This window comes from Paroedura picta, chromosome 7, assembly GCF_049243985.1.
Source record: "Paroedura picta isolate Pp20150507F chromosome 7, Ppicta_v3.0, whole genome shotgun sequence".
NCBI classification, from domain to species: domain Eukaryota; kingdom Metazoa; phylum Chordata; class Lepidosauria; order Squamata; family Gekkonidae; genus Paroedura; species Paroedura picta.
In genome coordinates, this window is record NC_135375.1 from 47,118,151 (window position 1) to 47,262,329 (window position 144,179).

The 144,179-nt window shown below is 42.4% G+C and overlaps 1 long non-coding RNA gene across 1 annotated transcript; it reads left to right on the forward strand.

The window, feature by feature from the left end:
• The first annotated feature begins 24,800 nt into the window (after window positions 1-24,800).
• Window positions 24,801-100,173, forward strand: LOC143841781 (uncharacterized). Its single transcript, XR_013232822.1, has 3 exons — window positions 24,801-24,814; window positions 26,727-26,777; window positions 100,131-100,173. It is a non-coding gene; the product is annotated as an uncharacterized LOC143841781 (long non-coding RNA).
• The last annotated feature ends 44,006 nt before the right edge of the window (window positions 100,174-144,179 follow it).

Here is a 144,179-nt window from a genome sequence, read left to right on the forward strand (position 1 = left end):
CTGAAGCGGTGGCCAGAGCCAGAGCGCAGCTGGAGATCGAGGCGGAGGCTGCGGCACGGGCGAGAGCGCAGAGGGAAAGGGAAAACGAAGACGAGGAGCGAGAGGACGCGGGTGGCGCTGGCGGCGACGGAGCCGGAGGCGACGGAGCCGGAGGCGACGGCGCGGACGGAGACGCTGAGGCAGCGGCGGCGGCAGCGGCGGCGGCGGCGGCGGCGGACGTTGCGGGAGCCGAGGCGGCAGCAGCTGCAGCGGCGCGAGAAGCAGCGGCGGTGGCCGCGCGGGCAGCAGAAGCGGCGAGGGTGGCAGATCGAGCGAGAGCGGCGGCGGGACGAGGACGGGGCATCGGCCGGGGTGCAAGGCCCCTGGTCCCAGCTCCGGCGCCAGCAGAATGGGGCCCAGGGCGCCTACCCCCCCACCTCCGTGGAGTGGAGATGCGGAGCACCTATAAATTCAAGGCTAAGTTTTCGGGGAACCCCGCAGAATTTCCTACGTTCCTGGTGCATCTCCAGGCCTACATGATGGACATGGGTTTTACGTTCCATGACGATGCCGAGCGGGTGCGTTTTGTGGGGCAGGCCCTAGAAGGCAAGGCTGCCAAATGGTTCCTGGACTTGTACCGTTATCATCCCCAAGCCATCCGTAATTACAACCACTTCCTGCGAGCCATGCGCCAGATGTATGTGGAGCCGTTCGAACGGGAGACGGCAGAGAAGAAACTCAGGGCTCACCGGCAAGGAAAATTGTCAGTGGTTGAGTATGCCAGGGAATTTAAGGAGCTGGCGTCTTCAGTGCCTGACTGGACCGAACCCCAACGCGTACTGGCGTTTGTGGGGGGCCTCGATCCCACTCTGGCTGACAAATGCCTCCTTTTGGAAGACCCGCTTACCGTCGACGGGTGGGTCCAATTGGCTGGAGAGATGGAAAATCGATTGGAGCGGGCCTCGATGATTCAGGTCTTAGCGGGTAAAACTGTGGCGAAGACTTCCACCCCGGCGAAAGTCAAGCCCCGTGCGAAGCTGGAGCCGACGGAGCGCACCCGGCGCATGGCGAAAGGGCTGTGCTTGGGTTGCGGCCAAGCGGGGCATTTTCTCGCACAATGCCCGTCAAAAGCGGGATCGACACCGAGAGCCGTGAATAGCCCCCCAACGAAAGCTCAGCCCACCAAGAAAGCCGCTCCGAAGAAAAGTGCCAAGTCCCTGCTGGTGCCTGTGGCTGCCGTACCGGCAGTGGACGACTCGGAGGAAAGCAGCGAGCCGGAGGAGGAGGACCAAGCCGAGGCGCAGTCGGGAAACGAGGACGGTCTGCTGTAAAGGCGCCCCGCCAGCAGGCCGCCAACAGGGGCAAACGCGCGGTGAGTGATTCCCCCTTGCTGCTCTTACCTGCCAATCTCTCCAACCCCAAGTCGGGGAAAACAGTGGGTGTCCGATGTATCGTGGACTCGGGGTGCACTCAGTCATTAGTGAGCCCGGCGCTGGCCGAGACTTTGGGGGTGGGAAAGGTGCCGCTGAAAGAACCCTTGCCAATCACCCAATTAGATGGGAAATGTGCCCCCGGAGGGGAAGCCACGGCAAAAACGCGCCCAATGGACTTGGACATAAAAAAACATTGGGAGCAAATCCAACCTTTGGTAGCCCCTCACTCTGCCTTCCCTTGCGTGTTGGGGTTGGATTGGCTGAAGGAACATGACCCCCTAGTGAAATGGAAAGAAGGGACTGTGGAGTTCACCTCGCCCGCTTGCGAGCAGCACGCGCGGGCGCGGAGTCCCCCGAGCTCGGGGGTTGTGGCCGCATTGGGATCCGGGGGGGCAGCGCTTCCTCCCGAGTATCGGGACTTTGCTGATGTGTTCGCGGAGGTGGAGTGCAACCAACTTCCTCCCCATCGTAAAACTGACTGTGCAATTGAATTGAAGAAGGGGGAACCCCTCCCCAAAGCCAAGCTTTACTCCATGAGCCCGCGGGAAATGGCGGAGCTCAGGGAATTTTTGGATAAAAACTTGGCGAGGGGCTTTATTAGACCAGCCACATCGTCCTTGGCGGCCCCGGTCCTCTTTGTGAAAAAAAAAGACGGTTCACTGCGCTTGTGCACCGACTACCGGGGTTTGAACGCAGTCTCCACATGCAACGCCTACCCGCTCCCCCTGATAAAGGACTTATTAGGCCACTTGGGGAAGGCGCGAATCTTCACGAAACTGGATTTAAGGGAGGCCTATTACCGGGTCCGAATAAAGAAGGGACACGAATATTTGACAGCCTTTAACACTCCCCTGGGGCAGTTTGAGTATACCGTAATGCCGTTCGGCCTCGCCGGCACTCCGGGCGTGTTCATGAATATGATTAATGAAATTATGCATGATTTATTGTACCAAGGGGTGTTGGTTTATATTGATGATATTCTTGTGTATTCAGAAAATGTTGAGAGTCATGCTAACCTGGTCCGTGAGGTGCTTCGCCGCTTGCGGGAGCACCAGTTGTTTGCCAAACTGTCAAAATGCGAGTTCCACCAAGATGCGGTGGAGTTTCTGGGCTTCCGGGTCTCCCAGGCTGGAATTGAAATGGACCCGGGCAAAGTGCGGGACCTGTTGGCGTGGGAACCCCCCCGTACTCGGAGGCAATTACAAAGTTTCTTGGGGTTCGCTAATTTTTATAGAACCTTTATCCCCAATTTTGCCAAAGTGGCGTTGTCTCTTACTGATTTGTTGAAAACCAAACAAGGGGGAAAGACAGCTAACCGTCCGGGGGCGCCTCTCCATTGGACTCCTCCATGCCAGGACGCGTTTGACAGACTGAAATTGTTGTTTACGTCCGAACCGGTGCTGGCCCATGCTGACCCAACTAGGCAATTCACCGTGCAAGTAGATTCCTCGGACGTGGCAATGGGGGCCGTGATCCTCCAAGAGGGGGAGGATGGGAAATTGCACCCGCTGGCCTATCTTTCAAAGAAATTTTCTGGGGCGGAACGGAACTGGGCCATTTGGGAGAAGGAAGCGGCTGCAGTCAAATTGGCTCTTTCCACTTGGAGGCATTGGTTAGAGGGGTCCGCAGTGCCATTTGTGGTCTGGACGGATCATAAAAACCTCCAGGCGCTCAAGCAGCCCCGCTCGCTTTCGGCAAAACAGATGAGATGGGCGGAGTTTTTCGCTCGTTTTAACTTCTCCCTTAAACATCTACCCGGCAAAATGAACTTTCTGGCAGACGCCCTGTCGCGCCTGCCCCAGTACAACAGCAAACGAGACCCATTGGTGGATACAGTTTTTACCCCCGCCCAACTGGGGATGGCCGCGGTGACGCGCAGCCACACGAAGTCTGTAACGCCCATTCCTGGGGGTTGGGTCCAGAAGGAGTTGTCACAGGACTCGGAATTTTACTCCCTCCGCCCCGATCTGACTGAGAAGGGGGGGCTCTTTTTCAAAGGCGAGAGGCTTTTTGTCCCGGCTGCGGCCAGGGGAGAGGTTTTAAAACTTTGTCACGATGCGAAAACAGCTGGACATTTTGGGTTTGTGAAAACTCTGCACCTGGTCAGGAGACAGTATTGGTGGCCCTCTCTGCGCAAGGATGTGGAAAAGTATGTGCAAGGGTGCCCTATTTGTGTCGCCTCAAAACCTGCTGGGGGAAAGAAAAAAGGGCTGTTGCAGCCCCAGCCCACCCCCTCTCGGCCTTGGACGGATGTCACTATGGATTTTATTACGGACTTACCTCCCAGTCAAGGGAAAACCGTCATTTGGGTGGTAGTGGACGCTTTTTCAAAGCAGGCTCATTTTATCCCGTGCACGGCCTTGCCTACTGCAGCCAAATTGGCTTCAATGTTTATAAACCACGTGGTACGTCTGCACGGGATCCCGACACGTGTTCTGACGGATCGGGGCCCCCAGTTCGTTGCCAAGTTCTGGCGGGAGCTCCTGAAGTTGTTAGGCATAGAACAAGCCCTCACCTCAGGCTATCACCCCGAGTCTAATGGCCAGACCGAGAGAGTCAACCAGATCTTGGAGCAATATTTGCGCTGCTTTATCAATCATCAGCAAGATGACTGGGTTTCCTTACTGCCACTCGCTGAATTTGCCTATAACAATGGGGCCCACGCCTCAACGGGGGTATCCCCCTTCAAGGTGGTGTATGGGACTGATTTAGTGGCAGCACCCACTTGGGAACTTAGCTCCACCGAAGCCCCTGACATTAATAAGTGGGCTGCAACCATCAGTGCAGGATGGCCGGAGATAGTTGCCAGCCTCAAAGGGGCGAAACAGGCCTATAAAGCCCAGGCAGATAAAAAACGGGTACCTGCACCAGAATGGAAAGTGGGAGACCTGGCCTATTTGTCCACAAAGAATTTGCGGTGTCAACAAAAATCCAAGAAGCTTGGCCCAAAATATGTGGGCCCATTTAAAGTGGTTAAACTAATAAATGCTGTAACTGTGGAACTTGCTTTATCAAAGACTTATAGGAATGTGCATCCGGTTTTTCATTCCAGCCTGCTGCGGAGAGCTCCCGTCCCGGATGAATGGCACCCTCCTCCAGCTACGCCTGTGCCGATATACATCGACAAAGACACCCACTATGAAGTTAACCAAATTTTAGACTCTCGTATGCATAAGGGTCGCCTCCAGTATTTGGTCGATTGGAAAGATTTTCCCTCTGGGGACAAGGAGTGGGTTGAGGCTGGGAATGTGAAGGCGCCCCGCCTTCTCCGGGCTTTCCATCGAGCATTCCCTGATTGTCCTCGCCCGGTGGATGCCGGCTAGGTGGGGGAGTGAGTTAGTTTTAATGCGGAGGGATGTCAGGATTGTAGAATCTCTGTCATAAATTAGCCTGAGTTCCTCCATGTCAGTTATATTGCTTGATTGGGCCTGGCGCCTGCTTGCCCTGGCCTTGTAGTTTGTAGCTATAAAGTAGAGTAGTGATGTTCTGTTAACCTTTATCTTGTTGTGGGCTCACAGGGTTGTTGTCACCTCTCTCAAGGCTGGGAGAATGGAATCCTGTTGTTTTAACACACATGTCTTTTCTCTCCTACCCCCCTCCTTGGGAACTGTCAAGTTTTGGGCGGGAGAAATGTATTGATAAGCTGGGGCAAATCTGGCCTCTGGTCAGATTTGACTTTCAGTCCAATGCGTATAGTGCTAATCAATAAAACTCTTTTCTTTTGAATAAGTTTTGTTGTGAGTTTCCTGTGCGTCTGACAATAATCAGTAAACCTGATAAAATCCAAACTGACAATTCACCCACTACCAGATTGGCCCTCATCCAGGAATGGCCCACCCAGGTAGTTTTGACCCAATCAGTAGGCAGCCCTCAGTCAGGAAGGGCTTAACAAGGGATCAACTCTCTACCTCCAACTTCCTGGTGGCTTCAGAAGTTTTCTGGATGGAAGAGGAGCCAACCTCAGAGCATGCCCAGCTGACAGTAAGTTGCCGTGGCCTCTTTCAACTCAGACAACATGGAGGGAGCTGGCATAGCCTCTGCATGCCTTCTGGAGATGGGGGACATGGGTGAGAACTTTGGCAGTCTCTGAATACATTCTGGAGGTGGGGGGGCTGCAAAAGGAATGTAAATGGCCCCTCAAAGATAGAATCATAGAGTTGCAAGGGGCCATACAGACCATCTAGTCCAACCCCCAATGTAAAATCAGCCGAAAGCATCCAGGATAAGTATCTGTCCAGTTGCTGCTTGAAGACTGTCTCACCACTTCCTTAGACAGTCAATTCCACTACCTAACTATTCTGACTGTGAAAAAATTTCTCCTGATATCTAACCGATAGCATTTTCCATGTAGTTTAAACCCATTACTGTGGGTCTTATCCTCTCTTGCCAACAGGAAACATTCCCTGCACTCCTTTAAGTGACAACCTTTCAAAGACAGCATTCATGTCCTTTGTCAATGTTCTCTTCTTGAGGCTGAATTTCCCAAATCCCTCAGCCTTTCCTCATTGGGCTTGTTCTCCAGGCCCTGTATCTTTCTCATTGCTGTCCTCCCTCTAAACTTTGTCCTCATCCTTTTTGAAGTGAGGGCTCCAGAACTATACACAATACTCCAGGTGGGGTCTGACCACTGTGGTATACAGTGGGACAATGACATCTTGTGATTTTGATGTGATGCCTCTGTTGATACAGCCCAATACTGCATTAGCCTTCTTTACTGCCGCATCACATTGTCTAGTCATATTTAGCTTATAGTCCACAAGTGCCCCAAGATCACATTCGCACACACTGCTACCCAGAAGTGTTTCTCTCATCCAGTATGCATGTTTCTTATTTTTGTCACCCAGGTGTAGAACTCTACACTTCTCCTTATTCAATTGCATCTTGTTATATTACAATTTTAAATGTAAATATTGCTTCTACTATAATCCACTCTGAGTCTCATGAGATAGGGCAGAAAATAAATGTAATAACAATAACAACAATAATAAACACAATCCCATTTAATTAGACACAAATAAACAATCATCTGCCCATAAAAGGCACAGCTTCCCCCCTCATTAAACATTATTCTCCTTTCTTTTGGAAGAAAAATCACTGACAGCATCTCTCATATCCCCTTTTCTACCCATTGTGTCCCCTACAGAGAATAATTTGTTTTATTTATTTGATTTATAAAGGCATGCGACTCTTTGGTACAGAGGGACTATAATAACACACCAGCTAATGGCAATATTAATGAACAGACAAGCAGCAACATTCATATATAATAGCCAGGGAAAGCTCTCTTTGTAAGTATTTGTTTGGAGGAGGCAATAAGTAAAGTGGCTTGATAGTCATTCAAGAAAGAGAATTCAAATTAGTGGATTCCATGTAGAGTGACATACCTAGAAAGAAGGAAATATAGAGCAATGTCTTTTAGTCTGATAGACTCCAGGACATAGGAATAAAACATATTCCCTCAGAATAACAACCCCTGTTCACCGCCATATGCTATACAGTCAATCATTTTGCTATTCTGCTATCTATATGAGTGCGTTTGTATCACACCAACATCAGTTGGTGCTGTCAGACCAACAGGTCCTGCCAGACCAACCTGGTTACCTTTTTTGATCAAGTAACACGTTTGCTGGATTGTGGAAATTCGGTTGATGTCATATACTTGGATTTTAGTAAAGCTTTTGACAAGGTTCCCCATGATGTTCTGATGGATAAATTGAAGGACTGCAATCTGGATTTTCAGATAGTTAGGTGGATAGGGAATTGGTTAGAGAAGCACACTCAAAGAGTTGTTGTCAATGGTGTTTCATCAGACTGGAGGGAGGTGAGTAGCAGGGTACCTCAGGGCTCGGTGCTCGGCCTGGTACTTTTTAACATATTTATTAATGATCTAGATGAGGGGGTGGAGGGACTACTCATCAAGTTTGCAGATGACACCAAATTGGGAGGACTGGCAAATACTCCGGAAGATAGAGACAGATTCAACGAGATCTGAACACAATGGGAAAAATGGGCAAATGAAAACAAGATGCAATTTAATAAAGACTCGTAATCAAGCCCGCTGCAGGGGAATGCAGCGGGCGCTAGGACCTTACAGTGGTCTTCGGCGTGCTGGTCTGCGGCTCCTTCAGCGGCGGCAGCGAGCTTCTTGCAGGCTGGTCCGAGGGTCCACTTCTCGGCGCTCTCGCGGCCAGGCATGGCAGCGGCCGGGGCTTCGCTCCTCCTCCGGCGCCGCCGCCTCCTGCTGCTCCTGCCGGCCGCCTGCGCGTCCCCTTCGGCCGCCGCTTGTCCGCCGACGCCGACGCTCCTGCCCCTGCTGGCCAGCGGGCCCGGCCCCTCGGCGGCGGCGGCGGGGCGGGGAGAGCTGGTCGGCGGCGGCGGTGGCGGGGGAACGGCAGGCGGCGGCAGGCAGCGGCGGCGGCGGAGGTCCGGGCTTCTTGCAGGCTGGTCCGAGGGTCCCTCGTCGTCGTCGTCGAGCTTCTTTCGGCGTGGGCGGGCTGACGTGGCGAGAGGCGTGAAGCGCCTCTCGCCGCGTCAGCCCGCCAGGCAGGGAACCCCCGGCAGCCGCGCTTCGCGCGACTGCCGGGGGCTCCCCCGGGCGGCGGCCTGACGTGGCGAGAGGCGTGAAGCGCCTCTCGCCGCGTCAGCCCGCCCACGCCGAAAGAAGCTCGCTGCGCGCGGCTCGCAGTTGCTGGAGCTGGGAATCAGAGGGACCAATCGGCAGGCGATTGTCTGTCATGAGGAAGGGTCCAGTCCGGACCCTTCCTCATCACGGACTAATCCCACCTCCAGACCCCTTACCGAATTATATAGTCCGTGGCGCCCGTGGCGCCACGGGCGGTTTAAAGATAAGTGTAAAGTTCTGCATCTGGGTCAGAAAAATGAAAAGCATGCCTACTGGATGGGGGATACGCTTCTAGGTAACACCGTGTGTGAACGAGACCTTGGGGTACTTGTGGATTGTAAACGAAACATGAGCAGGCAGTATGATGCAGTGGTAAAAAAGGTGAATGCCATTTTGGGCTGTATCAACAAGGGCATCACATCAAAATCACAAGATGTCATAGTCCCATTGTATACGGCACTGGTCAGACCACACCTGGGCCTAGTCTGCATACAATAGATAATGCACTTTCAATGTGCTTTCACGGCTGGATTTTTCTGTGCAGAACAGGAAAATCTACTTCTAAAGTGCATTGAAAGTGCATTATCTCATGTGTGCAGACTAGGCCCTGGAGTACTGTGTGTAGTTCTGGAGGCCTTGCTTCAAGAAGGACGTAGATAAAATTGAAAGGGTACAGAGGAAAGCAACAAAGATGATCTGGGGCCAAGGGACCAAGTCCTATGAAGATGGGTTGAGGGACTTGGGAATATTCAGCCTGGAGAAAAGGAGGTTGAGCGGCGATATGATAGCCCTCTTTAAGTATTTTAAAGGTTGTCACTTGGAGGAGGGCAGGATGCTGTTTCTGTTGGCTGCAGAGGAAAGGACATGCAGTAATGGGTTTAAACTACAAGTACAACGATATAGGCTAGATATCAGGAAAAAAATTTTCACAGTCAGAGTAGTTCAGCAGTGGAATAGGCTGCCTAAGGAGGTGGTGAGCTCCCCCTCACTGGCAGTCTTCAAGCAAAGGTTGGATACACACTTTTCTTGGATGCTTTGGGCTGATCCTGCGTTGAGCAGGAGGTTGGACTAGATGGCCTGTATGGCCCCTTCCAACTCTATGATTCAGTTCCAGAAAACATCTTACTATAAAGATTTTTCACATACATTCCAGGTGTGAGGTTGGCACAAGGATGAACGGGATTTATCTTGGGCACAGTTTGCTGCAGCGGGAAATCCTCATGCCAGGCCAGGACTTGATAGCAAGGGAGGCCATGGACTATATGCCCAGACATCTCCTTGGTAGTGGAGACGCAGCACATGGCATAGGGAAGATGAGGAGAGAGGGCTGGCCCAGAGGCATGCCACCACTTTCCCTCTTCCCCTTGACATGGCTTCCCATCCAGCCCTCCCTGTTGTTAAATTAATTGTTTAAAATAATAATAATACTATACAGTTATAGAGAGGAATTTCATATTGTCACAACTTACGGGTTTTGAGCATGGGGGGGATCCATTTGTGGATCAGGCCAAGCCTGCATGTTGGCCTGTTCAATAGAGGGAACCTCTCTAAGTATCTGTGGGCAAGCAGAGCTGGTCAGCCCCCACTCATGTCTCTTCGGACAAGCTATGAATTTATGGGGGGAAAACAGTTTAGAAATGAACACTGCTTCTGACCAGGCTCCAAACAAATGTTCTTCATTCACAAACGAAGGGCAATCTATTAGTACTCAATCATAATGCTGCCATTTTTCTGCTGGTTTAACAAAGAACCAGTGGAAAATATTGTATTATTTATCTTGGCATTTAATATTAATATCATGCTTTGAACAAAGCATTTGGGTACCAAATCAATTAATGACTGTCATCCATCATTGAAATTATCAATGGCAGTTGATCTCACACAAAGAACAATAGTATCTGCATGCAAATTAGTTAGCTATCCTGGCTTATGTATAGCACATCATTACAAGATATATATGTAGACACCAAGTAAGACCTTCATTTCCACTTGATCTAGTGTGTTGATTTAAATATTTATGAAAATTAACATTTGATATCTCACATTTATGCATATATACCATCTCTATCCCCTTCATATTTGTATGTTTGAATATTTCATATTTATACATACACATTCTTAGTACGATGAAATGGCAGGCATATTACATTTCTCGGTTCTAAGAAATTGCTTGAATTGGTGGAAACAAAATTCTAAAGTTTCCCTCAGTATCTCTAGCAAATTCCTGCCACAGTAACTAAATGAGAGAATTATGAGTGTATATATAAACTTCCCGTGTGTAAATTCCTTCATATCACTCCAAAATGTAAAGGTTGTAAAGACAGAAAGGAGGAAAGTCTAAATATGAAATCCCAGAATGGGGGAAAAATTCCAATAAATTAAAACGTACTTTAAAATTAAAAGAGCCTCTTGTGGTGCAGAGTGGTAAGCAGCAGAAATGCTGTCTGAAGCGATGTCCATGAGGTTGGGAGTTCGATCCCAGCAGCCAGCGCAAGGTTGACTCAGCCTTCCATCCTTCCGAGGTCAGTAAAATGAGTACCCAGCTTGCTGCGGGGTAAAATAGTAATGACTGAGGAAGGCACTGGCAAGGCCAACCTGTATTGAGTCTGCCATGAAAACGCTGGGCGTCACCCCAAGGGTCAGACATGACTCGGTGCTTGCACAGGGACACCTTTACCTTACTTTAAAATTCATAAAATTTTAAACTTAACATGTCTCCACTTGTTTTTCTGTACTAATTTTTGTTGAGATGGAATAATTTTTAAAAATCATCATCACTTAAGAAAATAAAGCAACCAGAGTTGACAGCCAATGGCATGCACAAACTAGAGCACTTATGAAATTACTAGGGATATCAATGGATTGTCAAATGGGACAAACTACTTACTCCAATGGATTTTCCCCTCATCCCAAATAATTGGTGTGGGGAATGTGAAATGAAGCAGCAGCATGTGATGTGCTTAAATTACAGATCTCTTTATCTGCTCACCACTTACTTTTCAATTGCACTCACAGACAAAAAATCTTATACCCTTCAGGGCGATTCCACACCAGCAGTGCCACTTCGTGCTGCCACTGGTGCATTGTGGTGGAGCTGCATGTGTGTCCTCAATGCCACGTGACCACCCTCCCAGCCTTTTCTGCCCATGTGGAATCTGCCTCACTGGGTTTCAAATTTTTGTTTCCCTTTGTAAAGAAACATTTGAAACCCTATAGAGAGGAAAGCAATTTTCGATGCTGAGCAAGGAAGCATTTGATGGGAAAGAGTTAATCATCCCATCCACTCCCCTTGTTCATTAAATTACCCCCCTCTGATCCTACTCTCCCCTCAGGGACCATTGAATAAATTATGCACATTTGTATGTAATTACTAGTTTTGTGCCTTGATCCCACCGAACACACAATATCTCATAACCCCCCCAAAAAACAACAACAACAACAAAACACTAAAGTATGTTTCTCTGCCTAGGACTAGATTGCTCTGTTGTGACTTTCAAGAAATGTTCACAGCATAATATAATTGTGCCACATGAGGGTCAAAAGGTAAGCACTAACTTTCCAGTACCAAGCCAGTTGCTACAACAGTGTCATGCTCGGGTCAAGAAAATACATTACCCACTTAGTGCACCAGAGTCTATTTATTATTACTTTTGGCAGCTTAAAGATTTGGCCCATAGGATTTTAAATAGTGCACTGTTTACCAGGACCTAGCTGAACTGCTAAGATACAGTCACTTTTCTTTAGCTGTATCCTTATATTTTTACTATTTCACATTAGCACTATTTCAAAATCAACACGTTCACTACAATTTATAGTTTAAACCAGACCTGTTAACTTTGGTTTTGTGATACTTATTTTATAAGTTGTTAGTATACAAACAATTAGGCTTGAATGCCCAAACAACTGGGCTTGAATGCTGCTTGCCAGTAATCAGAGCCATTCTGGCATAGTCATCCAGAATCTCTTTAAGCAGCTTGATAATATGGATCAGCAGCTTGAGATATGAGATTATCCATGACAGACATCAAATGAACCACATCCTTTCACAAAAACTCATTTGCCATTTAAACAGCACCCATGATTACATCACTTATTTTTTATTTAATTAGCCATCTAAGTGAATCATGAAAAACTCATTAAAACTTTCATTAGACTAATTAAACATTTAAGTATGAACAATTAAAGACTTTGAGATAAGTCTATATGCAAGTGTTTATACACACACAGGTACACAAAGACCCACACACATATATTTGGGAGAGGGGTTGTACAGCAGGGGTAGTAATGTACAAGTGTTATAGATGATATTGTGACTGGAAGTCAGTAACTACTGTCAGTCAAAATCATTTTGTCCTTTTACAGATTTCAAACCATGCAAATTATTACATATCCACTGAATAACAAATTTCCCACTATATCAATACGAGATAATGACAATTATCCTTTCCATTTTCGGCTATATAACCCAGGGATCTGTCTTACTGATACAGAAAATTTCGCATTCTAATTGGTTTCTAATTGTCAAACAATTTTAAAAGCTTGTTTTTCTATTAATAACAGGGCAGTGACCAGTGAAAACATCTGGGAGTAATTTAATCTAATCTAATTTTCTTAGGTTGTTCTTCTAATTCCCAGGCAATTAGAAAATGGTAGATTTTTAAAAATGAAATGCACCAGCATCATTTGCAAGCAGTGTTTGTCCCAACTTTCTTATTATTTTGCTCTTAAAAATAAAGAGTAATGAATCCAGTTAATTTTAAACTCTCCCAAGTAATTAACTTGACCTTAAAAATAAGCATCATCTGCTGATTACCAAACTTGCTTAATGCTTGAAATTCAATGTTGATTTAGTGAAGGACATTCAAGACGTCTGTGTAACGGAGAAAAGCCATGTCAGAATTGGTTCACTCTCTTTTAGCCCTTTTCCATGCACAATTATTCCAAAGTAAGACCCACCAAATTCAATTGGACATACTCCCAAGTGTGTGCAGTGTATTGCAAATTTAGATAAAATAATTCAAATAAATTACTCCAAGGTAATCTCACTAAAACTGTGGAATGGAATGATTTAAGAATGACAGCCATACAACTGCCTGGCAGAAAATATTGTAGAAGTGATGATTACTGTTAATTTATGCTGTTCTTAAGGAAATTTAGAAAGATTATTGGTCTCTCTAGTTTACTATTGTCTACACTGATTGGCAGTAGCTCTCCATGATATCAGGCCATATAAGAACTTTACAATATCTTGTGACAATTAGCCTTTGAAGTCCCACCTCTCCTCCAGGGCTCTTAACCAATCCTTGTGCTTTAGGCATCATGCAAATTCATGGAATTCTACTGGATGGGCGGGGGTGAGCAACTTAAGAAAGGCAGAGAAATCTTTTCTTTTGGATAGGGATTTCCTGGCTCTGGGAAGCAGCATCATATTAGCCAGGATTGTATTAGGCTTTTCAATTAGTGTTTGAGGATCAGTATAGGGAAGAAACTTATTTGTGTGTGACAAATAAGCATCCTATTAATGGTTCATCATTCCCAGCTGGAATGTGTAGGCTCCGTATTAACGTATTTCTGTGGGAGAAAAGAGCAATATTGAACATGCTGGGATAACCTATTCAAAGAAAAAGGAATCAAATCTCCATTCTAGGTTTAATTACTTTATATATTTAAATTATCCACATGTCATAGTTACCTTAATAAATAATTTATATCTATTAAATAAACATTTGTTTCTCATCTCCATCTGTGTCTTGTCTGTCAGGTAAAAAAATCTAAAAAGCAAGGGTGCCTGTTTACCTCACAGATAATTACAGCCTTAGCCCATCAAGTTTCCAAATAAGAAAGCTTCACCACCATCTCATATGCCTTGATAAGCATGTGATAAGATGTTCTCAAAGCTTTGTCACGCATCCACCTCCACACTCACTCTAGCCATCTTAATTCCCTCTTCCTCTCCCAAAGTTCCCCGGTATTCTAGGGCAGGGGTAGTCAACCTGTGGTTCTCCAGACGTTCATGGACTACAATTCCCATGAGCCCCTGTCAGCAAATGCTTCAGGGGCTCATGGGAATTGTAGTCCATGTACATCTAGAGCAGTGGTCCCCAACCTTTTTACCGCCGGGGACTACTCAACGCCGGGGACCACTCACTGGGGACCACTCAATACCTTTTACTGAGGCCCGGTGGGGAGGGTAGTTTACTCCTCTACTCTCAACCACTGCCCTAACGCTCTCTGGTCGCTATGGTAATGTTTAAATATCCCTTCAAAATAAGATAGACACGCCACAACAATGAACATAAGGAACATTTTATTTTCATGGAAATTTTAACTCATGACAACGATGAATCAATGGGAACCCTGAGCTTGTTTCTCTGCAACGAGATAGTCCCATCTGGGAGTGATGGGAGACAAGAACACCCGAAGTGTCTTGTAAAGGGCTGGGGGGGATGAAGTAAAGGGCCGGGGGGGGAGGAGAAGGCATCCTTTGGGGCCCACCTCCAATTAGTCGAAGGACCTCATGTGGTCCGCAGCCCACAGGTTGGGGATCGCTAATCTAGAGGACCACAGGTTGACCACCCCTGTTCTAGTGGGCCTGTTTGAGGTGATGGTGGAGAGGTTGTCTGGTTAGCGGTTTCATGAATGGTAACAGACAGGTGGGACTGCCGGTCCTCCACTGTATCACCAATGAGTCACTGGGAGGCATCTGGTCCCGCAGAGCATTCAGAAATCTAGTCAGATCCAGAAGTCTCTGCAGGCAGGCTAAAATATGCCTGTTGCCCAAATGGGGAGGGGGTGGTACCCTTAGCCAGGCTTTCAAGGCATGGAAGTCTGACTATGGGATGACCTCAGTCATCATCAAATCCACCTCTACCCCAACAACGAAGATCAAATTGAGGGTGTGGTCAGCATGATGGGTGGGAATGGCAACCTATTGTGAAAACCCCAGTGTCACCATGGCCATTGAAATTCCCCAGGATTATACGCCTGGGAAACTGCAATACCCAGGAGGCCACTGCCTCCAGCTGGCCCAGTAGGGCATATGGTGGGGTGTTGGGCAGGTGGTACACCAACCAGATAGGCAAGTTCTTGACCAAGTTCCACTCACCGTCTCACTCCACTCTAGAGATTAATGGTCATGAAAGATACCATGCCCCAGTGTTCCACAGTTCTCACCAAACCCTTCTTTAAACCCACAGGATTATTTTTCATGAACGTGGGGCTAAGGTTCTGGATCCTAAATATCAAGCCTTGGGCACTTTGCTTCATAGCAATGATTATTATGTTCCAGGTGGGAGCTGGAGTTCTCCCAGTTCCCCTAGAGAAAATGGTAGTTTTGTGGGGTGGGCTTTATAGTGCCACATCCTTGCTTAACTCCCTTCTCAGGGTCCTCTTGCTGAATGTAAATCCCAGCCTAGAGTTTACAGCCTTACCCTTTGTTTAGTGCCAAGTCTAGAGTATGCAACCCTACATTTTATTCATCTAAATTCTGAAGTAAACGGATCTTTGGTCTGATCAGCAACACAGTCCTTAAGATTTATGCAAAGGGCCTTGATGAAAGCATAGCAATAGCATATAGTTTGCTTCCCTAACTAGGGTCTCTTCTGCAAGGCTCGTGCTTCAGGTAAATCTCTATTTATGATTCAGGTACTGTCTGGAAACAAGTGTAAATTTGTAACCCACAGCTTGCAGTGGGGAAAAAAATCACCATTTTCCTAACAGCAGCAGCTACACTATCAGAAGCTCATTTACCTCCACATCTAGTAATGCCACATATTGCTGTCACCTGCAAGCAATGTCCTTCAAAGGTTTATGTTTGCCAAGCTGAGCAGCTTGATTTCAGTGGGCTTAAGTATGCTTAACGGGGTGTTCGACTGTGGCCTGAAGGTTTACTTCAAGAAAAACAATAGCAGACAATGAAGCCTGACTATAGATTGAGCATCATTGCCGTTTGAACATTGCCTAGTCCAAAGGTTATTTATTCTTTCTCGAGTTAACAGAACATAAATAGACATATTTATTTTGGCATATGCCCCTGATATAGTAGACAAGACAACACAGGGAATACTTTTATCATTTTTACAGTTGCTGCATTTTGTAAAAGGAAGGGGGGGGGAGGGAAGCTGGGTAGTTCAAAAAGAATTGGGTGAAGGGAGAAGACAAGCAATGCCTGGGGTTTCCTAGGTTTGTGTCTTATCAAGGGATTCCACAGCTTTTCTCTATGAAGCTCTGGGAAACATTAGAGCAAGGCCACTTTTTTAAAAGTCTGAACAAGATCTCAAAAGAAAAGAACAAGACTGATGTCGGAATGCTCTTTAATGTCAGCTAGCAAAAGCACCTAGAAATAAATGGATTTAAACTGAAGTTAAGAGGAAAACTCAGACTGAGATCACATATAAGTGATTCCGACAGGATTTTGTTGTGCACAGACTAATTGAAATACAAAAGGAATTGCCCATTGGACAACAACAATAGTCATGACGAGTCCAAGTCAGTTTGAGGAGCAACTTGACAGATGATTAAAGCCTAAGCGATTTAATTGGATGCCAAGGGTCTGCACAGGCCCAGTCTGGATTCACAACCTTGTTACAAGGCTTAAATGGAAGCCAACTGATGGCTTGATCTTATGACCTCAGTAGAGTGGCATCAGTTCATAGGATAGGGCAATATGTGTACAGATATTTTAAAAATAACTTTTCAGTAAATTACAAAGGAGCTTGTTAAAAAAACCTCTGACATCCAGGCAAGGGACAATCAATTCTTTGTTGCCTCTAAAAGGAGAGGAGGGAGGGTACTAACTATTTTTCCCATGCAAAGGTGCTAATTATCAGAGATGTACCAGTGTATGTTGAATTATTTAAAGGGTCAATCCAGAAGTTTAATCTAATATCCAAGGACGATGGGATTTCAACAGCAATTCATTGATAGACCAAGGGTTGCTAACTCTGCATTGGACAATTGCTGGTGATTTGGGGATGTTGCTCGGGTAGACTGGAGGTTCTGCAAATTTGCAAATTTGAATCTGGAGATCAATTGTAATTCTAGGAGAACTACAAACACCAGTTGGTAACCTTGGAGAACGGGGTCATATGATTGGAGGCAGATGACCAAGATCCTCAATGCTGTTTAGGAATGGACACAGACTGGATTGTGTCATGCCCTATTCATAAGCAATGAACTCTCATGAAATGTTAGTCACCAAATGAATTGGTTATGTTTGTGAGGTTTCGGGGGGGAGGGACTTGGAGGGGGATGGAAGCAGGCCTAAAGGTAAGGGTCAGGCCCGGAAGGTCCTTCACAGGTACCCAGCTCCTCAGGCTGCACATCAGGTAGGGACAGGGATCAGGAACCTATACAGGGGAGAGGTGGTGGGTTCAGTCAGGGAACCACCTGTGAAATACATGGATGCTGATGCCCCTTCAGGCATTCATCTCCCTAAGAAAGTTCAGCAGCATTAGTTATACACATGGGGGTCAATGATTTGGACACAAAATGTCCAAATGATAAACTCTATTACAAGAGACCTAGAGTAGCGATCCCCAACCTGTGGGCCGCGGACCACATGTGGTGCTTCGACTAATTGGAGGTGGGCCCCGAAGGATGCCTTCTCTCTCCCCCTGGCCCTTTACTTCATCCCCCCCAGCCCTTTACAACACACTTCATTGTTGTGGCATGTCTGTATCTTATTTTGAAGGGATGTTTAAACATTACCATAGCGATCAGAGAGTGTTAGGGCAGTGGTTGAGAGTAGAGGAGTAAACTACCCCCCACCGGGCCTCAGTAAAAGGCGTTGAGTGGTCCCCGGCGTTGAGTGGTCCCCGGTGAGTGGTCCCCGGCATTGAGTGGTCTCCGGTGATAAAAAGGTTGGGCACCACTGACCTAGAGGCTCTGCAGCTGCAACTCCCTGAGACTCAAAACTTTTGGTCCAGCGTAGTGGAGTGACGAGTGTGGCTGACAGCACGGTTCCCTGGCAAGATCAATTGGACTGTAAGAAAAATCAACAAAGTGGCGTCCAGAGGGGTTGTGTGGTAGTGGACCACGGGGGCATTAATAGTTCCATTCTTGCATTGTATAGGGCCGGTGGGGTGCATCTTTCCACCTGGGGTTTAGACCTGTGGCTTCATAGGATAAGAGCCAAGCTTCAGAACTAGGTGCAAAGTGCTTCATTGTTGGCGGGAACGAGGCTCAGGTAGTGCCTGCATTCTTGTGGCAGCTATGGCATGGGCAGAGAGCCTAATGGACAGGTTTGAACAGGGGTTCAATTGTAATGGTTAGGCCTCATCAATGAGGCAGCTCGATGTGAGCTAGGCCAACCTGGCTGGGAAGGCTGGAAGCTCAGAGCCAGATGGCCTGCGTGTCCAGAGGAGGTTTGTGCCTCTCTTGGCACGTGAGGCTGGAACACCTCCTGATTGGGTGGCATGCAGTAAAAGGGGGACCTGTGCTCCTAGGAAAGGAGACATGTGGTTCCCTGGGCTATGGTGGTCAATGGGAGTGGAAAGAAATCCACATAGAGAGGCTCTTGGGTCCCATGCCTAGTTTTTTCTGCCAACAAATTTACTGTTTAATAAACTGTGGCCATGTTGTAGCCATATCAGGTGTAAGTATCCTTCTTCCTGCCCTATCAGACTTGCCTGCAAGTCAACTATTACAAATTGCTTGAAAGTTTGTAGAATGTCCATACCTGTTGCACTGCCACAAACTTCCAGTTGCAAGCTACAAACTGGCCAAAATTTGTCACTGTCCAAAATGTCAATACTCACATGGGATAGATAGATAGATAGATAGATAGATAGATAGATAGATAGATAGAGAGAGAGAGAGAGAGAGAGAGAGAGAGAGAGAGAGAGAGAGAGAGAGAGAGAGATATTAACCAGTTTTGGGGATATAGAAAGGAACTAGTTATAGTCATTTATTACTTGTTATTCTTGCCATTTCTGACAACAAAGTCCTTTATTTTCAATTCTCAATAATGTTTCAATTCTCTGTAGTGTGGATTCAGAGTTGGTTCATTTATTAAATGTATTTTCAGTTGAGTCAATTCATAGGATCAGCTACCCATCGTAAGGAATTTACAATGGATTGGTCTGTAGCTCATTTGGGGAGTTGCAGCTTCTGCTCAGGTTTGGATAAGGTATGATTCCACCTCCACACAAACACTGCTACCCTGCTCCAATGTATGTTTCAAGGTTATTTGCATGCATGTCAGTCAGTTCAGTCCTTTCTTTCTCATATCTAGTTCTATCAGGTTTTCCTTCTGCATTATTCTAGGGCTTTAAAAGGTACTTTAAGGGCCTTGGTAGCAGAAATATATTGTACATGATGCATTTTAGTGTTCATGGGAGGTGAAGACTGATAGCTCTGGCTAAAGGATGGTATAGTGAGGACCTGTTTTATCTTGGCTTCTTTTTAAAGCTCTATCAATCAATACATCTGAATCCACATATAACACAGACTTGCACTTCATGAGGTGTTTTGTTTTGTTTTTGATTCAGCAAAACTTTTTAGTATGACTATATTTGAACAATGTCAGCCATCAGAGGCTATGCTGTTAGCACATACTGTCAATTGAGATTACTTTGAAGGGTAACTCTGGACAAGGAGCATTTCTATAGCAAATAACAGCTAACCAATCTATAGAAGAAATACATTTTCTGGCTGCTACTGTAAAATTCACAATGAACGTAGAGATACTACCTTATACCGGCAACCTACTGATCAACAAACATACTTATATGCTTTTCCAACTACCCTCCTACTAATATCAAATGATCCGTTCTATGCAGCCAGGCTCTACACTACAGCTGCATCTGTTGCAATCCTACAGACAGAAATTCTCACCTGAGGGATCTACAATAAACTTTTTGGAATTAGAGTATCCACCTGATGAAGTAAAAAAAACAACAACAGATTAACAAAGCCAGAATGGCATCCAGAGAAAATCTGTTGCAAGGCAGGCCCAAAAGAGACAATAACAGAACACCACTTGTGGTCACAAACAGCTCTCAATTCAAAACAGTTCATCTCATCATCAACAGTTCATCTCATCATCACAAACTCTACTGGATAATGACCATTCTCTTTCACAAGTACTGGGTCACTAACCTTTCTTTTTGTATACAGAGAGCCCCTTTCTCAAACAACTCACCCAGAAAAATGCATCTCATTTGAACATGAACACTGGTACCAGAACTTGTAATAAGCCCAGATGCCAACTTTGCTGCCACATAGTAGCAGACAGCACAGCATCAGCTTCACCTTCTCAGGCTCATTTACTTGCTCACCTTCTAAAATGGTATACAGCGTTAATTGCCAACACTCAGTTCTCTACACAAGGCAAACAGGTCAAATCCTACATCAAAAGATAAATCTGTCTGTCTGTTTATTAATTATGTGATTTGTTGGCCACCGCTCTCAGCCAGGCAGCTTACAATTGTATTAAAATATAACAATCTTTAACCGCTCCTGTGGAACGGATAAAATAAAGCCCTAAGGGCTAATGGGGAGGAGTTAGGGCGGACCCTGTCCGTGATAAAAACCTTGAGGGGCAAATCAGGAGCCAAATTTGAGCCAAACCATCAGGAGCCTCTGAGTGCCACTCGAGGGCCAAGCAGCCAATGGGGAGCCATTGGCTGCTTGGCCCGGCCTCGCCTGCCAGCGGACTCGCTGCTCAGAAGGACGGTGAGCGGTGAGTCCTCCTGGCACCACTTACTACCCCCCTCGCTTCCTGCTCTCGACTTGCCACCATCCCTGCCCTTCCCACTCCCACCCTCACCGTCCCTTTCCCTGCCCGAATGCCGTTCCCCCCTTCCTTACCTTTCTTCCCTCCTCACCATTGCCGGCCCTTCCCTGAGCCTCCTCTAGCAGCATGGCTACGCCTCGCAACCTGCGCGGACGCTGCCACAGCACTAGACTGAACCAGGCATGCGCGGACTCCTGTGCATGCCTGGTTCCCCTCCCCGCCGTCCCACCTTCGCCCCGCCCCCCTCCATGCGTTTTTCTCCTCCCATGCCTTTTTCACCCCTCCTCGCCTCTTCACGCTTCCGTCTTGCCCCACTCCAGATCCCAACCCAAGCCGGTTGACACCTTGCCGGACCCTCTCCTCCACAACTCCGCCTGCTCCCGCGGGGACCACACTCCGCCCACTCACTGTCCCACCACCTCTGCAGCCTGCCCCAGACCCACTGTCGCGCCGCTGCCCATGCCCAAGTCTCTCCTGGCAGTGAGTGCTCCGCCGGTTCCACCTCACCTAGCCCCGCCTCACTGCGGGGACGCCTTTTGCACTGCTTGGTTCGCGGCCTCGGGATCGCTTGCCCCGTGTCCCTTCCCCTTCCCTTTCTCCCCTTTCAAAGCCCATTTTTATAAATGGGCTTTGAAACTAGTCTAAAACAATTAAAACCCAGATTAAAACCCCAACAGCATAGCAACAACAACAAACAAAGACAGCGGCAGAAATCACTGCCAAGACAAGTTTTTCCTGGCAGGTATTAGACCCTGAACTGTAAATCAATAAAAGGCATGAGAACTATGATGGAAACATCCAAAAGAGGGAAGGGAAGGGGGACCTAGTGATCTTCCCAATCCTTAACCCTGATGAAATGTCTAGTGGAAGAGTTCCATCTTACAGGCCCTGCAGACCTGTATCAGCTGCAGTAGGGCCCTCACCTTGTCTGGGAGTTCATTTCATCAGGTAGGGACCAGGATCAAAAAGATCCTGGCCCTGGTTGAGGTCAGGTGAACCTCATGAGGGCTGGGCACCACCAGTCTATTAGTACTCACAGAGTAGAGTGCCTTGCAAGGGACATAAGGAGATGACTGGTTCCTCAGGTATGTAGGACCTAGACAATGTAAGGCCTTAAAGGTCAATACCAAAACCTTGAACTTGATCTGGAACATAACCAGCAATCAATGCAGCAGCCTCAGCACTGGCTGGATATGGGTCCTCCAAGATGTTCCTGTGAGCACCTTTGCAGCTACATTTTATACCACATGTATACCACACAGGCTCAAGGGCAGGCCCACACAGAGCAAGTTACAGAAGTCCAGCCTGGAGGTGACAATCACATGGATCACTGTGGCCAGATAGGTCACTAGTAGCCTCACTTGGTGCAGATGGAAAAATGCTGATTGGGCTACTCTAGTGATCTGTGCCTTCATAAATGAGGTGTTGAAGATAACATCCAGATTCCTGGTGAGATCTTTAATTGTACCCCATCTAAGCAGAGGGTAACACACTGCCTGATCTGACCATTTACAACCCAGTCACAGGACCTCAATCTTGGAAGGATTGCATTTCAGGTGACTCTACTTGAGCCAAACCATCTCTGCTTCCAAACATCTAGAGATGCTACTATAACACTGGAGTGTTAGATTGGTTTAGTGCTATAACACTCAACTTAGAACATTTAAAAAAAGTTAATGGAAGATAAAAAGTGGCAGGGAAAAGAATTGCACTGTAGGAAGTACTATGGACTTCTTAAACAACTTACCACAAAAGTTCAGAATTTCAAAAAAGGGGTAGAAAAGGGAAGAAAATAATAGGCGTTGAAAGCAGCCAAACCATGCTTTGCTAACCCAATATAAGGGGTTTGTATGAGCAGGCAAATAAATTGTGCTAGCAGCTTGTTACTAAAATGGGTGTGTCTGAAATGACAGAAAAAAAAATTAGCAGACAGTTACTGAAATGAAATGCAAAGGCTGAAAATGGCCATCAAGAATCATAAAAGAGAGAAACCTGTAGGAGAACATTTTAACAACTTGGCACACACAGTGGAGACCTCAAAGTGGTTGCTTTATTACAAACTAGGGGCAACACCCCTTGTATCCAAGAATACAACAGGCACTAGAGCTTGACAGTGGGAAGAGGAAGGAGAGGTGTTGTCCAGTCTGTAAGGGCATGGGGTTGAATGTGTGTGTTGTGTGGGAGGTTGTGGTGGTGTGGTGGCAAATGAGGGCATGGGTGTGGAGATATGGGTGTCAAGAACCTGTGGTGTGGAATGTTCATTGAGTATGGGAGATGACTGACCTTTAAGAATTGTGGCATAGTGGTTACAAATGTGCTTTCCAGAGCCATGTCTTCAGATATGTGAAGGGAAAATCAGACTGGAAACTCTTCTTAGGGGGAGATTACATGGCAACCAATTCATCCCAGTTCTTCATTCAACATCATTTCCCTTCTTGTGTGAATTAGGCCACAGACACCAAATTGCCCCTCTGCCCTAATACAAATGGGATAGTCACAGTACACGGGGATCCACCCTCTTCCTTCTTTTCCATTTTTTCACTGTTGATAAAATGTTATGTACCCACATGCTTCTTTCATGGTTGCTCCTTAGAAGAATAGATTTTTGTACCCTGCTGTTTACTACTGTAAACAGGAGTCTAAAAACAGTTTACAAACACCTTTTCCATTCGACAATAGTCAACCTGTGAGGTATGTGGGACTGTGAGAGGTCTGAGAGAACTGGGAATGGGCCGCAGTGACCCAGCAGGCCTCAGGTGTCTCAAAGCATTTTCCCATTGTCTTCCCTTTCTCTCCTCGTAGCAGACTCCCCATGAGGGAGGTGGGGTAGAGAGCCTCACAGGGAAGCTGGCAACCCTAAGAGGAAGACTCTCTGTGCACAGCAGTCTTGACCTTAGTAAGGTTTTTTATACTGGTTTTTTATTTGCCAGGCCAAGGTTGAAAAAAGTCATGTGTCTCCAGCCATTTACTTGTTCACTATTTACAGAATCATAGAGTTGGAAGGGGCCATACAGGCCATCTCGTCCAACCCCCTGCTCAACGCAGGATCAGCCCAAAGCATCCTAAAGCAGTCTGTAAATATTTATTTAGATCTTCCTGTACTTTCCAGACTCACAGGACTGATGCTGGTCTGCCTGTCTGCGCCCCAGAATACAAACAGTTGCTGGTAAGGGTGCGGCTTGGAGAGCTCCTAGAATTACAGCTCACCAGCAGAGTATAAAGATCAGCTCCCCAGGCAGAAAGGGCTACTTTGTGGTAGAGAAGAAACATTTTAGGCCTCCCACACAGGTTGTTGTTGAATTGAAAGACTTGAGGCATACTGCACAGGGTTGTTGTACAGAGGAAACAAGGGGGGCAAAAGAACCAGTTTTACCTGCAAAATAACACTGTGCAGTAGGCCTCAAATCTGCAGAGAGTTGCAAACAAGAAAGACACATGGCTTGTCTGTGTCTAACCTCTGGGCAGAGCAGTATTTTAAGTGAGAAGGGGCTTTTCTGTGGCCTCCCTTTCAGCCAACTGTTTGGCAGAAGGGGAAAGTTCCCCACTCTCAAAAGGAATGCCCTCAGACTTTCCTGCATTGCTCTCTGAAGGAAAATGCCTCCCTCTCCTGAGTCAGGGCCTGTCAGAGGCTCCTTCACAGAAGGCCTGAAGGGGGGAGGGGGAGCACTCTGCAGCCTCCTGCCAGCTCTGTCAGGGTTCTGAGGTAATTTACAGTTGGACATGACAGTTAGGGCAGCCTTGGGGCGAAAAGGGCTGGCGCAGCCTGTCCAAGCCTCTGTTCTCATCCCCCTTGGGAGCCCTTCTGACCTCTTCTTCCTTCGGTGGTCAGGAGCAGACAGGCAGCCATGTCTCCTGATAGCCGCTGGCTAGGCTGACTTGATGAAATTTTGGTGTGTCCTGGTGAGGCGCCAATCGGAAGGTACTTTGCGCCTTCCGATTGGCCCCTCCACTTGTCAGTCCAGGGCCAAGGGGCCCATTGTTGCCTCCCCCCCCCCGGACTGAGTCCACCCCAACTCCCCTTACTGTTTTATTAAGAGGGAACAGGTGAATTTCAGACACATGCTCTCTTAGTTCTCAATTATGGGTTGGACTAGATGGCCTATGTGGCCCTTCCAAATTTATGATTTTATATCCCAAACTGAATTCTGCTAGACCTAAGAGGTGCCTTCAAAGCTCCTTGCCTTGTTGTTGATAAATCTGTCAGAACTTAATTGCTAGAGTCTCTTGTACTGTTCAGCTAACACTTCAAGAGGCTAAGAGAAGAGAATAGGATAAGTACATGAGGAGCTCACTGCATATATAATATTTCTGTGGTTTGCAGTCCCAATGACAAATTCCTAAAAACTGGAGACGATTGACCCTAAGTGTGTGTGTGTGTCTGTGTGGGGGGTATTCCACCAATAGGAAAAAGGCCATGAGCCAAAGGTTGGTCTTGCCAGTTAGGCCTCAGGTGAGTCCCCTGGGTTGGGTGGCAAGGGGTGGGGATGGGGGTGACCTGGTTTGGCTGGCAGACCAGAGCAGTTGGGAACTGAGCTTAGGCCTTGCTCACCTCTGACCAGCCCTTCAGCAACAGCAAAGAAGTCAGCTCCGGGAAGTCACCGGTGTGCTACCATGCTGCTGGGTTGAGAGTGCCTCTTTGATCTAGGGAGGTTTGTTGCTCCCCAGCAATGGGCACAATGCCCCCAGAATCCACTCTTCCTCAACCCAGGGGCAGCTCTTGGCCAGCGTGCCCGGTGGGGAGGGGGCTCTAAGGTGCCCCTGCATCCAGGAAGGCCTTTTGCCGTGTTGCAGAAGCGGCTAAAGGCCTTCCCGAATCCAGGGCCAGCTCTCCGCCAGCGCACCCGGTGAGGAGGGGTCTCCCAGTTGCCCCTGCTCTCTGCCAGCGCTTGGCAGCCAGGGGCCTCTCCACTGCTTCACTCACCACTGCCCCACTCTCCAGCAACGATAAAGTAGGCTTGGTGGGGGCTTTCCCCTTTTCCTTCCCTTCCCCTTGTCCCTTCTCCCTTTTCAAAGCCCAGTTTTTACAAATGGGCTTTGAAGCTACAAAATGTGTAAAATATGCTGGAAATTTATGTCATGCAGTTCCATTTCTGATCAATGTGAGCTGATTTTTTTTTTAACTTTCTGTGTTGCTTTTGGAGTATTTCACGTCAAGATAAAATCTCATCTTTTTTCTCAGGAATAAACAATTGCATGAATAAGTATTATAAAACAGCATATGGTTTGGTATAAAAAGATGAAAAGAGATGAAAACATCATGAGGATGAAGCTATAGGAAGCATATCCTATGGTTATTTGTGTGACTAAAATAAGGGGATTTATAAAAAAAAAGATTACACAATAGGTGCAGGAATTTTTAGATGGATTTGGTAGTCATGGATATCAATTCATCTCAAATAGATTGTTGCCCATTTTTATACTAAGTATTTGGTTGCTAAAAATATTCCCGTTACAATCGGAATGAGTCTCAGTTTAAAATATAGTTCCCAGTCGCATTCTGATCCCAAGAGAATACAAGTCTGCCATATTTATGCTAGGAAGAACATGATGACATTTTAAAAAGGACAAGGCATGACACTGACAAGACAAGAATAAGGTTTGCACCTTGACTGAAAACACTGGACACCATATTTAAACAGTCCTACCTTCTTCCCCAAATGGTTTTTGCTACCATGGCCATTCTCCTTCCCCTGTTTTTGAACATGGTAATGTGGGATGAGGTGTTGTAGTTATTGTTGTTGATATTATCATTCATCTTTTTCTGTATGGCCCAGGGTGGATAACAAGTATTAAAACAATCCCATATACCTTATTGAAGTTAAAATAATCATGTTGTCGGGCCCCTCCCGTGGCTCTGGGTCCGTCCCTAGAACAGTTTCCAGATGTTTGAGTGCTGTTTTATTATTCCCGTCACACAGCCGACCGCTTCACTTCCCCTTCTCTCTCCTCCCCTCAGCTCGAGTGCATTTGGCGCAGGTGCTGGCAGACGAGCCAGTATTGTGCACAGGTGGGTTGGCGCCTTGTCTGGGTATGCTGGGCTCTTCAGTGGAGGGGGGGGAGATGGTTGGATATGTCCGGGCTCCCGGCTCAGAGGCCAAGCGGGCCCGGACACATGTATATATATTAGATAATTTAAGTTTTAAAAGCTTTAAAAGCTGCTTATCTACGGTTAAAATTTTATCCCCAAGCTGAAGAGATTTTCCTTTCTTTTCTTTAGTGTGTATGACTGAGTTTTCAAGTAGAGTTTTCAATTAGGTATGGAAGCCAGCATCTGCTGATCTTATTTCCTGGGCTTAAGCATAGTAGAGTGAGGAAGAGTTTTCTTAATTCATTAGGCTTTTGTTTTGTTTTGTTTGGTCTGCTTTGCATTACTAAAAACCTGAAGGAAGATAGATATCAAATCATAGGCCTTGTAGTATATTAACTATAGGGTTGGGGGCAGGGACATGTGGGAAGGTCAGCAAAGAGGTTGTGTCACTTGGAGTTAAAAAATCAAAAGGGACAGTGGGAAACTTCAGGAATTATTGGAAATTCTATGGTTTGGGGGCAATTCTTAGAGTTATCTATCATCACTTTGGGGTATTTATTGGAAGTGAAGCAGCATCATAAGCAATACTGAAGTTGTTGTTTTAATTTTTCTCCAACTGCCACTAGGGCAATGGGAGCTGTGGGAGGGGTTTTCCATGACCCCCCCCCTTGCAGGGAATTGGCAGCACTAATTAGTCATCTAGAAAGTACTGGGATTCTTCCTTTTAGTAATTTCCAATTCCATTTCCTTTTGGCTCTTGTTTGTAGTTTATTTAGTACAAGGTTTACTCCATCTCAGATTTTATTGTTAAAATAGGTTACCTGTTGTTTGCACACCTTCTGTGTAACCTTATCTTCATTATAAGGCCTGTTTAGTTAATTAGTTCCAGGAACCGAAAGCGTTTATGAGGGGGGACAATTAAACAAATGGCATATATATATTGTGAGGGCTTCTGAAAAGCGTAGAAAATTCCCAGAAGGGATGACATACCTCTGTGGGAATTGCAGAATCGGTTCATTATATGGTTTCTGATGAATCCTATAGAGATTGACTTTTAAAAAATTCTATTGCCATTGCTCACAGTGGCATGAGGAAACAAGAAAAAAAAAGGCAAGAGATGCCTTTCCCCTGCTGTGTGATTGGCAATATTAATTTCAAAATTAGCGACTCCCCAGATCCAGGGTTTTACAGGACAAGCCAGAGCATGTTTCCTTAGAAGTAAGTCTTATTGAATTCAAAGGAGTTTGCCTTCTGGAAAGTGTGCCTAGAATTACATTGCTAACTAGTCTTTTCTATGGACCACTGAAACAAATTAGCATGGTATGAAAATTCACAGTTGATTACCTGTTGAAAGATCTGGCTTATAAAAGTGTGAAGGATCAGAGCAGCTTCTATTCTTTCATGGATGAAAGTGCAAAGAAAGATGCATCAACACTGGCTGCTGTCTTTTTATGTCTCTTTCACGCACCAACTTTTAAAATCCCATTTTCCATCTAATGAAGTCAGGTTACAATATGTGATCCTTCTCTTCCTCATTTTATTCTCAAAGAAACCAGGGAAGGTAGGTAAGACTGAGAGATAGTGACTGGCTCAAAATTAAAGACAGTGCAGTCCGAAATAGAGTCCACCCTTCTGTTGAAGTCAGAGAGATGGGATTGGGCTGTCAATGAATCTGAAGGCAGCATGGGAATATGAAGCCAGGTCCAATATTCTAACATGTCACTGCTCCTGCTGTCTCTCTGCATGAGGATGTGGTTCCATATTTCTTAATGTCCTCCTTGTTCTTTTTAAAAATTTTACTTCAATACCTTGATTCAGATTTCTGTGATTTATCTGCTGAATAATGTATGCATGTCCAATACTTACTCATTTCATAAATGCTACACACAGAGGACACTTATACCACTTTGGTCAGACTATACTTGCAGTACTGTATACAGTTCTAGAGGCCTCACTTCAAAAAGGTTGTTGACAAAATTGTGAGGGTATAGAGGACAGCAATGAAGAGGATCCTGGGGCAGGGTCCCAAACCTTATAAGGAAAGACTGAGGGACATGAGAATGTTCAGCCTGGAGAAGAGGAGGTTGAGAAGGTCATGATTGCTCTCTTTAAGTATTTGAAATGTTAGAGGAGAGCAAGGAAAGATTCCTGTTGGCAGCAGATAATAGGACCTGCAGTTATGGGGTTTAAACTACAGGTAGAATAGTATTGGCTAGATATCAAGAATTTTTTTTCACAGTCAGAGAAGTTCAGCAGTGGAATAGGCTGCCTAAGGAAGCTCCCCTTCACTGGTGGTCTTTAAGCACCAACTGGATAGATACTTATCATGGATGCTTTAGGTTGATCCTACATAGGGCAGAGGGTTGGACAAGATGATTCCAACTCTATGATTCTGTCCTCTTAGTTCACAGCATTTTTATCACTAGAGTTCTGTGCAGGCTGCACAATGCTATCTTATTGTTTTCTTTTGTTAACTCTCTTAATGAATGAATAAAGTATTTGATTATTTTTGCACTCCAGTGCCTCTGTGTGCTCTATATGACTGATGAAGTTAAGTAAGCACTCTTCCAGGATCTAAATAAAATTAAAACTATCACACTTCAGACCTTAAAGCTTCTTTCTTTCTTTCTTTCTTTCTTTCTTTCTTTCTTTCTTTCTTTCTTTCTTTCTTTCTTTCTTTCTTTCTTTCTTTCTTTCTTTCTTTGATCCCATTTCAACTTTTTTACATCCAGCTAACATTCATCAGATGTCTGTGACAGCATCCTCACTTTGTTCGAAATGTGGCTTCCTAATCTAGCTACATTTTATTGCTTTCAGCAAGATATGCCATTTTCCAAGTACTTTGGACCTCAGAAATGTTTCTTGATGTTCCTATAGTGGATAATTGCCTAATATTCCTAGCAAATCTTAAAAATTCCCTGAGGTCTAAATTTGTTTGTGAAATGATACTCATACAATTTTCTTTTTAACGATGAGATAAGTCTGCTTTGAGGTTACTCTAGAGGCATCTGAGTAAATGGATTCATAACTTAATATAAACAATATCTTTATAATCTTCTACCATTCTGCATCATATTTTTCATTTTCAAATGGGTAACAAAATTAAGCCTGAGTCATGTTTTGGTGCTGCAAAGTGAAGGGCAATTTGGAGTGGTTCATTTCCATCCTGCAGGCATAAGATCTGTACAGAAAAATCAGGTAAATTATGTGGTTTATTCACAGGGAGGGGGAACTTAAATAGAAACAAGTGCTAGTAACAAGTGATATCTCTCTTATAGACATTAACAATATGGTGTGGGGTCAAACAAAGCAAAAGTATCTCACCAGTCACACCTGTAGTGTATGTGTCAAGCCTCTGAATTGCAACGGTGAATCTACATTTCCATGGACTGAGACAACCAGACCACTTACACTGTATTTGCAGTCACTAATTGGTAGACATCCAATGAAACAAGGCTATCTAGCAGGGGCTGGCATACAAAGAATGTGACTCTTGTTTTGATATATAATTTATTGATATGAGCAAACTGAATCTTTTTCTTGTTCAAAGGTATCTGATTCTGCTCACATAGAAGTCCAATTTATTGCTTTGTAAATACTGCACTATATTAGGTATGGAACAATGATAATGGACAGTTGGTAGAATTAATAGACACATTGATGAACAAAAACTACTGAGGAAGAATCAGCATGGATTCTCAAAGGGAAATGTTGTCTCACTAATCTTTGAAAGGACGAACAAACAAGTGAACAAGGGTGAACTTGTTCACAGTGCCATTTTCCTAGATTTTCAGAAAGTTTTTGGTAAATTTACTCATCAAAGACTCCTCATAAAAAACTCAGCAGCCATCAGATAAGATAATAAGTCGTCTTCTGGATTAAAAACTGGTTAATTAACAGGAAACAGAAAGTGAGTATAAAGTAGTAAGATAGAAAATAGTGGGCTACCACAATGGTTGGCACTAGGTCTGGTGATTTTTAACTTGTTCATTTGAAGTAGATAATAAACCTTTCCCTTTCTACTGTGGAATTCTCAAAGAGGCTAAAAGAGGTGATGTGGTCCAGCCATTACTGGGGAAAAAATGTCTTTTGAAACCTGACCAGTTACTGTTCCATTTTGCACTTGGCATTTCTGGGAAAGGTGTTTGAAAGGGTGGCTGCAAACCAACTCTTGGCATACCTAGAGAAAGCTTCAGTCCTCAACCCATTTAAATCTGGCTTCCATCCTGGCCATGTTGTGGAGATGACTTTAGTAGTCCTGATCAACAGCTGGACAGAGGCAGGTTGGTGCTGCTTGTGTTGCTGGATCTCACGGCATTGTTAAACATGGTAGATCATGAAATTCTTGTTCACTGCCTTGGCAATGCTGGCATAAAGGGGACAGCCTTCCAGTGGCTGATCTACTATCTCCAGGGTTGCAGTGGGAAACAGCCACTCATGTCCATGCCAACTGCCTTGTGGAGTACTGCAGGGTGCAGTTTTCTCTCCCACTTTATTTTACATCTCCATGCTAGTTCTGAGGTTTGGGCTGGGATGTCATCAATATGCAGATGACACCCAGTTCTATATCCTAATGTATGGTTGGATGGACTCTCCCCCAGAAACATTCACCAGATGTTTGGAAGCAGTGATAGTCTAGCTTAATCATTGTCACTTGAAACTCAACTCCTCCAAGATGGAGATCTTGTGGCTGGGTAGGAAAGGATTGGGTGAGGAAGAATGATTGCCCTACCTAGACAGTGTATAGCTTATGGCTCCAAAATCATCTGGGGATTTAGGCATGATCTTTGATGCCTTCCTGTCAATGGAGGCACAAGGAACTGAGGTAGCTCAACTGGCACTTTAGCATCTCCACTAGACTAAGCTACTAGCATCCTACCTGACCCTGGAATACCTAGCCACAGTGATTCATTTGACAGTCACCTCCAGATTGGGCTTTTGTAATGCTCTCTACACAGGCCTTCCCTTGATGCTGATCTGGAAACTGTGGTCCAGAATGCAGTGGCATGACTCCTCACTCATACACATTCCTTCAGCCCTGAGGTAGCTTTACTAAGTTGAATTCAGGATCCCTTTTAGGGTATTCGTGTTAACCTTCAAGGCCATATGTGATCAGGGCACAGTGCATCTGAGGAACCGCATGACTGACAATACCCTCCAAAGGACATTAACATTATTCAACTCTAATGAATGAATGATCTTTGTAGCTAGAATCTCTATCACTAGGATAAAGAGGAGAAACCACAAAGGGCTCCTTGATGGGTTCCTTTTTCAATTCAGATTGTTTTTGTTATTTTCCCATTTATTAAAATCTTTGCCTCAAACAGATACCTTGCACCCACTTCCAGAATTCAGGGCCACAGCTCATTTTGAAATACATTCAGTTAAAAAGGTCACGTTAAATTATCTTGATCTTATGAGACCCTAACTGGAGCCTGAATAAATCAGCCTCCGACCCCCAGTGGAATCAGCTGTGAGCTAACTATCACCTGCAAGGGGAAAGGTGAGGATAGAGGAATAAGTTCTCTCTGTTCTTACATAGTATGCCTACAGCGAGATAAATTTGGAGCCTTTAAGAACACTCCTGTTCAGGTCACCATTTCCCTAGATATATCACTATTGATTTCATGCTGAAGTAAGATCTGACTCTTTCTATCACTTTCATATTTTTAGTTTGGAGATTTGATAAAATGTTACCTGAACTTGTACAGGCTGGCCTTTGCTGGAAATCTTCAGGTTTTTTTAAAGGCTTTACGAGGCCTGGCCCTGCCAGGTGGCAGGAAGAGAAGAAGGCATGAATCGGGGTTCATGACAATTAGTAGACACTGTTTTTATGAACATTCATTCCCATTTCTAACTGAGCTTGGACTTGGTTTGTAAGAATAGTTAAGTGGTTAAGAGCAGCAGCCACTAATTTGGAGAACTGAGTTTGATTCCCTGCTCCCCCAAATGCAGCCAACTGGGTGACCTTGGGCTAGTCACAGTCTGGTTAGAACTGTTCACATAGATCAGTTCTGTCAGAGCTCTCTTAGCCACACTTACCTCACAGGGTGTCTGTTGTGAGGAGAGGAAGGGAAGGCTATTGTAAGCTGCTTTGAGACTCCTTTGGGTAGTTAGAAATGGGGGTATAAAAACCGACTCTTCTAGAATATCATATATCTCTTTGTCCCTCTTCAATGCTATATGTAGTCAGCTTCATGTATTACTTAGATGTTCATATCAGTAAATATTCATTCCTTATTACAGGGTAATAGTATATCATCCACCAAAGATGATTTCTGTAATACTTAATATGAACAATTATTCATTATTTCACTATGCCTCAAGATGTTCTTCCTTCTCTCGATAATATCCATTTTCAATCCCTTGATCCTTAGTGTTGATCGTGTTGCCTAAATACAAGCATAAGACATAAGTAGACAGTATTTCATCATATGATATTTATACAATATATTTCATACCTTTTTCAAAAGATGCTTTCAAGTTTTCATCAGTATTTCAAAGCATTTAAGAGATAACTTGCCTGTTGTCCAGTTTTAGAGATTGAGATGCATCAACAAATGTAATGATAAATTTGAGGCAGCTAGTGCAGAATTAGATTCAGCTCGTAGAAACAAAGGATATCCTGAAGTTATAACCCGAGCAAGATTACATGCCCGACAGACCGATTTGATGTTTATTAACTTATAAGACCATAGAATCCATGGATCACCTTGCCTGTTCTTTTGAATTTTCACAGTTTCAAATGACATTAAACAAATCATATACAGGCATTGGCATCTGGTTTCACATATCCCTGGGTGTGGACAAAAAGCTATTTTGGCATGGCGTAGGAATCATACTATCAGAGAACTGGTGACTCCAAGGAGAACTGGGGAGGGAGGCACCTTTCAGTTTTAGATGTGAACATTGTATGGTTTGTAAATTTATGATTGAACTAAAAACTTATACCTATACCAATAATTAAGAAATCCAAATAAAATCATTTAGAAGTTGTGGTTAAAAAACACCATCTATGCTATTAGGTGCCCATGTAGATTTTTTTATATAGGTGTTTCATCACGTCCATTGAAACTACTAACATATTTCCTGGATTAAAAACTTATTGTGGAAGCGCCACTTATGGGCGCCTGGGGAAAGCGCCACTTATGGCCTCCTGAACAAATCTCCAAAAGACCACATCAGAGAATTGACCTGCAATGTAGGCTACTTCAAAGACAATGTTTTTGGATATTTCCGAATGGTTTAAATTCAGCCTGGGATTTGTCCTGCTTCCTATGATTTGGTACCAGCTTATTGGGATAGCAGCATGTAATATTTCTTTAAACAAAGTCTAGCTGCATTAATTAGCTACAGCTGTATTGCACCTATTTGATTACTGAAAAAGGTTCTTATTGGCAAATATAAATATAAACAAACAAAAAGTACTATGAGCAAACTTTGGGATGCCATTACAGTGTTAAGTATCACTAAGACATCCATGACTATTATGTGCCTGTATGGCTGAGAGGATACTATAAGATAATTTCTATATTTTATGATGAAAAGGTATATTTATGTGTAGTTAGAATTTTGAAATATATATATATATATATATATATATATATATATATATATATATATGATTTTTGAATATTGATTCTTTTTCTCATAAGGTGTTTGTTATATTAGGAATACTATATTATGGAAACTTGAAAACATTTTTTGAAAAGGTATGAAATATGTTTTATAAATACCATATTGATGTATGATGAAATACTGCATATTTATGGCTTATGCAACACCACTGGCTTCAGGCAACACCACTGATCAAGGGATTGAAAACAGGCATTGTTCTGATCCAGAGACTTCTGAATGAGTGGCTGCTGGAATCTGTACCAGGAAGAGGAATCTTGTGGAAATTACTCAATTTCAGGAGTGGAAAATTTAGTCTGAATTCAACCCATCATCTCAATGCAACAAAAATTGTATTATTTGAGAGAATACAAAAAGTATAGGGCATATCTGTGTATGTGGATTACTCTAGCCATATAGCTGGAACTTTGACTTTCCATTCACACATAAACCACATAATCTTATTCTGCCATATTCAAAATATTAATATCTATTTTATTGTAAGGATCACAATTGACAATTGTGACTAAATGAATAACTTATTGCAAGCAAAGGAACATGGGAGGCAGAAACAGAGCAGCATTAGTCTATTTTTCCTTTCATTCTAACAAGTGACTGAGCTCCCATCTGAATTATATGTAAATTATCAAATAAAGGATATGCTGGATACACATCTGTACTACCATTTTATTTTACCATTAAAACTAAAATATTCTCCCTCTGGGAAGAAGTCATGAACGTTGTCAAGTTTGCAGAAATGTATTTCTTTCATTTCTACCAGCACTGATCAATAAAGAGTATTATTTATTTATATACAACATAATTTTTTCCTATAAAAAGGGGGTGGGGGGAGTAAGTGACTATAAGAAGATATACTTCATATAAAAATGTAATGAAAAATAATTCAGGAAGCTGATCTAAATAAGCAAGGTATGAAAGAAAAGCATTCTGTAGCCAATATCTCTTTATTCCCTTCTGGCAGTACACTAATATTGTAATAAATGACAAATATAAAAACAAATAAGGGATAGGCCTGTTGGCGACTTATACCTGACCACACTTTTAAGATAAGAATGCCTCTGGAAATGCCAAATCAAGGAAAGCTTGGCTTTTTAGAATTGTACTGATTTTCCCCTTTGTCTATCACACTAGAAACATTAGTCCTGTTCATGTTTAAGTGAGCACATCCTGCATTGTATGTGTGTAATGGGTTTATATGAAAGAGCATTACAAATGAAATCATGGAATAAGCCATGGGTAAATGTGGTGTTTATATGACATGCTGAGCCTTGAGTATAATATGAGAATTATTCAACTCACATATGAAGAAAAATCAATTGTACACCGAACATGGATTGAATGTGCATTCATAGGGATTGGTCATTAGGACTATAAAAGGCATCTGATTTTTACATGTGGAATGGAACTCAAAGCTGTGGGGGACAAACAACAGGACAAAGCCATGATAATCATACCTGATTATAAGACATATGGCTGTTCAATAAAATTAAGCATGATGTACAGCTAGGTGGATCTTTGAATTTATACCATATGGTGCATGATAGTTTTCTTATACTCTTTAAAACGTTGACACTAACCTCAGAGAGAATTTCCTACCCCAACTGTACTTTTTGGGCAAGTTACATAAACAAATGGCTGTATAAGTTTGTTCTTTTAGGACATTGTTAAAAAGTAAAGGTATCCCCTGTGCAAGCACCGGGTCATGTCTGACCCTTGGGGTGATGCCCTCTAGTGTTTTCATGGCAGACTCAATACAGGGTGGTTTGCCAGTGCCTTCCCCAGCAAGCTGGGTACTAATTTTACTGACCTCGGAAGGATGGAAGGCTGAGTCAACCTTGAGCCGGCTGCTGGGATCAAACTCCCAGCCTCATAGTCAGAGCTTCAGATAGCATGTTGCTGCCTTACCACTCTGCACCACAAGAGGCTCATACAGGACATTGTTCCTGTCCCCAAAGTACAGCTAGTTACTATTTACAATTTGCTTTCTGTTTTGTTTTTAAGGGAGGACAGAGCAATCCCATAAATAACATTTTCTCATTGGGGCCAGTTTTCTATCCCAAACTTATTTAATTTATTTGGGTAAAAATTACCACAAGAGTTCATTAAAAAAACACTAATCCATGGAAAAGCTTGAAGTACTCTGGTGAGATAAAGGAGTGTTCAGCAAGTGTTCCAGCCCAGTTGTCCTTTAAAACAGTGGTCCCCAACCCCTGGTCTGGGACTGGTACCGGTCTGTAGATCAGTTAGTACCGGGCCATGGCTCATCCTCGTCCTCCTTCCTGGCTACTGCCTCGGGGGCTGCCCTGCCACAATGCTGTTGGCTCACCTTTGGTGCTCTCCAGTGGCCGCCATGGCTGGGGCTCCCCCTTGGCGTGGCACTGCCTAGCTGCTGCTGGCAGCACCCCCCAGCAGGCGGCAGGAAGTCAGGGGCGCCAGCGGGAAAGCAAGTGGAGCAGGGGCTCAGGTGGCGACGACGCCCTTTGGCAAAAGACTACCCCCCCCAGGCCTCAGTAAAATTATCAAGCATTGACCGGTCCCCAGTGATTAAAAAGTTGGGGACCACTGCTTTAAAAGGTTTCTCAACCTAGTTGAAATTTTTGAGCAGCTCCCATGTCATTGGGGATTACTTAAATATCCCAGTCACATAAATAGAGCTGATCAAGTGGGTCTTTTCCATATGATCATGGTTCCATTCCCTTGGTTATTCTTCTATGGATGGGTAATGTCCTTCTAGCCATATTACATCTATCCACAATTAAACAACTTCCGCAGAGTTGAGAATATACATAAGTAGCACCAAAGCCCAATCCAAAGCAACCAAATCTTGTGAGAGATTTGGACAATAGGAGAGCTTCCATCTTCCTACCAGGGTTGAGGAATACCCTGCTCATGGGTTTTCTTTCAAGTTTGGTGTAGTGGGTAGGAGTGCAGACTTCTTAACTGGCAGGCTGGGTTTGATTCTGCACTCCCCCACATGCAGCCAGCTGGGTGACCTTGGGCTCGCCATGGCGCTGATAAAGCTGTTTTGACCGGGCAGTGATATCAGCGCTCTCTCAGCCTCACATACCTGTTGTGGGGAGAGGAGAGGGAATGTGAATGTAAGCTGCTTTGAGACTTTTCTGGGTAGATAAAAGTGGCATAGTGGCATATAAAAACCAACTCTTCTTCTTCCAGTGGCATTCCTGAAGTGATGTCACACATTTGTAGGCATTTCCAGAGACTCTTCCATTAACTATTGCAGATGTGTGATGTCCAAAGTTTTCCCAGGAAGTGATCTCATGTAATTATGACAAGTCTCACTTTCCCTGTTCCCAACAGCCTTCTGGTTGCCAAACTTTGTTGGCAACACTAGACTGAAATGTCCCCCTAAATGTTTCCCTGATTCAGATTTTTGCAAATGCCTATTCTTTAGATTTCTAACGTGAAAACAAAGTCCAGAGCAAGTCAGAAACGTGTGTCACATGCAAAATTCATCTGTGTGACCCTACAACTGCCCCTTAGGTATTTACAAGTTAAACATTTGCTAAACATGGAATAGAACTCTCCACACTCCTGACTGCAATTCTGAATAACTTCTTTTATCTGCTGCGAAAGAACAGAAACCACAGAGCATTGTGTTTTTGCTCAAATCTTATTTGTTGTTATGGAAACAGCATCACTTTTAAGCCTCCTGCTGTATAGTCCATGCAGAAGATGTAGCAAAATGCTCAGATGCTAAAAACAGAAGGTTAATGTAAATTCAAACAATTACTAGATATGTGCTCCTAAAGATGATTAAAATGAACCAAAAATACAAAATGTTTAATACACTTTCTGAATTGATTTTTTGGGCGGGCAAAATATGTACATTACAGGATTTTAAAGATGTTATTATGACAGCAAAGCTTTAAAAAATGGTCTCTCCAATTTTATGAGGTTCAAATTGTTGCAGATTATGTAAAAGCACACTTTGGGCATATTGCAGGAATCTGTGTGAGCCAGAAAGGCATGAACTTGTTGTTTCAGCAAAAGCCCTCTGTGAGACCACTAAGCTGTCCTTGACTTCAGTGGAAAATGAAAATCCTCAGACCCATACCAGTGAGATTCATTATTTCCTAGAATACACGCCTGAGTCTTTACCTAAACAGGACAGTGGAATGTGCTTTGATCAGAATGAAATAGCTTTCTTTCAGCCGAGAAACTTTATATCAGCTGGGAGGTGAAGCTTTCCATTTTGCTGAGATTGAAATCGAGGCCAGGCAATATGTACAATCATTATGGCTTCTAGTCAGCAAATGATTAATGGTAAACTCATGCTTAATTTCCACTGAAGGAAAGCATATGCATGTATACTTTTAAAGCTAAACATCTGGCAAAATGCTTTGCTGAATCAGGGGGACTGTTTGACCTTTTTGACCAAGAATTTCAAGAGTTCAAGATCTGGCTTGGGGTTAATTTATTGACAGCATGTTTGTACCAGTCAATATAAGGTCAGAAAAAAATGCACATTAAAGTCTACTGTAAAGAAGAATGGTTTTGCAAGGTTTAAAGATGGGAAAGGTTATGAATGAGCCCAGTACTAGCAAGAATTGAAGAGATCAGGTTCTGATTATATATTTTAAAGGTAAAGGTAAAGGTATCCCCTGTGCAAGCACCGAGTCATGTCTGACCCTTGGGGTGACGCCCTCTAGCGTTTTCATGGCAGACTCAATACGGGGTGGTTTGCCAGTGCCTTCCCCAGTCATTACCGTTTACCCCCCAGCAAGCTGGGTACTCATTTTACCGACCTCGGAAGGATGGAAGGCTGAGTCAACCTTGAGCCGGCTGCTGGGATTGAACTCCCAACCTCATGGGCAAAGCTTTCAGACGGCTGCCTTAACACTCTGCGCCACAAGAGGCTCTTTTATATATTTTAAGAATTTTAAATGGAAAAATCAGGACTAGTTGACACTACACTTGTAAGGATGTCAGCAACATATAAGGGTTGTTATGTCATGGACTCGAGCACTGTGCAAAGAACTTCAACATGTTACACTTGGAGGTTATCAACATAGAGTATCTGTGAAAATCATGATCCATAAAATTGGCGGACGTAGGAAACAGGGTTGCCAGAATGGTGGATGTGGTTATATGACTGTACCAGGGAGAGATGCAGCTCCTGCCAAACATCTTCCTCTCATGCATCTGTTAAAGAGATAGACTCATCCTTCAAGACCAGGTGCTGGCAACTTGAGATTCCTCTGAAAGTCAGCTGCAAAAATCTCATTTCCTTTAAGTGGAACCAGGGTTGCAGCAATGGCCTTTAAAATATATTCTGAATTTATTAGTTTGATAGATGTGCAACACTTGTTACGATCAGTGGGAGCTGTACATTTCATTTTGACAGGGTTTGGCTCCCAATACTAATAAAACTCATCCTTTAGAGAAAAACGAACCCTACTGATGCAGCAATAAATAGCACACAAACCTTCTTTCTATCATGTTCAGCTCTGATGAAGGTTTTTAACAAGCTACATTTCCTTTTGCAAATTTCATTCAGACTTTTTTATTTCTGTCAAGCTCATTTATTTCATATAAGCAAATGAGCTTCAGTTTTTTCCTTCCTTCCAGTTGAACTAATTGGATTAAATCAAGCTAATGAGTTTAATACAGACTAATTACTGTAGACAAAGCACTTGAGAAAGCAGGAGTATTTGATTTAAATGATCTACAGTAGCCACAAAACTACCCCTTCAAAGGAATCCTTCTCTTTGAAAGCTTGGATCCAAGCCAAAGATGCAATATAAGTTAATACCAAGAGAGATCGTTTAAGTGCTGTTATTAAGGAGACTATGATTAATGGAGTTTGTAGCTGGCAACCTGGTTCCCCTTTGGCTGTGCAACAAACATCAGCAACAGATCAATATCTCATCTGCATGAGATTACAGCCACTTTTGACAACAGCAGTGGCTTTTTTGTTTTTGTTTTTGTTTTTTTAAGTGACACATTTGGCTGTAAATTTGTAATGGTTTCTCCTGCTTAAATGGAAGCAGAATTAAATAATTAGTCTTCTGGAAATATAATCACATACATTTCATTTAGTTTGACCCTATACCCCCTGATTTCCTTCCTTCTTCTCCAATGTATCAACCCAGCATCAATACAGCACTCAGGTATTAGGGCTAAACTGGCAATATACAAGAGCTCTATGACCCCGAATTTCTGAATATGCTATGATGGGGGGTGGAGGGATTAATATCCTTTTTCTGCTGGATGTTTCATTATACTCCAGGTTATAATCTTTGGGATGAAATCCAAAGGGGCATGCTTCTGGGCATGTCCAGATCTTGAAAGCATATGAGGAGAAAGCATGTGAGAAGCAGATATGGTATCTTCATATTATATCTGAAGTGTATCTTGCAAAATTGTCAAAAAATAGTTAAGCATATTATGTTATAAGAGATTATTATAGACAATATTTTGATTGAGCAACACCCATAAAGAGCTTAAGCATGTGCTTACGTGCAGATTCTGAAATGGTGGGAAAAGATCTAAGTGTTTCTCCCCTTGATCTGATGGAGATGATTTCAGTCATTTGTGAATATAAAGGGTTGCCCCACCAACCCCATATCAGAAGAGGACGTCTTCTAGAAGCGGAAAGCCATGAAAGAAAGAAGGGAGAGGGAAGGGAAGAGGGAAGGAAAGCATCAGTTCTCCTGAAGAAAACAGCTGCTTTAGGGGCACTGGCCCTCTTTCCCCATCCCATTCAACAGTGTCTATATAGGTCACTACTGTCCCCACCTTCCAATCCAACCCCACATCTTCCAAAGATCAGTTGGGCAAGCCGTGGAGGGGTGGGATGCCACCTTTCCACCCACCCCCACATCTTCTAAAGGCTGGATCAGAAATTCTGTGGAGGGGAGGGGCTGCCACCTTCCACCTTCCTCTATTTCCCAAAGGCTGTTCCAGGCAGGGAAGGCCACAGAGAGCAGGCCAGGCACAGAAGTCCCTGGGGGGGGGGCTACCTCCTTCCCAACCACCCCACATATCCCAAGGGTCATGTAGGGTGGGGAAAGCTGCTGGATCCCACCAGCCCTTTTCAGGAGACAGAAGGTGGGAGAAAGCAAAGAGCACTCTGATGGCCAGCTGCAGGGCCATGGGGAGCTGTTGAGAGCCCAGGACCTGTTAGGGAGGACATCTCAGAGGAAAAGCCTTGCCAGGAGCTCCCAGACCAGGCATGGAAGGTCCTGGGGGGGTGCCTGTTTCCCACCCACCTCACATCTTCCAAAGGCTGGGCAAGGCTACATAGGGAAGGCAGTGAGGCATGAGCTGCCTCCTTCCTGCCCCCCCCCCCACACAGATGCCAAAGGCTGGGTAGGGAAGGCCATAGGTGGGAAGCCACTTTCCCACCCCCTATATCTCCCAAAGGAGAGGCTGCCCTACAGACTGGCTTACTGTCTTCCACAACCAGTGGCACTCCTCAATAGCCTAGGCTTGTGGCAAAGCCAGAGAGTCTTAAAGTCTGCCAAGACCCTGCTTGGCCAGACTCCATCTTGGGGCTAACCCCCACACACAACCTTGCCTGATTTTCACTTCAGGTTCAGAATGACAGATTCAGCCAAGCTCCTCTGTTCCCCACCCCACCCCATTGTATTGCTGATCCAGTGGCTCGTAAAGTTCTGTTTGCCTAGGGGATATCGCTTTCTCCTCCTCCATAGATAGACCCATTGCCATGATGGCTAATTTTGTATAGACCCATTAATGCCCATGTCCAGACCTGTCTCAGCCTTTTCCCAGCTTCCTATCCATGGAAAATTCCATCATGCACCCAACCCATCATGCTCAGCATGACCCCGTTTATCTAAAAACCTATAAAAACTCTGGCTTTGCCAAGCCAACATGAGCTTCAGGACCCATTGAGATCAACCTACACACTGGCTGTGTTGACTAGTTCTCTGACCTCTCTACTCTACAGGATCAGTAAATATACTGATTGCAACCCTCTTTCCCCTTTATTTTCCTATCGACTAAGTTGCTGGTGTGCTAGATACATTTTTGCCTATTTCTGTTATTGTTTTCCTTTCAATAAATATTGTTATTATTTTACTATAACTATCTGTTGTCTACCATGAGTTCTAAAGGGTATAATCACCTTGTAAACATTTGCAAGTAATCCAATTTGCTACATTACCAAACTTCTCACAAACAACCGCCCACTGCTAGATCTACATGTGTTTTGGGATACATGTGTGTGCATTTCTGGTAACATGTAGGGGCGGTGCTACCTCCTTCCTATTTCCCAAGGTTCTGGCATGGTGGGGAAGGCTACTGGATCCCACCAGCCCCTTTGCAAACCAGTTTGGTGCAGTGGTTAGGAGTGCAGATTTCTAATCTGGCACTCCGGGTTCAATTCTGCACTCCCCCACATGCAGCCAGCTTGGTGACTTTGGGCTTGCCATGGCCCTAATAAAGCTGTTCTAGTTGAGCAGTGATATCAGGGCTCTCTCAGCCTCACTCACCTCACAGGATGTCTGTTGTGGGGAGAGGAAAGGGAAGGTGACTGTAAGCTGCTTTGAGACTCCTTCAGGTAGAGAAAAGTGACATATAAAAACCAACTCTTCTTCTTCTTTGAGGAGACAGGGGGTAGGGAAAAGCAAAGAGTGCTCCAACAGCCAACTGCAGGTTCATGGGGGGGACTATTGTGAGCCCAGGATTTGTTAGGGAGAACTCCTTGGAGGAAAAGCCTTGCCAGGAGCTCCCAGCTTCACCTGAGCCTCAGCTGGATGACAGCTTAGCCCAACCAGATGTTCCACAGGCAGAGAGTTCTGACTAGCAGGAGGGAATGAAGATTCACACAAACCAGGGCTTAGATTCCAAAGCTGTTGCAGGAGATCCTGATTCCTTTGCCCATCCTTCATCCTTCCTTTGCCCATCCTTCAGCTCACTGCCTTGTCAGCTTATCTGAGCCAATTAAGCAATGCCAGCTATGTGCTGGAATATAGCTTGAGTTTAAAAGGCACCATACCATGTTATCAAAACAGTTGCTGAATGTAGAAGACTGGGAGTCTCCATGGAGTAAAAACTGAGAGCCTGCTGACAGCCTATATTAACTTGAAGCTGGGAGGCCTGAGTTGTAGACACAACCTATGATCTGATCCTTCTGCTGATGCCCTTGGACTGCCTAAAGGATCTCTTGACTCACTGGACTGAGTTAAGACATTAATTGCATTCTATCTACCCCTTGGTATTCTGTTTTAGTAATGCTGATTATCTTTGCCTCCCTTGCAGTTCACCTGTGCTTCCTTCCAGCAGAGAGCTGAGGCCTGGAGGCAAAGGAAAAAACTGGCTTCCCTCCTTTGCCTTGGGGATATGAAGGGTGGGAACAGACTGAGAATGGAGCAACTTGCCAGTAGCAGGGCCTTTCAGAAATGCAAACACAACTTCCACCTAGCAAATAGCAGGACGAGAAAGAAGAGGACACATAAGCCCCATGAGTGGTCCTCATTGAAAGAGTGCTATCTCCCTATAGACAGCATACCCCCAGGAAGGGCCAGCCAGGTAGTGCATTTCCTGTATGCAATTTAAATTTATTTGCCCTCATGGTCAGATTTGATCTGCTTGACCCTAATTGACAGAGTGCAATTTGAACAGAATGGCCTTCACTGGCCGTGGCATCTCCCTATTGGCAACATATTCCCAGGGAGGGCCAATCAGGTAGAGACTGAGTTGTCTGGATGCATTTTGAACTGATTGTACCTCATTAATAGTATGAAATTTGAACTGATTGGCCTCATTGGCAGTTTTCTCTCCTTATTGGCTACATACTCCCAGTGTGGGCCAATCAGGTAGGGGTAGAGTTGTCTGCATCCAATTTGAACTGATTGGTCCTCATTGGCAGATTGCAATTTGAACTGATTGGCCCTAATTGGCAGCACAGACCCAGGACCACTCAGGTAGGGAGCTAGTTGGCTGCACATAACTTCAACTTTATAATGTTTAGTGATAGTGATGCCAGCTTTTCTTAACCGTTTTACCATTCAGAAACCTCTGACACATTCTTCAGGCTTCAAGAAACCCCAGAAATGGGATATCCAGGTCCTAGCTGGAGGCTGCATTTCTACCACTGTTCTGGGCTGCCAGCCTCCAGTGGAACCTGGAGATCCCCCACAATGAAAGCTCCTACCCAGACTGCAGAGATCAGTTCCCCTGTTTGGGTCAGGGGCTATGTAGCACTCCCCTCTACACACACACACACACACACACACACAGATAGATAGAAAGCAAACATAGAAGACAAAAATATTCCTTTCATCTGAAATTGCAAACCTTATTACCCACACAATCATCTCTCCATGTTGGAAATACCCGAGTGTCTCCCTCCTTGGATTGCTCTGAGAAGCCATTGACCAGAAGGTCCAAATTTAAAATAAAAGAATCCCACAGTCATTGAGGAAGTAAAAAAAAATGACACCATCCTTCTGGAGCAGCTTCTTCTGCCTGCACTATAATGACATTTCCTTAAGGCAATGGCAATTTGTACACCTTGATGTAGTAGTTAAGAGCAGTGGCTTCTAATTTGGTGAGCTGGATTTGATTTCTTGCTCCTCCACATGCTGGGTGACCTTGGGACAGAGCAGTTTCAGAGTTCTCTCAGTCTCACTTACCTCAAAGGTTGTCCGTTGTGGAGAGAGGAAGGGAAAGCAATTCTAAGACACTCCGAGACTCCTTTGGGCAGTGAAAAGCAAGGTATAAAAGCAAACTCTTCTTCTACTGGAAAGGTGTTACTGGGAAGTTGCTACTGGCAGTCTTCAAGCAAAGGTTGGATACACACTTTTCTTGGATGCTTTAGGATGCTTTGGGCTGATCCTGCATTGAGCAGGGGGTTGGACTAGATGGCCTGTATGGCCCCTTCCAACTCTATGATTCTATGATTCTCCTGGGAAACAGTGTCTCCCCTCTCCATATGTCCCCATAGCTTCATGGTGCTTCTGTGCCCCCTCTACAGTTTCCCCATTTTCCATGCCATTGGACTCAAATTTGTTTTATTGTGATGGTCTTGGAGAGACTGCAGCAAGACCAAGATGGTACCCAGTCCCACCTACATCAGCATTATTTTCCCTGATGCAATTGACTGTGATGACTAGCCCCAAAGCATTCCTCCCTTTTCAGACTGCAAATTGCAAACCTCACATGACTTACTCATGAGTGAGCATTCCTAGGGTAGAGGCTTTTCATGGGCACCCCAAGTCCCAGAGGGCCAGCAGGGGGCCATTTCTAGGCCTCCTGCAGCTCCCTGCCTCCAGAACTTGCACAGAGGCTGCCCCAGCTTCCCCTCATATCCTCTGAGATGAAAAAGTCAGTGACTTGATTGCTGATGAGGCAAATGAGATTTTGGGCTGTATCAAAAGAAGTCTAGTGACCAGATTGAGCAAGGTGATGGCGTTGCTTTACTCAGCTCTAGTTAGACTTTATTTAGAGTACTGTATTCAGTTTTGGGCACCACAACTGAAGAAGGATATAAACAAACCATAGCATGTCCAGAGGAGGACAACAAAGATGGTGAGGGGTTTGGAGACTGTCATATGATGAGAGGTTAAAGGAGTTTGATCTGTTTAGCCTGGAGGGAAGACAACTAAGAGGTGATATGATAGCCACCTTCAAATATTTGAAAGGATGTCATATAGAGGATGGAGCAGAGTTGTTTTCTGTTGCCCCAGAGGGTCAGTTCAGAACCAATGGGTTGAAATTAGTTCAAAAGAATTCTCAGCTGAACATCTGGAAGAAGTCAGCCATTTGACAGAAATGCTGATTCTGGGAAATTAGGCAGATTGTGAGTGGGTGGGCAGAAAGGATTGTGTCAATGCTTGGCTTTGGTCGCCCTTTCTTGCAAGCCTAGGGAAATGGAGTCAGGTCGCAAATTTCTTTCAGGCCATATTAGTCAAGGATTCTGTTTTTTTGGGGGGGAGGGTTCATTTGGGCATGGAATTGTGGGCACTGTGAATGGGCAAGTAGTTGTGAATTTCCTGCATTCTGCAGGGGTTGGACTAGATGATCCTGGAGGTCCCTTACAACCCTTCAGCACCATTTCAGTCGGGGGGGGGGGGATCCAAGAACTGTTCAGCAACTATTATAACAAATCATAGTGACAATGTAAAATAGCAATTTTAATGTATATTTTCAGTTCAGGAATTCCAAAATGAAGATGGAAGGGAGACTTTTTTGTTTGCTGAAAAACAGCTGGAGATAAACAGATTAAGCATCACCTATATCTCTTGCTATAATGAAATTTTCAGCACTAGTGGGCTGAAAGCGAGAGAGAGAGAGAGAGAGAGAGAGAGAGAGAGATCCTGTATATAACATCTAGCTTGGACCAAAAATTATAATATCTCTTAATGTATAAATGTAACTGAATCAACTTGAGCCCTTGAACTATACATATCAACTGAGTAAACAAAGGAATAACCAACAATAATGGGTAGCCTTTATTACTTCAGTAACTAGGAAGCCACATGTTTGGTTTGTATATTCATTTATTTATGCATATTCCTAGGCTAGCCAGATCTTTTAAGAACATGGAAGCTAAGCAAGGATGGTGGGAGACCACCAAGGAGTACCAGGGTCATGACACAGTGGCAGACATTGGCAAACCCCCTCTGAACATCTATTGCCAAGAAAACCCCATAGGGCTGCCATAAGTCAGCTGTGACTTGATTGCAATGTATTTAGAAATCCCAAGATGTAATTGCAAGCATAATTTTGTAATACAGTAAATTACTCCTCTTCACAGGGAAATGGGATTGGCTCGTGTCCCATACTTTGGCACTGTGTGCCCTAAACCGGATAAAACCTTTGCTCAATTTCTTTTATTTTTACAGGCTATTTATTTTTGATACAGTAAGCTGCTAAATTCCTAGAAAAACAAGTAGAATTAAAAGAAGGGATTATGAAGGCATAAAGCTTAGCAGAAATAAGGTTCAAAACATGATCAGTAAAGACATTTCTGGCACAACATTTACTTATTGCATTTGAATAAGGTTTAAACTGAGCTTCTTAAATCACATAACAAACTCATGTGTTACATTCTTATGAAAACTGTAATATTTTGTGTACCTTATGGAAACTTTATTTTTGAAAAAAAACAACAACCTGTATTCGTTGATATAGATTTAGTGGCCCAGGGTGATTCATAAACTCTTTGTTACCCTTTGGAAAGAAGGGACTCCAGTATTTGTAATACTGTTGCTTCATGAATATTAATAAAAAATCTTCAGAACTCTTTGTGGAATTCTACTACATATAATTTTTAATGTACATGTCTCATTTTACATTATGAGTCAATTTAGAACTTATATGGGAGCTGATGTTCAGTTCTTGACATATGCAAGTATTAAGTTTTAAGTAAATTAATATTCTAAAATGGCCACCATAAAAAGTTTTAATACAGAATACCCCATCCTAGTCTGTACTTTTAAAGAAAAATTCAAAAGGAGCTAAACCTGCCTCCATTGTAACCAATGAAACTAGCAAGCTGAGCTCTTTGGTTCTCTCCATCTTTCTCACACACTCACACTCACACACAAAGGAAGGGAAGGGAAGGTAAAGAAAGGGCTGAGATGTGTAAGAGAATGGATACCAGGTTTGGTGGTTTGGGTTGGGGTAGGTTGGAGAGAAGGAGGGAATGCCAATTGAGTGGGCTTGGGGAAAACAGATTGGTTTGGTTGGAAGGAAGGAGGAAAACTAGGAGATTGGGCAGGTTGGAGATGAAACAAAGTTTAAACAAAAGGGGGGAAGAAGCAAAGGATGGAATTTTACCTTCTCAGTGAGCCCTCATGTCATGGTCCCTCTCTTGTATCTATATCTAGCTATGTCTGCCTAGTCTTCTCGGTCTTTAATTACTTAGTTGTGTAAAGCCAAGCACAGTCACTTTATCAATGATACTGAATAACATTGGATGCTATGCAGAGTGAGTCTAGATAGGATTGCACTATTAATATAAGTTTCAGTCAATTATACATAATCAAACACATTTATCTCAATAATGTTTATTGTTTGCATTTGTATAAGTATTATTTACTCATCTGACATTTATGATTTTTAAAAATCATATAATCTCTTATTAAGCATTTTATTACATTCTGATTAACTCCTCAAATGGAACTGTATGTGAGCTGGAATGCAAGTTTTGACAAAGTTATATTCCTTTTGCTACTTGCTTTGTGACCCTCTTCTGCTTTCTGCTCATTTGCATAATCTGTCCATTGACAACCTTCCTAATCACTTTTAATCTCTTACCCAGGCAAACAGATTAATTCAGAGCTTCTCATTCTTAATAATTTAGAACCCTTCTACTTCGACAAAACATAGTTAGGGCAGTTTACAAGATCAAACAGCAGCAGAGTTTAGAGCAGTGTATCAGAGTCTACTCTTAAAGCTACGCTCTTTGGACAGACAGCAGTCAAACTCTCCCTAACATTGAATGAGGTGATGAGTACAAGTGTGTTAAGCAGCTTGCAGTGGTATGAGAAAGTTTCCCAACTCATGATGAGCCCAGGTTGGCCTTTCGATGTGTAAGCAGGAAAAGCAGCTGCTATTATCATTCTTTCCTTCTAAGAAGCAACACAGGTCAATCCAAATATGGCTCCCCACAAGGGCTTGTGTGTGTCAGAAATAGGACAACTGGCAAACCCTACATGAAATCAGGATCCTCAATCCAAATGGAACAATGGACTAGTGGCATATCTAATTAACTATTATGTAATGTTCTGTCTTCCTGGGCTTCTGGCAGCTTCTTTCTGTCTTCAGTAACTGGAACATCAAACAGAAAGTCCTCACACCTGGACTCACCTTCCCTACCAGAATGCAAGTAGTCACCTAAAGTCTTTCACTGACCCCAGATATCACTAAATGACTCATTGGAGAAATGGTTCTCAACCTTCCTAATATTGCAACCCTTTAACACAGGTCCTCATGTTGTGGTGACCCCCAACCATGAAAATATGCAAGTGTTCTTTCACAGAAATTAAACTGCAACTGACCAATGACATAAAGATCATGATTGTATATAAATTGTTTTTTATCCAGGATTTCTCAGTTCAGTTCTGCCTCTTGTTCCATCATGTTGATCTCACTCTTTTCCACTGCTACAGACAGATGAATGCTCTATCTCAATCTACCCTGCAAGATTGTTGTGTGAATGGTGCCCCCCCAGCCAAGCTACTTGCCCTGCTGTAACCCCTCTGAAAGAGTTGTTCGACCCCAAGGTTCAGAACCATTGCATTATCAGAATCAAGGTTGTCCATTAATGGACCTCCACTTTTTTGACATTGCCTTCCTGATCACATCCAAGCTCCTTTCCTATGGCACCAAGGTACAAATTTGTTGTAAAAAGAGAACTAAGTCTTTTCTGTTCTTGAGGCACTGGGAAGGGGTGGAAAATAAGTGGAGGAGGTTAGATGGATTGTAATGTTTAGGGAGGTAAATTAGGGTTTTGGTGCCACAGCCGAGAAGACCTTCCAAAGTTTAGGTGCCACAGCCAAGAAAGCCCTTTCTTGAGCCACTGCCCATTTAACTTCAAATGCAGCAGGACTTCTATAATTGGAGAGAGTGGCCAGGTTTATATGGAATAAGGCATTTCTTAAGGTACTGTGTGTTGGAACATAGCATCATGTCATATCTGCTCTTGTCCCACCTCTAAATCTCCAGGAGGTGACAGGCAGCTGCCTGGCATCCCTAATTACATACAAATGTCCCAGCTGCCCACTCACTGACAGAAACCTTTCACTGGCACATAGTGGTAGAAGCTGAGATATTCCCTGTAATCCATTTCACAAGTTGTTATTAAGGTTCACAGTTCCTCTGGTTGCTGATACTATGTGGGAGCTCTTGAACCTCACTGCCTTGCCACTAGGTAAACTGGAGAGAAGGGAAGGCCACTGGACAGGGCTTGGGAAGGGTTATGAAGATCATTTGTCAATCCCCATGACACTCTTGACCAAGAATGACACCTTGTTTAAATTAATCACCCTAAACCCACATTCCTTCTTTTTAAATATTTGGACATGAATGGAGTTTAAAAACCATCCAGTCTAGTTTGGCTTTTATATTGCAGTTCCAGAGACATTTATTTGACATAACTTCATAGGTTTCAGTGGATCCTGGCTCCAGATAAGTGTGCCTAGTATATATCCTGTGTTATTTGTTGGTTAAATCCGCAATATTTAACTGGTTATTACCTTGCAATGACATTTTAATTACTCAGAGGTCTGAATTTAGGGTTAAGCTCTCAGTAGATCTTGTTTTCCTTTTAATTCTGAGGATTTGTTTTCTAAAATTCCTTCTAAAATAGGATTACGTTCTGCTTGTTTTACCATTTATAGAGACCATAAACCTTTCTCAAACGAAAAGCTATATATTCTTTCCATAAGGCTAAACTAACCTTCCTAAACATTACAATCCATCTATCCAAAATAATTGTATAGCTATGCAAATTGTATTTTGCCCCTTCAGATTTAAGATGGGCACCTTTTTAGGTTTCTCACTTTCAAGTATAATTGCTACTTTGCCTGTAAAACTCATTTGAATTGCATTGGCCAACAAATCCTTACGTTGGACTGCAATGCTTGGATTAGGGGGCTATCTAGGAGCAGTAATTGTTGTCATCAAACTTCCTTTGAATTATGAATGAATGGCATTTGGGATTCCATAGTGCAAAATTTAAAATACTGACATGTATTTAACTATTAATGACACTGGGAAGTCTTTGCCAGTCACATTATGATTGGCTACAAAAGGTAAGGTCCCAGTGAATGTTTTAGAAAAAATAACAGTCTAAGTGGAGCAATTGAGAGCAGAAGTGTCTAAGTGAGCCATTTCAAGCTATAAATGTTTCCCCAGCTACTATTATATATAAACTTTTCATTATGGGAATGAAAAATCTAGGAAGTTCATCTTTAAATTATAGACTCCTCAAATGTCAGAGGTGAAACAGCTATATTCAACTATTGCATGATTGCCAAAGAATAATTTTGTAATGTGAAATGGAATATTCAGGGTGGGAGAGGGAGTTGATGGTTGGACCTAAACCCCGTTCTTTGTCATTTATGATCCCACAAACTTGGATGTTTTGCACCTCATGGAAATAACAAGCATATGATCATGTAAAGCTCCTTCTCTTGATGGATATCACATTCCCAAGCTACAATTGTTTGTGATGGGTTAGGCATTATTCATTACCAGCAATTCTTGGCCGCCATATGTTTGCTGTAATGTTTGCACATGCTTATTGTGCTATGCTTACATTGCTAGTATCTGCAATCTTTTCTTCAAGTTTTCAGGGCTAAGAATTGTGCATTGCTGACATACACATACAGGAATTGGTGTAAATATTATGATAAATATGTGCAGTCAAGATGCAAGGAAGGCCCATCATCTGTTGACTTTACCTAGTTCATTGGAAACAGTGATAGCCCTTTGATTGCAGTGAGATGTAGAACAATACATACAATACTTTAAAAGCACTCTGGGATGCTACATTAGATTGGAAGGCAACAAACTGCAGAATATTTTATTTTAAATCTAGCAGAGAGAGTTTTTTAAAACAGAATATCAAATCCACAGCATTCAGAGACTTTGTGAAATAAATAGCTAATCAAAATTTGCAGTTGCAGACATTAAAATTGGGGAGGGGGGGTTGGGAGATTAGATTTTAAATGAGAACAGGGCAAACCAGAGCAAAGATGATTTCATTGGGTTCAGACCATTACAGATTTTCATACGAGTACATTGTAAATCTGGTCACTTAATGGCATTTATGCATTGCTTGCTTAATTGAATTGATTAAAAAAAACTGAAGAGTGGTATTTCAATGTTTACAGCTGGTTTTATAATTATTAAACTGGCCTATTTTAAATTCCTGCATGCAAAATTCACAATTGGTATGAAAAATCTATAAGACTCATTGACAGCATGGCTTTTTCTCATGATTTGTCTTGTAATAAAATTATGTGTGGTCACCATTCTTGGATAAGAATGAAATCATAGAATCATAGAGTTGGAAGGGGCCATACAGGCCATCTAGTCCAACCCCCTGCTCAATGCAGGATCAGCCCAAAGCATCCTAAAGCATCCAAGAAAAGTGTGTATCCAATCTTTGCTTGAAGACTTCCAGTGAGGGGGAGCTCACCACCTCCTTAGGCAGCCTATTCCACTGCTGAACTACTCTGACTGTGAATTTTTTTTTCCTGATATCTAGCCTATATCGTTGTACTTGAAGTTTAAACCCATTACTGTGTGTCCTCTCTCTGCAGCCAACAGAAACAGCATCCTGCCCTCCTCCAAGTAACAACCTTTCAAATACTTAAAGAGGGCTATCATGTCCCCTCTCAACCTCCTTTTCTCCAGGCTGAACATTCCCAAGTCCATCAACCTATCTTCATAGGGCTTGGTCCCTTGGCCCCAGATCATCTTCGTCGCTCTCCTCTGTACCCTTTCAATTTTATCTACGTCCTTGAAGTGAGGCCTCCAGAACTGTACACAGTACTCCAGGTGTGGTCTGACCAGTGCCTTATACAATGGGACCATGACATCTTGTGATTTTGATGTGATGCCCCTGTTGATACAGCCCAAAATGGCATTTGCCTTTTTTACTGCTGCATCACACTGCCTGCTCATGTTTAGTTTACAATCCACAAGTACTCCAAGGTTTTGTTCACACACAGTTTTACCTAGAAGTGTATCCCCCATCCAGTAGGCATGCTTTTCATTTTTCTGACCCAGATGCAGAACTTTACACTTATCTTTATTAAATTGCATCTTGTTCTCATTTGCCCATTTTTCCATTGTGTTCAGATCTTGTTGAACTCTGTCTCAATCTTCCAGAGTATTTGCCAGTCCTCCCAATTTGGTGTCATCTGCAAACTTGATGAGTAGTCCCTCCACCCCCTCATCTAGATCATTAATAAATATGTTAAAAAGTACCGGGCCGAGCACCGAACCCTGAGGTACCCCGCTACTCACCTCTCTCCAGTCTGATGAAACACTATTGACAACAACTCTTTGAGTACGGTTCTCTAACCAATGCCCTATCCACCTGACTATCTGAAAATCCAGATTGCAGTCCTTCAACTTATCCATCAGAACATCATGGGGAACCTTGTCAAAAGCTTTACTAAAATCCAAGTAAATGACATCAACCAAATTTCCACGATCCAGCAAACCTGTTACTTGGTCAAAAAAGGAAACCAGGTTGGTCTTGCAAGACTTGTTGGAGACAAATCCATGCTGACTTCCTTGGATCACCAAATTGTCCTCCAGATGTTTGCAGATCACTCCCTTTAATATCTGTTCCATTATCTTCCCCACAACAGAGGTCAGAGTCACCGGTCTGTATTTTACCGAGTCATCCTTCCTCCCTTTTTTTATTTATAGTTTTATTATTTATTGTTATATAAAGCATTTACAGAAAAATTAAGAAAAAAGCGACCAGCTGATATGGTTTGCCATCTTTTAACATACATATTCAGTTCCCATCACATATTATTCCTAATCTAGAAGTTTTTACCATTTTTCTTAGCAAAGTGATTGTTAATACATATGAGAATATGATCTGTTATAAGAATATATTCTGTTATTATCTTAAATGGTATAAGGTCAGTCCCCTTCATAAATTGGCCCTGACCTAGGAGTTACTACTGCCGTCTTGTTAATACCTATGAAGTATAGTTTGTCATCCTCTTTTAGCATACATATTAACATACATATTCAATTCCCATCACATATTGATCCTGATCTAGGAGTTATTACCATCTTTCTTAGCAAAGTAGTTGTTAATACATATGAGAGTATAATCTATTAAAAGGATATATTCTATTATTGTCTTAGATGATATAAAGTCAGTTCCCTTCATATATTGGTCCTGTCCTAAAAGTTACTGCTGCTGTCTTTCCCACAGGAAACCAGGAGAATACTCCATTGTTCAACTCATCCTTCAGGTGGTCGCAGAAAATGAAATTGTGTTTTTTTCCATAGTAGAGTGTTTCTGATTGTCCTTCTGTCAGTGCCAAAGAAGTCTCTTGCTTGATTCTTGCTTGCAGTCGCATTTGAGTAGGCTCTGTATACTTTATCAATCTGGATCTCTTCCTCTGGTCGCACAGGAATATCTCCTGATAGCTTCCAGTCCTCCGGGACATCTCCAGTTCTTAAAGAGGTCCCGAAGATGATGGACAGTCATTTTGGATTTTTCTTGACATACCAGCCAAATTTATCTGATGAAATAGTGTAATCTTACAAAAATGTATGCTAGGAATATCTCCTGATAGCTTCCTGGGTGCTGTCGCTTTTGAATAGACTCTTTTTATTTTGCTGATCCAAATCACTTCCTGCTCTGAATAGATTTCCAGGTTTTCAGTGCTTTCCTTCCTTGAATCTATTTTCCCAGGTTCTTCAAAGGTACTTTGGGTTTTTACATCCCTAGCACTCTCCCCCTCCTGTTGATTAACTTCCAAACATTGAATTTTCGTTTGATTTATTATTGGCTGAGCTATGTCAGCTGCTCTCTCCAGACCATCGCCTCCGTCCAAAAGCTCCCCCTTAATCCCACGGATTTCCTTTTCCAGCTTATTGACTGCTTTCAGTATCTTTGAGTTCCCTTCGCATAACAAATGGAAAAGCTGTGCCTTAGTTAATTTTTCCATAGTTCTAGGCAGTCACAAATTATAAACAGAAAGTCTCGTGAGGTCTCGCAGGAGCACGAGTGATCCCAAATTATCAGTTTGTCGATCTCCGTAACAAGTCAGCTACCCCCACTGAACTTTCACCGACAACACTTCAAAGCTCTCTCTTTGTTTGGTTAGTGGGTATAATTAGCTGGGAGTCTCTCACTCGACGAAAGAGGGAATTCACTTGTAAATTGGTTGAGGGGGGGGGAGCTTGTGGGAAAAGAAAGGGAAAAGCCAGAAAGCTTTCATTCCTTACTGTTGTAAACTTCAGCTTCTGTCAGCGCTCCTGTCAATCTGGTAAAAGATGGTCTGGGAAGAATGTAGGGTCAGCTGGTCGTTTCAAGCTTAGAAAGTTGTTTGCGACAAGGGCGCCATCGTGACCTTGAGCACACGCCACTGTTGATCCGGGGAGCTCGGTATCCCTACCTCCCCACGGATCTGTAGGACCCTCAGGATGCCGTTCCCGGTTCCTGGGGTGACCGGCGAGCAGATTTGCATATCTGCTCAGGTCAGCCAGGTGCAGATGCTCCTGACCCTCGCCATGGCTTAAGAGCTGAACAGAAGTCCAGCTTTTACGGCGCCATCTTCAGTCGACTCTGTCCTTCCTTCCTCCCTTTTTTGAAGATCGGAATAATGTTTGCTCTCTTCCAGTCCTCCGGGACATCTCCAGTCCTTAAAGAGGTCCCGAAGATGATGGACAGTCATTTTGGATTTTATAAGGTTTATACTGATGGAATGGTGATGATGATGTATCTAGAGTTCTGTGTGTTTCTTCCCACCAATGATCTCACCAGCGATTTCCCAAGCATACATTTTTGTAAGATTACACTATTTCATCAGATAAATTTGGCTGGTATGTCAAGAAATCAGGAAAAGCACAACTGGTAAAGAAAATAATCTTTATATAATTCTCCTTATGAGAAAAAAGAGGGCAATCCTTCCTTTTTGTTTTCTGCCACCCATTCATGAAAAGAGACAGACTCTCAGTTTTAATTCACATTGCCACTTGCCTCCAAGCACTGCTTCTCTCCAAGTACATTCTCTTATTATGAGTAGGAATTTCATTTCCAAACCCATTTTACAAAGTTCAGACAATATGAATAGGATAATATTGTTCATATGCTGCACACAAAGTACTTTCCCCCCCAAGGCCATTGTCTGGGTCTAACCTATAGATCTGCCTGTTCTTTTGTTAGCTGTACAATATTAGTTTCTTCCCTAACAAAACCAAATAATAGCATTTTTATGCATGGGGAAGAATGCACATTTGGTTTTGTCTTCCTTGCCTGTAGTTGTCAATTATTTGGGCACTTGAAGATAAAAGTCCATTCAATGCATCAGCAACCTTCAGTTGTGATGTATAGAGTCCCTGAAGCAAGAAATGTGTATGAGCTTCAGGGGACAGCCACTGGATGGTGTTACCTAGTTATGCTTTAAATTTCCTTTCAACAGTTCTGTTTTCTAAGTTAAATCGCTTCCTTGTGTAAGTAGAACATCTTCTCCTTTTTTCTGGGGACTTTATAATCACTGCTTCATCTGGAAGCCTCATAAAATATCATTTTAATTGATAATTCTCTAAAAGTTTGCCAGGCATTCTGAAAGGAAAGTAAACATTTAAAATCGGAAATCTTGAATAAACAACCAGAGAAAACTTCTGTTATCATCAATGTTAGTACAGTGGAGGTATTCGGATTCCATCTGTAACTCCAGCCAGCCTCCAATCTGCTTCAGCTGTGTGTGCGCCAAAGCTTTGTTTTCAGCTGAGACTGCATACATAAAATTGTGTGTACACAGTTATGTAAATTGGGGGCAGACGCTGCCATGATTGTTTTATACAGCACTCTGTGTTTATATTCTCTGCACTGTACCTTGTTTCCTGTTGGCACTGGGTACCAAAATATAAATCACTAGATAACTCTGCCATAATACCTCTCCTCTTCTTTTTGGCACTCTTAAAAACAAACTTTTCAAATCTGAAAAAGAACAGTAGAGTCAAAAGCCAGGAGAGCAAGGAAAGCCGTATGCAGTTGGCACAGAGAATATTGTGCAATGTACATTTTACGATGTTTCTGGGAAAAGCTTTAAAAGGGCAGTGTTTTGCTCTGCCTTTTGCCTCCTCATGACCCTTCAGGTATAACCAGTGTCCCTGTTTGTGTAGTTCAAGCGAACAAATCTGGTGGAATTTTCCAAAGGGCAGTGGTTTTGTCTGCTTCTTGAGACATACAGTGTTCAATTGGTGGATTATGTTTAATCACATTCTTGGTTTGGACCTTCCTCAGCCTCACCTCAAGTGGATCATTGCAGCTTAGGTGATAGCAGTGCCAATAGAGCAGAAACAATTTGTTCTCCCTCCACTGTGGGAATTTCCTATCATCCGTTTTACCCCATTTAGATTAAGTTTTGTGGGCTTTGAACAGCCTTCCTGTCCCCACTCTCTGCCTCGTCTGCCTTGCCTGTTCTCTTTCCACCATTTTCTTGCTTTTCACTTTATTGTCTATTCTAGGTCATTCCCTCAGGCATCTTACATCTGGGCTCTTTGATGCTCAGCTTTCCTATTTGCCTGGAACTCTTCCAGGTTTTCATTATGCCTCATGAAGAGTGAGGTACTGTTAATGCCAAATAATAATGCCAAATAAACTGACAATTCCCCCATCCCTCAGATGTTCTGGACTGTGAACTTTGTAGTAACTGACAGCTTTGTTGTCTGAGTAAATGGCACGTTGATGAGGCTTCACAGCACTTCACTGAGCTAGTATCAGAAGCTTCATTGTTAGAAGCACAGTACACTATACGTGCGCAGGGGTCAATCCTGCAGAAGATACAGTCAGGGACAATTGGCAGGCATGGAACTAGGTGGCTTTCCTTCTAACTGCCCAGGCCCACACCCACAGTATGTTGCTTCCCATATTTCTGTCCTGTTAAAAAATACATACATGATAATCTGTGCCATATTTGAATGTGTAAAGATAGAAACAAATGTGGGCCTTGGCATGAGTTGATTGTGCTGGCAAATTTAGCAACCAAGCTAAAGGTATGTAAAGTTTCGTACTACATGTATCTGACCTGAACTTTCTGAGACAGTGATCTATGTATGTTTGAGAAAGGATTCCAGTAATTTCAGAGTATGCATTAAGAGCCTGTTCAGTCTTGCATACTTGTGGTCTGTATCTGGCTCTTATTTGAAGTAGGAAGCATAAATCAGTGGATTGCCATTGGATTCGTCATTGGGAAGGGGAGCTGTATGGCTTAGTTGTTCCAGAGATTCCATGTCTGCATTTCATATCGCAAATCTTAAAATAGCCCTCTGTAAAATAGTAACTGTTGCACACGACTGCTTCCTGATATAATTCATGCAAGTTATATTATAAGAGATGATTGCTTCATACAGAGTTCTCAATTTATCAGACTACTTCCATTCAATTAAGGCTTGTGTTCTGATGGGATTACCACTTCACATATAATTCTTTTAATTCATGATAATGAGTACAACTGAGCATTAAATGATCTATATCACTAGTCCATTGTCAAAGTATCTTTTATTCGCTAATGAAATAAAATATTATAAATTAAGCCACTAGCATAAAAAGAAGGGAAAACTGATGCAGGGTTGCCTGGGAAAGTAGCCTTAATTAAAATTAAAACACTCTTTTGTTTTGTACAAACTGTTAGTTATCATAAAGGGGATGGGAAGGAGCTTTAACCCTAAGCATAGACAGGTTGCTCCAGCAATTCTGCACCTGAATTCCATGCACTGATTCAGCTCAGGGTCCTGTGATTGTATGCCCAACTTATGTAGTTCCTGATCATAGTACAGGTGCAATTTCAGATGCAGAAATTATGATCAAACTACAAAGACCAGGGGAGGAGAAAGCAGCTACATTCCCAGATTTCCTTTCTATTTTTACATTTCTCATCATTTTGACTGTTTTGCATTCGGGTATGTAGTTGGATTATAATCACATTCCATTTGCTATCTACCTTGAGTTTCTGCAAGAAAGGGAGACTATAAATGAAGAAAATAAACAAATAGCAACTGCTAGAAAAGCAATTATATTTCTGATAAAGAAGGAAGGTCTTTAACCACCTGTATATGATTTTGTTTTAATACCTTAAAACAGGGGTAGTCAACCTGTGGTCCTCCAGATGCCCAAGGACTGCAATTCGCATGAGCCCCTGCCAGCATTTGCTGGCTAGGGCTTATGGGAATTGTAGTCCATGAACATCTGGAGGACCACAGGTTGACTACCCCTGCCTTAAAACATAAGGGAGGGTGAGAGATGGTGAAAAAGAGAGAGTGGCTCAGCCATTTTTCCTGCCTTTTTGGAGGGGAATCGTTATTTTGCTCATATTCCTCTTTCAAACAGGCGGTGATGGCTGTCACCTTAATTATGATGCAAGCTAGAATCCAGACCAGTGGGAAAAGATGGAACAGATATAATATATAAACATATGTACATATTAAAATACGTTTGAGTGTGAGCTATACTAAAAGTAGCCCGGGAAGTTTCCAGGATCTTGATGCAACTCCACCCTAGCTACAAATTCAATAGCATAGTTTCTTCATAGTTTTCTTTTTTCTATCCTGAAAATAAAATTGTGCATGCAGAAAGATGCCAAATTTCATCTCCTTCCTCCATCTACAACAAAGTGACACAGATTTTACTTGACGCTGCTCAGCACCAAGGGAATCCACAACCCAACTCACAAACTGTAAAAAAAAAATGATCAACTGTCTTGGGAAACCTTTCATCTTCAGCTACCTCAGGGTGTTTACCAATTATCCCTAAATATATGCTCATAGCCTCCACTTTTTCTGCCAACCTAGTTAAAGACAATCCAGTCAAAGCCTGTTTAATACAATACCATAATTACAATGTAAAGAAGTAAAAAAAAAACCCCTTTCTTCTTGGTTTGAAAGAAGTACCCTAAATTCCTGTTAATTCAATATTCCAAGGACACAGTGAGTGAATGGGATAACAGCTGCAAAGCAATGGCTACCAGAGAGGAAATGACTTAAATGGTCACAGCTTTTCCCTCTGGTTATTGGCTTGACTACATGCAAAGTTTAGTTCCAGCCTTGTTCCCATGGAGAGCCATGTTCCATTTTAAATATGAGTGTGGAAAGCAGTGCTCCTTGGTTTATGTCATGGGAATGGCATTACATAGGGGGGGGGGCATGTAAGAGGCCAATAAAAAGTACTCGGACATGGTCTATAGAAAAACAAGGCCACAGATTTATTAGAGCTCCAAACAAGAGCAAGGTGCAACATGGGGGAAGCTTGTCTTCAAGCAATCAGTGGACCATCAGGAAACATTGCCCCAGTGGCCACTCCTGCAGTCAATGTGCTCACTCACTCTTCAGTTAGCACCTTGCACTCCCAGCCAGTTGAGAGCAACCATGGGGGATGGCAGGTGGTGGGTATGAGTCTCTAAATGTAACCTTTCGCCTCCTGGAAATGTGACCACACCAGGCTGCTCCAAAGGGATGGGCCACACTCAGCATCCACACAGCCTTTTATGGAGGCTTCCATGATAGGCAAATCTAGACTTAGAATGCCCACAAAACAGCTCCACCCATGCCTAAACCACCAGCTGTGATGAAGCAGAAAGCCTCAAGGCAATTAGAGAAATATTATCAACCAGCAGTAGCCAACCCCCAAATGCAGGCACATGAAAAAGCAGCCAACAAAAGAGGGAAGGGTGGGTGGGGAGCTCTGCTGCTGGCTGGTGAGGGAAAAGGGTTTTCAAACTGTCTGTATTCCATTTTAGTAACTGGTTGCTGTCATTTTCCTGTCATTTCAGACAGACTCACTTTAGTAACCAGTTGCTAGAAGAATTTATTTGCCTGTTCACTTGCATTGGGTTAACAAAGTGTGGTTGAACCAGAATAGTTGAGCATAATAACCGTACCACTGAGATTAGTTAATTTCACTTTGATCACAGTAGTCAATTCATTTCAATGGTAATATGAAAGAACAAAATGAAAGAATTATCACCTAAATGAACTCTGGGTATTCATTTCTGATCTGTAGAAGTTATTTAGGAATTTCAGTATGAAACAATTTGCACTCACAAGTATTTGTCAAGTTTACTTTTCGTGTGACTGTTCATGACTGCTGCAAATTGTGCAGGTAGTGTCTTGATTTCTGTTTTTATTCTGAAGGAATAGAAGTGATAACTATAATGATCTTGTACACTGTTTTTTTCCAACCAGTCAACATCTTGTCCATAAAAGTGTTTTTGACATATCTTGACAAAGGCATCACCCAGACCAGTTAGAAATGTATAACCCCCCAAAATGGCAATATTGTTCAAATGCCAGCCCATCTCTTGGGAACAATATAAGCACTTCAGTGCAAGTTTTATGACATGAGTAGCTAGACACAAATGGTTTTCAAACAAGTAGAATACCAATTGGCTTCTTCTTCAAACTATCAATTGCAAAAGTATACAAAAAGGACTTATTAAGGATGAGTGCAAAATAAGAAAGGAGAGGAACTGGAATTTGATTGAAAGTATAACTCATTCGAATAAAAAATTGATGCAGCTTGCAAGGAAAATAAGTGAGGATAAAGATCATCCTGACTTCTCCACCAAAGAACGATCCCTCAGTACAGTATCTCTAAGTGTATTTCTCTCTTTCTAGTCACCCATGTGTGAACATACAGATAGGGCAACTTATTTGGTGATAGAAACCCTTAAATGTTTGGGCAGATTGAGCCAGACAACCATAAAGAGATATTTCAAGAGAAGCATAATGAAAGAAGCCTGCACCTATTTCTAAGAAATGAATGAGGATGCAGAGTAATCCAGTCTCTCTCCTTACTGCAGCCTCCGACCAGAGCTTCTTTCTTACATGCAGAAGGGTTGCCTTCCCACAATCCTCACTAGCCACCAGCATTAGATAAAAGCATATATATAGCTCATGCAGTACTTAGCCTGTATCTATTCCTACACCTTTGTGTCTTCTCAGAGTGAAAAATCCTTTCATTCCACTCCCCCTCCACCATTTGGTCTTTTTAAGCTGCTTTCCCTCACTTCCTTAGAAATGAAATTTGATTGCTGCCCAAATGCATCTTCTCTGGCTCAGTATCTCTTCTTCTGGTGGCTTCTTCCCAGCTTGGAATTGGAGCTGCCAGCGATTCAGGCTTCTCACAGACTCCTTTCCTCTCCTTTGGCTGGCCTCTCTGACTCTTCTGCAGCAATTTCCATAGCTTTTAGGGCCTTCCCATCCCCACCAGAACTGTCAGACTGCCTCTGTTTCTGCTGCTGCTGCTCCCCCTCCCCCCTCCCAACTGTAAGAGTTGAAATCTCATGGACAGAAAATGGAGCCTCCACGGCAGCAGTGGGTTTCTTCCACTGGTTTGCTGGCCCTGTATGTTATATTGCAATATCAACTATCTATTGTGGTATTTGTATGGATTTCTGATTTGCCAGATGTAAAGTTGTCATTCTCCTTAAAAGACCTTAACCACCCTGAGCCTCAGGAGAGGGTGGTATATAAATAAATAAATAAATAAATAAATAAATAAATAAATAAATAAATAAATAAATAAATAAATAAATAAATAAATAAATAAATAAATAGCTCCAAAATTGAATGGTCTTGTTAGCCCCCTGTGTAATGTGCAACAGCATTCCTGCCTCCTTTCCACATAGTGCAAACAAAAGATTCTGTTCTATCCTCTAGAGATGTGCTAAGACTACTGGTAAGCCACAATGGTCATAAGTTATATTGCTATGATGCAGAATATTAAATACTTTAGATAGGTTTAGGTTTTATTTAATTAGCTCACATGCACATTTTTAGTTACCATCTTTGGCAGCACAACAAATATGGTTTTGGAGGTTCCTGCCGTATTTAGAAGTACCTGGGGAACACAAGGCCAATCACCTGTACTTTGGACCCCTGCCCTTCTTAGTTGCTCAAGATGAGTGACAGGAGCCCCCCTCCCCTGAAACTGTCAACCATTTCCTGTCTAGAGGAGTGTTCCTGGAAGGATTGAAAAAGGTGGTGGTGCGACCTCTGCTGAAGAAACCATTCTTGGATCAGCAGTGCCCAACCAATAACCGTCCCATCTTATACCTTGCTTTTCTGTGAAAGGTGGTTGAAAAGGTAGCCATGGAACAATTTTTAGCATACCTAGAGAAAGCTTTAGAAGAAGAAGAAGAAGAGTTGGTTCTTATATGCCGCTTTTCCCTACCCGAAGGAGGCTCAAAGCGGCTTACAGTCGCCTTCTCATTCCTTCAATACATTCCAGTCTGGCTTCCAAACTGGCAGAGTTACCCTGATGTATGATCTTTGTTGCCAGCTAGATTGAGGTAGGTCGGCAACTGCTTGTGCTGTTAGACCTCACAGCAGTGTTCCACTTGGTAGATTTTGAGTTCTTGCTCACCACCTTGCCAGTGATGGAATACAGGGGGACAGCCTTGCAATGGCTGAATTGATTTCTCGAGGGTCATGATTAGAGGGGGTCATGATTAGAGGGGTATGGTAGATGATAAGCAATTGTGCCACTGTAAATTCCCTTGTGAAGTTTCACATGGTGTGGTGTTGTCATCCACATGATTTAACATCTTTATGCCCAGATTAAAGATTTAAAGATTTAACATCTTTATGCTCTTGCCCAGCTGGTCAGGAAATTTGTACTTGGGTGTCATCAATATGCAGATGACACCCAAATCTACCTCTTGATGGACAGCTGTCTAGACTCACCCCAGAAATGTTCACTGATTATTTGAAAGTAGTGGTGGCTTGAATCAAGCAGAGCCACCTGAAACTCAACCCCACCGAAATGGAGGTCATGTGGCTAGGTAGGAAAGGACTGAGAGAGGAAGTGTGACTGCCCTGCCTAGATATGCAATTGGTATCTGTGCAACCACTAGGAATTTGACCATGATTATTGATGTCTCCCTATTTATGGAGGCTCAAGTCACTAGAATAGCATCACTATCATTATATCACCTTCATCAAGATAAGCTGCTAGTGGCCTACATGGCCCTGGAGCACTGTAATTCATGGTCACCTCCAGGTTAGATTACTGAAACGTGCTCTATGTAGGCCTGCCCTTGTCTTTGAACTTGAAACTACAATTAATCCAGAATGCAGCAGGATGAGTCCTCATCAGAACACCTTGGGGAGCATATATTTGGCTTGTACTTAGGCAGCTGCACTGGCTTCCAGTTGAATTCAAAGTAATTGATACTAAACTTTAGGGCCATTTATGGTCTGGGCTTAACATACCTGAGGGACTGCCTAATTGATTATATTCACCAAAGAGTGCTTTGCTCCACCAATACAAACAAGCTGTTGATCCCTGGCCCAAGAGAGGTACATTTGGCTTCTACCAGGGCCAGGGCCTTTTTAATCCTGGTTGACCTGGTGGAATGAGCTCCTGAAAGAGCTGCAGGCCCTGCGAGTAGTCTGACTAATTATTACATATTACACCTTGGAGCTACAGTGTGTAAATTCATTTTTAAGGATTCACACTTTTAAAACTTTAAATTGTTTTAATTGTTCACTTATTGAATTAGATTGTTTTACCAAATTTCTGTAAACTGCCCTGAGACAGCTATACCCCAGAATGTTATTTGTATTATATTTATAAACTGGGCAGTTCTGTTTAGAAATATGCCCTGTAATGAATATTCAGTCTTTACAGTCCCTATTTTTAATATTATTAGATCATTATGCTTAGTGTAAACCAATTTAGCTTTGTATTAGCAAGAATTGGTGATAATCTGACCTTTGACCTTCAGGTTAATGAGAAGCTCCTCGGTGTAATTGCTGTGTCTTAAGATGGCACTGTGCTGTGTAATCTTTATTGCTGTAAAAATGACATTTAAAGTTTGTTTTACATGAACAAGTAGAAGAACATTATTTCTGCAGTGAGCAATAATTATCTGCCTCCTGGCTGAAAATATATGCAGCAAATAAATTGTGTTCATCTGGTAGCCTTTGTTTGTAAGACAAGTTAATTAAAAGAGGAATGTCGAAAAAATATGTCTGCCTACTGGGTGTTGATAGAGCAATATTATTTTTCAGGAAAATAGTTGGCACAAACATCCTTGTGCTTTTACTTTAAAGTTATGGATGAACAGAAGATAAGTACTATGTTCCTACACAGAAAATTATATGGAAAACAAGAAAGCTAGATAAAGAAAATAATATCCATACTACATTTCCTCCTCTCCCAAATCTAGTGTTATGTTTCATCTTGGGAAACATAAAATTGGTTTAAATTAGCACAAGGACAAAAGAACATACAAAGAATGGTCACAAGGGAATGAGATTATAAATTATTTGGCTTCAGTCTTTTCACTGTAATACAGAAAAAGCACAGTGAAGTCACTAGGGCAGGACAGCTCAGAGGCATATGTGGTTTGGATCAGGAAAACTGATATGCAAGCTGACCAAACTGTAAGAGTCAGGGTTGGTTCAGGAATCCTGCATTTTCCTATAATAATAATATATAAAAGGCACGGTAAAGAAGCACTCTGAGACAAGATAATGAAGACACAGTGCATCAGATATATCAGGAAAACTAAGCAGCAAAGAGGCAGGGGGCTAGCAAATGGGCCAGTAGGATTTGGGGATGATACAAAGGACAGGACAAGACAAAGGAAACAGAAAGATAAGTAAGGATGTTCAAGGTCAAATACTTTCAAGTAGCTGTAAACAACCACCATGAACTGGCTTGCTTTCTTTTTACTGAGGCTGTCAGATTCAACACCAAAGACTCTGTGACTTTTAAACAATATTTATTGCAAACAGAAAACAAAATGGCTTGGTTCGAGTTCTTATCCAGTGTGGTCTTTCCATTTGCCCTGCTGTTAGGGCTACTGGCTCCTCCCTTCTCTCTTGGGCCTAGTGGTGGATCACATGTTAGTACAGATACTACTAGGAAGCTAATGCCAAAGATAGCATTCAAGCTCAAGTGATCTTGGGTGAGCTTGCTTTCCAAATGCAGGAATAAGCCATGACCATTTCTAACTTCAATTCAAATCCGTTTTGTCATGGGATAGATCCAGAACTACATTCCACACGGAAACAACCTCAAGCCAATAGTACCATGAATGAATTTTGTGTGTATCTGTGTCATGGAGTAGGTAGCCTTTAGCAGCTGACAGCAGAAGCAGATGGCAGTCATCTCTCCCTACACTTTGCGTTTGCAGCTTATTTGCAACATGCAGTAATATCATATACTGTATTCTGTGCCCAAAGAACCAGCATGTAGACAGACCTTTATGTTTTGTGATTGGAGAAATCCAATATGGACATCCATACATGTATCAGCTGTTCTACACAGGCAGTTTATTACACATTCAATTTGATGGCTGTGTCAGAAAAATGTTTCCTGGTGTAGTTTGCTTTTACTTGCTTCTGTGGGTTTGAGAATAATTTGTTCAGCAATTTTAGCTCTTAAGAACCAGACTTAGTTGTCAATTATACAATACAAATAGGCATACTCTTCAGATCAATGCAATTCTAGATTCCTTTTAATAAAATGTAATGTATTAAAGGCTTTAAATATTGATCCTTATGTCTTGGTTAATATAACTATCTAACCGTATTATGTATAACTGTTTATTTTAACATTACTGATAGAACTGCATGGGATAAAAATATTTTCTCCTTTATTTTTTAAATAGGTTCTTCTCTAGATTCATTTATTATCTAAACCTTTGCTTGTACTTTCCTTTAGTAGTAGGTAAAAAGTAAAAAGTAACACATTTTGGTGGCAAAAATAACTGCTCAGGGAACAGAATGCAACTTTCATAGATGAATATTTAGAAGGTCAAATGTATTGTAATGGTGCACCATAAAAATGCATATAATAGGATTGAATATAGTGTGGATGGGAGCCAAGGTACAAATTACAAAGAGCTTGCAAAAGAGAAGTAGATCTGGAGAGTTATTGCAAAAGTAATTTACAGTAGCAGTTTCTGTTAAATATTACACTTAGTCCCCCCCCCCCAAATGCTTGGATTTTTGTTCTTCCACCAAAATTCTCAAGATTTATATGCTAAGGATGGAAGTAGCCCCTAAAGGTATCTTTGAAATCAACAATTTATTTATGTATTTAAAATCTTTTACTAGAGATCTGCATGGCTCTATGTAATTAAAATAATCACTCCCATTCAACTCTTTTAGCCTAAAGGAAACAAAAATGGTGCCCATTTATTAGACTAGGCAGCTATTTTTGCTTTAGCTGTACCTTTGATGCACTGCTGCATCACCAGATATTATTAAAGTTGCTGAGGTGTAAGAGTGGTGAGAAATGGCACATTCTAATAGACCAGGGTCCTTGGGTCTGCATTAAATCTGGATCAGCAAAACAGTGCTACATACTGTTTTTCCTATCAAGAATCACCGAAAGCCAAAGTGTAAGTCACAACCTTTGAATGGGAGTCATAAACGGTGAGTACAGCATTGATTCCTTGTGCAATTTATTCATGGCTAACCTCAGAGTGAAAGAGTGTCGTTAATGGTAATGGGACCAATCGGGTACTTTATGTAGTAATTTTCTGTTATACCCCCCCCCCCCATTTTAACTTGATATTTTCAGTAATGACGAAGTGACTAAATGCTACTTATTTTGTTTCTTTTTATGTTTATCTTAATCAATGATTTTGCTTCAACTACATACTGTTTGGATAAAGGCATATGACTTTTAACAACTGGAAGTAGAAGAGTCAGCCTAAGGAGAGGAGGCAACTTCTAGAAAGCAGTCTAATTGGGCAAGAAATCAATGAGTGGCAGGCCCATCATAGAAATCACATAGAAATCGTACTAAGTGTGTAGTTTTAAGAGATACATTGGGGGGAGGTAGAGGAATGTCAGTTGGGACAAATTATATACCTGGATAAGTGTATAGGGTTATGCATTGAAAGAATAAAAGGACATGTAGTGTGATACTACTGTATCTTTTTCTTCTGTTGTATACAGTTTTATCACAAATATTATAAGAGTGTTCATTATAGGGTAAGCTGCCCATCCATCCCAGTTCTGGCGGGACTATCATGCTTTTACAAGAATTGTCCCACGTGCCGCCGCTGTTTTCAAAAGCCCCACCGAGAAGAGTGCTCCCCAGCGAAGGGTGTGGGGAGGAGGGTGGGAGGCATTGAAGAGTCTCCGTTGCACACATGGGAGACCTTTCGTTGTAATATGAGATCCTTGAGGCTTCAACGGGGGAGCCTGCCTTGATATGCGTGGTGCGGGGAGGAAGTGCGAAGAGAACTGGTGTGGCTCTGCCCCCCCCTGCAGGGTGCCTGCTTGCCTGCCTAAGTCTTCCTGGATGAGTCACGTGGCGTTGGCACAAGTCTGGCATCCCTGGCCTAAGCCTGGCCCAAATCAGGCCCTCTGTTACCAGATTCTTCCTGCACTCCCTTCCTTGTCTTGGGTGCTAACAGGACCTATCTCAGGGAAGGCTTGTGAGGAAGGGGGAGAGTCAGACCCAACTCCTCCTTCCAGACTCAGCTCCTCCCCCACCTACGACATCCCAGAAGGGACAAAACAAATGCCCCAGTTGGCTTTGTGGTGTTTCGCAGCAGCTCATAACTAGGACTTTCTTTTTTTTGGGGGGGGGGGGGTCTTTTTATAAGGGTGGTATTGGGTTTCAATGCAATTCTACCTTCTTGAAAAGGTAGGTCAAATATATTTCACAAACAGACTTCAGTAAGAAAGAAATGTTTTTGTTTGTGCAAACAGAAGCAAAGCTTAGCCTTCTTGGGTGAAAACCAAGTCCTTACTCAAAATGTGCTGGATTTATCCAGGAAAATTCTATCTAAAAAGGTCCTTCCAGGGCATTCTCAGGCCAGGCTCACACTCTTTTCCCTATATTCCCTAAACATATAACCTCCACACATCACATGGGCATTCAAGTGGGTTCTACGTCCACTCAGGGGTGGTGATTCTATTATGCTAATAAACCTAACACTGCTTCTGCACAATCATCCATATCTTTGCCTTCACCTTTGTCGTATATGTCTTGTGATTACAGCTAATATTTTATCTTGGTCATCTATTCTCAAAATTATCCTGTTTGTTGTTTCTCTCACCCATCTTGTTATCAGGCAGAACTGCTTGTGGTATGCTTGTTATCAGGCAGAACTGCTTGTGGTATGCTGCTAAACAAATTCAGCTTTGACCCTTCAAAAATAACCCCCCCACACACATGCCACCGTGAAGCACAACAGAACCTCTTCACCCTGGCTGCCTTGTGTGTTAGCAGTAATCAGGGGTGGACCGGGTCTAGGGTGGAAAATTTTCCCCTATCTGGACCCAGGAAGGAGCAGGGCAAACTGCCACATTGCAAAGAACCAGTGACATCCTGCAGCCTGCACCAACAGTGCAGAAAGGATCAGAGTCAAATAATTAAAAGAAAAAGAGAAGCTATTTTTATGTGCCACTTTTCACAACCAGATAGTCTCAAAGGGCCTTGCAATCACTTTCCCTTCCTCCCCTCACAACAGACTTCCTGTGAGGTAGGAGGAGTGGGAAATCAAGACCAGTTCTCTAGATTAGAGGCTACTGCTCTTAACCACTGCATCAAGCTGACTCTCACATTGTACATCCAGAGAGACAAATTCAAAATCAAAGTAGGTTCAGCAATAGGTCAAAAAAAGGATAGCTTATTCAATGCAGCAGTTAATTGACAAGATCTATTAGAAAATAAGCTAATCTTTATGTTTCATCAAGAAAGTAAAGTCATTTCCTTCCTTAAAAAAAAAAAACTAGGCAAGAATGAAATATAGAAAGCAAAGCAAAAAATGAATTTCAGTTGCTAATATGACCCATCTGAACAATCTAGAAAAAAAGAATAAAGAAAGGTAAAAGTCATCCTTAGAAAAGATGTCATTAAGACAGATTTCAAGCACTTGAGAAAAGTGTGAGATAGATAATCTGCATCAAGGAGCAATACGCCATTGTCTCTATGCTGACAGGCTTTTAAATTCAAGCCATGTGCCATATGGGAAAACAACACTGAATGCTTCCCCCCTTCCTTTAGCTCCTCTCTTCCTGTTTGATGTTTTGCCAATACAAAGCAGTGACTGCACAAGAGTTGCCATTCAGTTGTTTAATACCGTACTTTCTAAGTCCCATTGTATACAGCAATTGAATTATTGTTCCCCAGGAACTAAATTAGGAGTTATTTCTATGCGACAAAGGGTCCCTATATATAGAGAAACTTAATTTAACACGGTGAAGTCAGAACTGTGAATGCCAACTGCATTTCAGTTAGTCACATTGCTTCTTCCCACCTAAGTTGCTGGACAGGGCAATTTTTGCCTTCTCTCTAGTGGGAAGCAAGGCAAAATAACGCATATATAGGATTTGTTTCTTTATGCTTTCTGTCATTTTGTCACCCGAGCAATAAAGGTTCTCAGCCTCTCCTTAAGTTCATGGTTGAGTAAAGTCATTACATCACACAGTCACTACATTTGCCCTTCTTTGGGCATGAACAGTAGAAACATCATTTAAATTATCTACTTAACATCTCCTGCTGGAAACCAATTTTCATCAGTGTGATACCTATCCTATGGAGTTCCACAGGGTACTTCTCAGGGTACTATATAAAACCCTAGGATAAATGATGTTGTCACTATGTAGAGAGTATCTCTCAATTGTCCACTATGGCTGGTTGGTAGCTCATCAGTGGTCATTGCTACAATCCCCCAAAAATTGATCAGAGTGTCTGGGGTGCCTTCTCCCCTAGCATTAATAAGCAATAAGCATCTGAGTGTCATGTTACCATTAAATATCAAGAAATATTCACTGAACAAAAAACACCCTTAATATATTGAAAATACAATAAGAAGAACCAATACATACTATATATATGTATAGTATATAGCATGGGTTTCTGTCACTTCTCACTTATGGTGACCCTGTAGCATAGAGCATATTATTTATATTTATTATTATTATTATTATATTTCGATTTATTTCCCGCCTCTTCCGGAAGGCTCGAGGCGGGTGATAATGATTTTAACCCCATTAAAACCCATTAAACCCCCATTAAAATATTAATACCAACATGCCAGCAGAGAGAAAATACCCCATCCCTCCCCATACTAATATCAGAGATAATGGAGGAGTGCAATGTACATAATAGTGCATAATAGAAGATGCATTACATGCATTCATTAAATCAAACTTTTGAAACACTTTATGATTACTAGCCTGTGCAACAGGAATTTGGAAATATGGGCATTAGACATAGCAACAAAACTTTTTTTTTAAATTAGCCGTTTTTAATTATAAGGTTAGCACAGGGCATTAATTTTATTGTAGCAAAAATGAGAGCCTATGAACAGGTGAGAGAGCTTAGAGTTCATTCCCAATAGCAAGCTTTAATGAAGGAACATAGGTTTATGTATGTATGTATGTATGTATGTATGTATGTATACTATACAGACACTAACACATTAAGATAGAAAGATGAACTGTTCACAGCATATAAAAACCAGGCATATCTCCAGATGTCTAAAGCCATTTTCAGTGTTCCAAGAAGTGGAATGCTCTCGTGCTGAGGAATTTAAGAACATACTTTCTCCATATCAAATTGTATCAGCCACAGCAGCTATTGTGTTTAGTCAATTGTTTTAAAGTGCCATTTTACTGAGAAACTTGCAGTGTGCAAAATTACCTTTAAAACAGTTCACGAGTTATGGATTTACCATTTATCTCAACTTGCTTCTACAACATGAATACTATGGCACTGATAAGTATGAAACTTGTTTTGTTGTTTTGAGTCAGACCTTGTCTTTTGACGATGCCAGCAAAGCAGATAGATCTCAACATCTGCTAGTTCTCAATAACTTCATTATGAACAGCTGGTTCAAGGACATCATCTTACAACCAGGATAAGAGTTTTTGAAGGACTCTATGACAAACACATTTACAAAAAGCATTAGCCACCCATGAAATACTATAGCAAAAATAATAAAGCTAATATGTAGCTGTGTATAAAAGAATAGCAAAGCACTAATACTAGGTGTTTGAGTACATGATATAAACAAGAATATGTATTGTTGACAGAAATAAGGTAATATGGCATAGATATAGTTCATTACTAACTTATATTATTTTAAAGTCAAAAGCAACAAAATGAGGCAAAAAGAATATGAGTCAAACTGGGAAATACTTCTGAAAAAAGTATTCAGGAGAAGGATGTGTGCTGTTTTTTTTAGAAGAATCAAAGATTGCTGACACCATGTTTCCAAAAATGGCAAGAGGCTAGGGACTGACCAGCCTTGTTGGGGCTCTGGTGGGTCAGTGAAAGTGGGTTTTGTTGAGGTTATTTATTAGCCTCACTGCCCAATTGGTTCAGCCATTTCTGTTAAAATGGATCCTGTTTTCATATAGCCCATCAGAACCAGCTGGTCACTTCAGTGACAAACAAGGATTTTTGTTAGGTTCTCTTGTTAGGATGCCTCGACTTCATTAGATCAGAAATCTTCCCAAGGCAGTTCTAAATTTTGGAAGCTAACCAAATCATGCTATTTGGGATGACAATGTCAATGGGTTTAGGGAGGGAACTCTGTTGGTACTGGGCATCATCCCCTAAACCTACAAGGAATTAGTATTGCTGTAAAGCATCTCTGAGCAAATTTTGTTGTGCAAGCTAAGACCAATGTGAGTTTATATTAAAGTCCCAGGCTTTGAGCTGAGGGGATTCTATTTAAACGCTGAAACCTGTTGAGGATAATGTTAGGAACCCTCACTAGTAGGAAGGAATAATTAATTACAGCTCTGCTGATTAAAATTTTAATACACCTTGGTTTCATCCAAATGGTTGTCTGGCCTCTTGGTTCTGGAGGTGTGAAAGCAATTAGAGAGTCCATGTTTTTCCCATCACTATTATAGTAGCTAGATGTATGCCCATGACAACCATCTACTCAGTTCCTGGGAGTCAGTCCCATTGTTTAGACCTGAGTAGACACTGGAAGATACCTATTCTTTACTTCTGTATAATATCCAAAACAATCTGTGACCAGGAGCCATTCTGTTTGATCTAGATGTCCTCAGCATGCCACACACATATAGGGAAATAAGGTGGTAATGAAGTGGTAAAATGCTATACTGGTAGACTAAGTTGAATCACTTCAAATGGGAAAAATCCAGCACTGAACATCCTTCTTTTTTTAAGCAGGACTTTGGAGAGGCAGCATATAATACCCTAAATGCAATATATTTTCAAAAATAATGTAATGGAAAACTAGCAAAGCAAGAAAAAAGGTCCCCTTCCCTTTGCTAGTTTTCTATTTGTAGGGATTTTTTAGAGAGAAACATTCAACAGTTCTTCACCTACAGACTTCAGTATTCCAGTCTTCTCCTGCATGTGTGAATCAGGCTTCACCCTCGGCATTATCCTTCTCCACCCCTCCCCACATTTCTTGCTGTGAGGTAGATGTGAATCTCTTCCTCTTTTAACCTTTCTTTTCATTAATCATGTCTATAACTCATGCTTTTTGAGGCCACAGAAATGCAGGTATCAATATCAATAGAATTTGAATCTGTGTGGCTTGTATTGAAGATTGCCATCAATAACTAATTACTGTCACCTTGCCATTAGTAAGGGTAACTGCAAGGAGGTGATTAAGACTCTGTGAACTGTATTAGAGTAAATTGATTAATTTGCATCTGCAAGAAATATTGGGTAGACAAGCCAATGAAGTAAACTCTTGATGCCAATATCAGGTTGACTGTGAGACCAATTTTCAAAAAAAAAAAAAAAACCCACCATTTCCTCTGTCTCTCTATGCCAAATCCACAGCATACTTTGACAGCAACAAATGAGTAGGTGATATATATAGGCGGAAAGGGGATTGTTTTCTGTTGTGCGGTACCTGTACATTTCAAGCATGTTCATTTGGTGCTCCTGTCAGACAATTGAGACTTTACACTTCTTCCTGTTAGGGAGAGTGGACCTTAGGCATGATAGTGGTAGGGCTTGGCTAACAGCTCTAGGAGACTAGAGTGTAAGAACAATATGAGCTTACTTGATCTCCTGCCCCACAGATTTTCTGAAGCACCTGAGCTACCTACTCACACAATAAACATGTTTCAGTATTAGTTGAATTATTCGGGGAACCTAACAGGATTTTGTGGGGAATTATTCAGATGTTGTTGTTTTTTTGCCTGCTCCCCATTATTGTAATGTGGCTAGTATTTTTATTCATTAGGATACATTAGTCTTTGGCTTGGGCAGACCCTAACAAGGGATGTCAGGAATAGGTATGGGCATTAACCAGAAAAAGGAGGTTCTGTTCAGGGTTTGTGGTGTGCCCAGTTTATGAACCATAAATCATTATGAACTTTTTGTTGCTAAATGAAATGTGGCAGAGACTCATTGCAGCTCACCCTACAATGCAGCAAAGGAGCAGGTGGAAGAAAGATGCACTCCTTGGGCTGCTCTGACAGCAGAAAGGGGCAGGTGTGGCATGAGTCATGCCATGCAAAAGGGAGCATGAGGCAAGCTCACAGCACCCTTAGAAAGAGCACCATGTGTGCAAGCCCAGCCTCTTTCCCCCCATGGCAGCTAAGCCAAGCAGCTTCCCACCCAGTTATATTGAGTTGGTTGAATTGTGTAAAGGATAAAGTTATGTTGGCCTGGAGTTGGCAGGCTTTCTTGTTTTATTCTGTCACATCTGGGGGGGGGGGAGGGAGGGTTGTATGGGATGGAGCCTGTTTTGGGGAGAAGTTTGGTTTGGGGCATCAAAATGCCCATGTTTCAGGGCCTCCTTATGAGGTGGCTGGCTGACAGTGGGGCTGACCCGATGAGGGAAAGCAAGGAGCTCACAGGGCCTGATGGCTTGGAATGGGCCAGAGAAGGTTTGCTTCTCTCTCTGGCACCTCAGGTGGATACACCTCCCTTGGATGGACTCAGCGACAAGGGGGCCCGTGTTGCCAGGGGTGGACCTGGGTGGCTCCCAGAGGCTGCTGTGGTCAGGATTCTTGTGGTTGGCTGATCATATATGCAGGCTCCCTCTCCCATGCTAGGCCAACATTCTGATATGCTAATAAACCTGTGACCTTGTTTAAGCCAACCAAATGTGTGCATGTCATACTTAGCCCAATATGCCCTTCTGTAAGTCAACTGGTTTTTATCTGTCTGTCTGTCTGTCTGTCTGTCTGTCTGTCTGTCTGTCTGTCTGTCTGTCTGTCTGTCTGTCTGTCTGTCTGTCTGTCTGTCTGTCTGTCTGTCAAATTGGATGTATAGGACCACCCTCTTGACCTAGCCACCTCAAGGCAATGTACAGCAATTTAAAACCAGCATGAAATAAAAACAATGATCAACCCATCTAATAGCAATTGATGTCCCTTGCTCTTGGGCCTCTTCATGTCACTTACATTACACTCCCATATTATTGACCACATACAGGATATTATGAGGAAGCCTGTTTCATGGGGAGAGAGGGGTTTCTGACATGGTAAAATAGCCTCTAGGTGTAGAAGAGAACCAAACTCACAGGGGATCTCTAGCTGATTCGCTTTCCAATGCCTTCCAAATTTGGTGAGGGTTTATGAGTTATGAGTTTTGTACCCCTAAAGAAGGTGCCTCCACGAAAAATGACAGGTGCAGGTTCAGGAAATTCAGGAGTGTATAAGATGGGCCATGTGGAAGCTAAAGGCTTCAACATCACAAGGGATCTCCCCCTGATATTCCTCTACATGGCCTCAAATTTAGGTGCAGATTGGACCAAATTATGCCTAGGAAAAAAATCGGGCAAAGTTTCAAATGTCTATAGCATGGACCTCCTGCAGGCTATATACACAAAACTCACAAGAAATCTTACCAAACCACCCACTCCTCTACAATCTCTCCAAGCTGATGATGGATAACATTTCTGTGAGCCCAATTATGGACCCCCTATGAGGATTCCCACATTTTACCCTCCCACTCCTCTTGAGTATGGACATGGGGGTGAAAGAGGGTGCAAGGGATGTTCATCATGAAGGAAAGAGGTTATCCACCACCTGCATACCACAGGCCCCTGTCCCAAGGCACCAAACCTATTCTGCCATGCCACTGGAGCCTGGTCCTAATAGGGCATTACCCTGGGTCTTGGAGCATCCTTCCCCTGGTCTCTTCCTGGGGCTCTCCACAAAGACAAAAGTGTTGTTAGAACTGCTGAGAGACACCAGCAGCTGTTTTGGAGAGGAGAACTCTGCTAGCAGTGATGGTTGAGGTAAAGCCCACAGTATGGAAATGTTTCTGCACCCTCCCCAGAGACCCCTGTGTCACACTCATATCTGGAGGGACAGAACCCCCCAATACTTTTCCTCCTATGCAGGCACCTGCAACACGGTCATCCAACTATGTTGCTGCCAGAGGAAAGAATGGTGGCAGTGGGTTAGGCCCACTCCACCTCAGCAGGGAGATGTGGAGGGGTGGGCAGGCTCCATAAAGTGCATGCAAAGATGCTCCAAACTAAGGCTGCCATTGGTGGGACATCAAAGTGGGCTACCTTCCAAGAGGTCAAAAGGGCTGCATGGCGGGTCCAGCAAGTAGTTGCTCAACTTGTCAGTGAGATGATTGCTGTGGATAGCCAACCCTTCTCCCTCATGCAGATGTAGCGGTGGAGGTGGTCAAAGTTCAGCTCTTCAGAGTGCAATACAGAATCGTATACTTCATGGTAGACCTCTGGAGCAGTCAACAGGACTGTCAGGGCGTACCCCAGGCCCCAGGAGAGGACTAGGGATGTACACCAGGGAAAAATTCAGTACTTTTCTGATTTTAGTTTTTCTGATTCAGTAAAACTTGATTCAACCAGGTTACTGATTGAATATATCGATTCAAGTTTGGCTGATTTAGGAAACTGAAACCATTTTGGCTGAATCAATTGCCAGGGAGCTAATTCTGTTGTGGAGAGAAGTGTCTCTGGGAATCAGCTGTTTGGAGACTTATGTCCCTTTAAATACATACATCTGACCCTTCCTACACAGCCTGGGCTGGGGGGGGGGCAGCAGACAGGCTTGGGGTTTGTTGAGCTAGCCCTAGCAGGGTCTGGGAACCCAAGTGTCAATTAACAGATCAGCTCCATACCCACTCCACCTGATCCTATCCTGCAGGCAACCCCATCAGGGTTGGGGAGGCAGGGTGTGGGGCTGACGTGTCAGCTGTGTACCCACTTGATCCCAGCCTGCAGCCAACCCCAGCAGCTATTTGGCAGGGTTTTTAAATGTCTTCCTAGCAGACCCATTTGAAGCTTCAGCCTCAAATGGGTCTGTAGGGGAATATCCTGAGAGCTGTCTGCAAGGTAGATCCTGAGGACCAGTTGTTTTTTCAGGATCTTTAGCTCACTCTCTACAGCTTCAGACAGGGAGACATTTTAGAATTCTTTCTCAATCAGCTGAATCTGTCAAATCAAGCCCAAAGTCGATTCAGGCTTTTATGATTTGAAACAGATAAGTCTGAAAAATACCTAGGTCAGGCAGAATGAGTTTCAGTGAGTTTTAGCACAGTTTTGTGTACAGGGTCAAATAAACAAAGTGAGCAATAGTTAAGTGGCTGAATTTGGAGTCAGGGTAGAGTTGGCTGAAAAAACATGGGTGCCTTAGTAGTCTAATTCTTGGAATTAGCTTGGCCAGACTCCAGGGAACAGTTACGATGCAGATTAGCCTTAAATAAACCTAATTTAACCCAATAAAATCAGAGTCCAGTTGGAATATATAAGCAAAAGTTAATCCTGTTACATTAGTAAACTGTGTCACAGCATCCGTACACAGCCACATAACTATCTGCCAAACCAGCCAATATATTCCGACTGTTATGATGGTCAGATCTTAGCCTGACAAAGAGTGGTTGCACTCGAAAGCTCATGCCTTGAATAAATCTTTGTTGGTCTTAAAGGTGCTACTGGACTCTGATTTTATTGTGCTACTTCAGACCAACATGGCTTCTCATTTGAATCTAATTTAACCCATAGTTTTAAAGCTCAGTTTTCATTCTAGGGGATTGGGGTGAGTAACTTTTGAGAAAACACAGGAGAATTTACATCATGTCACCATCCTCCACTTCTCTATGCCCTATCATACTACTGCAATATCACACTTACTGGCCCACAGTCCTGTAGAACTTACAGGGAGCATCCTTCCACATCCCTTAGAGCAGTGGTCCCCAACCCCCGGTCCGGCGACCAGGACCGCTCCGTGGATCAGTTGGTACCGGACCGCAGCTCCTCCTTATCCTCCTCCCTGGCTGCTGCCTCGACGGCTGCCCTGCCACTCTGCCGCCAGCTCACCTTTGGTGCTCTCCAGCGGCTGCTGGTAGCGCCCCCCAGTGGGCAGCAGGAAGTCAGGGGCACTGGCAGGAAAGCAAGTAGAGCAGGGGCTCAAGCAGCAGTGGCAACGTCCCTCGGAAAAGACTAGCCCGCCCTGGGCCTCAGTAAAATTGTCAAGCGTTGACCAGTCCCTGGTGATAAAAAAGTTGGGGACCACTGCCTTAGAGCATTACAAACTCTCAGACTGATTATCAAACTAGTTTCTATCTCCAGATGAGCATTCACAGACAAAATTGAAAATGACATGTTAAGTTGTTCAGTTATCAGATGTTGTCAAAGATCATTTTATTTCTCTCTCATGATTTCAAAGTCTGGAGAACAAGGAGTTTGCATTACATGGATATTCAATGGTTTATTAGCTACCTGGATTAAATTAACTCTGGTTCTTTGACAGCAGTAATATAGATCCCTTCTCACAGCCATGATTTGTATCACCCTTTGCATTATTAAAATGTTAAGAAAGCTGCTCTCTATTCCTCTGTAAAGAGTTTGAAAATTAGAAAAACAAAACCTATTAGAATGTCCATATAATCTTCTATAATACTTTTCTGTTTTCTGCAGAAGGTCATAACAATGAAGGGAATGAATAACTATCTCCAAGCTCTTAGAAACTGATAAACAACTGATAAACAGCCTTGGATGCTGTCACCCTAGATCCTAGGTAATTTCCCAGAAGGCAAGCCATATAAAGGGCTTCCTGTCCTCCCCCAGCAGGCATTTGCTCCATGCTTTATCTATCCCGTGTTGACACAGGATAAGTTGTGTTAAAGTGGGATTGTCTTTTTGGCTTGTTAAGCTACAACTAGTTGGGCAACAACAGAGCAGAGCAGTTTGCTTGTGAAAGTTAAGCAAATTGGCAACCGCCCTGAAACATTCAAAGGAGTGGATTTCTGAATGGCACATTATTTGTCCGTTTGACAGGGTAAGTTGAGAAGAGATGCCTTTAATGCTTACCAGCATCATCCACATGCTTACTTGTTTGGTATAGTGGTTAGGAGTGCGAACATCTAATCTGGCATGTCAGGTTTGATTCTGCACTCCCACATGCAGCCAGCTGGGCGACCTTGGGCTCGCCAGGGCACTGATAGAGCTGTTCTGACTGAGCAGCAATCAGGGCTCTCTCAGCCTCTTCTACCTCACAGAGTGTTGTGGGAAGAGGAAGGAGAAGGCGATTGTAAGCCATTTTGAGACTCCTTCAGGGACAGAAAAGCAGCATATAAGGACCAACTCTTCTTCTTCTTCTGCTTCCCTACAGCAGACATTCTCATGCACCGTTTCATGAAACCCTGGGGTTTCTTAATGGCCTGGAAGGGATTCCCAGAAGGGTGGAGTTAATATATCCTTATCCATGGTTCCTTGATAAATTTGTGAAACAGCCTGGGGGGGGGGGGGGGTAGAACGTGTCTGACTGTCCAAGTTTGGAATAGGGCCAAACAGGGGGCAGCCAGCAACATTGGCACAGCATGGGAGCAGGAGCCTTGTCAGCAGAGTGCACAGAGTCCAGAGGCACTGCACCTTTCCCAGCAGAGAGAGCAGATCCCCTTGCCTACTGAAGTCCACCACTAAGGGAAGTGACATATGTGGGGGAGCCAAAGGGTACAAACCTCATTTGGCTGCCCCCAGGCCACTTGGCAAATGAGCCCCTGGCCTCCCATCAGGGTAAGCTGTGCTCATCTGTGTGCTGCCTCTTGGGGAGGCTCCGAGGCCCAGGGACTCCAATCACACACCGGTCTCCATACCAGCAGGCTTGTAAACCTGCATTTGTAATGAAATATTAACCATGAAACATCCACATCAAACTCTGTAACAAGCCTCTTTACACATCAACATAAGGTGGGTAGGAGGGGAGCTCCTCCCATGGTGTTCAGGAAGAAAAGGCCAGGACCCATGCACATGGTGCTTTTATAGGCACTATGGGCCCTATCTCACTCCTTGATGCTGTGTGCACTGCATGTACGCAGCATGCACCATGAATGGGCCAGTGAGGCAGCCACATCTGCCTCCAGCCAGCTCTCCGCAGCATCAACAAGCGGCTGTGTTGAGTCTCAGCCGCATTTTCAGACCAACATGGCTAACCACTGGAACACACCAAAACTAAGAGCGACATAATCCTGTATTCTCCTAATATGTCTCTGCACAAAGACTATGCTTCCTTTTTCATTCTTTTTTTCTCATTCCAGTTTGAACTTTAGTCCACTTGAACTATATAACATCCAGCATCTCAACAACAATATAATTGGCCATGTGGCCAACGGTTCAGGGTGTCTATCCCACCCCTGATCAAAAAGGATGCAATATTATCTCATCAAAGAATTGGTGCAAAAGAATTTCTCATCGATTGGGCTTCAAGTTGGATGGTAACAATGCATTAAGTGAAATTCTAACAACCGTAACTACTTTCCCTCGATATAGATCACTTTAAGCCAGGGGTAGTCAAAGTGCGGCCCTCCAGATGTCCATGGACTACAATTCCCATGAGCCCCTGCCAGCAAACGCTGGCAGGGGCTCATGGGAATTGTAGTCCATGGACATCTGGAGGGCCACACTTTGACTACCCCTGCTTTAAGCCATCAGTTAACACTCTTTGTGCTTGGAGGACAGGTAGCTAAAGGCCATTTAAACTACTTTTCTAACAAACAGGAGCCTAAGAGATGGCAAAGCATTACTATATTAATGAAACTTTGCTGGGATAACCTTGTAACCCCATACTTAGCATGAGCAGAGGAACAAATACCCCAAAGGGGGAAATCCATATTTATTTTTCCTGTGATAAATGTGTGTCCAAAGTAGCTTCTTGTTCCTAGGAGGAAAATGCTAAGTGATTGTTTGTTTATTAAATCTTTTGAGATGATATGTATTAGCCTGTCAGTAAAAACATAATAAAACAGAGCTACTGACTTTTACGTTTCTACAAGAAAAATACCCCCTCTGTTAAATAATCACGCTTGATGAGTGGGATAAGTTAATTAAGTAGCATTTATGTTGTTTTACAAATTTACAATCTGTTGCTTTCATCATTTATATGCATAAAAATAATTTAGGAAAATATTAGTATGCTGGGCTGAGATAAGGTACATGAAGAGTTGCTGGTGAGGTGGTGTTTTTTTTTTTGGCATCTTCTAAGCTGCTGGGGAGCATTGTGAGGTTGCTGTGTGAGAGGGAGTGCTTGTAGCATGCTCGAGACTGGTTTCTGTTTGATTCTGTTGGCTTCTTTTGTCTGGATTGTTGCTGATGGTCTCTTTGCCTGGATTGCTAGCCCACTCTGTTTGTCTATGGTTAGTTGTTATCCCCACCCTCTGTTGATACTGCTGAGAGGTGTTGGCTGTGAGCCTTTGAACTTAAAGGCTACTGCTCCTTGTCAGACGTGACTACTTCTGTCTTTAGATGTAGGGCAGGCCTGTACGTTTCAGGTTACATCAGTACATGGAAAAAATTCTAGAATGGAAGAATCCACTTGGAAGGTTGATAATGAATGCTTAAGGCCGATTGCCAGTCACCTCCGGGGTGTGTGCCATGTTTGTTTTCATCCCTGAGGATAAGAAGGATTTCACTTGTTAAAACTGTAAACTGATAGTGCCCTTGCCATAATGACTGAGACAGAAACACAGGTGGAAGAAGAATCACAAGGACAAGTAAGAACATGGTGATATGAAGAAATGGCGCTGGAAGAAAAAGTAAAGTTAGTCATCCGTGACTCTCTGCATAGGTGGCATTCTCTTTGATCCTTCCTGTCAGAGGAAGAGAAATGCATTGGCAACTGAAAAGAATGGAGATGAACCACTGCCTGCATTGGTGGTGCCAACAGGAACGACTTGGATTCTGGGATCATGGGCAAGGTTTTCCAAAAGACAGACTACTAGCACACAATGGGTCTCACCTATCATGTTTAGGGAAGAATGTGTTTGGCAGGAACCTGAGGAGATTCATCAGGAGGGCTTTAAACAGACACACTGAGAGTAAGGAGATGATGGGTTTCAGTGAAGGAGAGCATATATCAGAAGTACTAACGTCCAAAGCTTGAGCAATAAGAAGAAAGAGCTTAAACGTCTAATGCAGACTAGATTAATACGATTTAGTAGAGATGATGATATGATTCCCAGGACTGGAAAGCACTAATGGATAGATATGAGCTGAAGAAAAAAAGAATGAAAGGATTGAAGAGGAGGCAAAGTGACACTGTGTATGAGGAAAGGATGTACTTTTCAGGAAATACTTGAGGAGGCAGATGACAGTCCTGTGAGAAGTATTTGGGTGAGGGTAAGGGAAGGAAGGACAACCAGCATGAGGGTTGGAGTCTGCTATAGACCATCTGATGAGTGTGAGGAGGTGGAGGCGGCCATTCTTGAGCAGCATGACAATGTACCTAAGCAACATGACCTTGTAGTTATGGATGACTTCAACTTTACTGATGTTTGCTGATGAACTTCTAAGCATCCAAAGTCTTTCAACTTCCTGACCTTTCTGGCTGACAACTTTTCTTTTTTTCAAATGGTGGAGGAAGTTATTAGGGGTTCATCCATATTCAAACTAATATTAGCCAAAATGCAAATGGGATAGTGTGGGGGCTTTAGGGGAAGGTGATCATATCCTAGAATTCCTTTTGCTAAGAGGGCAAGGCATTTTGCAAGCAGATGTATATGTTAGATTTTAGCAGGGCAAACATTAATGAATCATGATAAGAGTCATTCCAAGAATGTTGTAAGGGAAAGGAGCAAGTGAAGAGTGGGCTATCCTAAAACAGGAACTCTTGCAAACTCAAGCCTTCACTATCCTAACATGACAGAAATGTGGGAGGGGATCCAGGAAGACAGTGTGGATGAACAGAGAACTCCATGATAAGTAAAGAATAAAAATAAATATTCAAGAAATAGAGGAAAGTATATACCTCCAAAGAAGAGGGCTGCTGGGCACTGTAATCTAGCCGTTAGAGAGGCCAAAAGTCATAGTGAGCTGAGGTTGGGTACCATAACAAGAAAAGCTTCTTCAGTTTTATGAGGACCAAACACAAAGTAGGTAAAAGGCCCACTCTTGGGAGAAAATGGAGAAACTGACAGAGGCATCTTCAAATATTTAAAAAGGTGCCATATAGAGGATGGACCAGAGTTGTTCTCTCTTGCCCCGGAGGGACAGACCAGAACGAATGGGATGAAATTAATTCAAAAGAAATTCCATGTAAACATCTGGAAGAAGTTCCTGACAGAGAGGTTTCTCAGTGGAACAGGCTTCCTCGGGTGGTGGTGGGTTCCCCATGTTTGGAAATTTTTAGACAGAGGCTAGATAGCTATCTGACGGAGAGGCTGAGTCTGTGAAGGCTCAAGCGGGTGGCAGGTTACAATAGATGAGCGATTGGGATGTGAGTGTCCTGCATAGTGCAGGGGGTTGGAGTAGATGACCCATGAGGTCCCTTCCAACTCTATTATTCTATGATTCTAGGACAGAGAGAAAGTAGAAAGGATCCCTCTTTTCCCTGAACAAGAGGACAGAGTTATTTAGAGATGGCAGTGGAAAATGGTAAGGAAACAAATGTTCACAAGTTTGTTTCTCACTCAACTAGCAAGCTTGCCAAATTCAGTGTAATCTCTACTAGGTCAAGGTCCATAAAAGATCTCTTCCTCAAATTTATGGCATTTCAACCAGTTCACATTTGCTGGTTTAAGTGATTTCTCACCATACAGTCCTGTTCAGGATTAACTTTGCCGTAGAGGTCAGTTAGTGATTAAGAGCTAGTGCTAGCAAAGCCCCATCTTCATAGAAAAGAAGCCCATGAAAAGGACATGTACAGTCCATAAATCTGATACTTTACATTTGTTGTTCAGCACAGTTAACCTCAGTTGGGTATTTTGGTTTACGGGGTAAATAGATAAGCCAAAAATGACACTTTGCTGGAGAAGACTCAATGTTCCCAGAAGAAAAATGCTTACTTAAAAAAAAAATCAATTTCTGCATGTTGGTCTCCTCTGATCTAACTAGCACACAACACTATTTACTAAGCTTCACAACGACTATAACAAATAGAGTTATATAGCAGATGTCCTAAGGATAAATGGTTTCAATTATTTTATTCTGTGGAACAATGAAAGTAATGCTGATGATGTTGCTGCTATGAGAACAATAGCATTATTCCCACTTTTTAGACAGGATGAGCTATACTATGGAAACCTTTGCACCATTTAGAGGTCATTATAAATTGTGGACATATTAGTGTCTAATATAACATGAACCCATTTTTGAATCTTTATAGCAACATATAAAGCTAAAATTGGAACACATTCTCTAACAATTCTGAACCATTCTTGGATTAAAGTACAATGAAGTATATGTGCACCTGTGTAATGTATATATGCAATTATGTATTTCTTTGACATGATAGCAGTGGCATGGCAGGGTGGAAAGAGAATCAGTAGGCACCTATTCTAACCATCCCATTTAATTTGTATACAACCATGCTGTTCCTTCTCCTGGCTTGCTTAGTTTACTTTCTTTATTTTTTTTTCTTCCCCAAAGTATCCAAAGTGATTTACAAAGATGGAGGATATAATCCAAATCACAAAATGAATAGACACAGAAAAAGAAAAGAACAAGCAAAGAAAGCCAATAAAAGGCACATGCAGACCACATGTCAAAAGTGTTAAACTATTTCCACTGGTTTACAATGTGTGTCCAGGTGCAATTTAAAATGTTACTTTGTATCTATAAAGATTACATCGATTTGAGGAAATAAAACCAAAGCCTGGTGGCATCGTAATGTAAGCCAACAGCTTTTATTTCAGCATAAGCTTTTGTCAGTCAGAGTTGAGATGCTTAGGAAGGTGTCATCAAAAGTTTTTGTTCACTACAACCGACAAGCATGGCTGCCCCCTGCAATTACGCATCCTGGACCCAGTTCTGCCATCACACCTTTATTCTCTTTCTTCATTTTGTTTATCAAGACTCTCTGCCAGAGATATGATGCAGAAATGAGTTTCCAGCTGAGGTGGAAAGCCAGCAGAGAAGGGAAATCATTGAGGATAATACAGCATAACTTAATCATACTCATGAAAACAAAGGCAGCCTTGGAGTGACATACTCCCACCCCCCATTTCCCTAGCACCTAGCACCAGGCCATGAATCAGGACATCACTGGAATTAATAAAAGTACCTTCAGACACAAAGGATCCTGTTAGATTAACATTCCTGCCAACCAATACCTTGATTTACATTAACAATCTTTACTAGAAGTTTCTTCATTAACATTGTCCCAATTATGGTCCACTGAAATGTTCTGTAACCCCCCCCCTCCCCCATGCACACTTCAGGACATATATAAGATCCTTATCCAGTTCCCCTTCACCATTGGGGGCATCTTCCCTATATGGAAATACTCTCATAACTTTGGAACTTCCTCATATGGCCAACGTGGGATCATACTTATGGAAGCAAGAATATAAGAAATGGCCCTACTGGATCAGATCTGTGGACCTTCGAGTCCAGCACTATTGAGGACCAACAAAGCAGGCATAAAAATCTAATGCTTTCCCTGATGCCATCTTACAGCTTTGGGATTTAATGCCTCTGTTGAGGATGTTGGGATTGCCTTCCATGAGCTATTAATGGACCTGTTATCTTTGAATGGCTAATCCTCTTTTAATGCTCTCTGTGCTAATGGCCATCACTACACCCAGCGGCAGCGAAATCCACAGTTAACTCAAGTCATGGAAACACAGACTTGCTAAACTGCTTGTCAGTGAAATTGACATTCTCCAAAACAAAACCATTCAAACACCATCAGCAAGGACAGAAAGTTCTGGGGATAGCAAATCCCATAAACTTGGTGCCACTACAAAGAAAGCTTTTGCTTGTGTACCCACCTTCCACTTCCACACATCAGATGTTAGAGAAGTGTAAAGAAGAGCCTCTGAGGCAAGAGCAGAATCACCCTTGAAAAGCCAGTGCCTGCTCTGGCACCCACCCCAAAAAGAGAGGGGGAAAGAGGCAGTCTGTATGCCCAGCTACTGGCCAGTCCTGGACCCCCTGACCCCATCAACAGAAGTAATAGAGTTTCTTGAGATCCTTGCAGGTGCTGTCTGCCCCTTGACTCACACAGTTTCCACACCAGAAGCTTCATGCCAGTCTGCAGGCTGGAGTTTGAACCAGGGCACATTGCCCTGCCCCTTCCTGCATGGGGAACATTTGGCCCGGTGCACCTTGTTCACCCTGGATTTGTGCTCCCATATGGGAGCCAGGGCAGCAAAGTTCCCAATGTGGAGTCATGTAAGGGATGGTTGGTCCTTCTTACAATCTTACTGGTATGATTGTGGGGTGAGCATTTGTTCTCACAATGCCTCTTAATTAATCACACTGTGGTGCTTACCTACATTTTATTAATCCTCACAAAGTTTCTCCCAACATGTTTCACATCATTAACGTTAATGGGTGAGACATTAACCTCTCCTGACTTAAACGTGTGCTGGAATCTGACACTGGAAAAAAATGTGTTTAATTGATAAAGACAAGCAATAAAGGTTAGAATTCAGCTGACAAAAAGGATTGTGAAATCACCGTATTTCGCTGTAATACCAAACTATACTCACATTGATATGCACTAGAATTATGTAAAATTGCCAAATATATCTGTATTGCTTAAGAGGAAAGTTTGCCATTAATCCTGTTAGAAGAGCTTACAGTACCGAATACTAAACTTATAATGCATAACATTATATCAAGGAAAGTACGTGTGATACCATCTCAAAGTCTGTAGTACGTTTGTATCAGTAGTTTCAGGAAATAATAGTAAAAAAAAAAAAAGGCCAAAACAAGCACCTGCCCCAGGATGAAACATATATCTTTTGTTGTTCTTTGTGGGCATACATACAAGAATGGGGAAAAAAACCAAAAACAGTAGCATTGTATCTTTTTAAAAAGAACATAGCGATAAAAACATCTCCTGCTGAAGTAATAAAAAATAGAGCATCATATAAATTAAGACAAATGAAGGACAAGGGCAAATCTCATTGTTCAATATTTTTAAACCTAGCTGTAGTATTGACAATTTTATGAGTCTGTTGATTGATGGCTGCGTATCAGATCAGAAATATTGGAAGAGCCCAGTTCAGGGAATAACCATTTTGACACATTCAGCAGTGAGACCTTTAATCAAAGTATCTGTTCATATGGCAGATTATTCGTGTTGTACAAAGCAAACAGACTCCCTGACACCTACTGTTTATTCTTGATTTGATGGGGGGGGGGATTATATTTAACAAGAATTGTAATTTATAAGTTTAAAACATTGTCTTTATGTGTGTGTTGTTGTTTTTTTTTAAACTGAGTTCAGATATGTCAGCCAGATAATAAACTGTTTTTGACTTATTCACAAAACAGAGAGTCATAACAGAAATGTTTCTGAGGAAATTTGGACAGTTGCTACAATGAACATTTCTACTGTGGCATTTTTTATTAAACTGACTGTTCCTTAGTGAAAAGTAATGCTTTTTCTTTAGTCTAAAGTAATGCCACTGTCTCCAGAGTCAATTTGTTCTAGATTAGACCCTTTGTTCTAAGTGATAGCCAGTGTACTGAAGAGTAGTTCAGGTTTCAGACCAGGATCTGGGAGACCTCGGCTCAAATCCTCACCTGGTGCTGGAACCGTGGGCCAGTCACATGTGCTCAGTCTCACCTGCCTCATAGGATTGTTTGAGGATAAAGAGGAGGAGATGATGTAGGCTACTTAGGTAGGGTATAAGGAGAAAGGCAGAGTATATATGAAATATATAAAGTCATACCTGAATAAATAAATATAAAGCAAAGTCAGGGTTGCAGAGGTATTTCATATTGGCTAAGCTGAACCCAGACCATTTTCAAAGGCAACCCCACATGAAGTACATTACAGAAGTCTAAGATTACTATGGCCAGATCACACATTTTGAGAAACAGCCATATCTACTGAATCAACCAAAGCTGGTAAAAGATATTACCTGTTATAGATGAAAACTGGGCCTTCTATTGTAGGGAAGGATCCAGCGGTACCCTCAAACTATAAACCTGCTTCTTCAGGGGAACCCTGACACACTCTTGGATATGCTGACTCCTCAGTCTCTGCACAGCTTTGTTATTGACTGGTAGACATTCAGTCTTATCTGAACCTCTTTCTCTTTGCCACCTCCAGGCATCTTTTGGCATCTTTTTGGGACTTCCATCAATCCACCTGACTCAGCTTGGTGTGGTGGTTAAGAGCAGTAGCCTCTCACCTGGATAGCCAGGTTTGATTCCCCACTCCTCCACATGCAGCCAGCTGGATCACCTTGGGCTAGTCACATTCCTGTTAGAGCTGTTCTCAAATTTCAGTTCTGTCAGAGCTCTCTCAGGCCCACCTACATGACAGGGTGTCTGTTGTGGAGAGTGGAAGGCAATTGTAGGCTGCTTTGAGATTTCTCTGGATAGTAAAAAGTGGATATTAAAAGAACAACTCTTAAGATGAAATAGAGCTGGACATCAGTTGCATATCAGTAGTACCTTATTCCAAATCCTCTGATGCTCTGACAGCATTTCATATTAGATGTTAAACAGAACGGAGGACAAAATGGAACCCCTGCAGGATTATGTAGCATAAATGCCTTGGGGCCAAGTAGTAGCCCCCCTATACCACCTTCTGGAATTGGCCAGTCAAGTAAGAATGCAACCAGTGAAGCATGGTGTTCACTCCCAACTCACAAGTATACCATGCCTCAAACCTCTCAAATGTCAGTGAGGTTTAGGAGAATCAGCAGGGACTTATTACCCCTGTCACTGTCCTTGAAAAGATTATTTCTCAGGGTGGCCAAGGCCATTTCTGACCCAAATTCTGGACTGAATCCAGATTGAAATGGGTCTAGAAAAATATCCTGCTTGTTCACATAAGTAATACCTATGTTTCTCCATCAGATAGGAATGCCTCGGTATTTTATATTTAGTAATCTATAATCTATATTTTAAAAGCACTTCTTATCACATTGTATAGAAAGCAAGCGGGTAGGTCTCATTGCATTCTCAGTGATATGATTCATTGCCAGGTCCATTTATATTGTACTTTTTCTCATGCCAAACACTTCATTTATATTTCCTCATTTATCATCACAACATCCTTGTAAGATAAGCCAGCATTATCCTGATAGTACATATAAGAAGTTTGGACTTTCCAAGACTTTCTAAGTTTATGACAGAGCTGAGACTCAAATCAGGTAGCACTTTGGCTACTTCAGACCTTATCACTGTTACACACATATTCAGTGGGTGTTGACCCCTGCCTGTCAACAGTATGGGAAGAATAGCATTGACATAACTTACAGGAATGCAGCATGTGATAATCAGCATAGGAAAAAGAAACAAATCATTTATAAAAGGTAGAACATCTGTTGGTTATGTTCTAACATGGACAGAACTATGTCTCTTCCCGAAGGCCTACCTCCTCCTACCAATATAATGTCAGTCTTTGGCAGTCGTTGGCAGAAGAGAGATGGCAGCCATTCCCTGCAGCTATGATCTTTATATGTCCTGCATGGATCTTCCCATACAGTTCTGTCAAGCACTTGCTAGATAAATAATGTTATTTTTAAGAACCACAAAATTGTGCCACAGAAGTGGACCACATGAAGACTCGCATGAAGAAAGGTTTGTCAACAGGTAGTAGAGGGTGGGGTGAGATCGAATCCCGAGAGCATTACTAATAATTTCAGACTTTTTATAAATGGGAAACTGCATATGATTTGCTTAACGTTAGTCATGTTCCACCTCAAAACATGATTCTAGAGTTCGTTTCATTCTTTTCCTAGCTTTCATTTCAACCCCTCTTTTCCTGGCCCAGTACTTTGCATGACTCCATTGTGCATGGTATAAACAACTTTCCACAGCAAAATCAACCCACATTTTCAGTCCTGATAAAACTGTGCAGAATCTAATGGTATTGAATAGCAATGTATTCTGAAGAAGTTATCAAGGAGTTGTGCTCTCTTCTGCCTTGACTTTTTCTGTTATTAAAATAATTCCACTTTCAAACTTTGAGGGATTTTAGCATAATTAACACTACTTCCATGTATCTGAAAATTCTTTTGAAATATATTTCAGTTTCCATCTCAAAGTTCTGGGAGAAAGACACAGAGAATAAGTTTCTTGAGGTGTTTTTCATCTTCTCCCCCTCCTTTTCAATTCCATGCATCTTCAGACCAGTGACTCAGAACAGCAAACAAACTGAAAAGGAGCTAGACTGACAGGGCTGCCATTTTACTGTCATAAATTTGATCCCCTTAGGCACTTTATGCTGAGAAGACAATAAGTTAAATTTTGATCTCAGCTGCTCCGGAATAAAGTTGGTGTAGCATAGCAGAATGGATGGGTTTAAAATCCTAAGCAAAAGTGAGTTCATTAGCATTTATAGACTTTCCTCATTGAACATTCATATCTTGCATCTTTATGAGGTTAGACCCAGTTCTTATAATTTTACCATTGTGGTAAGGTTCAAAATTTAGTTATGAAACTAAATGTTAGAGGGAAGAGAACTTGATTCTATAAGAATATAATTTCAGATGTTGGCTGTAAAGAAATAATTTAAGATATTAGCTTTTGCCATGAGTTATTGGACTGTTTGAAAGCAGAATAAAAATGACATCATTTTCTATGTTGATAAGGACATTAGGAGAAATCATATATACTTTGCTTAGCACATCATTCTTATATATCTGCACTGCATAACTCAGAATTATTTCTTCAAGACATCAGACAAAGGCATGATGTATTCAAACTTAACATATCTTTTAGAGATACAGAGAAGAGATGGATATAATTATCACAAAAAGACGGGGATAATAATCTAGCACATTATGGTTTGTATCCACCATAATAAGAAAGGCATGAAGCTCAAGAAATGGGACTCATGCCCTTACCTTTCCTGTTCCATCTCACTGAACTTCCAAAATTTCATCCTGGAGGGCAGGTTGGAATTCCAGTGGCCAGTATCCATGGGATTTTAGGCTAGGGACAAGGGGTCAAGATAACATTACACAATGATCGATTTCATATATAGCCAAAACCCCAGATGTGATACGTGTGTCAGATAATGCTCTGGATGTCTTTTAAAAACTCAGTAGCTGCCATGGATTTTGGGGAGCAGACAGAAAGCCATGCTTAAATTACATCCTTGTCTTCAGCCAGAAATTACATCATAAGTTCTGCAATGCTATTTTTGCCCCAATACTAGGATCACTCTGGCTATAATGGCAGCATAGGACAGGAGACTATTATAAACAACAGGGGTCAGTTATGGAGTCTGTACTGATATGGGGTAATTGACAAAAATTACCTTTCCATTGTTTAAAGATTACAGTGGGATATGACCTATGAACTGAAGCAAGGGGGGATATATTATATAAGGAGCTGAGCCAGCATAGGTTAGCATGTTGCACTAGGATCTGGAAGATCATTCCTGCCTACTGCTGTTTCCTCAGAACTGACTCACAACTAAAACAATACAACAAACATATTAGCCACTAGACAAAAGTCAGTGAGAGTTCATCCCATATGTCTCTGTCCAGATTCATAAAGTGTCACTGATTTGCACTCTTTGGTTAGCACTCCTTGGTCACTGGTTTCCTAATTTTTTGATTTCACCCCATCAACCAAATTTTCCCTATTGGTTAAGATTATATCAAGGATAGTTGACCAATTTATTCCTTCCTTCAATTTTTGCAAGACAAAGTTTTCAACAAGATATATCAGAATAGAATTGGATATTCCATCATTGACTTGCAGGAGGGCATTATGTGCTGGAATTAGACCAATGTTTATTTATTTATTTTTTATTTATTTAGATTTATATACCGCCCTCCCCGAAGGCTCCCGAAGGATGTTGGGATGAACAAGGCCACAGCTTTATTACCTCCCATGGAAGGGTTGGCACAGCATGGGAGAGGGAGCCTGACCTAGCAGTCAGCAGACTGCACCAATAACTCACGGAGTCCAGAGTCACCCTGGGGACCCACACCATTCCCAGCCAGGAGAGCAGATGCCCTTGTCTACTGAAGTCCGCCACTACAGGAAGTGACCTATGCAGGGGAGCCACTGGGTGCCAATATGATTTGACTGCCCCCAGTCTACCTGGCAAATGAGCCCCTGGCCTCTCAGCTGGGTGAGCCATGCTTGTATACGTGCTGCTTCATAGAGAGGCCCTGAACCCCAGGGAGTCTGATCGCATGCCGGACTCCCTGCAACAGACTCCATCCCATACAGACTCGCAGCATACAAACAATTATAGAACAAAACATCTACCTCAAAACCCTGAACAATTCTGCATACAACAACATAGTGTGGGTGGGTGGGAGGGAAGCAACTCCTGTGGCATTCCAGGCGAAGAGGGCAAGACCCACACATATGGTGACTTAAATAGTTGCCATGGGTCCTGCCCAGTCGTTGATGCAGTGGCAACTGCATTCTGGCTTCAGGGTGGTCGGCTCTCCTTCCCAGCAAGCCCTCTGCTGCATCAACTTTTGACCAAGGTTAAGCCTTGGCTGTGTTTTTAGTGGAGTTGTCTTCAGACTGGTAGCAGGATAGTGGAAGTCTCCACAATTGGTAATTCATGATGATATGCAGTATCTTTGAAAAATATGTTTACCAAATCCTTGTAATTAGAGGGGATTTACAAGAGCATTAAGAACATCTTTGCTAATGGCACATGGTCCATGTGTTATGCATTGAAATGAGGAATTAGAAGCCAGATGGAATCAAACAACCCTGTGTACCACATATCGTGTTTTCCTGAAAATATGACCTACTCCAAAAGTAAGACCTAGCAGTACTTTTTGATGCACCGCTAGTATAAGCCCTCCCCCGAATATAAGACCTATCTCTAACTGGTCCTTAGAGCCAGGGCTGGCCTTAGGGGTGTTCTTGTAGGGGTGTTTGTGGTCATACAGGGTACCGGGCCAGCTGATATTCAAATCTGCAGCACAAATGTACGTTATGCTGCTGTGCCACTCGTCTCCCCACTGGCAGCGATACACACTGCAGAGTCCTGTCCCTGCTCACTCAGCCTTTGTTAGCTCCACCTACAATCCCAGAATCCCCCAGCTTGACAGAAGCTGTGCCCTGCACTTAAGGTACGATTTAACGGGTTCTGGGGGGGGGGACTGAAATGTAACATTTTTTGGGATGTCAATAAATATAAGACCTACCCGAAAATAAGCCCTAGTGCATTTTTTTTTACCTAAAATTAATATAAGACACAGTCTTATTTTGGGACAAATATGGTAACTGCAAGCTGGGCCCAAGTGTTTCATACTCCTTGGCCAGGGTCACTAGCTCCACTATCACATCAGGACTCCAGAGAGCTGAAGACAGATAGACTTGGTTGATATGTATTAATGCTATATTGTTACATCTATGTTATACTGTAAATTTCAATTGCCTGCAAATTGTTATCAACAAAAACTGTCATTTCTCCTATCTGCTGGTGTGCTTATTGGCTCCAGCCTCTAAAAAAGAACCATTGCCAAGTTTTTTTTGGCAAAACAGGTAGTCTGTGTAGACAAAGCTTTGTTTTCATTAGAATTTCCATTCATTCTTACGCAGATGCCCTTGATAAAGCTACAATATTACCCTCCTGTATTTCTTTTTCAGTATGTACATTTCAACATAGAATGCTACCTCTCCTCATTGTTCTTTTTGATCCAGTTAAGTCATTCAGTGGCTATGCTTCAGCCTTGGGGATCATCCCACCCAATCTCACTTTTTAATACTCCCATATATTGCCCATACTTTAAGCCTTAGAATGTAGATACGAACAAAAACACACCATCAATCACAAATACATTTCCTGTTATTTTATTTTAGGCAATCTCCACAACTTCCACAACTCCTCCTATAATAATCAAATCCTTGTCATTAGTTTTTACCTTTGACTTATGCTTCCCCTTAACACAGGATTTAGTTTTCAACTCTCATGAACTGCTTTACCAGGCTTCTGCCAAATACCTTCTCCCCAGTCCTTTTTGAATCTGTCTCTCACCATTAGGGGACTTTAGGCTTTGGCCACAGCAACCAAATCCTCTTGATGACATCATCTCTGCATCTAATTTTGCATCTGAAGTACTCTTCTGTTTCTTTGTAGGCGTTTACTTTTTACAGAAAGAACTGATGAAAACACTGTGGGCAAAACATTCCTAATGGTGTTGAAATTGATTTTCTTAGATAATAACATTTCTCCTCAAAGAATGCAATTAGGGAAATCTCTCTTTACTTTTGCATTAGCCTTCATATACCACAACTGTGTGCCCAGGTTTTAAAATGTACAAGAGAAACTTACGTCTGTTTGGTCAATTTGTTTTTCCCAGTGCTCATAAATAAGGGTGCCAATTAGTGCCAAATTTGATGCAGAATCTAAGAAAGAGGAACACAGTCAACACATTTCACATTTAATTGCAGCTGTCAGAAGATGATAGTTTTCAGACTTTGCCAATATGGGCTTGAACTTGAAATATGGACTCAAGGTTGAAAGACTGTCCTTACAAAATATAATCCTTTTCAATTATGCTCCTAGTTACAGGCGGTTGTAAAAAAATATGTGTTCATGCTTTTGAAGTCTTTCAACCAAATTGTCACATTCTGATAAAAAGTCTCCCTTGGACTGGCAGAGCCTTCCTACACTTACCTGCCGTGTTTGGGGATGGCTGGGAGGCTATGTTGATATCAGAGCTGGATATCACAAGCCCGCCATTAACATCAGGCCACAGCCAGGTAACTCCAGCAATGTTGGGATGGCAGGGGGAAAACCCCCCTATACCCACGTAACCTGGCGGAACAGTGCTGAACAGCTGCAGCAAAGTGATGTGAACTGCTGGGAGAGGGGCAAGGTGAGCCCACACAGAATTGCCTACAGGACCAGCCATGGGAGAGGCAGGAAGGCCTCACCAGCACACCACAGGCTAGCTGGCCAAGGTGAGTCAGCCATCACAGGGCTAGAGTAGGTGGGGAAGGAGCCACAGGAGGGTCCTGGAGACAGGCTAAGGCAGGGGATTCTGACTTCCTGGAGCAGCACTAGCTAACAGTAGGTTGTTTTGAAGGCTTAAATCAGATAGATAGATGAAGGAAGAAAGCATTAAGGCAGGCTCAGAAATTTGGAATGAGTCAGGCCCCATCCACTGTTAGAAGGCATTGGCAGAGCCCAGAGGAACCCCACATACAGGCAGGCCTTCATTAGGAACAAACCCATCTGGTAGTCTCAATCACACCTAAGCTGTCAGAGAGTAGACTAAGGGCCAGGGATCATAGAATCATAGAATCATAGAGTTGGAAGGGACCTCATGGGACATCTAGTCCAGCCCCCTGCACTATGCAGGTCACTCATAACCCTATCACTCATCCACTGTAACTTGCCACCCCCTTGAGCCTTCACAAAATCAGCCATCTTTACAGAATCGGCTATCTTTGTCTGGATAAATGGCTAAGTGTGTTGTGAACCCCCCCCCTCCTATTTGCTGAGATGTGCTTGAGATATGCTAATGAAAGGAGAAGACTAGACGGCATACCCACCAGTACATTAACACACATACACACACCCCGGACACACACACAGGAGCTGTAATCTGGCAAAGTCAGTTTGGAAGAAAAAAACTGCAGTGCTCGCAACTTATTAACGGCACTTTCAGAAGGGACTTTTGGACAATTGAACTAAAAATAAAACGGGGTACATTTGTAAGGTCAGGAGCTATGGATCTCTTTTAACTTGAATCTACTCTGGCACAAGCCCTCACAAGCCAGAGCCTCAGCACTGAATGTGTCTCACTATAGAACTATAATGCAATATTGTTGTACTTTGAAATTTATACCTGAGCATTTGGTTACGGTGTCAGCTTTTAGCAAAAGGGCTTCTTGAGAAAGTAGTTTTTCAAGCAACATATTCAGAAACATCAGGTGGCATATTTGTTCCTGTATCTTTTCAGATGTATCTGTATACTTGTATTTCATACAATATACATAGCAATGTTGCATTAAATGCTTTATGGCCAAAAAGAATTTGCTCCAGTCTGAGCCCATCAACACGTGCAAAACATTTTTGTGCTGCCGGACTTATTCCCATCAGCAGAAGAAGTAGATCATATATGAAAAGGAATCCATGGCATCTAATTGGTGTGCAGGAGGTCAGTCTCTGGCATCTCCATCTAAAAGGATCTGGCAGTAAGTGGTGTTGAAAGACCTCGGCCTGAGACCCTGGTGAGCCACTGCCAGTCTGGTTAAATGAAACTGACGTTGAGGGACCCACAGTCTGACTCAGGTTAAGGCAGTTCTGCCTGCATCCTCTGTATGATGAGCTGCGTCCTTCACTGAATGATGAGAGAACACTTGCAATCAGAGGACCTTCATAAACCTCTGTACCTGTAAGCATTTCTAGGATTGGGAAATCTTCTTTTATGTTTCCCCTGAGCGAGGGTACTTAGGGCTACAGTGAGAAATGTCTGTATGTTCCAAAACAGACAGAGTTATTTCAGCATAGATCATCACAGTTACATAACAGAGACCTTTAAAGTATTTATTTCATTTTCTTTAAAAGACCCTGCTTTAGCTTCACAAATTCACTGGCCGACACAACAGGATAAGGAGCAGGACACACACATTGCTAACTGCCCAGCAAGTCAAAAACAACGTAGAATTAAGAACAGACTTAGAATCATAGAATAAAAGAGTTGGAAGGGATCTCATGGGTCATCTAGTCCAACCTCCTGCTCTGTGCAGGACACTCACATCCTAATCACTCATCTACTGTAACCTGCCACCCCTTTGCCTTCACAGAATCAGCCTCTCCGTCAGATGGCTATCCAGCCTCTGTTTAAAACTTTCCAAAGATGGAGAACCCACCACCTTCCGAGGAAGCCTGTTGCACTGAGAAACCGCTCAGACTGTCAGGAACATCTTCTGGATGTTTAGATGGAATTTCTTTTGAATTAATTTCATCCCATTGGTTCTGGTCCGTCGCTCCGGGGCAAGAGAGAACAACTCTGCTCCATCCTCCATATGGCATCCTTTTAAATATTTGAAGATGGTTATCAGATCCCCTCTCAGTCGTCTTCTCTCCAGACTAAACAGACCAAGCTCCCCCAACCTTTCTTTGTACATCTTGGTCTCCAAATCCCTCACCATCTTTGTTGCCCTCCTTTGGACACGCTCCAGTTTGTCTACATCCCTCTTCAGCTGGGCTGCCCAAAACAGAATACAAGTACATAGGCTAACACACCTAAAAGAGTTTTACCTTTCACCAGATACCACCAAAATATTATTGCAAATGGGGTTCAAACCTTTGGTACTTGGGTTGCATTAAATAATTCTGTAAAGAAAAGTGAGCAACAATTAGAAACAAAACATATAAAAGCTCCTGCAGTTTACATCAGAATTCAAATCATGCTCAGCTGGCAGAGAATTTGTGGACCACATGCTACTTTTTCTCAGTATGATTCAATATTATTCACTGTTTTACATTGTTGGCAAGGCACAGCTATTTGGCATTCGTCATTTCTGGTAGCATACCGACTAATGATTTCAATGCAAGTAAAAAGGCCAAATATCACTCTGACCGAAATGTAAAATAGTACAAATATATTGTCACTGAAAGATAATATGTATGGAAAAGAAGCATTGGAGATAAAATAGCAGGGAAATATGTGGTAACAATTTATATGTATGCTAGTGCAGTGGTGGGTTCACAATGATTGATCCAGTAAAATTCAGGAACCACCAGAAAGTGGATTTTAGAGGGATCCAGACATGTTTTATAATTCATTATGGTGATTTTATTGAAATAATGATATCCACATCTGAACTCAAAGGGTTAGAAATTTGTATAAATTACTTCACAAACAGTATTTGAAAGTTGAAATATGAGGATTCTCAATACATCTGTGATGGGCATTATCTTACATGGAAACTTAGAGCCTAGTCTGAGCTAAGTTTGCAAAGAATGATGAACAATTTTATTTCTATCCAATATGTTCCAGGGACCTGCTCAAAAGCACATGCATTTAAAACAGTACAACAAGACTAATAAGGAATAAACACAGTATAACACAAACACTGAGCTTCCTGAAATAAGATAAAACAATCCACATGTCAAAACAGACTATAAAACTACTAAAAAGCAATAAAACATCTTTGTTGAAATCATAGTTATAAAGGAATGTTTCAGCCTAGTTACAAAAGAAAAGTAAGGTAGTTGCTGGGAGAGCTTCATGGAGGAGAACATTCCAAAGGTGAGGCACCATCACCACAAAAGCACCACACACATTTAAAGACACTTCTTCAATTGTTATAATTTCACAAATACAGAGGTATTGTGAATGGAAACCAGATTCTTCATGATACCCTTTCAAGGCCAGGCTTAACATCAACACCAACACACCATACTTCTCTCCTACTACACTAAACTCAGAAATACTAGACCTGAAGTCTTTTTAATGCATTTCACCTGCAACAGCATCCAGAAATGGGCTTTCCATTCTCCTGGTGGGACCCTGGAATTACAGCACTTCTCCAGACTACAGAGATCACTTCCCCTGGAGAAAACTGATGCTTTGTAGGGTGGGCTTAATGGCATTGTACCCCACTGATATCCCTGACCTCCGCAGGCACCACTCCCAAATCTCCAGGAGTTTCTCTGCATGGGACTGATGACCCTATATCCCCATACCCTGTTGTTGGCCAGAAAGGACCTGGCAACCCTACCAGGGCATCATGCAATAAAAAAAAATCAGTTCAAGCCTGAAAATTCCCTAGAAACAAAAATGACTAAACTGAAGTTAGTGTGATCCATGCGACAGTCACCCCTAGGCTGAACTTCTGTAACTCACTCTATGCTGGCCTACCCTTATCCTTGATCCCGAAACTGCAACTGGTCCAGAATGCGTCCGCCAGGGTCCTCACAGCAACACCTCGGAGGTCCCACATCCAGCCCATCCTCCAGAAACTGTGCTGGCTCCCAGTGGAATTCCGGTTCAGGCTTAAAGTGTTGGTTATCACCTTTAAGGCCATATGCGGTCTGGGCCCAGTATACCTGAGGGACGGCCTCTCCACTTACACTCCTCAAAGAGCTTTGCGCTCTACTACTTCTAATCTCTTGGTGTTCCCTGGCCCCAAGGAAGCCTGCTTGATCTCAACCAGGGCCAGAGCTTTCTCCATTCTGGCCCCCACCTGGTGGAACAAGCTCCCAGAAGAGATCAGGGCCCTGACAGAACCTAAACAGTTCCACAGGGCCTACAAAAGGGAGCTCCTCTGCCAGGCATTTGGTTGAGGTCGATCCAAACCATCACTTCCAATTGGCCCCCAAGCCTCCCCCCCCCTATGATGTCTGACACTAATCTGCCTAACCCACTGGGTCCCAGTAAGAGTTGAGCTGAGGTACTTGCTATTCCACCATTTTCTAATGTTATTGTTGTTTTAATGTTATTACTGTTATCACCTGTTACCATATGTTATCTGTATATTTTCCTGTTCCCTGTAAACCGCCCTGAGCCTTCAGGGAGGGCGGTATATAAGTATAATAATATTTATATTATTCACAGATTCAATGGAAAATATAATAACATGAGGAAAAGAGGAAAACCCAAAGCATGCTGATTGATTCTATAAAGGAAATCACAGCCCTCAGTTTCCTCAACCTAAGCAAGGCCGCCAACGCCAGCCCCCCTGCAATTTTTCTTCCTTTGCTCCATTGATCAAAGCACCCCAATATGCCTCTCCTTTGCAGAACAGCCCCCTGGGATTTCTTCCTGGCCCAGGGTCCACGGGAGTCAACTCCTTGGTTTCTGCACCATCACCCCTGGAGCTGGCTGCAGTGGCAACAAGTGAGTGTCATGCTTAACACAATAGGGATAGAGGAGCAGGCACAATGGCAGGTGAGTCCCTTTATTCTATTTATTTGTGTGTGAAAAAAGAAAATGTAAGACAATCTAAGTCACTTCCATGGCAGTGTATGAGGCAGGGAGAGCTGGCTGAGTAACAAGAAAGACAAATCCCAATAACAAGAAAGACAAATCCCAATAACAACGGCTAGCTAAACTGCCGCTGGGGCCTGTAGATTTTCTCACCCTATCCCTGTGCTGTGCAATGAACCAACAATAGCACATGAAAGAAGGAATAAGCTAGTAATAGAGAGTATGGTGTTTTGGTAGCCTTGGCAGGAGGAAAACGAAGCATGAGATTGTTGTTTTTGCTACTCTTCCTCTTCATTACTTCCTAGTTGAAAAGGGAAATTGGACCATTTCCGCACTAGGAACTTTACTAAACCTGGCTCCTGTGCAGGAGCACAAATCCACAGTGGACCAGGTACAGCAGGCCAAATGCTCCCCCTTGCAGGAGCAGGAAGAAACAGAGCAACCAGCTCAGGCTCAAACTCCAGCCTGCAGCCTGGTGCAAAGCTTCCAGTGAAGGAAACAAAGATGAAGACCAAGAGCAGTAGTGTTTACTGCTGCAACCACCAGAAGTCTGGTTTTGTGTTGAGTTCTGTGGTCTTCCTTCTCACATTTTGAGGTGTCTGGTGAGAGTAGTCTGGAGCCAGTAGTATGTATCTCGGAAGCTTCATTATTGCCATTCGTTATCACCTAAGATATATGACTCCAGCAGCATGAAGCAGCAGTATCCTGCAGCACCTGCTGCTATGCTAATGGAAAGGCTACGTTTGCAAGGGTAGTGCCAGGCCTTCTTTTGTGTTTTCACATGGGCAGTGAGGCCTTTAATAACTCCAAGTGGCGTATGCTCTATATTTCTGTAACCAGACCACAATAACAACTCAGAGGAGATTGGGGGAATTGTAATGCTTGAGTCACTGTGTGACCAGAAACTACAGATTAGCTGCTATCCACAGGGTTTGATCTGATATGCTGGAAGTTTTAAAGCAGTCATTCATTATATGTTAAATGGTCATGCTGTGATATGCAGTGCTCACACCGCAGGTGATAGTCTTTGGCCATTAGAATGCAGGAATACCCAGTAATGTACGTGGCCTCATTAATGAATCAGTATGCCTCATGATAATCTCTGAAATTTCATATAATGCATTACCATATAAATCTATTTATCTGTCCACCTCCTACTCTCTGCTAATGTGTGAAGGCAGAGTATCATCACTGGAATGTTGAAAGAGAGGAAAAGATATTAGACTTTTAAAGGGAATCATACCCTTTTGCTCGGGTAAACCCACAATTTTGCCTCATTTAGAAATTTCATAAGGAAATGTCACTGTCTAGAGATTCATCAGTGACTTTGTAACACAAGTGCATGTTGCACCAATCCACTCTTTTCAAAAAGTTATTTCCATTCAGAACAGTCAACATCCAAAGACTGAATGTCTAACAGGTTTGGAAGTACAGGTTCAAAAACAGGCAAGAATGCTCGCCCATCTTTATAGGCAGATTTCCAAGCACATTCACACTATTACACATAGGGGCATTTTGTGCAACTACAAAAAAGTATCTCTGAAAAACTTTGGTGATTAAGCTCAGGGAAAAAATGTATAAAATTACACTTTTGTCTAACCCCCCCCACCCTCACTTTAACCAATCATCTCTAAAATAACTGGGATAACAAAAAGTTTGGTTTAACCAAGCTGCAAAAGAAGCCAGCTCCAGTTGAGGTGGCATGGAGCTCTTAGCAGACCTTTGATATAGCTGAATAGACTCAAATAAAAACAAACAAAAAAAATTATCAGCTTTTATTCAGGCTCAGCTATACTGGTAACTGATCTGATTGCTGATCTATATTCAGCTGAAATAATACCCCCAAAATATTGCTAACTTACTTGGGGGGGGGGGGTTCGGCTCAGTTTATGCTGAATGCACACCTCTAGTACCCACCTATAATTCTGCATTCACATTGAATGTTTTTCACTATTTGGCTTACTGTGTTAGCAATTCACCTTAAAGAAGTGATTTGAGACTTTTAAAGGTTAGTTTTATGAATATTCTGTTTCACCATTATCCTTGAGAGCTGAGCACGTTAGAAGGTAATGAAGATAATACATGGTTGGAACATGCAGCAAAGAATTCTAATAGAGGGTGTTATAAAAGAGAGCTTCATTAAAGAAGCAAGAGACAAAAAGGTTCCAAAGTGCAGTGGCATGAATAGGGAAAGGTAATTAAGTCATTCCATATCTTATTATAAAGGAAGCTTTGTTGGTTGCAGTTATCATTGATACAAATGGGAGGGGTGAGTTCTCAATGATTTTGTCTGGAAAATTCACTATAGGGAAGATTCAGCCTAGAAAAGTGATTTGGTGTTCTTCTAATCAATCCTAATATTTGCATTATGTTTCTCAGACTATGATTATCAGCTAACAGAACACTGTGGTATTTATTATGCAAATAAGAACTACTTCTTTCCTTCCTTTTCCATGTGCATTAGACTTCATTTTTCATCAGATCAACTTCAGTCATCACAACACATCAAAACATTCTACCTGCCTGTATGAATTGGGGGAAAAAGGGGGAGGGGGTCTTCATAAAAAGGGCATTGAAGAAAGTGATACCGGCATGCAAAGCTGATGTGCTAGAGAACACTGGCTTTCTGTCTTAAAAGAGGTATGTTTTACCCCTGACAGTTTCTGCACTAGAGGCTCTATGCTGGGCTGCAGGCTGGAGTTTGAGCCAGGGAAGGTTACCCCATTTGTTCTTGCTCCCACATGGGGGAGCATTTGGACTGGTGCACCTCATCCACCCTGGATTTGTGCTCCCCCACAGGAGCTGGATCAGTGAAGTTCCCAGTGTGGAAATGGTCCTGTCTGCACAAGTTAAAAATCTTGAGATGCTTTTAGACACCCAAAAAAGCATGTCTGGGCAGTTGCCTGTTTCAGTTACACTGATTAAAATATTCGCTGGTTAGTGCTAATCCATGCAACCATACTCTCAAAACTGGATTACCGTAATGTGCTGTCTGGTGATATGCTTGAAGATAGCACAGAAGCATCATTTGGCACAAGTGTTACCCAAATAGGTGGTCTCCTAAATAGTTGGGAGGGATTAACTTGAAGGAGATGGAGTGAGAGGGGGTACAGGGATATTTCCCTTAAGAGAACTCTCAAATCAGGCGGGTGTTCAACCTAAAGTTTCTTTTATTTAAAAGAAAAGAACAAAGCAAAAATGTACACTATAAATGCACATCCAAGAGCTAACTGAGAAAGGCAGGGTGGAAATGGAAAAGCTTGTTAGAGAAGGGAATATTTATCAGCCATGAAGAGGTTCATAGAAGCAACAAGGTAAATAATGAAATGTCCAGCATTTTGTCATTTGAAGGAGCTGGATGACCTTGGGCTCGCCATGGCACTGATAAAACTGTTCTGACCGAACAGTGATATCAGGGTTCTCTCAGCCTCACCCACCCCACAGGGTGTCTGCTGTGGAAAAAGGAAAGAGAAGGTAAGCCGCTTTGAGGCTCCTTCGAGTAGAGAAAAGCGACATATAAGAACTAACCTTCTTCTTCTTCTTCTTCTTCTTCTTCTTCTTCTTCTTCTTCTTCTTCAGGCTTTATAATCCTGCATGTATTGGATGGAAGAACTAATGGGTAGAATAAAATTAAACATTGATTAACTGTCATTTAATTGGGGTAAGTGCAGGCAGAGGAAATAAGGCTGGGAGTTGATGGGTCTCTAGAGGTGAGTCAACAGATCCTGAGAGATCTGATTGTCCCAAAATTATAAATCTCTCTGGGATGTGGAGGGGGCATTAGCCAGCCAGCCAGCCATTACTGATTCATATCCAAAATACTTTTCCAGGCATGTTCTTGAATGGCCACCATTTTGTATCATTTTGGATCAGGCAGTGTCCTGCACTAGAGGACAACTGTTTTGTTTATGGGTTCCAATCAAGGTGCTTTTCCAGGCAGAAGCTTCACTCATTTGGTCTCCACTGAAAAATGGGTCTTTTCTTATATGATTCCTGCTAAATAGCTTGTTGTTTTAAACAACTATCTAGGAAATATTTGTGCTAGACTCCAATTGTTTGCTTGTGTCCTACTATATTTTCTGCTGTTGTGTTTTTTTAAGTCTGCTGTTGCTATGTGTGATACTTTGAACAATCTATGGGGACATTATCTGTGATACTTGTCACTGTTTGCTTTGAACTATCAATGGAAATGTTGAGTAAGTAAATAAAGTACACTCAAGATCATTCTGCATTATTGATTTATACACTGACTTCCAGATCTGGCTAAGGCCCACTTAGCCTATTAGCCCTATTCATTAAACATGGTTCAGCTACTACCTTCACAGATCAAAGTTTTTAGTAGCTAGTTCTCACACTCCCCTAACTAGAGGGTAGTAACATTCATTTGCGGCAAATGTGGGCTGTGGACTGATGTGGATCCTTGCCAGAATCAGGCCATTTCTAAGAGCTTGTAACCATAGCAGAAAGCAACAGTAGTTATAGTTTACCTACTAATTTCCTTCCTACAAATTTAACCAGAGTGGTGTTGGATCCTCTCATGCTGATGGTGTTCTGAAAGTGAAAGGATGTGGCTTAGTGATATAGTGCATGTTTGAGATATATATAGCTTCAGACATTAGGGAAAGATGTGCTACCAATATCTTGAGCATTTTGTATTTTGCATTCCTGCACATGCTTGAAAATATAACATAAGACACAGTAAGAGAGGTCAAACACAGCAAAAATGAAGGCCCGCTACAGACACAGCTTGTAAACCACTCAGTGAGAAAGATCAACATGGTGGTGGAACTAAAGGTCCAGAAGCTGGGTGGCCTGGTAGCATTTCACGGGGACATCAACAAAGACATTGGGGTGAAGTACTGGGAGGATGGGATACATCTGTCCAACTGAGGGTTGGATTTATGGTTGTTAGGCATTAGGGCCACATTGGAACACTGGTTAAATTGTTAATTTGTGTTGGCAAGAACAGGGTTGTAGCCCTGTTCTGATGCCAGGAGGGCAATGGGATGTAACCTGATCAGGGGAGGGGAGTACGGATAGGGGAAACAAGGACTCCCCAAATGAGGAGCCTCATTAAGAGGCAGTAGATTGGAGTGGGGCTGACCTAGCTGGGAAGGCCCAAAATTGCACCAATAGAACAGATCAACTGGGATGGGCTGAAGAAGATCTACACCACTTGAAGCACCCATGATTCACTCTACTGGGTGGATACCCGTGGCCTGGGTGGGGACTAGGATGGGTTCCCCAGGGTGCCACTGTGGTAGGATGGATGGGTCACATGTCCTAATTAAGGTAGTAGGCACCCTCTCCCCTAGCCAGCCAACACACAATTGTTAATAAAGCTGTGGCCTGTTTGCCAAAAAGTTTGGAGTGCAAGCATCATCCCTCAGCCCATATGCAAGTCAAAAAGCAGCCCATGACTTACCGAAGGCTGCCATTGAAGTGGCGGTGAGTGGGCAGAGGAAGGAGGTGCTCCTCAGCGGAGCATTGGGGGTGGGGTGCGTAGGGCTCATGCTCCCTGGCTTGGCAGAGAGGAGGCATGGTCACCCAGCACCTTTATAAGGCACTATGTGTGTTGGGCTGGCCTCTCCTGCAGCAGCTGAGTAAGTAGCCATGGTGAGTTTGATGAGTTATATGCAGTGGATTCAGGAAGCAACATGTTATGTTCTCAGTTGAGGCAGTTGTTGTCCTGGAGGGAATGGGTTACACATAGCCCTGTCTTCCAAAATAAAATTAACGGGTGCTTGTGATAACAGATATAAGTAAATATGGTCACCCAGCTCAACTAAGGCATTGCACAAGGTGTAAAATCACATGTACAAAATTCAAAGCAGAGACAAATAGGGGGATTATAGTTGTAAATTAGCCTCAGTATAAAATAACTTTGAATATCAATGACACAACACTTTGGTAATATCCTAGCGATTCACATTTCTTTTAACTTACTTTGGCTCCATTTGATGATTTAATGGCCTGCCGTCTTTATGATTGCCGCTGGCTAATCCCTATATGCTGCAGACCATCGTGTAAAAATATACAGAGATGATTCTGATCATTTATCTTTTGACAAATAGCAACCCAAAGTGTCGTTAAGATACTAAATATTACTTGTGATGTAATTTATTGCCATGTGCTTGATTTACTGCATCAGGTTTATGAGTAAGGACCCTTTTAGATTCACTATCTCTTGTGCTAAATCCACTCTGGAAGTACAGAGTATGAAGCTGAATTAATGAAGGTGGATGAAAGCAAAATGGTCAGATTCTTCTCATTGTAGACTTTGTCACAAAACATGAGTACTTAGGCAGTGTATTATGAAAAGAAATAACAGGGTGACATACAGAAAAATTGGACGAGGTATACCGAAGTACTGCAATATTTGTGCATGCAGGGAGAGATCTTAGAATTATTGCTGACCTCTAAGTAAAAGAGAAAAGGACTCATCATTCACACAGGAACGAGATCCCTGACGTAATTGATGGGACTGCTTAGAATGGCTTTGATCATTAGGATTCCAATGACTAAATTAAAATAAAATGACGGATGCATGTCACAGCACTAAAGCAGCAAAAAAATGTATTGCTTCTTGGTGACAGACATTTTACAAGGAAGTGTGTTACTGAACATGGTGCAGCACTGTAGTTCCCTGGGAAGATGGAGAGTAATGTAAAAATTGGACAAGATGAAACTAGCGGTTTCATTCCAGATATTGACTGTGCAAGTCACTTCCAATAAATCTACCCTTTACCTAGGGCAGTAGTTTGTTAATATTATGAAGGCTGTACAAAATGTTCTGTTTGTCAGACCATTTAGAATATTGTACAAAAATTTGATTTCTGTTCTATAAAAGACAACATGGACATTGCTAGCACCTATGGCCAGGTTTCTTTTTGTGATAGAAGTGACTTGCCCCAATCTATCAGGAAAATTTAGGTGGGAGTATGGTTTTAGTGAATTTAAACTTGGAATCAGAGGTGCCATAATATTTTCTCTAGTTTACATAAGATTAAATCATCTACACAGTTCATGGGATATAAATATCTTATACCAGGCAGGAAGTATATTGTGTTCAACTTTCAAAGTCCAAAGACCAAAAACCATAACTGCTATTTTTCGATGGCTGTTACAGCAAAGATTCTCCTAACATTATTGAAGTTATGGTTGCACATATTTTCTTGGACATTCTCCTCAATCTTGAATTATGTACACAAGTAAGGTGGAGGGCAATTTGTCTAACAAGAGAGCAAAATAACCCAGGAAGAGGATGCACACATTGCATAGACTTTTGACTAGCAGGTGGCGACTGACCCAGTGATGACGCTACTCCTTATTTGGCAAATAAATTGGCCGCAGCCGTTTATTAACGAACAACCCCCCAACGTAGGGTTGGCCTTATGCGGGTAAGGGAGCCTGATCCACATCAGCCGTCCGGCTGCATGACTGGTACCGCGGCACTCGGGCTCCACGCCTCACTCCCAGCCGGGAGGATGGGATGCCTTTTGCCGCGGAACTCCAGGAAGCGGTGGCAAGGAACCAAAGGGTATCTGCCTCTATTGGTACCGCTTACTGCTTGGCCCCCCGGGCCCCTGGCCTCCCAGCCGGGTAGGCCGCACCCAGGTAACTGCCGGTCTCCTTATTGAGACCCCCACCTCAGGGAGCCCCACACGCAGGTGGGCCTCCCTGCCAACAGGCTCCCTATCGCGCATAACCGCCGCTGCGACAACGTAAAATGAAGAACAAGGAAAGGTGGGAGGGTGTCTGTCCCCGACGCGGCCCGGCACAAAGAGGGCCTTGGCCTGTGCACTCAGCCTATTTATATCCGAGCGCCCCGCCTCTCACGAGCCGCGTGATGGCGCGGCTCGATGACGTCGCCAGGGATCCGCGTCATAGCTGGGCGCCCCCGCTGCGTCAACGGTGGCCGTGCCGATACCGCAGCCACTATTTAATTGCCATAAAATTGGCTGCAGCTTTATTTCAACCCCCCACACACACACACACAAACACACACACCAGCAGGAGCACTGGCATAGCATGGGGAAGACCCCTGCCATGTGATCCACAGAATGCAAGGAAGTCCCTGATCAAAGTGGCACCTCTGGAGCTGCTGAACACTTGGCCTCTCATGGACCATGGCTCCCCTTGCCTGCTGGGACCATCAAGAGAAGACAATCTTAAATTGGAGGGGTCTGATGGGCGCAGGTCTCTGTTTGGTTCCCCTCAGTTGCCCTGCAATGCAGGCTTGTCTGCTCCCCCTTTCAGGTTGGCACCATGGCTCAGTATCCCCACAGCATCTTAAGGAGGTCCCCATAATGGAGAATCCAATTCACAGATGCGGACTCCCCAAGCCCAAGACCACCAACTGTGACAAGATGTAGCAACACTGGTAAACAATGTAGAAACACAAACATTTAAACTGAAACAGGTTGAGAGGGGAAGGTGGGTAGGAAGCTTCCAACTAGTCTCCACGCGTGAAACTCATAGGAAATGGGCAGTCTGAATAAACCAAGAAAATAGGGGTCATGATGACTGTGGTTTAGTCAGTATCATTGTTTAGCTTCTACTTTTAAAAGGCCCAGACTCCTTTTTCATGAGACAGGAAACAGGTAGGTAGTGTGAGGAATATGGATATCATTGTGCCTGTCATCCACATAACTGAAGGAACAGGCCAGATTTTCCTGAAATTGAGCTTACTGTGAGACATAAATCAGTTGCCACTGGAATGATCAGGATATCATCCATACCTTGTTCAACTGCCTTCTGCTTTCTGACTATATATTAAGGAAGATGAACACTCTTTTAATCACTTCTGAAGGATTTCCCTATTATAAAGCATGATTTAGGATGGTTTAGATTCTTTTTTTAAAGATCCTGCTATTGTGGAAAAGATCCTGTTTCTATGTCCATTACTTGGATTAGTTGTCCATGTTTCATACTGATTGTCCATTTCCTATGTTCTGAATTCACAGAATGCTTTTACTTAAATTCATCTGATTACTGATACCTAAGACTTAGGACTCATGGCGTGACATGCTGCACCCAAAGACAGGATTAATAAATAGGTTCTGAAGGTAGAATCATAGAAACACAGAATCATAGAATCATAGAATCATAGAGTTGGAAAAGACCTCTTGGGTCATCTAGTCCAACCATGGGTCATCTAGTCCAACCCCCTGCACTATGCAGGACACTCACATCCCAATCACTCATCTATTGTAACCTGCCACTCCTTTGCCTTCGCAGAATCAGCCTCTCCGTCAGATGGCTATCTAGCCTCTGTTTAAAAATTTCCAAAGATGGAGAACCCACCACCTCCCAAGGAAGCCTGTTCCACTGAAAAACCGCTCTGTCAGGAACTTCTTCCGGATGTTTAGATGGAATTTCTTTTGAATTAATTTCATCCCATTCGTTATGGTCTGTCCCTCTGGGGCAAGACAGAACAATTCTGCTCCATCCTCTATATGGCACCCTTTTAAATACTTGAAGATGGTTATCAGGTAGACAAGACTGCATTGCAATAAGGGGAAGATCTAGCACAGAGGCTAGAAATTCAAATTGGTGAACATAAGCATTTATCTTTTATAGCTTGTTCATTAATTATACGCATACATCATATAACTGCAGACTTTTCATACACAGTAACACACTGAGTACACTGGCTTTTACTTAAAAACTTGTTATTACTTTAAAATTGCAAATAATTTATTAACTTAGCATGTGGTTAGGCTTGTGGTTATTTATTTTAAGGACTGGTCTTGCCTAACCTTGATCTCAGGTTCTAAGTTTTCAGTTCCAGACCAAGTCCTGACTCTTCATTTTGCCTCTCAGCAAGGTTCTGGATTGCTACTATTCAATGCCAACTGCTAGGGAGATTGCCAGGGAAATAACTTATATTAGCTTTCTTTTGATCCTGGCTTTTTGCCAGGTAAACTATGTTACTTGATGTTAATTATAAGCTTAGCATTGATTTCTGATCCTGCATTACTATATTAAAGAAAGTATTTTGGAAAATTCCAGGTAATCTGATTTTCTAACAATAAGCATGTTTTTCATGTGTCACACTGGACCTCTGTTAAATTGTGCTTAAGGTACACAATAAAGGGAAATTCTTCTTTTAAAAGAAAAAACAAGTCACCTTTTGAAAAGTAGCTGACACTAGCTTTGGTTCTCCACAGCATATATGCTCACTTGTTCAGCCCTTCATCAGAATTGGAGATAGAGGGTATGAAAAAGTATCCAGCATTTACTTGGCAAGAAACTGTGTGGAAGACAAAGAAACAAAGTACATAGTCTTGATCTGATAGGGTTCCTCCACAAGCCGCCAGCTGGTTAACCTTGAACAGAAAAATTTGACCAATTGGCTATCAAAAAGGTATTCTGTTTTTATTTATGATTGTATCAAGTTTTTGAAAAAAATGAATAAATTCAATTGTTAATATTCAATATTGAATATTCATTGTTATGAATTTATTCATTTTCCAACAAATTGGTACAATCATAAATAAAAACAGAATACTTTTTGATAGCCAACTGGTCAAATTTTTCTGTTTTAGATAATTCCATTTGACTGGCCCTCTTTTGCATGTAGCTAGGTAACCTTGGGCTAGTCACAGTTCTGTTAGGGCTCTTCCCACAGAACAGTTCTATCAGACCTCTCTCAGCCCTACCTACCTCACAGGGTGTCCATTGTGGGGAGAGAAAGGGAAGGCAATTGTAAACCACTTTGAGACTCATTTGAGTAGTGAAAAGGAAGGTATAAAAACCCACTCTTCTTCTAATGCTATGGAGTCCACCTTCCAAAGCAGCTATTTTATCCTGGGAAACTCTGTCACCTGGAGTTGAGCTATGATTCCAGGGCATCCCTGTGCTCTGACTACTGTAATTTTCACAGAGCAAGTAGACAGGAGCATTCCAATCTAGTCAGGTCATTCTTCCTTTACCACAGGCACCTATCCAAGCCTAAAAATATTATAACTTTACAATAAAAACACCAGATCACAAAAGTCTAATCCAATAATTATTTTAACAAATGGTCCAAATGCAATTAAGTTCCCAAGACACACCTTCCCCCACCCCACCCCCTATTTCTGTGATTCATGAAAACTGTAGAATTGCCTTGGCGATCTAGGGGAGGAAAGATCTATGAGATTGTGGATAACAATTAATACTTATGAGCAGCTTATAAACAAGGCAACCATTCAGTTAAAACTATTCTGGACCCAGTGAGAAAATAATATATTCATAGGTACAATTCCCATGTTAGCTATGATGTTTACTCCCCTAAGTCCCATTAACTGCCCTAATATTAAGTACTATAGCAAAATGTCATTCTTGTATCTCAGTTTCCTTCCTCGTGTAACTCTTTTTAAAACACATTAATATATGTTCTACCATCTAAGCATTTGTTTAATGAAACACCTTGCAGCTCTTCTAGAAATAAAGCTCTCGGCTTAGTAATCTCGTTATATGGCAGCCCTGAAAGATTTGTCCGTACCGTAAATGCAAATAATTTTTTAACTAGATTTAATACATCTCTGTGAACCAGCTCACATCCAGACAGTCTCAAATAAGATCTATCTCATATCTATGGTATTTCAGCATAAGAAAATGCATACATTTGACTGTTTTGTTTTCAAGGTTCCACAAGAACTGATATAATGATGCTTCAGTTTGATTAATCCATTGGAAACCTCAGCTTTACATGCCAAAGAGTGGGGGGGGGGGAAAACATTGTCATTACTGGCATGATGCTCTATGGAAGAGAAACAGGGCACACCCAAAGCCATGTCATAGTACTGCTAATTTCATCTGTCCTGATGCAGTTGGAAAATATGCATATGCAGGATCAGCCTTCTGACTGCATATCTCTAATTTGATACGGTTCTGCACATATAAATAGATGACAACTGCTCCAGCTTTGTTTCAGTTGCTGGAGTTAAGTCTGTATCACCCTTGTCAGGAAAAGTGGCAATTTCACTTAACCAGCTGTTCAGGATGATCAGCCAAGGTGCATGTGGATTTAGTTTCATCGGCTTCTACTTCCCAATTTAAAATATTTATATATCGCCTCTCTACAAATGTGGAAGCAAGGCAGTTTAGAACAAATTTGTATTTGTTTTCTTTCAAGGAAGCTGTCATCAAGCATTTCCCGAAAGAGTGTAACAATAAAGTCCTAAATAGAATCCCATCCTTTAAGCGCATTAGGCTTAAACATTAAACAAAAAAAAGCATTAAACAAAAAAAAACCTAATTGAATCGCTAACAGCCCACTAAAAACCAGGAAACCACAATAATACAGATCAGATTAAAAAGAATGGCCAACAATTTTTTTACAGATTAAGAATGAGATCAGAACTTCCTAAAAGTACAGCAAATGGCATAAATAATACAAGTGAAGTACATAAAAACCAAGTGTGAGGAGAATAAAAATGTCTTCATTTAACATCTAAAGGACTGTGAACCTGATACCAACCAAATCTCTGTGTGGACAGAATTCCACAGTACTATCAAGAAGGTTCTCCTTCGGCTCATGGTGACATACACAACAAGGCCTCTAATGATGACCTTAGCTCATAAGTACATGAGAATGCCATCATTTAAGTCTCAGACAATATTGAACTTCCTTCTGAACAGGGGTCAAGAGTTAGAACATATTGATCACAGCCAGATATAGCTTTACAGAATGCCTTTTACTGCACAGATGAACTATGAGCTAATATTCTTTAATTGTTTTTATGCTGAACTATAGGTGCAAGGGCACATCTGATGTGTGGTACATTGGCAGTTTACAAATACAGTAAACATGGAAACTTTCAGGAGCTTGTGGGAGGCATATCCCTCCCATCTCCCATGATTTCCTGTAAGCTCCCATAGCCCCCACCCAGAGGGAGACCGTTTTCATGCTTCCTTCTCTCCTTCTAGGGTTGCCAAGCTCTAGGTGCAGTCTGGAGATATCCTGGAATCACAAGAGATCTTATTATTTTTATATTTTGCCTCTACTAGCATTGTATGATTCTTAGGCATTACTTTTATTTCAAGGTTAGTGCAGGAAAAAGTGGAGGATAAGCCTATCAGCCTTCCTTTTGCTGCTCTACTGAATAAAGGGAGCAACTTGCCAGAATGCCAATAGAGAATAAAGAGGATCGTGCCACATGATATAGCAGGGCTTACTGAAAATCTTGAGGTTATAGATCCAATGGAGGAGAAGGAGGAGGAGGAGGAAGAGGAAGAAGAAGAAGAGTTGGTCCTTATATGCCACTTTTCTCTCCCCAAAGGAGGCTCAAAGCGGCTTACAATTGCCTTCCCTTTCCTCTCCCCACAACAGACACCCTGTGAGGTGGGTGGGGCTGAGAGAGCCCTGATATCACTGCTCAGTCAGAACAGCTTTATCAGTGCCATGGCAAGCCCAAGGTCACCCAACTGGCTGCAAGTGGGGGAGTGCAGAATCGAACCCAGAACGCTAGATTAGAAGACTGCACTCCTAACCACTACACAACACTGGCTCTCAATGGCCAAATTCAAAGTGATATATTTGGGAGTTATGTCCCTAAGCAGAAAAATGTCATAAGAGGCAGCAGCTGGGTTACAGAAACTTCCCAACACCATCCATATTTTAAAACGAAGTCAACACTATGCCTTTGCCTGTGCCTCAGCTGGCAGTGATTTAATAATTATGGTGTCTGAGCAGTAAAAAAATTATATATTGGCTTCCAGGAGAGAGAGATTTGTTAGAGGACAAGTTCTGGGCTTCAGGTTGTTTGTTTAATAGAATTAACTATAGTTTTACAAAGCATCATTAAGCCCACTCTCTTGTATTCTCCCCCTTTTATCTAGTAACTAGATTTAAAGCCCGTTGTATGTTTAAATACAACGGGCGCTAGAAAGGGTGGAGTGTCCTTGGTGGCTGGGTGTTTGTCTCCTTTCTGCATCTGTCTTTCTTTCTCTGCCTCTATCTCTGTATCTCTCTGTTTGTCTCTCCATCCAGGCCCAACGTGAGCGGCCGGCCCCGGCAGAAGCCGGGAGAACGGCGGGGCTGGGCAGGGGCGGCTTCTGCTGGGGCCGGGCACTCCTTTGCTGCCTTGTAATGTTTTCTTTGCCATGTTTGTTTGCGATATAGATTTTATACCAATGCTATAGTTCTAAGCATGCTTCCTAGAGCCCCATGGAATTCTGTTGGACTGATTGTGAGAAAGAATTCTCAGGCTCATGCTGCATAATATGCTATAAACCAGGGATGGTCAAACTGTGGCCCTCCAGATGTCCATGGATGACAATTCCCAGAGGATGCTGGCAGGGGTTCATGGGAATTGTAGTCCATGGACATCGGGAGGGCCGCAGTTTAACTAATAATGTTCCACGTAAACTGCCCAGAGCTGTAAAGAATGGGTGGTATAAAAATCCAAATAAATAAATTATGAAAATAAACATTTGGGTAGCCATGTTGGTCTGAAGCAACAGAATACAGTTGGAGTCCAGTAGGACTTTTAAGGTCAACATTAAAATTTTTGTGTGCATGCACACTTTATCAGAACTAGACTCTGCTGGTCTTTAAGGTACCACAGGACTTAAACTTTGTTCTTATGAAAGAAGTAGGCACTTCTAATAGCCACCATCATATTTAAATGTGCCTGCCTCAGAAATCAGTTCCAAAGAATAAATTGTTTTTGTATGTACATGTGTAGTAGTTCCCTTACACCTCTCACATGTCTTGACTTGAGTGATAGAGCTCAGGAGACCACTTGGATACCCAACCTTGTTACATAGCCTGCCATTATCAGATCTTGTTTAAATCCTAGGAATTTTCGTATCAGTTTTTTCCAAAACATTCCCAAGTGGTTGCCTATTTTAATCTTTATTCATTTTTCTTTATTTTAAGGAGTTTATAGTTGAATGGCATATTCAAAGGGATACTTATAGAATTATAATAGTATCCTAAACAGGGTTATACCCTTCTAAGTCTATTGAAGTCAATTAACTTAGGAGGGTGCAGCTCTGCTTAGGTTGGCACTATAAATTTGCATGGCCAGCAGAATTATTTGTAGCAATGTACAAATGTCCATAAAGAGGTGTGAAGTTTTATAGACAGTGGGTTAAACATATCTAATTACCTTCTCTAGTTAATGGACTAACCTCAGTGATTATCAGGGTGGGTAGAACAGTGCTTCTGGCTTAAGCAACATAACTCACAATAACATTATATTGAGTCTTTCTAGTCTAATTCATGTATTGAGAACATTTTTATCCTTCCCTTCCCAATGAAACTCAGGATAGTATCCTTCTCTTCCACTTTATCTGAGGACAACCTTGTAATGCAGGTTAAGCTGAGAAAGAACATCTTTCTTGAGGTTACCCAATGAATTTTATGACAAAGTGGGGGTTTGAACCTGGGTTTCCCTGATCACCATTGGACACTTTAACCAATGTACCATCAGAATCCCACACTGCTGGAGGAGACCACAAAGGGCCAGCCAGTCCATCGCCCACCTTCTCAGCAACTTAAAAATCACACGCTTCTGACAGGTCCTCATCCAATTTCCTCCTAAAAACTTGCTATGAAGGAGATTTCACTACCCTCCAAGGCAATATATTCCATCTATGAACAGCACTCACCATCAGAAGATGCTTCGTAATATTTAAGTGGAGCCTACTTTGAATCCATTGCTCCTGGTCCTTGTATCTTAAGCTGCGATAAACAAGTTGCCCCCCTCTTCAACATATCTACATTTTACCATGCTGGCTCTCAGTGTGCTGGCTTGGATACATAGATTACAAATGCAATCTTTCTGCATTTCCTCAGCAAATTTAGCTTAAATTCCAAAGCCATTTTTATGCATTTATTTATTTTTGAGGGATTTATAGGTTCCTTGTCAGCCATATAAAAACATCCAATACAATCATGCTTAGGGAGCATTGCAACACATCAATCAAATACCTGGATAAATAATTATCTAACCCAATGACAGGCAGACTGCTAAAGGGAATGCATTCCACAAATGAGCATCTGCTGTAGAAAAGATCCTTTCTCTAGCAAGTATCCACTTGACTTTTCAAGAAGGAAGCATACAAATAAGAGTCTTGGTAGATGACTTGTCAGACTACCTAATATGGGAGTAGGTGGTCCTTAATCTCAGATGTTGTTTTTTTTTTTTTAAAGAAGGATGCAAGTCTATCAAAATTGAATTTTCACTGTAATAGGCTTGAAGACACTCTTGTTGATTTCAGGATCCTTGGCTTCAATACCTCTTTAAATTTCATCGAGTTTGCAGCCTTTGCATTTTTCTTCTGATCCTGAATTATCTCTGTAACCAGCCAACATCCTTCTGCTTCCTAGACCTTAGTTTGCTGTCTCTGATTTATTGCACTGTGAGGCTCCTCCCTTGATATCCCTGCTTGCCATCCTTCTGCCATTGTGCCACCTATGTCCTGGAAGGTGTCTCAAGCCTCAAAATGGGTCAAGGATGTGGTTAAAAGCTCAGCCAATTCCCAGCTAGCCGGCTCTCTGCACATGGAACCTTCCAGCCAACTTCCTACCTGGCCCTTGGAAGTCTCCCATTTAAAGGGTGGTTGCTTATTGCCTGGACCCAGTCAGGGCCAAGCCTGTTCCTTGTTTCCCATCCCCTTTCCCATGTTGCTGGCTGCATCTCTGACAGCTATGGGACCTGTGGAGCTATTTCTATTGCCCTCATCCTTGCCCTGCCAGGAGTCCCCATATTCCTGGTTGTTCCCCCCTTTCAGGACCAGTTGTTGGCTGCTACATTGCTCCAGGCTGGGATGTGCCTTGTCATGTGGCTGACATCATCCCTTCTTGGTGGCCACCACTCTCCTAGACAGCCCTGCTGCTCAGCTGTTAGTTGGGCTTCCAAAGTTCAGGTTGGGGGCAATCTTCTTGGGCCTCTATGATGGTGTTTTCCCTGATGGGGCCCAGCTGACTGGCAGACATTCCTCTATGGCAATCAGGTGTGTCACCATGTCTTTTCCTCTCACAATACTTCTGGTTGTCTCTGTGGCATCTCCTAGTGTGGGAAACGTTGCAGCTGCCTGGGAATGTCTGGGCAGCCCTGGACAGCCAGCATTGCTTCCTTTGAACAATCTATAAGGAATGCAAATTATATAACAAAATGCACATTTTTGGACATCATTCGCTTTTTGAAAAGACTGGTATTTGGTACAAAAACAATGCATCTATTATGTGAGAAGAGCCTTGATACAATTGTTGTATTATACAGACCAAGTTTTTTTTTAATATAAGTTAATTTGAAAGACTCAGTCATCTTTATCAAATGAAGAAAGTAAAGCTGAAATCCAATTCTTCCTAACACAGGAAATAGATAATGTCATTTGATATTGTTGAATGCCTTTTTGGCATCCAGTTGGAGGATCACAGCTGGAGCTTTTAGCTTCATGAATTGCTATATTAAACTAAAAATTATCCTGTATTACCAGTTGTAAATCTTCCATCCTCAAAAACCATCTAATCTTTGAACATGGAAAAGCATTATCTCAAAGAAAGTTCACCACTTCAATCTATTATTTATACAAGACACTATTAATCAAGAGAGCTCTGCCCCACTTGTGAAAACAGCAGGTGTATGTGTGGTTTAAATGATGGTTATAAACATTCTCTCTCAGAAGTCAGCAACTATTTTTTTGAGGGTGGATCCTGAAATCCACAGAATGAGAGCCTAATTGTGGTCAGACATGCTGACTGCCTATTTTATGACAGGAAACAGTGTTGTACCTCATTTAGTAGCTATATTACACTTTGCTTCATGGGGTAGTTTACCTTCTAGGTGGGATACTATACCTACTGACACCACTCTGGCTATAGCCCTTAAGCAACGTCCTGTAGCAATCTCTCAATTATACATTAGCATGCTGTTGTATGGAGAAAACTAAATTGAGATCACAAATGAAGAAGAAATAGACAAGTAGTGGCATTTTCCTCTATACTTGAATAGACCCAGGCATTCCATATTTGTTGGCTTAATATACAAGTAGTGGCACTTCTATGAGCTCACATAATCATGGGAATAGCTGCCAACTGTTATCTGTGATATTTTAGTTCACATATTATGTGATATATGACAATGCATACCCAGTAATGGCTAGAACTGCAGTAGAAAATGAGTTGGCCATTAGTCTCACTCAAATACGATATGTTCTCTATCAATACGACAGCATTTCTAGGAAGCAGAAGAAAAGAGCATTTCAATTGTATAACCTACATTCAAATCTTGAGATAGATCTGGCATGCTTCTTTCACCAGAACCCTGTGTGACGGTAATACTTCATATCTAAACAAAGTCGGAGTTCAGTGGCATCAAATTTTATTCAAATCATAAGCTTTCTTGTGCAAATTAATGCTAGTGTTCTTTCTTGGGAAATCCATGTCAATTTCTTTTTAGAGATCTGAAGAAGATAATGCCACTGGATTAATTTCAGATGATACAGCAATATGTTAGGGTTGTCATTATAGCCATGTGAGTGACAGTGCTTTCATTACAGATAGTACACAAAATGCTAAAATGGTTCAGCCACATGTTGTACAACCTGAACACATTGTGTGGATGGTTTGATTTAAAACTCTAACTTCTGGAAGTACGGTGAATAGACGCCAAATGGGCACCAATTCTATTCAAAATGTCCATCTGCTGCTGTAAGACTTGCATGAATTGTAGCATAGCAACGTACATTTCCTCTTGTAGCGTGAATCCCTGGGTTACTGTTGTTTGCTCTATGAGTATGCTGCCCTTGATGGAAACACAGTAAATCCTGCCGTGATGATGCCAAAGCTTTGCTACAGTTCATTGTATACTGTGCTCAGATGGAAGCAATTTTGCAGATGGTTATTATGGCATAGAATATGTGCCTAAATATAGTATGTCTCTTTCCCCTCCATCAAGCATAATTTCTGGATCATACTTTTTTCTTATAAACACACTACTGCAAAGAAATGTTTAAATCAATAAGATTCAAATAGCATATAACATTTAAAAAAGAAGAGTCTATATCATGGAAGATATCAGTAAGTTATTTTCCTTTTGCAAAAAAGACAGACATTCAGTGTCAGTTTCAAATACAATGGCAAATGCAAGGAAGAACCAAAGAAAACTCCAAGGAATGTTAGGTACTACATCTAGATGCCTCTTGTTCTGTCTGAATTATTAAAATTCTTGTCTTTTGTCTATATTTCTGCAATATAGAGAGCCAATGAAGTACAAGTGACGACAGTCTGGGGTATCCATGTTCAAATCCACACTCCACCATAGCAGCTTGCTTGTGATTGTTGTGAGGATAAAAATAAAAGAGATTGTAACATGCTTTGGCTCCCACTTGGGGAGAAAAGCAAGGTATAAATAAATAAAAATATAAATAAATAAAATGTGCATTATGTTATATTATTATTTAAAGGCCCAAGTTAGTTGCAGGTTGGTCAAAAAAACAGACCCCCAGACAAAGATTCCATCTGCTCCCTCTCCATATGATCCTGATCCAAACCAAATATCATGAAAAACCCATCACTTGGCTGTCTCTTATCTCCTATCTATAATTATAAAAGGATTCACATGCCCATCTGCCTGGCCATGTATGGCAAGCATAACTCATCAGAAAATACAATTAGGAATCTCAGAATTGGCCACTTACTTCAGGAGTGAGAATTCCTGGGCCAAAATAAAATAGAGAAGTTATACTTGTATAGTGGTTAAAGTATCTAACTAGAAACTGGGAAACCTAGGCTTGAATCCTCGTTCTCCCATGGAAGCTTCTGGGTGTCTTTGGGCTCTCTCAGCCTAACCTACCTCACAGGTTTGTTGTGAGGATAAAATAGAGGAGAACAATGTAAGTTTCTTCAGATTCCCTTTAGGGAGAAGGGGATGATATGAACATAGTAACTAACAAAATAAACAAATTATAAATTATCTTCCTCATTTGTTACTCCTGAAGTAGATTACCTTTTATTATCATTAATGCAAACAGGGAAGGAGAGAGAGTATTCTTCTACTCCTTGTCAGATGATGGGGAAATATTATTCCCCCCTCCCTTCTGTTCATATCATTAACAAACATTTGCTGCTATGTTGTCAACTGAAAAATAAAGGGGAAAGAGAAATTAGAAGTGGGGATAGATGAATGGCAGATCATGAAAGGATGAGCAAAATGATAAAGTAAGCAAATGAAAAAAGGAGAAAAGCATGGAAAAGAGTTCAAGAAAAGTAAGAAAACACACAACATTTTGTTATTTCTAATTTTACTACCATACCCTAATAGCTCTTTTACAATATCTGGCTATACAGAAGTGAAACTGAAAGAGAACTACTGGTAGAGATGAATGTCCTTGTTAGGAGGCTGCATACTCTCAAGACTCCAACAAACTTTTTGTCACCTCAGTGCAAACAAGATCCCAGAAAGCCAGACTAGAAAAGACTACAAGCAGCAGCTATGAACTATGACCATTTCCACATTAGTGATTTTTTGCAGATTTGCCTTTTTAAGTGCCTTCTTTTTCAATCATTTCCACACTAAAATCTGGTATTCCAGGCACAGACCCGAATTGCCTCCCACCCACAACAAAAAATTTCCCAATTACGGTGAGTTCATCTTTCAAGGCAGAATCTAATTCACAACTGTCAAATAGGGAAATGCTTGTATTTGGGTTTTCCCCCACGGCTGCCATTTTGAGTCATTTGTGCATGTTACCTTCCCTGTTGCTTCCCCCTAACTTCCTCCCTCTCCCTTCCTCTGTCTGGAAAAATCTAATTTTTAAAGGGGTGTGATTGCATTACAATACTGTTTCAAGCTGTAAAATAAATTGTGATTACACTACAGCAGCGAAAGTCCAAATGATGAAAGCCTAGAGTCAACTTTTAGCTTGCAAAGGAAATTCAGAATGAGGTTAAAATAAAGTATGTCTCTCTAACTGATTATGCACTGGGTAGTAAGTCCAGGTTGGTGGCGGCAGGGCAGTGGGACAGATACCCAATTGTGCACAATGCTGACACCACCCTGGCCCCTTCCCAACCCTGGCCTGACTTGGATGGCTGTGGTTGCCATCGGAGGCTAGGCTGCGACAGCTCCATGCACAAAGGAAGAGCAGGGCCTTTGAGCCTGGCTCCTTTCCCAACCTACGGTGTCTCTGTAGGGACACCAAATGCCCTAGACACTAAATGCCCCAGTCAGCTCTGTGGAGCTGCAAAGCCAGACGGGGCATTTCCCCATGATGGTGGGATAGTGGCATGCTGCTCTCTTGCCATCGTGTGGTGGGGCCCCATGTCTTCTGTTCCTCCCTTGCTGCCGCCACATAGCACAGCGGGCTTGTCCAGCGCCGGCATTGTAAGTGTGAACGCACAACATCAGGGTAGTCCACATGTGCTGGGGGATTCCTTAACCTGTGCATTCTCAGAAGTGGTGGGGCATACTACCCCACTGCGAGAAGTGAGCAGTGGACCAACTCAGCTGCTGCCATGCATAATCAGTCTTAATGTAAAAATGGTTTATGTGAATAAACTACTATTTCTCTATTGTTTATGTATATTTTTCTGCTATACAGCTTTTATTTATTCTCTTGTATTCTGCCATGAAAGTTGTCTCTCCTTTCACACAGGATTAATGACCCCAAGCTATTATTTCTTTTTCTTTTTTAGAATCAATTGTTTTCTTTTAGACTTTAAACCAATTCAGTTCACAATAGCATTTGTCGCATTCTTGATATAAAATATGCAATGTTATTTTCATTTCACATGTAGGCATCAAAGTTTGAAACTGATTAATATAACCTGATTAACTTGTAGTCAATTTGAGCCGGGACTTACTGCAGCCTCTCCATTGCTGCCGCCGAGGAGCGAACCCAGCAGCGAAGAAACAGACTTGTCTCTTTGACGCGTTTGTTGGGAACTGCCTCTGTGTGAGGCTCCGTTGAGGCGCATTGTGCCTCTTGGGTGGGGGGAAGAGTGGCCGTCCCCGACGCCTATTTAAGGGCATGCGTGCTCGGCCTCTTTCCTCCTGAGCGCAGCTGTTGGAAACTTCCCTCCCTCTTTTTCGGGTTTGTTGTGGTTGTCGTTGTATTAGAAGCTATTGTGAGGGTTTTATTCTATTATTGTCACATGAGCGGGTAGGCATGGGGAGAATCTTTTGGGGGAAATAGGTTTGCGCATCTGTTTTCCTCTGTATTTGGGGGTCTCATTAAGGGATCGGCACGTATGCGAGTGAAATGCCAACCCGGCTGGGTAGGCAGGCTTGCATTGCCAGGTGGTTTGGGGAGACAGACAGGTGCTTACGCCCATTGGTTCCCTGTTAAGCCATCTTCCCGGGGTGTTGGTTTCAGATGGCAAGGAGTTTTTCCATGCTATAGGCTTACACCTAGGCTGGTTCTCCAGGGCTGGTTCTCCATCTGAGACCTTGATTATTCATGGTCTGCTGACTGGTTCTCTGATGGACTCTTTCTCATGCCATGCCAACTCTCCTTGCTAGGAGAAAATAAAGCTGTGGCCTTATTTTTCCAAAATGTCTGGTGTGGTGTCTACTTCCTACATATCTGCCCTCCTGCTAAGAAATAGGTTCATCCTTTGACTGGCCATAGTAGCCTGTACATTGTGGGTAACTGTTGTGCTTCTCTTCCAATCTGACATTTGTACTGATGACAGCTCAACAAAACAAGCAAGATACTTTATGCTGGATATGCTGCACATTGAGCTAAATGTTTTCCTTGAAGTCTGAATCATATGCCATGCTGAACAGATTTCTGCCTGTCCTCTATTGACTTGTTATATATTTTCTTCACATGCTACAGGTTCCTAGCTAGATTGCTCCATGGTAAATAATTCATGTGTTACAATTCATAGTACCTTTTGTGTTTCAACAATTAGCAGACTGAATTTTCTTGATTAGTGGTGAAGGAACATATTCATAGCATCACAGGAAAGCCATTTAATTAACCTGTATTTCTAGGACAAATCATTCTCAGTCATCCCTCTTTAAGGCTTAGCATTCAGGATTCATTATTTGTATGTTGGAGTGGGGGTTGTAAAAAGCTGCAATTCCAGTGTGAGCATATGTAAATTGTTCCAGGTTCAGACAGTTTGCCCGCCTTTCTCATGAAGAAGAATGTCAAGACAGACAGTCAGCAGGAACAAAGACACTTCACATATGTATGTCACTGATGGTGAAGAGTTAATATTCTGCATTCTTTAAAATGTGTCAGACAAAATTTCTAGGTTATCCCTGCATTATGTTTCAGAAAAGAAATGTTAACTAGCCTCAGATGTACAGATGTCAGTGGTCATTGCCATCAAAATATCATATGTGATACTGATTAATATAATTGCTAAACTTATATACTTTACTGTCATTGGAAATGTCATTAAAATGAAATTGACTGCTTCAAGAAACTGTTGCATGCTTTTGTTATGGATGAGAGGCAGATGGGCAGATAGAACGTGACAGTTTATAACGATGGAACCACAACCTGGGAACAACTTTATTCGTCTAGATAGACTTGATTTTAAAACAGGAAAGCAAACATGCTCTCTCTTTGAGATGTTGACACCTGTCTATAGTGCAAGCAGGATCTGGTAGGCTTTGGGTTCTAGAACCTGAAGTTTGGACTGGTTGATGCTCTTCTGGCATATAGAGGCAAGCATGATATGGAGTTATCCCTTTGAGTGTATGAGGGAACATGTGTATGAAAATGTGATCCTGTCTATGAGACCATCGGTAGGAATACAGAAGGGTCACCATGCATACCATGCCTGTTAGGGTTGTGCAAGCTTGGCAAGATTCGGACCATTTCGGGTTTGGAATTGATCGATTTGGATCGGGTTCGGCCGAATCACTCAAATTGCCGAATCACCAATGCAAGTCACTGGTGCCATTGACTTGCATTGGAAATCCCCGCTTCCCTGCCTTTCCCAGGGGTGATAGGTGGAGGGGTATAAGTTACACCCCTCAAATTTCAAGGGTAACTCAGGAAGGTCTTTACTGACTCCCCTCCGATTTTCAAGAAGATTGGACCAAGGGGATAAATCCTAGGAGCTTCCAAATATGGTGCCCCCATCCGCTCCATTATATCCTATGGGAATGAGCCTTTAGTCTGATGTTGGTTCCCATCATAGGATATAATGGAGCAGATGGGGGTGTCCTCTTTGGAAGCCACTAGGATTGGACCCCTTGGTCCAATCTTCTTGAAACCTGGAGGGGAGTCAGAGAATACAGAGAGACCTCCTCTTAGGGTTGCCGTCTTCCAAGTGAGGCTCTCTACCCCACCTTCCTCATGGGGAGTCTGCTGTGGGGAGAGGGAGGGAAGGTGACTGGAAATTGCTTTGAGACACCTGACGCTTGCTGGGTGACTGCGGAGCATTCCCAGTTCTCTCAGCCCTTTCACAGCCCCACATCCCTCACAGGTTGTCTATTGTGGGGATACGAAGGGAAAAGGTGTTTGTAAACCATTTTGAGACTCCTTTGGGTAGTAAACAGCAGGGTACAAAAATCCAGCTCTTATTCTTCTAAGGAGCAACTGTGAAAGAAGCATGAGGGCACATAAAATTTTATCAACAGTAAAAAAAAAAATGGAGACAGAAGGAGCAGGGCAAATATCTGTGTACTGTGACTACCCCATGTAGATTAGGGCAGGGGGACATTTCGGTGCCTGTTGCCTAATTCACACAAGAGAAATGGCGTTGAACTGGGAGGAATTGGTTGTTATGTAATCTTCCCCTAAGAAGAGTCTTCAGTCTGATTTTCCCTTCACATATCTGAAGACATGGCTCTGAAAAGCTCATCTTGTAACCACTATTCCACAATTCCCAAAGGTCAGTCCTCTCCCATACTCAACGAACATTTCAAACCACAGGTTCTTGACACCCATCTCTCCACACCCATGCCCTCATTTGTCACCATGCCACCACAACCTCCCACCACAACATACACATTCAACTTACAGGCTGAACAACTCCTGCCCTTCCTCTTCCCACTGCCAAACTCTAGCACCCGTTGTATTCCTGGGTACAACGGGATTTGCCCCTAGTAGAGTCATAGAGTTGGAAGGGACATCCTGGGTCATCTGGTCCAACCCTCTACACTATGCAGGACACTCACAACCCTATCGCTCATCCACTGTAGCCTGCCACCCCCTTGAATCTTCACAGAATCAGCTCTTGTCACCACCTGCGGTTTTTAAAAGCTTACATGGCAAAAACAAAATACATTTGTTCTGAGGTGACCTACTGCTTGAATATGTCCGTGAGCCTTTGGTGTCTGTCAAGTAATCAATCAAATCTTGAATCAGTTCTTGATGCAAGCACTTCCCAAAAAGATGCCACTGACAGATTAAATACAACTCCCCCCACCCACCCACACACACCATAAGGACAATGTAACCAACAATGGTTATTGAAAATATGTGTCAACTGCACTAGCACAAAGATAGAAGGAAACACACAAGCAATCATATTGCTTTTGTGACTATACATCACTTTTGATGTTTACCTACAATTGCAGTAAGGAATAGTGAACCCCCTAGATAGGGCAGATTGAATTATTTTGGTCACAGTGTTGATCATGCTTCCCTGTGCTATCCTTCCTCCTTCTCTTTCAAGAAGAAAGAAAACCAATGTTGCTGGCACACGGCTAAGCAGATGATATTGCTTGTTTTCAGGAGAGTAAAGTACATGCAGTTAGAACGCATACCTCCATGGCTTGCCTGTGACTTTCATGTGGCAAGTAAAAGAATTAACCTATCTTGTGTCTCTTTTTCAAGACCAGCAAAAAGGCTGACATACTCTTCTCCCTCAAGAAGGGACCACATCGGTTTTTAACTGTGGTGTCCTAGTCTATGATGCATAAATTACTCAAATAAAATAAACAGGATTGATATCTTTTATCTCCTCATACTCAATAAACCAGTCATTCATTTTAATTTACCTCCATTGCCTTTCAGTAGCTCTGAATGAGATGAAAAATAAGTGACAGCAAAACAAAAGCAGCTTAGAATGATGGACGTTTCTTTGCATTGATGCACACTGACTTTTTTCTGGATGACTATCCTTACTCAACAATGTTTTATGAAGGCAAGAAATAACACAGAGGAGCTGCAGGACTGAAGGTGTGTTCAAAACCTCAGGGTTATGAGGATGAGCCCAGGAAACAAAACAAAAGAACAAAAGTGTTCAATTGTAAATGGAATGCAATTAAAACTGAGGACTAAATATTTACTTCATTGTACTGTGCTATTTGCAATGATCCCAGTGCAGTTAACATTTAAATGGTAAATGGATAACTATTTAAATGCTTGCAGAATGTAGGAACGTTTTTAAAAAAGAAATGCAATTTCTGGCATTTGCACCAAACCAGAGAAGCTAAATTATAGTTTTAGAGGAAGCTAAGAGAACAACCATACTGTATACTATAACCCTTAGAAAGACTATGCTCTTTTTTCTGGTTTACAAGCCTCTATGATTATCAACGTTTGGGATCAGGAAAGATTATTTCTTCTAAGAAGGTTACAACAATGGGCATGACACATCAGACTTTCATTAACATTTAAGATGAATTTGACAGTACTATGTTTCAATGAATTACTCAAAAACTCAGCTTTTCTAAAATTCTATATATGAGAGATGAAAGAAAGTGATCAGGAGATTCCTCTTTGTTATGCTGTTTGTAGCTTTGAGGGCCATTCTGCACGTAAAAAAAAACTAGAGCAATGGCGTAATGCTAAAAAAAACCACGCCTCCAGGAGTTCCTCATCTGCTGGCTCCTCTGCTGCCATCTCATGTGTCTTGCCAGTCCGCATGCCTGCTTGAAATGGCGGAAGACGGGAATGTGCTATACACGCTTCTATCTTCCACCTGTCAGTCTAGACATGCAGCCAATCACCTTTCTGTCTCTTTTAAAGGGACCACAATGCCAGCTTTTTTTAAAAAAAATGAGACATATGCATTTAAATGTGTATGCATCTTTTCATAGATGCATAGGGCTCCTTTTACTGCATACCCTCATGTAATCCGGAGCCTTGAAGCTTTAAAAATATATATTTTTGGCAATTTTTTGGGGGGCGGGGAATAGGCATGCTTTATGGGCCAACTGGTGTGGGGGGGTTATTTTGTGCTCTGCCTGAGCGATTGTAGGCCTATCTGTTGCTTCAGGCAGTTTTTTTAAAAAATAGAAAGCCCCGTTCTGGGTTAAGAGAGAGGGAGGCAGGCTCGAGGGCGGGCACTGGAGATCACGCTACTTTGGCCATTTTGGTAATGCACATGTCTTGTGCAAATGTCTTGCTGGCTGCTCTCATCCTGCTTGTGCTACATGGCAGGGGGAATCCAGTTTATGTGATTCCCCTGCAAGTGCTTTAATCATGGAGGATGTAGCTGCCGGTTTGCTGCTATAACACTGGATGTTCACAACATTATGCAAAACGCCAAAAATATGGCATTACAAAAGGTATGAATTTCACTTTTTTAAACGGGTGATGATTGGCTCTGAGTATTTTCATTCTGGGTGTGGCTATTTTCAAACTAAATGCCCACTCTGTATTTTCCCTGATGCCACCCTGTTCCCAGCGAAAGATCATTCTCTAGGTTTTCCAAGCTACTAGTTGTTCGTCAATTTTAGGGGTTCTTTCTAAATTGTTGCACCCTGCTTTCCCTGGCATATTGGATCCACTGAAGGATCATATTTCTCCTACACCTAGAACTTCTAATGTCCTGCTTCCCCTTTTTTGTATGTCATACTGACAAAGCGCAAAATGATGTTCCCAAGGCAGTAGATTTTTTTCTTTTTCCAGACTTGGGCTTGCATTTTTAAACAGTCCATCCCCCCTCAAAATATAAACATTAAAAAAAAAACTAAGCAGATCTGTTCAAGCTTACTGAGACTGTTAAAATAGTCCCACACCATTGTCCTGTCTCACATTCCAAGTTCCTAATCCCCAGATATGAGAATATCCTCCCTTCCAGTTTCTTGGGTTGAAATTCAATGTGGCAGTAGTTAGGGTCCAATTTTTCACACACACCCTTTTAAACTACTTTGGGTATCCCTGGTTCTCCAGAGAATCATGAACTATTTGTATGTGACTGAAAGAGACAGACAATCATGGAGCCAAGTCGTCTTCCTCCTGCTTCACAACTAATCCCCTTTTGTTTGATCAGCTGGGAGTTATCCTGTAGCAATCAGCACATCCTTATCCATTGTTCCTTCTCTTAATATTTGTGAACCAGCCCAGGTAGTGGAATGGTCTGGGGTGTCCGAATTGGAACAGGTCCAATCAGAATGCGGCCAGCTTTGCTGGCCACTCCCTGATTGGCCCTGCACCTACAGCCCCCTCCCTCCCTCCCTGGATTCTAGCCACTTTGCTCTCAGATGCTGCAGGAGCCCTGCCAAACAACAGGACGCTGTGTGAGAGAAACACACAAAGAGCCCTGCCAAACCGCAAACCAGCCCTGTTTACCTGATATGACTTCTGCTGCGAGGGAGACAGAGAGAGACAGAGAGAGCCACCCAAATGAGCCCTCATTCCCTGCTACAAACAGCCCTGATTACCTCCTATGGCTCCTGCTGCAATATCTGCACCTACCAGTGTCCCCTGGGTCCTAGCGCCCATAGTATTCCTGCTTGCAATGGGCTTTCTTGCTAGTTAAAGATAAATAGGAAACTTTAGTAACCACTAACCAGGCATCCAATTCTACTGTTAGATAAGGCTGCCTCTCCCTCCTCATTTTTGATCTACAGCAGTAGATCAATGCCATGTTTTGTTTTTTTGTTTTGTTTTTAATGCCAGCAGTTATGTAAAAAGAAAGATCTTCACCATGCTCCTTGAGTTTGTAGATGCTTTAGCAATACATCAACATAATAAAAAAGAACATAATGGTGAGAGGTGCTGCAGGGGTCTAACTGTTTGTATAGGAAGGTTGGATAAAAAGTGGCTTGAAGGGGTGAAAAAGTATCTGCTGAAAAAGAAAAAGAGGAACATAGAAATTGGGGCATGAAACTTATTGGCTGCGAACAGGACCTTTGATGATCTAGCACGCTGTCTCCAGAATCCTTTAGTACCTACCCATCCAAAAACACCTGCACAAATAGGGACTAAGAGCAAAAGGGGTAATGTGAGGTGAAACCAGCACAGCACCTGCTAATAAATGATACTGTCTATAAGGTCCATGAAAAACCAAAACTGCAAAGAAGCTGAGCAGCAGCAAAAACTCAAAATGCCCCTAGAGATGTCCCCTTCTGGTCATCTCAATGCAGAATGGAAGCCATGCTACTTTTCTCTGGCAACTAGTATGTGCTCAGCCAATTGGAGAGTTTCCCTTTCTTCCCTCCAGCCAAATCTCATATTATTATCCTAATCAGCTTTAGCATGCAATTTGTTAGGACCCAAGGCAGATTTCTGGGGTGACAACTACCACTCCCTGAAGCACTCATAGACTGTAAGAAATAGAGACAGCAAAGTGTATTTATGTTTCATGAATTTAATGATTCAAAATTCTTGGCAGATTCAATGCACTGGCACCAAAAATACACAGTGCTCTCAAGCTAGCAAATGTTAATTGTTGTGTGTGTCTTTAGTGGGTTTAATAAGCGAGAGTGTTGTTCTGGAAGATTTTTCGCAAAGTGATTTCTTACTAATGTTAAGGTGAAAGAGGAACAATTAGAGAAATAGCAGAAGAATCTATATATAATTTATAATGTATTTGAAAGTTTGGTCCATATTCTCTTTCTCCCTTAAGCAACACTTATACCTGGCACAAAAGCCACTTAAATCAGATATGCTATTTAAAGGTCATCTATGCATCCAAGTTGTTTTGGACCGTAGTCGCCTGGCTTCCTCATATTAACTGGCAACTCTGTTAACTGACCTGAGGTACAATTTAAAAGAAGACAAACTTCCAAGCATGTTTATCAGTCTTTAGCTCCACATTGTATTCCTGTGGTGCTTTAAACAGAGCCGGCCAAGTGGAAAAGTTCTAGCTTTTCCTCTACTAATGTAGTTGATGGGCACAACCATTTTCATTCAGAATTTCTGCGTTGAAATGTAAGGCTGCTTTCAGAATAGTCATAGAGAAATACTGAAGCGTGACCCAATAAATTTGTTACATAGTTATGCAAGAGAAATCATGGTGTGGGAAAAGAAATCCTTCTGCGTCAGCCCCAATGGACCATTTTTTGGGGAAAATCCATAGGAATTTACCATCCATAGGATTCATATAGTCCATTTTCAAAGTGCTTTTGTATTCCATTTTAGTATCTGGCTGCTAATGGTTTTTTCCTCTGATTTCAGACAGACTCATCTTAGTAACCAGCTGCTAGGTCAACAAAGTGTGGTTGAGTCACTTTGAAACAACCTGCTTTCTTCCATTTTCTACTCCTTTGTTACACTTCTGATTCATTGTGTTTTGCTGTTTAACACTTTCATGCTGCTTTTCCTTTCTTACTGTGCTATCTTCCATGGACTAAGTTGAGCAGTCAGTGTCTAAAAAGGCAGCTACTGTGTTAGGGTCTCTCTGACTTCCCTGATGTTTGCCAGGGAGTGTTCCTGGTTCCTCGACTCACATCTTGAGGATTCCAAGTATGAGTCCTACAGGGGTCAAAACAGAAGCTATGGTGAGGAAAGCGATCCATTCAGTTAGCCCTTTCAATTTGACTTCTAGCTTAGTTTTAGATGTGTAGTTTCCCTGTTTTGGGAGTGAAACCCAGTAAAAGTGGCTATGACTCAGGGAGTCCAATCCTAGGTACATCCAACGAGAGTGCCCAGTCCAACCTCCATTATTTCCTAAGATCAAAGTCAGATTCTCTGCTCTGTTTGTAAATTCCCATCTTTGGCTATAATGGAGATCAGGTGGGGATACCCTCTTTGAATGCCCCTAGTATTAGACCTCCTAGTCCAATCTTTTTGAAACTTGGGCCAGCTTGATGTAGTGCTTAGGCGTGCAACCTTCTAACCTGGTGAGCCAGTTTTGATTCCCTGCTCCCCCACATGCAGCCAGCTGGATGACCTTGGGCTCGCCAAAGCATTGATAAAGCTGTTCTGACTGAGCAGTAATATCAGGGCTCTCTCAGCCTTATCTACCTCACAGGGTGTCTGTTGTGGGGAGAGGAAAGGGAAGGCGACTGTAAGCTGCTTTGAGGCTCCTTCTGGTAAAAAAAAGTGGCATAGAAGAACCAAACCCCCCCCCCTCCTCCTCCTTCAGGAGTTAGCAGGGACATAGAAATTAGAAAAAAAACAATGCACACTAAAGCCCAACAACAAAACCACTCTGCACCCTAACACTGCCCTGTAGAACAACCAAACCAACTATTGCCTATTTAGACAGAAAGCAACACTACTTGACCCAACTTGCTTTTTATCAACTGCCAGCCAAGTACTCAAAAGATTACTTACTAACCAATAAACTGAAGACACCCACAACTGTAACAATCTGGCCACAAAGTGGCAGTCCACAAACCCACAAAAACAGCAAGCAAGAGGGGATTACCAGAGGCAACAAACTCAAAAATTAAAAGTTAAAGACGATTTCCAAATTGCACCCCCCCACACACACAGAAATTCAAACAAAAAAAACAATTCCAATACATTAAACCACTCAAATAAATTAGAACAGTAATAAACCCAAGCAAATCAAATTGCAAACAAAATTATAATCAAATAATTCCAGGCGAAAAAAGAAACCAGAATAGAGAATCAAAAGTTAGCCCGCCCCAAAACACACAACCTCCCCACACAGATAGCAGAGGAAATCGGCTAAAATCTGCCCCCGAGTCTCCCTCCCCCTTGAAACTGGGCTTTTCATGCTTCATTGCATTAGGGAGCTTAGCCATTGGTCTAAAGAAGATGCCTTCCCCCCAAAAAAGGTGGGAAAACAAGAGCGGGAAAGGAAACTGTTCCCCTCCCTTTCTCTTGCTTCCCTTTAAAATTTAAACAGCCAGGGTTTGTCAAAATCACCTGTATTGCAATTTGGTGATTTGGACAGCTGTGATTTGGCCATTTAAACGAATGTGGGGGAAGGAGATTTGGATGTGACTCGGGCAATTCATACACAAATCAGGGCTAATTCTTGCACAAATTGGTCAAACTGAATCTGAATGCCTAATTGCCACCACACAGTAACAGGCATCTCACTTGCTCTGCAAACTAGGAGTGGAACAAAGGAAGATACCTAAGCCTTCCTATATAGAATCTGATGCCTCCAATATGGTGCTGGCAATCAGCTTTTGTGGATTTAAAAGGGAATTAGACAAATTAATGGATAATAAAATTATTACTATTAACCTTGAAAGCAAAATGGCGCTACCAAAGTCATGTACATCTGAATATGAAGTGTTGTAAAGAAGTAAAATTGTGGGAAGGCAGCAGTCTATCAGGATTTATTAGTATATTTGAAGGGTAATGTTGGAACCAGAATACAAAACTGTATATTTTAGGTCTAATTCAGCATGTCCCTTCAAATGTTACAATGCAATTCAACAGGAGAATGAATGGGCAAATTCTAAAAGAAATGGGAGAATGTGTGCCTCACTCCTTGTCAAACATAAGGATTTCTAGTGTCAGGCAGATTTATTAATATATAAGACAAAGAGCTAGCCAAATCAAGAAGGAAGTACAAGCACCATCTACAACCCATGCACGAGCAAAATAGCCAATACAGATGCAAACAAGGGTATATAATCCTAAAATATACTTGCATCTGATTACTCTCGTACAACCGAGGCAATACATTTGGTCATACTTGGGCCCTCAACCTTTAGTGGTGGTATTCATAAGCAAGAGGCTGTTTACTGACCTGAAACCATAGCTGACATCTTTAGAGGTTCATCATCCCAGGCATTACTGCAGAACTAGTGTAGACTCTGCATTTTGTGTAACTGGCTCCTGACTAGCAGAGGGACTGGTATTGCAAGGGTATAACTGAGCTCACATACAGATCAAAACAAAACAAAACAAAAACCTTCAACCATCCCCCCCCCCCAGATTGTCCCCTGGAAGCTGTAACAGGCATTTAATGAGAGAAAATGGCTGCATACCTACTGCCAGAAGGATTTCTCAAGGCTAGACTCTACTAATGCTGGAACAGTTGAGCCAGCTAGGAGTGTTCATTCTGGTGATAAATGCAGTTATCTTCTCATTTTCCTTATTCATTCCATGCGTCTGACTCAATTTTATTCTTCCAGACAATGGCTAGGACAATTGCCATGTGGACTTGCCCTTTGAAAGACATACACTTGGCCTTTTACACTTTCCCCCTATAAAACTATAAAAGGTCAAGTGCTACTCCATTTTAATTATCGGTAGGTTCTTTAGCTAGGGATGGTGACAAACAGATAAACAAGTTTAATGATGTGCACTTTTAAGGGGGGAAATCGAGGCAAACAGTCCAGGTGCATCCCATCAGCAGCCTTTCAGCAATCTGATGGACACATTAAGCTTGGATTGCCAGTTGTCTGTGGGTCTTGCCAAAGAGCCAGATGCGATTACAGTTTAACATGGTGCTCTAATTGGTATTATAAGTTTACAAAAAAAAAAAAAAATCCCCTCCCCCCAAAGCAGGAATTGTGCAATATTGATCTGATGATAGTTGCAAAACAGTTTGACCTTATTTCTTGTTCCAAAGTGTTATATATTCTAACAGAAAAATTGTACCTGTCATTTTAATAACTAAATGTGTGCTTCTAATCAGAATGTTTCAAGTATATGAACAGTTGGACAGAATTTCCTCTTAGACTATTAGGATTTTAAGGCAATCATAGGTTAATGGAAAGGCAATGTTCCATAAATTGGTAATAAGACCTAAGTCTCAGATAAACGAATAAAACTATGCAAACCTTCTGGGCAAGTGCTCCATTGGGGTTCAACCCTGAACTCCTGGCTATCGTGTTTTTTGGGAAAGCACAAACTGGCTTTGGCAGCGTGTCATGTTATGTTATGCAGTGGCAGGTGTTTGCACTCAGGAGTAGTGGGTGTTAGAAGCAGTCATCAGGAAAATGGGAAAGTAGGTAGCTTTCTAGATCAAACCATTATCTCATGATTATGCATTGTGCCAGTTCCTGCAATGTAGCGGTGGCAAAAAAACATACTTCAGCTCAAGGTCTTCTAATGCTAGGCCTTTGATGGAAGCGATGGATGACCGACAACCTATATTGGTTTTTCTAAGGGTCGTGTATCTAAATTAAGATGACCAGATTGCCCCACTTTTAGAGGGACATCTGGGGGTACCTGGCAAATTGCACTTATATTGAAACTTTTAAAAAATTACAATACTATTTTTGCATTCTATGAAACATTTTGTTGCTCCATATATACCACATTTAAAATCAAGAACCCCCCCCCCCCCCCGGTCAATGGTGTCCTGCTTTACCAATGTTAAAATCTGCTCACCTTAATCTAAATGCAAAAATGGGCAAATAACACTTGACCCAAAATTGTGTCTGTGCACCTGGAAAAGTATTGTTTTCTTAATGCCCCTGATAAACAAACTTTCCTTCTTTAGAAAACAGTGTGCTTAAACTGTTGGAAATATTAATCAAGGCTGGATATTTTGTATGTAGCTTGAAAATTATTGACACTCTGGTACAACCTTTCTGAACATTTTTTACCACTGACAACCTCCTAAAACATTCTTCAGGCTTCGAGAACCCCCAGAAGTGGTGCAATTATGCAGAGCATGGTTGGGAACCATAGCTGTGTGCCCACCCATCTGGGGCCACTCCCCACCACCTCCAGGCCTATTTGGGAAGGAGGGATGGGTCAACATAGCCATATGATAAATGTTTAACACATTTAAAATATATTTATAAATAAACTAACAGCAACCCATTCAGGAAACCCTTCTAGAGCCATCAAGAAACCTCAGGGTTTGACAAAACCCTGATTGAGAAAGCCTGTTCTACTACGGTGTTCCCATTTTTGTACATTTTTCATAGAGAATCTGGAATTCTGGATTACTAAAGCTAGTAAAATTACCTGAGCTGTAAAATTCCTAAGAACTTTATCCATGGGGAAAAGGTACATCTAGAAACATGCTTCCCATAGAAAAAAAAGCAAAACAAAAGAACTATCAGACTCTGAGTTTTCAACAGCTTTTGATATAAAAAACCAACCAGATCAGTTGCTTAAGTATTTGGGACCCAGGTAATGGAAGGCTTTAAATGTTAAAACCAGCACCATGATTTGCATCTGGAATGATATGTCATTTATTTGAGCACTGTCAAATGTTCAAGCACCTGCCAGTTTACTCACTGTGACCTTTTCCACAGTGATGCTGTTGCTCTGGCCAGCAACCTGGAATTTGAGCTGAGGCAGGTTGCCCCACCTCTTCCCAAGTCCTGCTGCGGGAGCATTTTCCCTGCCAGACTCGATCTACCCAGATTAGTGCATCCAGATGAGGCAGACAGGGTGGCAAGGTTCTGCCCGACTGCCAGGTGGTGGGGTCCCGATTTCAATTTTTAAGAATGGGTTATTGCATTGCCCCTAAATTTTTAAAAAATGCCCCAGGCAGTTCCATAGCACTGTGCAGTACCATGGAGCTGCCTGGGACATTTTTGTACCTTCTGGATGCTGTAGTCTGTGGAGGAGCTGGACGTGGATGGCCCAACTTTCCTCTGCCACATGGGCCTGACCTGACAGAAGCCGTGATGACACCCACAGTAAGGAAGGGAATATAGAAAAATCCCTGTGCCCTTGCCATGGGACAATGGAGGGCCTGAGTCAGGCCAACCCTGGGTTGGCCCCAGCTCAGCACTGATGGTATTGGGAAGCGGATATTAGTCCCACAACCAGATGAGCACTGACCCATGCTGAAGTCCTCATTTGGAAGAAGTCAGACTGCTCACCAGTTGCAAACAGGCAGCTGATGAACATATTTAAACTCTTCTGCACACACTTGCCTCTCCACCAGACACTCTCACTACCACAGCAGGGATAGGGTGCCATGGGGGCCTCTTGTGGTGGCGGCTATGCTTCCTCTTTTGCCCACCATCATTGTTCAGCAGGGCCCCATACCTCTTCTATTGCTGCAGCTTGGCAGGGCTTCATGTCTCTTACATCCCCTGCAGTTGCAGTTCACAGTTCAGCGGCTTCTAGTCCAGCAGGACAACATGGGGATATTGGAGGTTGTGGCAATTGATTATGGGGTGCTTGCCTACCAAATGTGTCCAGAACTCTACCATATGCTTCAGAAAGGATGGTCTGCCGCATTCTGCATAGAGGAAGTGTCTGTGTTACATTCAAGGGATGTCCAACATACAGTGTTTTATGCAGTAGTCCAATCTAGATATTACAGAAGCATAGGTCAACATATCTAGTTTGACATTTTCAGAGGGAGAAAATTTTTCAAATTAAATGCAGGTAGAAAATGCACCCAACCTGCTTTTCAAAATATAGGGATGGCCCCAATTGCATCTTTGACCTAACAAGTGTCGGTTTGACTACCTTTCAGTGGTCCAGATTTTTCCCCCTGCACATGCTTCTCTTCCCCTGCCTTAGCAGACAGCTGATATGCCATGAGCAGCTGTTTGGTGGGCCTTTTAAATGACTTCCCCTCCCCAGTCTTCTCTGGCAGTGAACTGTGATCCATCATGATCAATTGCTTCCTTTAAATATTTTTTAAAATGTATTATAGGTAAAGGTATCCCCTGTGCAAGCACCGGGTCATGTCTGACCCTTGGGGTGACGCCCTCTAGCGTTTTCAAGGCAGACTCAATACGGGGTGGTTTGCCAGTGCCTTCCCCAGTCATTACCGTTTACCCCCCAGCAAGCTGGGTACTCATTTCACAGACCTCGGAAGGATGGAAGGCTGAGTCAACCTTGAGCCGGCTGCTGGGATTGAACTCCGAGCCTCATGGGCAGACAGCTTCAGACAGCATTTCTGCTACCTTACGACCCTGCCCCACAAGAGGCTCTAAAAAATAAAAAATGTAATATACTTTGTACCATTAGCTGAAAATATTTTCTTGCCTTTGCCAAGCAATTTGTATTTATGATCTGCCTCCATAAAGCCCTCTTTCAATAGTCATTTTTTTGCTTCTTTCTTAACAGCAAGCAGAATTATATATCTAGTGTGAGAATTCAAGTGGGTAGAGGGACTCCTCATTACATTTGCAGATGACACCAAGTTGGGAGGAGGAGCGAACACTGGAAAAGTGGGCAAATGAGAACAAGATACAACTCAATAAACAGAAATGCAGAGTTTTGTGTCACAAAAATGAGAAACATGCATACTGGATGGGAGATACATTTATGGGTAGTAGTGTGTGTGAATGTGATCTTGGGGTTCTTGTGGACTGTAAGCTAAATATGAGCAGGCAGTGTAATGCAATGGTAAAGAAGGCAAATGCAGTCTTGGGCAATATCGACAAAGGCATCACATCAAAATCACAAGATGTCATTGGCCCACTGTATAATGCATTGGTCAGGCCCCATGTGGACTGAGTGCAGTTCTGGAGGCCTCACTTCATAAAGGACATGGACATAATTGATATGGTTTAGAGGAGAACGACAAGGATGATCCGGGGCCTGCAGACCAAGCCCTATGAGGAAAGGTTGAAAGACTTGGGAAAGACTTGCCTGGACAAGAGAAGATTGAGAGTGGACATGGTTGCTGTCTTTAAGTTTTTGAAAGGTTGTCAGAGGAGGGCAGGAAAAGGTTCCTTTTGGCAGCAGAGTATAGGGACCACAGTAATGGGTTTAAACTACATGTAGAATGATACCGGCAAGTTATCAGGAAAAAGTTTTTCACAGTTAATTTCCCTTTAACTGAAAGAGAAATTTGAAGAAAGTATAGGAAGTAGATTGTACAAATTTTCAGAATTTCATCCTGCTAATGTTTAGAGGCAGGTAATGTTTTCCCAGACTTTTTTTTATCTTCCTCCTAGAATACCTTGTGGTGTTTATCAGTAATCCTCCTGTAAGGTCTAAAGTTACAAAAAAAATGGTGCATAGATGTGTAAATTACAAAAATAATATCTTCTTTTGAAAGGAGAAGAAAACGAAAAAGAGGAATCAATGAGTATATCTAAACAAAAGTGAAAAAATGGCAGTGAAAAAAGTAGTTGAATGTAAAAGGGTTCCTTTGTGAGGTGGGAAAATGCTACTTCCTATTCTTTCTTCAAATTTATCTTTCAGTTAAAGGGAAATTGATTAAAAACAAGATTCTGAATTCTAAAATAGGCAAAGAAATTGGTAGTTGGATTTTAGGAAGAAACTAGGTTATTCTCCTCAGCGATGCTACTTTCCACAGATGCACACGATTTGTAAGGGAAGGACAACCAGTGCCTGCAGGACAGCCATTGGGTTTAATAGAACTGTAGGTCAAATGTTGCATTTTGCACCATATCTGGTATTAAAAGTATCTTGATACACAACAGGCGGTGCGCAATTTTTCTTTATTTATCAAACATTATTCTCTTTGAAGACTAGACAGCCATTTTTCTTCTCTCCTCCACCTCAAAACATCAAGTTTTATTTACCACATACAATTTTGTGCTCCTTGCAGTCTTGAAAAGCGGCGGGTGGGGTGGAGGGATTTGCTGACTTCTAAAAAGCAACTATAGTACTCTCCCAATCACATTGATAAAACACTTTTGGCATGCTTGGATTTTATAATCGTTGCTCTCTTCTCAAAGCAGAGAATAAATACATGTGGCTGCTTTCTGAAATGCTTTCACAGTTCATGCATTTCATCATGGCTTTTACTTCTGGCAAAGTTTTTCCAGCATATGTAGCTGAGCTATTTTATGGTATTCTGGTGAGCACGTGTTCTGTCCAAATGCATCACATCTGTGATTTTGTCTTTAATGGTCACTTATACGGGGTCTGGGCTTGCTGATTCTATTGTTATGAGTTTGATCAGTTTCAATAGCTTTGGAGGATTTGAGTCGCAAAACAGGCTTTGCTGGAGTGGTTTCTAAACAGAACTTGCAATTCTTTTGGATGTCAATGTGACACTCCTGCTGCCTCCTAGAGGAGGTGTCTATTTTGGCATGCCAATTTGGCTCATCCCCATAGGCATAATGATTTGTTTTTCAAGTGTTTTCACAGCCGAATGTCATACACAACAGAACTGCATCACAATACCAATATTGAAACTCATGACCCATCTGTAATGTGATGAGTGCTTCATCTGTCTCCGTTTTTGTGGCTAGATCAGAAACCTAAAACAATTTACCATCAGGTCTCTTGCCAGTCTCTGGCTGCGTGTGCCCCTTAAAGGTTTCCTTTGTTCCACTGGCACTTTCAAAATAAAAGCTTGACCTTTCTACAGGCAGGAGGAGGAAATGGCGAGAACAAATTCATCCTCTATTGAATTGCTTTCCAATTGTGTCAATCTCTTTTTGGGATTTCTCCCATTGTCCTACAATTTTTATCTGGATTGTCTTTCACTTTTCCTTTTGTTTGATCTCTCATTTCTGTTTCATGTTCTACTAACTAATCCATGATGAATTTATTTTAGTTTTTTCAGTTGGGAGCCATGCAGCAATTCTCCTCCTGTAATTTTATGGTAGCCAACTGGCTGGTGTTATCATTCTGAATTTTCAGCAGTTTGCTGGAAATCTGTGCAACCAATTTATTCTCTGTGCTATAATTAGTACCTAATGGCTTGCAGCTAATAATGATATCTACTCTCCCTTTGGAGTTTGATACTGATGTTAATTGTGTTAATGCATCACTCCAATTTGTGTGCAGTATTGTTATTTAGTGCTTTTGCATTGATTTTTTTCTCCTATGACAATCAAAAGTAGGAACAGTGGACACTAATGCTACCATTATGCCTTTTAATATATCCATATGGTGATAGAGATTTTTATTATGAGTCACAGCCAAATCAACTATGTAAGCTTTGATTGCAATAATAGCTTTCATCTTTCTTGTAAAAATGTTCATGAGCAATGAATTAAGTCATTCTGCATTACATGCAGTTTCTTTCAAACATTTTAGTTACATATAGCTTAAATGCTTCTAATATTTGAAGATTTATTGTGTCAATAGTTGTTAATAGTTGTTAAGGCCAGTCTTACATGTACATGCAAGGCCATAGCCTCATCAGTAAGATGGATGACCACTTCACATGTGCCACCTATATGTTGGACAAAAACAATCACACATACAAAAATCTCATAGCCTTTCTTTATAGAAAATCAACACACATACAAGACTATCTTAAAGTTGTCAAATCTTATTTGTTCATTATGTACATGGCGGAAAGCAGTACCAGAACAGAGAAGGTAACTTGTTGAATAAAGCTTCAGACTGCTGGAGTATGGCAAGTCAACATGCCTGGACTATATTGTTCCAGATATGGATATGTGTTATTGATTTGCAGGCGGACACCTTGGGCTCAAGGAAGATGTACACACATTTCTGTTGGTTTAAACAATGCCACAGCTTTATTGTTAACTCCACAGGAGTGTTGGCACAGCATGGGAGAGGGAGCCTGACTTGCAGTTGGCTGACTGGAGCCAGCCCTGGAGCCCCCCTGGTTCCCCCACTGGGAATGTGGTTCCCTTGCCGCTAGATTCCCAGCGTAGGGAAGTGTCTCAAGTGGGGTGGCAAGAAGAACTGCAGACATCCCTTGGACCTACCCCAGGCCACCAGGCATTGTAAATCCTGGGGTGCCAAGGAGAGCTATCCAACTCTCTTGGTGCCACCCTGGCAGCCTGACACTGGGAGCTCCAAGCCTCCCCTGCTAAGTCAAACCTATTTACAGTCTTGCCACCTCTTGAGGAGGCTCCTAACTTTGGGAGTCTGTTGTGCAGACCGAACACCCCCTCCCTTAACAGGCTCCATTCCATGTTAAACCACCAGCTGTGATGGAATGCAGTTCAAAGACATTTGACAGTAGCCATACAAACATAATAATATTAGCCAACATAACAAAGTGGGAGCTGTTCTGGCATCAGGTCTGGCGGATGAGGATGGGATCCTAACACATGGCACCTTTTAAGGTGCCCTGAGCCTGCTCCTCCCTGCCCTCCACACAGCAGAACATGGCACTGCCATGCCCAATCTATGTGCCACAGACCTCAGTCTCCCCCAACACATCCTCATTACCACCCAGCAAAGCTTCTCACCTCCTCCTCCTCCTCCTCCTCCTCCTCCTCCTCCTGTGTCCTTGTTTACTCTTTCTCTTTTTTTCTCTCATGGCTCTCCTAGGAACAAGATGCAAGAAGGTGGGCAATCCAGGGAACCCTCTGTTTAGTTCCTCTAGCCACCTGCAAGCCAACATGCCTCCCCAGCTGGGTTGGCATACACGGTATCTCTTAAAGCGGCCCCTAAGATGGTGAGACTGGTGTGCAAACTGGACTCCCCAAAAAGGATCCACCACATGCACAAACCCCACTAGTTATGACAAAAAATAACGATAATTGCAACATATATGAATAACAATAAAAACATTCATGCCTTCCCTTTAACAACATCCCCGAACTAGTGAAACAGGATGGGTGGGTGGGAAGCTTCCTGCAGTTGCATTTGGGGAGAAAGAAGCTGGGCTGCATGCATTTCATTGATTTAAAGCAAAATGAGCCATGCCTCTACTTCCCCCTCCCTGCCAGAGTGAGGAGTCAAGTCCCAGCGTGCTGCATGGCCAAGCCATTCAATTTTGCGCTTTAGCAAACAGTATCCTCTTCTCTAGTCCACTCCTCCTCGATGGCAACCTGGTAGCCTGCTGGTCACCCATTGTTAAAGTTATCCAAACTATCTGAACCAAGTTCATGACAAAATTCAGAAGGAAGTTCTTTCTTTCTTTCTTTCTTTCTTTCTTTCTTTCTTTCTTTCTTTCTTTCTTTCTTTCTTTCTTTCTTTCTTTCTTTCTTTCTTTCTTTCTACCCTTTTGTTGTTCACCATAGGTTCACAAACAATAGAGATCTCTTTCCAGTTGGCAGAAATGTATGAAAACAAATTGGTCTTAAAGTTCTGTTTGATTACCTATTCTTCCATAAACAACAGGAATGTCAGCTTACATATGACTCTGGTTCTTATCTAGATTGAACGAGAAAACAAATAGTATTCAAACAGAAGTCGCCAAAGTTAACTGTATTTATTGACCTGCTTGTATGCAACCAGAATATTTAACTTTCTGCTATTGAGTTCACTCCATATTATCACTAGGCTTTTCATTAGCATTGCTCTTAATGCTACCAACATGTTTTTAAAGATGTAGCTGCAAAAATATGCTTTATTCGTCAGTAGACAGATAAGTGAACTTATGGTTGCCAGTGCTCATGTTTTGTTTTCAGACTGTGAATATTTTCACATTAATGTTCTAAACTGGATGTTATTCATTGTGGGCCAATTTGAACAAAAACAATACAGGGACAGGAGTTCATAAAGTGAATGTCTTTCCATTAATGAGCTATCTCTAAGGTGCTATGGTCATTTTTAAAAGGGCCACATTTCCCAGCCCTTTTTCACCACATGATCTTCCTCAGAAGTTTTTTCAGTGTTCTAAGTTGAGCTCTAATGTGCTATAGCACTAAACCTATGTAGCACTTCAATCAAAGCATCTCAGTGCTTTCAAAGTATTGAAGTGCTATATCAAAGTATTGAAGTGCTATACTGGCTTAGCACTGTAGCATACAACTTAGAATGTTCACAAAAAAGTCTGTGGAAGATGGCACAATGGAAAGGAGCATGGAGTTAGTAAAATTGTAGGAAGTGCTATAGATGCTTTAAACAGCAAAACAGAATACCAAATGAGTATTCACAAGGGTGTGGTAAAAAAATCATCAGTAAAATTTCTAAAATGCAAACAGACTGGTCACCCACTACCTGATTGTTCCTCATCCAGGAATGGCCCGCCCAGGTTGTTTAGACCCAATCAGAATGCAGTCCTCAGACAGGAAGGGCTTAATAAGGGGTCATAGAGGCAGTAATTGAGAAACCATCTCTAAGACTTTTACCAACCAATGTTTTCATGTTTGATTGTAACATACAACTGTTTTGATTTACCCTGATTGAACTGAACTGATTGAAAGGTGTTCAGTTCCTTAAGCAAATTTTGATATCATTTAAATATATTCATTAAAGGAAAAAGTTGGAGCCTGTAGAGTCCCCCTTCCAAAATAGCCTTTCCTCCCTGAGGAGCTGAGCTCTATAGTCCTATTCCAGGAGATTTCCAGGCCGCAGATGGAGGTTGGTGACCCTTGGGTCAGAAATATTCCTTGAAGTTTGGAGACGGGGCCACAAGTGTCCAAGGGTGGGCAGGAGCTTTTAACGTGTAACCAGCCCCCAGGAAGGCCACAGTTCAGGGGTGCCTTCTAGTGTCCATTGTATTCCTGGGTACAATGGGCTTTGCCTCCAGTCAACCTACATTAAATGCATTATATGCATTGCACCCCCCCCCCACACACACACACGCATACATCAGTGAATTTAGCCAACTCAGTGCAGTGGCTGGAATGTCAGAGCATCTTCTCATCCCCACTCAGCCTCAGCATTTGCTGGGTGTCATTAGTCCCACCATTCAACTTTTCCCATGGGGTTGTTCAGAGAATAAAAGCAGGAAGGGATGCTTGTCTGAGCTTTTTGGAGGAAAGGTAAGCTAAAAAGGTACTAGACAGGTTTCATTAACTTTTAGTGCCTTGTTCCAAATATCTCTTCCCTGTTTTATTTCTCACAAGTTTTTCCTTTTGCCTTATTGATGCTATTGTCCTGTGAGGCCAGCTTAAAGCACATGAAACACTTTGGTTCTTATAAAGGCTGGCTAGGGCCAATTGTGCACAAGGAGAAAAGGTCAGGCAGGTACTCATATGGCAGCAAAGCTAATCCCTGCTTCCACATGATGTTGCTGCCGGCCCAGCCATCTCCTGGACCTGGCTCGATTTAGGGCTCCAATGACCCGCATTAAGGAAATGCAGATATTTTCTAAGTTGTCATTGTGAGCACCATGG